Here is a 144,179-nt window from a genome sequence, read left to right as displayed (position 1 = left end):
GTGGCATCGTTACTATCGATACCACAGTACAGCCTGCCATCTACAAATAACGAAACGTTTTCTGTTTTTCTGCTTTTCGTTCATTTCAGAATACGTAATAATCGTTCCGGTTACCCACAACGCAAACAAATCTTCCCAGAGGTCTACTTCTTCCTGCCTTCTCATAAAATATTCGTGTCAATATTTTGTGACTCATTGCATAACGCAGAAAAAGCGTACAAGAACCACCAATGGATATCTCTACCATTACTGCGATTATTATGTTCACTTTAAGCTACTGACATAAAAAATACACCAGTACTGATCATTGTTATATCTCAGACTACGGAACAAATTGAATACAGGTAAAAATACCGCTACTTTCATAATCACAGAAAACTATGTGGGTTGTTTCATTTAAAAACATCACACGGTGATTCCATTAAGTACGTGTTTCACCAATGTAGTAGTCACTGTAAGTACCTGCATGCAGTACTACTGTATGTAAACAGCACAACAGACGCACAACTGTGGTGTATTTCAGGTAAATAATCATGTATAATGTAACTGGCAGAGCTCAGCAGAGTTAGAAGAGGTGACGGATGAAACAAGTGGTGCAAAAGAGGAATTTTTTAAAAAAGAAAAATGCGTGAATAGGAAGACTCGGTATTTAACAACAGTGACGACCCTCATCGAACCGACTGCTGACGCACTAGTGTAACGCTGCTAAGACGAGGTGCTGGAGGAGACGGGTAGTAGAACTGAGGGGCGGGTGGGGGTGGGGTGGGGTAATTCGCATTCCGCAACGCTTCATTGCCCTCAGCAACCCCCGCTGGCTTCACTCACCCCCTGCATCCAACCCCGGCTGAGAATCCTGCTTAGCGCGACGCAGTTTTAATTGGTCTATTGGACTAATAGACGGGCGAGAATGCAGTTGCCGCCGGCTGGCAACGTGTCGCAGGGAACGTCAGCCAGCTGTTAATTACGACGTCAGGCACGGGGCACGCGGCGCCTGCTCTGTCCCGCCGTCGGTGCAGATCCTACGGCAGTCACTGCTCCGTCGCCCTCCGTTTCACAAAGAACCCACACTCACAGTTAGCAGACCTCGAACCGCGCAACGAAGGCTTCTACGGACGGCGTTTGCTCGAGTTAATACTTGCAAGCTACACTCCTGGAAATGGAAAAAAGAACACATTGACACCGGTGTGTCAGACCCACCATACTTGCTCCGGACACTGCGAGAGGGCTGTACAAGCAATGATCACACGCACGGCACAGCGGACACACCAGGAACCGCGGTGTTGGCCGTCGAATGGCGCTAGCTGCGCAGCATTTGTGCACCGCCGCCGTCAGTGTCAGCCAGTTTGCCGTGGCATACGGAGCTCCATCGCAGTCTTTAACACTGGTAGCATACCGCGACAGCGTGGACGTGAACCGTATGTGAAGTTGACGGACTTTGAGCGAGGGCGTATAGTGGGCATGCTGGAGGCCGGGTGGACGTACTGCCGAATTGCTCAACACGTGGGGCGTGAGGTCTCCACAGTACGTCGATGTTGTCGCCAGTGGTCGGCGGAAGGTGCACGTGCCCGTCGACCTGGGACCGGACCGCAGCGACGCACGGATGCACGCCAAGACCGTAGGATCCTACGCAGTGCCGTAGGGGACCGCACCGCCACTTCCCAGCAAATTAGGGACACTGTTGCTCCTGGGGTATCGGCGAGGACCATTCGCAACCGTCTCCATGAAGCTGGGCTACGGTCCCGCACACCGTTAGGCCGTCTTCCGCTCACGCCCCAACATCGTGCAGCCCGCCTCCAGTGGTGTCGCGACAGGCGTGAATGGAGGGACGAATGGAGACGTGTCGTCTTCAGCGATGAGAGTCGCTTCTGCCTTGGTGCCAATGATGGTCGTATGCGTGTTTGGCGCCGTGCAGGTGAGCGCCACAATCAGGACTGCATACGACCGAGGCACACAGGGCCAACACCCGGCATCATGGTGTGGGGAGCGATCTCCTACACTGGCCGTACACCACTGGTGTTCGTCGAGGGGACACTGAATAGTGCACGGTACATCCAAACCGTCATCGAACCCATCGTTCTACCATTCCTAGACCGGCAAGGGAACTTGCTGTTCCAACAGGACAGTGCACGTCCGCATGTATCCCGTGCCACCCAATGTGCTCTAGAAGGTGGCCAGCAAGATCTCCCGATCTGTCCCCCATTGAGCATGTTTGGGACTGGATGAAGCGTCGTCTCACGCGGTCTGCACGTCCAGCACGAACGCTGGTCCAACTGAGGCGCCAGGTGGAAATGGCATGGCAAGCCGTTCCACAGGACTACATCCAGCATCTCTACGATCGTCTCCATGGGAGAATAGCAGCCTGCATTGCTGCGAAAGGTGGATATACACTGTACTAGTGCCGACATTGTGCATGCTCTGTTGCCTGTGTCTATGTGCCTGTGGTTCTGTCAGTGTGATCATGTGATGTATCTGACCCCAGGAATGTGTCAATAAAGTTTCCCCTTCCTGGGACAATGAATTCACGGTGTTCTTATTTCAATTTCCAGGAGTGTAGAAAGCCGTCGTCTGTATGAAAAGAACGCGAAAATGAGGTTAGCAGATATTCGTGCGCCTGTGAAAAGATCTATGCGCGTACCATTCGACGGCTACCACCGTTACACCTCAGCAAAATATCTGGCCGAGATCACAAGAAAATTCTGGTCGTATGTGAAATCGCTGAGCAGGTCTAACGCTTCCTTCCATTCACTCCTTGACCAGTCTGGTGTAGCAGTTGAAGACAGCAAAACGAATGCCGAAGTTTTAAGTTCCGCGTTCAAGAAATCGTTCACGCAGGAGAATCGCACAAACTTACCGTCGTCTGGCCATCACACAGAGTCCCGTATGGACGACAGCGTAATAGGCACCCCTGGCGTAGAGGTTCAAATGGCTCTGAGCACTATGGGACGACACCTGAGGTCATCAGTCCCCTAGACTTACAAATACTTAAGCCTAACTAACCTAAGGACATCACAGACATCCCTGCCCGAGGCAAGATTCGAACCTGCGACCGCAGCAGCAGTGCGGTTCCGGACTGAAGCGCCTAGAACCGCTCGGCTACAGCGGCTGGCTAAGCTGGCGTAGAGAAAGAATTGAAGCAGTTGACAGCAAGTATGTCGCCATGTGCGGACAGAACTCTATTTTGGTTTTGCAAACAGTGCTCTACAGCATTGGCCCGTTGATTAACTTGCATTTATCGCGAATCTCTCGCCCAGAGCAAAATTCAAGGTATTGGCAAAAGCTCTGTGACTCCTGTATATTAGAAGGGTAAAAGAACGGACAGATAAAATCACTGATCAATATCCTTAACATCCGTTTACTGCTGAATTCTATACCATATTGTCAATTCGAATGTAACAAAATTCCAAGAGAGCAAAAAGCTTATGCGCACAAATCAGAGCAGATTTAGAAAGCATCGGTCATATGACACTCAGCTTGTCCTTTTCTCACATGATACACTGCGAAGTATGGATGAAGTGCTACAGGCTGATTCCATATTTCTAGATATCCGAAAAGTACTTGACACGGTACCCCACTGCAAACTGTTATGTGAGTAGCTCCAAGGCTTCCTAAGTGATAGAACCCACTATTTTTTCCACAACGGCGAGTGTTTATCAGAGACAAAGTATCCTCAGGAGTGGCCTAAGTAAGTGTGATAGGACTGCTATTATTTTCTATATACATAAATGATCTGGCGGGCAATGTTGGCAGCGATCTGAGGTTATTTGCTGATGGTGCTGCGGTGTACTGGAAGGTGAGGAAGTTGAGTGACTGTAGGATAGTACAAGATAACTTAGACGAAATGCCTTGTTGGTGTGATGAATGGCAGCGATCTGTAAAAGTGGAAAAGTCTAAGCTAATGTGGACGAGTAGGGAATAAAACTAGTGATATGCGGATACAGCATTAATAGTGACCTGCCTGATACAGTCACTTAGTTTAAATACCTGGGCATAACGTTTCAAGGCGATATGAAAGGGAACGTGCAAGTCGAATTATCGACCCCGGTTTATTGTGAGGATTTTAAGAGAGTGTAAGGAGACCGCATATAGGACGCTGAGAAACCTACTCTTGAGTACTGCACGAGTGTTTGGGATCTGCTTCAAGTCGGATTAAGGGAAGATGTCGAAGAAATTCAGAGGCGGACTGCTAATATTATTACCGGTAGGTTCGAAAAACACGCAACTGTTACGGAAATGCTTCGGGAACTCAAATGGGAATCCCTGGAGGGAAGGTGATATTCTATTGGAGTAATACAACTGAGAACATTTGGAGAACCAGCGTTTGAAGCTAATTGCAGAACGACTGTTCTGCTGCCAGCATACATTTCTCATTAAAGACTAAGAAGATAAGATACGGGAAATTAGGACTCATAAAGAGGTATACAGATAGTCGTTTTCCCTCGGTTTCGAGTGGAACAGGAAAGGAAATGACTAGTAGGACAGGGTGCCCTCCACCACGCACGTTACGGTTGCTTGCTGAGGATGTAAGGTGTGTAGATGCAGATAAAAACATTTTTTAAAAGTATGCCCTCGTGTATGGTCTTCGCCTGCGGGTGACATCTTCAGAGATAAATCGGTGATGATGATGATGATGTTTTGTGTTTTGGTTTGTGGGGCGCTCAACTGCGTGGTTATCAGCGCCCGTACAATTACCCAATCTTTGCTCAGTCCAATTTCGCCACATTCCTGGATGATGATGAAATGATGAGGACAACACAAACACCCAGTCATCTCGAGGCAGGTGAAAATCCCTGACCCCGCCGGGAATCTAACCCGGGACCCCGTGCTCGGGAAGCGAGAACGCTACCGCGAGACCACGAGCGGCGGGCGAGATAAATCGGGAACTGTATCGAAAGTTCGAGGGGTCCCTGAATTAATAAATGCATTTTGATCGGTATGGGGATTACCACCGAAAGGGTCTCCTTATGTTGCAGCATCGCTGCTCGTTGCTGGCACATCACATCTCACAACTCACCGGGAGCCTTGTCACTTTGAAGCTGCAGTCTTTCTGCTGGCACATCAGCGGTCGCAGGTCGCACAGGTATCTCTAGTCTCGCTAGAAATTTTTGGCTTGTAGCTGTTCACATAGCTAGTTTAATGGGTTACTTGAAGCTTGCGGGGCCAAAACAATATTCTACTCATCGTCTGACGACAGTAATAGTGGCTCTGTCACGCCAAAAATGTAGTTATTGACAGAGAGAAAGAAGAAGAGGTTGCGAGATACACTCGTGTCACCAAATGTCCATAAAAGTTTGTAAGTTTAGACACAAGTCTGTAGAAAACGGTTTGTAGGTGACGTACCGTAGAAGTGGTCACATCTTCCGGCTTGAGACTGCGGAAGTTGGCCGAGCTGAGTGGCCGCACGGTTAGAGGTGCCATGTCACGGATTGTCCGGCCACTCCCGCCGGAGGTCCGAGTTCTCCCTCGGGTATGGATGTGTGTGTGTGTTTAGTTTACGTAATGTGTAAGTCTAAGTACTGATCTCCTCAGCAGTTTGGTCCCTTAGGAATTCACACACATGTGAACATTTTTTTGAACCGCTCAATTTAACCCTCCCTTGCTTTACCTTCATCGCCACACAGGGTTTCCGCCTACCAGTTCTCCGTAGATCTGTCTTTCGAAGGTGTTCTTGTAGCACACTGGATTATTTAGAGGACAGAATCAGGCGACCTGTGATTCGTGGAAGTGCAGGTAGCTAATCTACTTGAAATTACTCCCAGGATGCCATTACGGTGCATTTATTAGCGAACACCGTGAAAGGGTTTACAATGAAGTACTTGAAACAGCATACCTCAAAAAGTTACTAAAATAGTGGTTAAGACCACTAGTACAGAGAATAGATTTGTATTTACATCCCATCGCCAACTGACACAGGGGAATAGGCTCCGAGTACTTGCTATCGCCGACGGACGAGACTGGCGTACAGTCAAAAACTATTGCATACTTCGTAAAACTTCGTAGATATCCGTACATCGACGGTAAATTAACAATATTGATTTCTTTTACTGTTGTAACTGGTTTTCTGGATAGTGATATCGTCCTATTAATGCTCCGACGACATGTAAACTCATCCCAGTATTTGATATGATAAAAGTCTACTTTGGTAACTAATCTGTAATAAAGAAAATTCTGAGTTTTGACTCCAAATGCATGTAGTTCCTCTACGCACAGAGCGCCATGTTAGTATCTTTCTCATGGCCCGCACACGTCTCTTCGCTCCAGTGACTACATACGGCCCCTTCTTTATCGATTCGAGCGTGGGTAGCAGCTTCTCACTTGCTCTGCAGTGGCGCTTAAGAGAGCTTACTGCTTTTGTTAGATCCAGCGACGCAATAAAATGTAAACTTTAGAAAATTAAATGCTTTGCATAAGGTCTCCCCCTTTCGCCTTTCGCTGATTTCTTTTCAAAAACTGGGATTTTTAAAACCATATTCAAATTTTGAGAATAGTAGAGTAACGGCATTAATGTTTATAGAACTAGCCTTCACATTTCATCATTTTCATCTTCCCCTGTGCAGTAAATTTATGCCTTTGTTAAGGATGAGAAACGTACATGGAATTTCAATATGAAATGCTCAAAGCACAGATTTTCCACTAACCGGTCTCATTGGAGATTTGCCATAAATAAACAAACGGAAATGTAACAATGTATCAACGGTATATTAATTTCCTGTTCTTCCAGGTTACCACACAGTTTAAATCCCATCTTCCATAATCGTGAAATCTTAATACTCACTACCATTTTAATGTATTAAATGATTAATACGAAGTAATAAAGAAATTCCATTATTTTAAATTCAGTTCTTAAGACAGTTGTCACCAAATTTCCAATATTCTTCACTGCAGCGAGTTCCTCTGAGCTGCAGCCCTGTATTTCGATCAACCTATGTCGTACTGAATTTCAGCTAGCGGTTAACACAATCCCGGTCAGTACGTCTCATAGAGTCAGAAAACGTTATTGCTACTGCCTTGAGGGAGGCATCGTTTTAGCTTAACTCCCTTCAACTTGAATAAGTTTGCCAGCTGTCAACAACATTTGTCACAGTGCATTTTTTTTGTGTAATCTGATCTGTATACTAATTCTGGGAATTCACGTGTTGGCTTTGTAATAAACTACGTGTGAAAAGAGCAATATTTCATTTCTGTAACCTATTCATCCTGATGATTTGCATTGTAATAAATCTTTTGAGCTGATGGTATGTGATAAGGGTAGGAAAACTTACAAATTGTCGACGCCTCCCTAGATCTTACCGGTAAACTATAATGATATGCAGTCGAAAAGGTGGCGTTTGCTTTTTAATATTTCATGTCAGAAAGAGATTGTGAACAACTCAGATTCGTGATACTCTTACGTTCCTAGTGCGATATTTACTAATATACAATGAAGAGCCAAACAAACTGGTACACATACTTAATATCGTGTAGGACCCCCCACGAGCACGCAGAAGTGCGCGAAACGACGTGGCATGGACTCGACTGATGTCTGAAGTAGTGCTGGAGAGAACTGACACGGTGAGTCCTGCAGGGCTGTCCATAACCCTTAAGAGTACGAGAAGGTGGATATCTCTTCTGAACAGCACGTTGCAAGGCCTCCCAGATATGCTCTATAAAGTTCCTGCCTGGGAGTTTGGTGACCAGCGGAAGTGTTTAAACTCATAAGAGTGTTCCTGAAGCCACTCTGTAGCAATTCTGGACGTGTGGGGTGACTCATCGTCCTCCTGGAATTGCTCAAGCTTGTCGGAATGCACAATGGACATAAAAGGATACACTTACTTCACTGTCAGCTTCAGAGCCACTTAAAAATGGTGAACCGTGCCTATTACTTCATTCTGCATTGGATTGTTCCTCGGGAAAAAACAACCGCCTCGTCTCCTGATTCGTCCCGATCTATGATTGTTTCCCATATCAAGAGAGACTGCTAACTTTGCGCTTCGCATTAAAGACTCTCACCCTGCTCCTGGTAATTATTCAGACTTCAAACAAACATCTCAAAATACGAAGCTACCGTGGATACAATCCCTCTAAATACACTCCTGGAAATTGAAATAAGAACACCGTGAATTCATTGTCCCAGGAAGGGGAAACTTTATTGACACATCCCTGGGGTCAGATACATCACATGATCACACTGACAGAACCACAGGCACATAGACACAGGCAACAGAGCATGCACAATGTCGGCACTAGTACAGTGTATATCCACCTTTCGCAGCAATGCAGGCTGCTATTCTCCCATGGAGACGATCGTAGAGATGCTGGATGTAGTCCTGTGGAACGGCTTGCCATGCCATTTCCACCTGGCGCCTCAGTTGGACCAGCGTTCGTGCTGGACGTGCAGACCGCGTGAGACGACGCTTCATCCAGTCCCAAACATGCTCAATGGGGGACAGATCCGGAGATCTTGCTGGCCAGGGTAGTTGACTTACACCTTCTAGAGCACGTTGGGTGGCACGGGATACATGCGGACGTGCATTGTCCTGTTGGAACAGCAAGTTCCCTTGCTGGTCTAGGAATGGTAGAACGATGGGTTCGATGACGGTTTGGATGTACCGTGCACTATTCAGTGTCCCCTCGACGATCACCAGTGGTGTACGGCCAGTGTAGGAGATCGCTCCCCACACTATGATGCCGGGTGTTGGCCCTGTGTGCCTCGGTCGTATGCAGTCCTGATTGTGGCGCTCACCTGCACGGCGCCAAACACGCATACGACCATCATTGGCACCAAGGCAGAAGCGACTCTCATCGCTGAAGACGACACGTCTCCATTCGTCCCTCCATTCACGCCTGTCGCGACACCACTGGAGGCGGGCTGCACGATGTTGGGGCGTGAGCGGAAGACGGCCTAACGGTGTGCAGGATCGTAGCCCAGCTTCATGGAGACGGTTGCGAATGGTCCTCGCCGATACCCCAGGAGCAACAGTGTCCCTAATTTGCTGGGAAGTGGCGGTGCGGTCCCCTACGGCACTGCGTAGGATCCTACGGTCTTGGCGTGCATCCGTGCGTCGCTGCGGTCCGGTCCCAGGTCGACGGGCACGTGCACCTTCCGCCGACCACTGGCGACAACATCGATGTACTGTGGAGACCTCACGCCCCACGTGTTGAGCAATTCGGCGGTACGTCCACCCGGCCTCCCGCATGCCCACTATACGCCCTCGCTCAAAGTCCGTCAACTGCACTTACGGTTCCTGTCCACGCTGTCGCGGCATGCTACCAGTGTTAAAGACTGCGATGGAGCTCCGTATGCCACGGCAAACTGGCTGACACTGACGGCGGCGGTGCACAAATGCTGCGCAGCTAGCGCCATTCGACGGCCAACACCGCGGTTCCTGGTGTGTCCGCTGTGCCGTGCGTGTGATCATTGCTTGTACAGCCCTCTCGCAGTGTCCGGAGCAAGTATGGTGGATCTGACACACCGGTGTCAATGTGTTCTTTTTTCCATTTCCAGGAGTGTATATTCATTTGTATACTGTTTTAACTGATTTGCTGCATAGCAATATACTTCATGCTCGGATGACATGTAAGCTCATTCCAGTATTTGCTTGCCAAAAGTGGAGTTTGGTAACTAACATTTAACTAAGAAAATTCTGAGGTTTGCACCGCGGTGGTTCGCTCTCGTACATATCGATAAGCAAGATTGTTTCTCATGACCCACATACGCTCCCTACTCAAATAACTCGCTACAGCATACGATGCCTGTGTGAGAAACAGCTTCCCCCACACTGCTGCTGTATTCTGTAGTGCCACTTAAGAGAGCAATTACTTCTTATAGGTGCAGCGTTCCAATAATGTGTCAAATTTAGAAAATAAAGTATTGTTCAAAATAAGGCGAACCTCTCAAGATATGGTAGGACCCTGTACGTGTAGATCGTCCACACTGCAGCACAAAAGTTATACAGTGCACTTTTTCGTACAGTTATTAATCTCATAACAAAATTTCCAGTTTATTTTAAATATTATTGATCCAGAATAGGTTCATATATGAATATTCTATCTAAAATCGTTGTCCGAGTTTTTGATGAACAGGAATTCATAGGCCTAGTCATACTGAGGTAATATTTCATCAGTTCTTATCCACGTCTACTTGATATATTACATCTGTTGTTTACAAATTTTCATGCTGATATTAGAACGAAAAAAATAAAAAGGAAAAAAAACGATAAATCTGGAGAAACAGAAAATAATATTCAAAAATTGCTACACCTAATGATATACATCGTGAGACAGTTATGATTATCTGTATGCTTTTGGTCCGAGATATCTTTGTGTTCAAAAATGGTTGAAATAAGCGTCTGTTTAAAATCGTCACTTGTTCTCACAACATTACTAACATCATACAGTAGTTTCATTGGTAGGGTACTGGGGAAATGCAATCACTCTACAAAGCAGATTTCTCACAAAACATTCAAACAACCTGTTCCCAGAACATAGCTCAAGTGTGTGGGATCCACACCAAACAAGACACTGAAAGTATACAACGAATAGTAGCAACATGGTCACGTGTTTGTTTGACGAAGAGAAAGCATTACAAAAATGCAGAAAAACCTGAGCTGGAGGACGCCTGAAGTTAAACAGAAAGATCTATCAAATGAGCACTTTTGACGTTTCACGTATCAGTATTAAGTGACGAATCTAGGAATATACTACAATTCCCGATATACTGATCTTGCAGTGATCGCAAAGATGCATCTAATTACAGCTTGCACATTGGTGTTTAAGCTATCATTTTCCCCGCACTCCATACCTAAGTATATGTTACAGTGTGAACTACCCTCTGCTATGCACTTCACAGTATAGTCCGTTCACTGTGACCTGCGTCCGCCCCAGTAGCTGAGTGGTCAGCGTGACGGATTGCCGTCCTCCGGGCCCGGGTTCGATTCCCGGCTGGGTCGGAGATTTTCTCCGCTCAGGGACTGGGTGTTGTGTTGTGTTCATCATCATTTCATCCCCATCCGGCGTGCAGGTCGCCCAATGTGGCGCCGAATGTAATAAGCCCTGCGCGAAGGCGGCCGGACCTGCCCCGCGAGGGGCCTCCCGGCCAGTGATGCCAAACGCTCATTTCTCATCACTGTGACCTGCGACGAAACAGATACATTTCCACGTGACCGTCCGCCAACTGTTCCAGTGAAAGCAAGGGTGTCGAAAATCCTTGGTGCACGCTGTGTAGTTGGCAGGCCTGACTCCGCTGGCCGCCGCACTGACGTCACAGTGAAGCGTGCGTCACTCGTCAAAAACCCTGTATTATGAGCTAAGGCATATTGAAACACAAACGATTTTGGTAACAATACCAGTTGTATTAATGTTAAAGAAACAGTATAACTAAGTTCATTCTGTCTAGTTTCATTCTGGTTGGTAACAAAGCGCTATTCTCTCACCTTATCACCTCTATAATGCAGTCTGATTTCGATGTTTTAGTATCAACTTTTCCCCCAACATGTAGCAGACACTTGTTCCACTCTTCTGCAGTCATTGTTCTTACTGATGGTTCTATGAGTTCTTTAGCTTCCGAAATTTTGTGTGCTCCTTTTTTTTTCTTTTTGGTGCAGCTTAGCCTTTGACTCTCGCCCAAATTAACACGACAGCGTTTAATTCGCAGTGGTACGGTGGAAATCGAAGAACAATTTTCCCTGCATTCTTAGCCATTTCATCTACTGCTTATTCGTTGTGCGCTGTTCTGGAAGTTTTAGCGATTTCTCAATTTTATTTTTTCAGTATACCCAGTCCCACGTCCGCACATCCTGATTTAAGTTTTCCGTGATTTCCCCAAATCGGTTAAGGCAAATCCGGGATGATTTCTTCAAAAGGGCACGGTAATTTTCCTTCTCCGTCCATCCCTAATCTGAGCTTGTGCTTCGTCTATAACGGTATCGTTAAACACTAATCTCCTCCTCCTCTTTTTCAATATATCGTCTTCAAGAGCGATATTTCTAGATTTTTAGCGATTTTGATACATCTTGGTTATCGTAGTTCGTATTAGGAACTTTTTCTACGGGAATGAATGGTGCGCTCATCTTGAAATCACTTGAAGAAAGTATCGGTACACATCTCCTTGTGATAATCTCCACTCTTCTTGGAATGGAAAGTCCACAACAGCCTTCGTCGTAACCTGCTTTGCTCCTACTGCGTGCGGTAATAAGGCGTTTTCCTTTACTCTCTGGGCCCTTGTTCCCGGTGGAAAATCCTGATCGAGTATTAGAATTTAAAAGAGCTTTACAGGACTTAAGATCAAATAAGGCAGGAGCATAGATAACAATCCATCAGAATTTATAAAATCATTTGGGGAAGTGCCAACAAAACGGCTTTTTACTGGCAGTATACGAGTAGCATCTAAACAATTCCGAAAACTGAAAGAGCTAACAAGTGCTAGAATTCCAGCAGAATCAGCTTAACAGCCCATGCATCCAAGTTGCTGACAAGAATAATATACAGAAGAATGGAAAAGAAAACTGAGGATGTGTTAGGTGACGATCAGTTTGGTTTTAGGAAAGGTAAAGGCACCAGAGAGGCAATACTGACATTGTAGTTGATAATGGGAGCAAGACCAAAGTAAAATCAAAAGATATTCATACGATTTACTAACCTGGAAAAAGCGTTCGACAGTGTAAAATGGTGCAAGATACTAGAAAATCTGGTAATCTATAGGGAGAGACAGGTAATACACAACACGTACAAGAGTCAAGAGGGAATAATAAGAATGGACGACAACAACGAAGTGTCCAGATTAAGAAAGGTGTAAGACAGGGAAGTAGTCATTCGCCCCTACTGTTCAATCTATACAGCGAAGAAGCAATGATGGAAATAAAAGAAAGGTTCTCGAGTGGAATTAAAATTTTGGATGAAAGGATATCAATCATAGGATTCGCTGATGACATTGCTGTACTCAGTGAAGGTGTAAGAGAACTCGTGTTCTGCTGAATGCAATGAACAGTCTAATGAGTAGAGAATATGGATTGAGGGTAAATCGAAGAAAGGTGAAAGTAATGAGAAATAGCAGAAATGAGAATAACGATAAATTTAACATCAGGATTGATGGTCACGAAGTAGATGAAGTTAAGGAATTCAACAACCTAGTCAGCAAAATAATCAAAAACATTCCTAGCCAAGGAAAGACTACTGGTACCAAACACAGGCCTTAATTTGGGGAAGAACTTTCTGAGGACGTACATTTGGACCACAGTATCGTACGGTAGGGAAACGTGGACCGCAGGAAAACCGGCACAGAAGAGAACCGAAGTATTTGAGATGTGGTGCAACAGACGAATGTTGAAAGTTAGAGGAAAGGAATACGTGGAATACACACATAGATACAGAAACCATTGGTATAACAGTTGTAAATCGTCATAGATGTGTTGGGAAAGCACCAGAGCTCCAAGCGCTAATAGAAAGCACTGATTCTCAAATCGTTACGGGCACTGAAAGCTGGCTGAAGCCGCATATAAGCTCAGCCGAAATTTTTGCGAAGAACCTAACGGCGTTCCGAAAAGATAGGCTAGACACGGTTGGCGGTGGCGTGTTTGTTGCTGTTAGAAGTAGTTTAACTTGTCGCGAAATTGAAGTAGATACTTACTGTGAATTAGTATGGGCAGAGGTCATTGTTGGCAGAGGGAATAAAATAATAATGGGATCCTTTTACCGACCTCCCAGTTCAGATGATACAGTTGCTGAAAGGTTCAAAGGAAACTTGAGTGTGATTTCAAACACGTACCTGACTCATACGATAATAGTTGGTGGTGACTTTAATTCACCATCGACATGTTGGCGAAAATACATGTTTAATTGCGGAGGTGCGCATAAAATATCATCCGAAATTGTGTTAAACGCATTCTCTGAAAATTATTTGTAGCTGTTAGTTCATGAGCCCACACGAATAGTAAACGTTTGTGAAAACACACTTGACCTCTTAGCAACAAACAGTCCTGAGTTAATAACCAGCATCTAAACCGATATAGGGATTAGTGAACACAGGGTTGTCGTAGCGAGATTCAATATTGTAATCCCCAAATCCTCAAAAAATAAGCGAAAAACATACCTATTCAAAAAAGCAGATAAAAATTCACTTGACGCCTTCCTGAGAGACAATCTCCACTCATTCCACATTAATAATATAAATGTAGACCAGATGTGGCTCAAATTCATAGAAATAGTATCGGCAGCAATTGAGAGGTTTATACCTAATAAACTAACAAACGACGGAACTAATCCTTGGTACACAAAACGGGTTAGAACACTGTTGCAGAAACAACGAAACAAACATGCCAAATTTACACAGAGGCAAAATCCCCAAGATTGGCGATCCTTTACAGAAGCTCGAAACATAGCGCGGAATTTAATGCGAGACGCCTATAACAGTTTCCACAACAAAACCATGTCTCGAAACCTGGCAGAAAATCCGAAGAGATTCTGGTCGTATGTGAAGTATGTTAGCGGCAAGAAACAATCAATGCCTTCTCTGCGCGATAACAATGGAGATACTATCGAAGACAGTGCTGCCAAAGCAGATTTACTAAACACAGCCTTCCGAAATGCCTTCACAAAAGAAGACGAAGTAAATATTCCAGAATTCCTATCGAGAACAGCTGCCAACATGAGTAACGTAGAAGTAAATATCCTCGGAGTAGTGAAGCAACTCAAACCACTTAATAAAAGCTAGTCTTCTGGTCCAGACTGTATACCAATTAGGTTCCTTTCGGAGTATGCTGATGCATTAGCTCCATACTTAACAATCATATACAACCGTTCGCTCGACGAAAGATCCGTACCCAAAGACTGGAAAGTTGCACAGGTCACACCAACATTCAAGAAAGGTAGTAGGAGTAATCCACTAAATTACTGGCCCATATCGTTAATGTCGATATGTAACAGGATTTTAGAATATATATTGTATTCAAACATTATGAATCACCTAGAAGGAAACGGTCTATTGACACACAGTCAGCATGGATTTAGAAACATCGTTCCTGTGAAACTAGCTCTTTATTCACATGAAATGCTGAGTGTTATTGACAAGAGATTTGAGATCGATTTGTATTCCTGGATTTCCGGAAGGCTTTTGACACTGTACCACACAAGCGGCTCGTAGTAAAATTGCGTGCTTATGGAATATCGTCTCAGTTATGTGAATGGATTTGCGATTTCTTATCAGAGAGGTCACAGTTCATAGCAACTGACGGGAAGTCATCGAGTAAAACAGAAGTGATTTCAGGCGTTCCCCAAGGTAGTGTTATAGTCCCTTTGCTGTTCCTTATCTATATAAACGATTTGGGAGACAATCTGAGCTGCCGTCATCCGTTGTTTACAGATGACGCTGTCGTTTATGGACTAATAACAAACTGCAAAACGATTTAGAAAAAAATATCTGAATGGTGCAAAAAGTGGCATTTGACCCTGAATAACGAAAGGTGTGAGGTCATCCACATAGGTGCGAAAAGGAACTCGTTAACCTTCGGTTACACGATAAATCAGTCTAATCTAAAAGCCGTAAATTCAACTAAATACCTAGGTATAACAATTACGAACAACTTAAATTGGAAAGAACGCATAGCAAATGTTGTGGGGAAGGCTAACCAAAGGCAGGACACTTAGAAAAGGTAACAGACCTACTAAGGTCTTCTCCGCCCTCTTTTAGAATACTGTTACGCAGTGTGGAACCTTACCAGGTAGGACTGACGGAGTACATCGAAAAAGTTCAAAGAAGGGCAGCACGTTTTGTATTATCGCGAAATATGGGAGAGACTGTCACCGAAATGATACAGGATTTGGGCTGGACATCATTAAAAGAAAGGCGTTTTTCGTTACGACGGAATCTTCTCACGAAATTCCAATCACCAACTTTCTCCTCCGAATGCAAAAATATTTTGTTGACACCGACCTACATAGGGCGGATCGATCGCCACGATAAAATAAGGGAAATCAGAGTTCGTACGGAAAGATATAGGTGTTCATTCTTTTCGCGCGCTATACGAGATTGGAATAATAGAGAATTGTGAAGGTGGTTCGATGAACCCTTTGCCAGGCGCTTAAATGTGATTTGCAGAGTATCCATGTAGATGTATATGCAGAAAATACTGACAAGAAGAAGGTGCAGGATGCTAGGAAGTTTGTTAAAACTTTAGGGAATAACTTCCAAGTAGGGAGCTGTAAAGGGTAAAAATTACGGAGGAATTCAGTGCTTTGAATATATCCAACAAATAACTGAGGAAGTAGGTTGCAAGTGCTACTGTGGTATGAAGAGGTTGGCGCAGGACAGGAATTCGTGACCCCTGGCATTAAACCAATTAGAAGATTGATCACTCATAAAAAGAAAAAAAAAAGCTTTACAGAAACCTCGTTTAGAGAATTTAATGGCGTTATCGACCAGACTTTACTGCGGGTATGTCTGGTCTGAGTATTAAAAGAGTCTCCCTTCATCTCCCAAAAATTTAATGGTTCGTAGAAAACGTCGGCTCCATAAACAGATCTCGTCGCTGTCTCTTAGCACGCTATAGCGTCCACGCGAAACTCGATCAACGCGAGCATCTTCGGAACTCCGCTGTGCATACAATGCATTGCACAATGCGAGATGTATTCTGGATCTGTATTCTGACATATTCTGAGATGACACCAAGTTACAATCTCCGTTAAGTCTGATCTTCATGGTGGTCCGCATCAGCTTCAACTTCAGTATTAAAATTCTGTACAAATGGTTACGCACAAATGAGAAGTGTAGGCGTAGTATGCAGGGAACAACGGCCGGTAAAAATTAAAATTTTAGAACAACCACAAGCCGGGGGGCTGTACACAAATATTTGAAGTTGGAACTCAAGCGGACCTCCATTGAGATCAAGATTAACCGAGATTGCTACAATTTTGTTGTCATCCGAGAGTATGCAAGAATACAAATTGGAATACACCTCGCCCCGCAAACCTCATCAAGCTGGCAGCGGAGTTCTGACGATGTTCGCTTTGGTCGTGTGAAACATGTCAATAAAGGAAAAAACATGCGACTTATGGCTGCCCTTCAAATTTAATTTCTAACGGTCGCTGTTCTCTTGCAGGTGATGCCTGCAAACGCTTTATCGTTTAAAATTGTGATACTATAGTCCCCCACAAATACGACAGCGAAAATTTCAAGGAGGACAATTTTGTGTATTAATTACTTTAGTCGCAGAAAAATGTAGAAGCATATACTCGGGCATGCAGATGCGTAAATACTACTTCTTCAAATGATTTCGGTCGCGTATTTTCTGCCCATCTTCAAAGAGTCACAAGTCGTGTGTGTTGTGGGTTGGCAGGAGAGCCAACACCGGTATGAGAGGAAGCCGAAAGGCACGCGTTTTAGCTCACGCAGGCTGGCGTGAGGTCTGGAACAGGTCAAGGAAATTAGACTAGCAAAAAAGGACGTAGCTGTGGAATACTTAACTTTAATCCATAAATGGTGAACATCGCTCTTGACGGTACATGTTTTACAGCATCAATAGTAACTGGTAATGGCGCCTTGCTAGGTCGTAGCAAATGACGTAGCTGAAAGTTATGCTAACTATCGTCTCGGCAAATGAGAGCGTATTTTGTCAGTGAACCATCGCTAGCTAAGTCGGTTGTACCACTGCGGCGAGTGCTAGGAAGTCTCTCTAGACCTGCCGTGTGGCGGCGCTTGGTCTGCAATCACTGATAGTGGCGACACGCGGGTTCGACGTATACTAACGGACCGCGGCCCATTTAAAGGCTACCACTTAGCAAGTGTAGTGTCTGGTGGTGACACCACATTCCGCCCCCGCAAATCGGCGCGCGGTTGTGGCGTAAGGCCCGCCCGCCGTGGGGAGGACCCCATGTTGACGTATACGACGAGGTGGGGAGCCTAACAACAGGCGAGGCTGTGCCACCCGCACCCTGACATTCGGACCGAGGGGAGCTAGGAAACGCCTCATAACCTGCTCCAGGATGCACGCCAACATGCGGTGTATGCGCCCATAGAGAGACAGGAGGGGCCGAAGGGTCGACCTTCATCGGGCCGGGGCACCCGACGGGCGAGGACGACATATGGTCCGGAGCGGGCAAGAGTTCCATGTCGGAGGACAACTGGTCACGGGAAGCGATCGGCGGCGCGTGACCCAGGGAGGCGCCCGGCGGTTGCAGCGACGCGTCCACTGCGGTCGTCGCCGGCGGGAGAACAGGCGGCGGCGGCGGCGGCGGCGGCGGCGGTGCGTCGCCATGGGGCAAAATGGAAGGCAGCGTCGGTAACATCTGGGGCTGAGGCGAGCCAGTAGATGGGTCCCCAGGGCGCTGACCGGACGGCACCGTCGCTGAAAGCAGACGGGGAGCGGCAGATCCCGTGCGACGACAGAGGCGCAGCTGATTGAGATGCCGACGCACCTCACCAGAGGCCCCCCAAACCAGATACATAGCGCGGCCGAGGCAGCGAAGAATGCGCCCTTCGAGCCAACGCCGTGAACCTCGATAGTTGCGGTAGTAGACAACGTCGCCTGGGGCAAAAGCAGGTGCCTGCCGCTGCACAGGAACCTGAGGCGGCGGATGTAGCAAAGACATCAAGGTGCGATGAGGGCGACCGTGGAGCAACTCAGCCGGCGAGCGACCATCTCGGGGCTGAGAGCGATACGAGGACAAAAAGAGCAATAACGCGTCCTCCCGAGAGTGCGACTCTTTCAACTTCAACATCTGTGACTTGAAAGTCCTGACCATTCGTTCAGCGGCACCGTTTGACTGTGGCGAAAACGGCGCGGACGTCAGATGTTGAATACCATTGGCCTTGCAGAATGACTGAAATTCCGCGGACATGAATTGTGGGCCATTGTCGGGAACAATAGTCTGTGGAAGACCTTCAATGCAAAAGATAGCGGATAACGCTTGGATGGTGGCAGATGACGTCGTGGAAGACATCCTGACAACAAAAGGAAAATTACTTGATGAATCTACCACAACCAACCATCGAGCATTCCAGAATGGACCAGCAAAATCGATGTGTAAGCGTTGCCAAGGGGAAGTGGCTTTTTGCCATGCAAAGAATTTCCGCGGTGGTGGTGATTGTTGTTCGGCACACACCGTGCAAGAAGAGCACATATTCGTAATCGCGGCATCGATTCCGAACCAAGTACAGTGCTGAGAGCAAGTTGTTTCGTTCTCACTATACCCCAATGTCCTTGGTGGAGAAGCTGTAAGACAGAGGACTGTAACGAACGTGGTACCACGACCCTGGACTGATCATTATCTGAACGCAACAGCAAAACACCACGTCGTACAAAAAGTCTCTCCTTGTGAGCAAAAAATCGCCGAACCAACGGATCCCCGATCCGTGACTTTGAGAAGGGCCATTGCGTAGCAACAAATCGCAGAACGGGTGCAAGGACAGGGTCGGCAGCTGTGGCTGTAGCTACACGACGAAAATCAATCGGAAACGATTCGACCACGTCATCGGTTTCCGAATCAATGAACATGCAAGCAAGTTCGGAGGAATCGAATGCTCTATCCTCAGTAACAGGCAAACGGGACAACGCATCGGCGTTTCCGTGCTTAGCAGTAGACCGATACAAGATATCGTAGCGGTACTGCGAAAGGAAAACTGACCAGCGAATGAATTTCAGCGCTGTACGTGGAGGTACAGGCTTGGTCGGAAGAAAAAGCGATGTCAAAGGTTTGTGGTCTGTGATGATGGTAAAGTGACGACCATACAAGAAATCATGAAACTTTGTAACACCAAATACGAGAGCCAATGCTTCTTTTTCGATCTGTGAATAATGTCGTTGCGCAGACGACAGCAATTTGGACGCAAAGGCAATAGGGCGATCGTGCGAACCATCTTTGTGCGCTAGCACAGCACCAATCCCGAAATCCGATGCATCTACCATCAACAAAAGGGGCTTCCGGGGATCGAATGGCGTAAGGCAAGTATTGGAAATCAACGCCGATTTCAACTGGCGAAAGGCACGTTCGCATTCCGTAGTCCAGACGAACTGAACACATTTATGGCGTAAGCGATGAAGCAGAGCTGAAATGGAAGAGGCGTGTGGGATATATTTATGATAATAGTTGATTTTTCGCAGCACACTCTGTAGCTGCTTCAAATTCTGCGGCGAAGGCAAGTCTTGTATGGCACGGAGGTGCTCTGGACTGGGATGTATGCCTTGGGCATTGAGTACATGTCCCAGATAGGATAAGTCACGAGCAAGAAACACACATTTGTCCTTCCGCAAGCGAAGACCATTTTGTCGCAAGACCTGAAATAATGTTCTGAGATTGGCTAAATGTTCTTCTTCTGTCTTTCCAGAGATCAAAATATCATCCAGATAGTTTGCTGCAGTAGGGACCGACGCACAAACAGTTTGTAGATAGTGCTGAAACGATGCAGGGGCGGATGCACACCCGAATGGCAGTCGTTTGAATCGATACAAACCAATATGCGTGTTAACCACCAAAAAGCGCTGGGATTCTTCGTCCACTGGTATTTGCAAGTACGCATCTGCTAGGTCCAACTTCGAAAAATATTTACCTGGGCACAGTTTGCCAAAAAGATCTTCCGGGCAGGGTAAAGGAAAAGTTGCAGTCACTAGTTGTGGATTCACTGTTGCCTTGAAGTCCACACAAAGTCTCAATTTTCTGGAAGGTTTTGGCAAAATTACAAAGGGTGATGCCCAGAGAGAAGCCTGCACACGTTCAATTACACCTTGTGATTCCAAATCGTGTAATGTTTTTTTGCGACCTCATCACGCAATGCATGGGGAACATTGCGCACTCTGAAAAATTTCGGTTGCGCGTTTACTTTCAGTTCCAAATGTGCTTTATAGTTCTTAGCGCAACCGAGGCATGGTGCAAAAGTGTCTGAAAATTCTTCACATAGACGAGAAACACTGGCTGAAGGCACAGTGTGGTTCACTGATAGGACCTGATTTACTATAGACAAGTTAAACAACTGAAATAAATCGAAACCAAACAAGTTCACTGCAGAAGAAGAAGGACGTAAAATGACACAAGTTTTGCGTGTCCCTTGTATGTTGCAAGAAGGCTGGACTGTCCTAACACAGGGAGCTCATGACCTGAATAGGTAGTTAACTTAACGGTTGTGGCATGCAACGGAGGTGTGCCCAGCAGTTTGTAAGTGCCTTGATTGATCAGTGAAACTGCAGCCCCGGTATCGAGCTGGAATGGTATCACTTTGCCGTTAATGTCCAAGTCCACAAAAAGTTTATTGTCCTGCTGACGACAAGAGCGACTGTCTCGTGCAACGTGAACTGACACTGGTACAAAATCACTTGCGACTTGACTAGAGTTCCTGCGATGTCGACGCACACTATTTGTGGGACGAACACAGTCACCGTTAGAGAGAGTGGCATGAATTATATGAACTTCCATGGGCGAAGTGTCGCGAGCCTGAGTATCCTTGGTTCGATACCGATTCCGACGCGAAGCAAAGGGCCTGGAATGGTTTGGAGCTTCCGATTTGAGCTTTTTCTGGCAAACACTTTGAACATGTCCTTTTTCATTACAGTAAAAGCAAATAGCTTGGCGTGACGGGCAATTCTCACGTGAATGTCTAGTAGCACACCACGGGCATGATTTTAGCACTGCATTTGCTTGCCGGCGCAGTACACGTGGCTGAGAGCCTGGCAGGTTCGTCACGGCCAGGCGCGAGGACTGTTTACTGTTCTGTGCAGCTCGCCGGGCGGGCTGGTTAACCTGACACATGGGTGGCGAAGTGTCAAGTGATTCCTGAGCAAAGTCAAGTGTGTCCTGCCGATCCAATATGTCCATCACTTGTTGAAGGCAGGGCTTGACTAGTTTCAAAATCTATTCCCGTATACGAACATCAGAAACGTGCTGTGCAATTGCATCACGCACCATAGTATCTGAATAAGGGAGACCACATTCACACTCAAAAGCACAATCCCTAGTAAGGCCTTGCAAGGTTGCAACCCACTCCCGATTAGCCTGACCTGCCATACGTTTTGTACGAAAGAAGGTATACCTTTTTGCAACTACATTGACTGATTTTTTGAAATAGGCATCTAATGCAGATAAAATTTCTTCGTAGGACAGAGTTGCTACGTCGCGTCGGGGAAATAATTTGACTATCACATGGTACGAGGCGACCTCGACAGAAGATAATAAAAAAGGCTGCCGCTCGTTACCTTGAATTCTGTAGGCGGCGAGATGGAATCCAAATTGGCGTGACCACTCCGTCCAGCTTTCCAGTGCAGCATCAAAAGGACGAAAAGTTGGTGCAACTGCGCGTTGTGGCTGCGTTAGCGGTGGAGCGGCGCCTGCCGCATCGTTTTGCATTGCACGTTGACCCTGGACGAGCGGTCCAAGGGCATCCAGTAAGGTCTCCGTCTGCTGATTCTGTAAGCGATAAAATTCGGACAGTACATCTGGAGATTGTGGCGAAGCCATTACACAAGTAAATGAGGGCAGTATTGTTACGAACGCGGTGTTGCCTCGTCGCCAAATGTTGTGGGTTGGCAGGAGAGCCAACACCGGTATGAGAGGAAGCCGAAAGGCACGCGTTTTAGCTCACACAGGCTGGCGTGAGGTCTGGAACGGGACAAGGAAATTAGACTGTCGAAAAAACTGACGTAGCTGGTGGAATACTTAACTTTAATCCATAAATGGTGAACGTCGCTCTTGACGGTACATGTTTTACAGCATCAATAGTAACTGGTAATGGCGCCTTGCTAGGTCTTAGCAAATGATATAGCTGAAGGCTATGCTAACTATCGTCTCGGCTAATGAGAGCGTATTTTGTCAGTGAACCATCGCTAGCAAAGGCGGTTGTACCACTGGGGCGAGTGCTAGGAAGTCTCTCTAGACCTGCCGTGTGGCGGCGCTCGATCTGCAATCACTGATAGTAGCGACACGCGGGTCCGACGTATACTAACGGACCGCGGCCGATTTAAAGGCTACCACCTAGCAAGTGTGGTGTCTGGCGGTGACACCACAGTGTGTGTGTGTGTGTGTGTGTGTGTGTGTGTGTGTGTGTGTGTGCGCGCGCGCGCGCGCGCGTGCGCTTGTGTCTGGTGGCGGTGGAGCCTTATCACCTTTGGCGATTTTGCTGCCTGTGTGTTAGGTAAGGGGGAGGTTATATACTACGTTTATAGTTATTCATTGACAGATGTTGGGCACAAGAACAAGTCCTTTCGCGCAAAGGAATAATGGGTGTATTTTTCTTTTACTGTGAGTCATTTTGTTGTGGTATTGAGTAATGAGACTGGTTTGATGCAGCTCTCCATGCTACTCTATCCTGTGCAAGCTTCATCTCCCAGTATCTACTGCAGCCTACATCCTTCAGAATCTGATTAGTGTACTCATCTCTTGGTCTCCCTCTACGATTTCTACCCTCCACGCTGCCCTCCAGTACTAATTTGGTGATCCCTTAATGCCTCAGAACATGTCCTACCAACCGATCCCTTCTTCTAGTCAAGTTGTGCCACTAACTTCTCCCCAATTCTATTCAATACCTCCCCATTAGTTATGTGATCTACCCATCTAATCTTCAGCATTCTTCTGTAGCACCATATTTCGAAAGCTTCTATTCACTTCTTGGTTCAAATGGCTCTGAGCACTATGGGACTTAACATCTGTGGTCATCTGTCCCCTAGAACTTAGAACTACTTAAACCTAACTAACCTAAGGACATCACACACATCCAGGCCCGAGGCAGGATTCGAACCTGCGACCGTAGCAGCCGGGCTATTCACTTCTTGTCTAAACTATTTATCGTCTACGTTTCACTTCCATACATGGCTACACTCCATACAAATACTTTCAGAAACGACTTCCTAACACTTAAATCAATACTCGATGTTAACAAATTTCTCATATTCAGAAACACTATCCTTGCCGTTGCCAGTCTCCATTTTATATCCTCTACTTCGGCCATCATCAGTTTTTTTGCTCCCCAAATAGCATAACTCCTTTACTACTTTAAGTGTCTCACTTCCTAATCTCATTCCCTCAGCAACACCCGACTTAATTCGACTCCATTCCATTATCCTTGTTTTGCTTTCGTTGATGTTCATCTTAAACCCTCCTTTCAAGACACTGCCCATTCCGTTCAACTGCTCTTCCAAGTTCTTTGCTGTTTCTGACAGAATTACAATGTCATCGGCGTCCCTCAAAGTTTTTATTTCTTCTCCATTGATTTTAATACCTACTTCTAACTTTTCTTTTGTTTCCTTTACTGCTTGCTCAATATATAGGTTGAATAGCATCGGGGAGAGGCTACAACCCTGTCTCACTCCCTTCCCAAGCACTGCTTCCCTTTCATGTCCCTCGACTCTTATAACTGCCATCTGGTTTCTGTACAAATTGTAAATAGCCATTCGCTCCCTGTATTTTACCCCTGCCACCTTCAGAATTTGAAAGAGAGTATTCCAATCAACATTGTCGAAACTTTCTCTAAGTCTACAAATGCTAGAATCGTAGGTTTGCCTTTCTTTTATCTTTCTTCTAAGATAAGTCGTAGGATCAGTATTGCCTCACGTGTTCCAACATTTCTACGGAATCCAAACTGATCTTCCCCGAGGTCGGCTTCCACCAGTTTTTCCATTCGTCTGTAAAGAATTCGCGTTAGTATTTTGCAGCTGTGGCTTATTAAACTGATAGTTCGGTAATTTTCACATCTGCCAACACCTGCTTTCTTTGGGATTGGAATTATTATATTCTTCTTGATGTCTGAGGGAATTTCGCCTGTCTCATACATCTTGCTCACCAGATGGTAGAGTTTTGTCAGGACTGGCTCTCCCAAGGCTGTCAGTAGTTTTAATGGAATGTTGTCTACTCCCGGGGCCTTGTTTTGACTTAGGTCTTTCAGTGCTCTGTCAAACTCTTCACGCAGTATCATATCTCCCATTTCATCTTCATCTACATCCTCTTCCATTTCCATTATATTGTCCTCAAGAACATCGCCCCTGTATAGACCCTCTATATACTCCTTCCACCTTTCTGCTTTCCCTTCTTTGCTTAGAACTGGGTTTCCATCTGAGCTCTTTATGTTCATGCAAGTGGTTCTCTTCTCTCCGAAGGCCTCTTTAATTTTCCTGTACGGAGTATCTATCTTACCCCTAGTGAGATAATCCTCTACATCCTTACATTTGTCCTCTAGCCATCCCTGCTTAGCCATTTTGCACTTCTTGTCGATCTCATTTTTGAGACGTTGGTACTCCATTTTGCCTGTTTCATTTACTGCATTTTTATATTTTCTCCTTTCATCAATTAAAATCAGTATCTCTTCTGTTACCCAAGGATTTCTACTAGCCCTCGTCTTTTTACCTATTTGATCCTCTGCTGCCATCACTATGTCATTCTTGTAAGCTACCCATTCTTTTTCTACTGTATTTCTTTCCCCCATTCCTGTTAATTGTTCTCTTATGCTCTCCCTGAAACTCTGTACAACCTCTGGTTCTTTCAGTTTATCCAGGTCCCATCTCCTTAAATTCCCACCTTTTTGCAGTTTCTTCGGTTTTATTCTACTGTGACACATACGTGAGGTTATTTAGTGATTTGCAGGAGCCACACCATAGTATGCGAGGATGTGTTGTGGCAGTTTTATATTTCTACCGTTGTCGGGGAAGAATTGTGCCTACTATCGCTAACTGATAAGTGCTATTACGTCGATCTTGTCGGCTTTTAGGCCTTTTCCTGCACTTTTGGGCGCAGTTTTTTTTATTGAGCTTCTTGAAACTGGTGTCGCGTGTTATGTCTAAGGAGGTCGCTCCATAGTGCAGTGTGGCTCCACACATTCATATCCTTAGCCTTGAAGAATGAAATGAGGGGTCTCAAAAGTTTTAGCCCTCTTTTCTTCTTTTGTATGAAGACATGAGTGTAGTTCCGTGTGTTTTTTGTGTTTTACCACAGGGGACCAACGAATAGATTGTCGACCAACGAATAGATTGGTTTTCGATGTAGAGCAACGTGCGGAAGACCAGTCGTGGTCTTGTGAAAATAATGGTCACTATTTTGTCTGGGTCGATAGGAATATTGTTTGGTTGCGCCATCGCTCCATTAGATCCAGCTGTCGCTGCATCCTCGCAATCCCTTGATCTAATTTTCTTTTTCTTGTTAAACACGCTGTTTCGCCAGCATTAAGGCTAACTGACGCATGCTGAACTGTGGGTATGTCGTTAATATAGACGTTGAAAAGTGCCGGCGAGGATATGGATCCCTGATGGATACCTATATGGACTGGTTTCTTGGCACAGTTCTTGTCGTAGATGTGTTCATATAATTTCCTATCTTGAAGGAAGTTATCAAGTAGTTTTACACAGCAGTTGTTTATGGTGGTGTGTTGGTGCAGCTTGACTATTAAGCTCTCACGCCATACTTTATCACATGCTTTCTCGTGCTCCAAGAACACTCCAGTTGTCGAATATCGTTTATCAGAGTAGTCTTGTATGGTGTCGGTAATTCGGAGGAGTTGAAGTTCAGCGGAGAGTTTACTTGGGAAATCTAACTGTCCCAGTCGGATCACGTTGTCCCATACCGTAGTGTCCTGTAATCTCTTGACTAATAACCGTTCGAGGAGCTTCCCCAGCATTGGTAGAAGACTGACTGGGTGGTAATTGTTCGATAGTAAGATATTCTTCCCGGGTTTCGGCAGCGGTACCACCCCTGCTGTCTTCCACGCCTCTGGGAAGTATCTATGGTGAACATAACTATTGACAGTTCTTGTGATTAGGAGCAGCGGCCTCCTGGAAAATGTTTTGACTCTTCATTGGTGATGAAGTCGTGTCCAGGCGAGTTGTTGGGCGTTTTACGAAATTGTTTAATTACCTGGAATGGCAAAATGTGGCTGGAATTGCGCAGGGGCGTTCTGGAAGATCATAAGTGCTGTGTGGAGCTGCTCCTCGTAGCGTAGGATTTCATCATCTTGCCCCCTTGGAGGTTGCGTTGTCATATGGAGCTCATTTGCGTCGACATACAGTTCCACTTTTGTCAGTGGGTCTTATATCAGACTACCTGCGCCACGTAGTGATCATTTTTGTAGTTTTTGGTGACGCAGGTTCTTCACCACTTGCCACTCGTCACGCAAGCGTAGCAAGACGTCGAACATCTTGGTTTCCCAGACTTCCTATCATCATTCTCTGACACATCTGGGGAGTTTCCTGTTGGTATAGCTGTCATCTACACTCAGGATTTCTTAAGCGAATCCACCGCCACCGAAAATAATTACGTTATGTTTTAATAGCTTGAGTATTTTGGGAAGAGGCTTCAACGTTGTTAAAAAAATGTGTTGCCGGCCGGCGTTTCGCGATTTGGATTTAGGGCATTAACGTCTGTACCGCTAAGTCGATGGAGGCCCTCGACGAACAGTCTCGTGCTGCAGAAACGTTGTTGCCCACAAAACCCTGAAACTGTGCCAGTGGGACTAACTTGAGCTATGTGGCGGCAGTGGGATGTGTGCTCTCTCCAGTATTCCTATTACCAGCAGATAATCTGACGATATGTCACTGATTACCCGGAGTTGGAGGATGACGTTGACTTTCTTGAGAACCGATGTACCAGAGACTTCTGCTTGCTGGTATACAAAAGGTGACAGTCTCTAACAAGAGGACCCTCCATACTGTAAATCGCGGATTTTGTTGAGCTTCAAATATGTTGTAGAGGCACTTACCCTGAGTGCCTGGTTATCCGGGTTTTTAGCGACGGACCTTAGTGTTTGAGAAAATCGATTTTGAACTACATAGCTCGCTTTGTATACATGTAACATTACATACGTTTCGACCAGGTCATCGCAGCGCAGCGGTAAAGCTTCACAGCTACCGCGTTGGAGGTATCGTGTTCGAATCCTGTTCGTGTATTTTTTTTTCCAAATTGACCGAATTTTTAAATTTTATTTCAAAGAATATCAACAAACAGTGTATGGTGTGCGATATTATAAAGATATATACCGTTATTAATTCTTTCAATTATTCATTCCGTTTGTGGTTCGCAGTTGGAGTTCCAAATGTTTGTACAACGGTCGCTTCTTGTATTACCTGAAATCGATCTCCGCCCATTATCGTCCCCTCTCTCATGAGTACCGTGAGCTGTAACGGAAACCCCAGCTCCTACGCCAATGAGGATGTGAGTTTCATTCTTTTGGTTCAAATGGCTCTGAGCACTATGGGACTTAACATGTGAGGTTATCAGTCCCCTAGAACTTAGAACTACTTAAACCTAACTAACCAAAGGACATCACACACATCCATGCCCGAGGCAGATTTCGAACCTGCGACCGTAGCTGTCGCCCAGTTCCAGACTGAAGCGCCTAGAACCGCTCGGCTGCATCGGTCGGCTTTCCATTCCTTTGCGTCTGCATCTAACTACACCGCCAGTTGCTCTCAAATGGCCTCTAGTGCCGTGTGTTAGAAAAATTCTGTGAAATGGCCAACCAAGTGTTTCTGCAGTAGTGCAGCCAGAAGAAGATCCGCAAGTAGAGGAGCTGAACGAAGAATCAGAAGGTGAAATCACAAATGGCATTAAATACGCCGAAAATCTTCTCCGCGATTTGAATCTCGTAACGAATACACTGCCTAGCGTGATCTCTGCCAATTCCGTTGCAATTGGCGATGAGATATGTATCCCAATACAGGATCTCTTGGTCGAAAGACAGATCATTGTTGATGATGAATTGATAGATTTCAACGAAGAAGATGAATTGGGAGAATATACTGCGAACCACAAACGGAAGGAATATTTGAAAAAATTAATAACTGAATATATCTTTATAATTTCGCACACCATAAACTGTTTGTTTATATTGTTTGAAATATAATTGGAAAATTCCGTCGATTTTGAAAAAAAAAATACACGAACAGGATTCGAATAGGATACCTCCAACGCGGTAGCTGTGAAACTTTACCGCTGCGCTGCAATGACTTGGTCGAAACGTTTTTAATGTTACGTGTATACAAAGCGAGCTATGAAGTTCAAAATCGATTTTCTCAAAAACCAAGGTCCGTCGCTAAAAAACCGGATAACCAGGTACTCAGGGTAAGTGCCTCTACAACATATTTGAGGCACATCAAAATCCGCGATTTACAGTATGGAGGGTCCCCTTGTAAGAGTCCGTCGGACTATCACAGTTACGTTTAGGTACTTGACACTGTGGATTCGTTTTTATCGCGTTCCAGGTAGTGTGCTTGCAGTCGGAGATTGCCTCCAAGAATTTCCCTCGGTCGAAGAGTTCACTGGGTCTTGAGGTAATAAGTGCATGTTTGGACTGAAGTATGCAGCAACATACGTGGTGTCTCATGTGGCAGTCTTGAAGATCACCACCGTAGCTATCAATTGCTGTAGCTTGGAAGTTGTTCTTCGTGATGTCGAATTTCTTTTTTGACTAGGATGGCAGCCCCAACTCCTGTTTGACCGACCCGATCTGTACGGTACACGGTATGCGTGCGTGTTCCGAATGCGGAACTGTGTCCACCCCGTTAAATGCGTCTCCGAAATGAGCGCGACATCAGTCCTGTGGCGTGCCACGAAGTTCCTTGAGGCATCCGTGGTCCATACTAGGGCGAAACGAATAGTTTTATAATACTCTCTACCAGTGAGAGAATGGTGCTCAGTTTTTGACGCAGTGAGGCCTGTAGTGAGGTTATATGCCTGATGACTGTTGTGAAGGGGTCATTGGAGGACGACGTTGGTTCTTTGGAATGTGGGGCGAATGCCGCGTCAGCGTAATTCCGTGAACGTCATAGGAGTCGCAAACTTGGCCGAACTGTTGTTGCCACTTGTGTATCCAGTAGCGGCGTCACCGATTTAGTCACTGTCGAGGCTTGTCGCTATCCAGTGTCGTGTTGTTCTTCCTGAGTCGTATTTTGGTGACGTGGTGGCTGATGTGCGGGTTTCATTTTGTACTTCCTCAGAAGCACTTGGAATGTGTCGCACACGCGGTAGGTCGCGGGATGATCCGTTATGCAATTGCGAATTTAGGTTTCTCCGTGTTTGGTACCTGGGAGATTTATGATAGTCGCCCCATCGGACACATATTGGTGGGAGGCAGCTTTAATTTGCAGCATGTACCCGACGTTGGCGTAGTTTGCAACAGACTGGCCCTTCTTGGAGTTGTAACTTCCTAAAGCACTTCCGTGCAGAAGAGAGAGTTCAGTTGGTAGAGCCTATGGTTATTCTTTGACTTCTGTAGCCGTACGCAGTACGCCGACTGCGAGACGAGTTTCTTTGTTCTCCACTCTGTTGCGGTACTAATGTACACTCTTGGAAATTGAAATAAGAACACCGTGAATTCATTGTCCCAGGAAGGGGAAACTTTATTGACACATTCCTGGGGTCAGATACATCACATGATCACACTGACAGAACCACAGGCACATAGACACAGGCAACAGAGCATGCACAATGTCGGCACTAGTACAGTGTATATCCACCTTTCGCAGCAATGCAGGCTGCTATTCTCCCATGGAGACGATCGTAGAGATGCTGGATGTAGTCCTGTGGAACGGCTTGCCATGCCATTTCCACCTGGCGCCTCAGTTGGACCAGCGTTCATGCTGGACGTGCAGACCGCGTGAGACGACGCTTCATCCAGTCCCAAACATGCTCAATGGGGGACAGATCCGGAGATCTTGCTGGCCAGGGTAGTTGACTTACACCTTCTAGAGCACGTTGGGTGGCACGGGATACATGTAGACGTGCATTGTCCTGTTGGAACAGCAAGTTCCCTTGCCGGTCTAGGAATGGTAGAACGATGGGTTCGATGACGGTTTGGATGTACCGTGCACTATTCAGTGTCCCCTCGACGATCACCAGTGGTGTACGGCCAGTGTAGGAGATCGCTCCCCACACCATGATGCCGGGTGTTGGCCCTGTGTGCCTCGGTCGTATGCAGTCCTGATTGTGGCGCTCACCTGCACGGCGCCAAACACGCATACGACCATCATTGGCACCAAGGCAGAAGCGACTCTCATCGCTGAAGACGACACGTCTGCATTCGTCCCTCCATTCACTCCTGTCGCGACACCAATGGAGGCGGGCTGCACGATGTTCGGGCGTGAGCGGATGACGGCCTAACGGTGTGCGGGACCGTAGCCCAGCTTCATGGAGACGGTTGCGAATGGTCCTCGCCGATACCCCAGGAGCAACAGTGTCCCTAATTTGCTGGGAAGTGGCGGTGCGGTCCCCTACGGCACTGCGTAGAATCCTACGGTCTTGGCGTGCATCCGTGCGTCGCTGCGGTCCGGTTCCAGGTCGACGGGCACGTGCACCTTCCGCCGACCACTGGCGACAACATCGATGTACTGTGGAGACCTCACGCCCCACGTGTTGAGCAATTCGGCGGTACGTCCACCCGGCCTCCCGCATGCCCACTATACGCCCTCGCTCAAAGTCCGTCAACTGCACATACGGTTCACGTCCACGCTGTCGCGGCATGCTACCAGTGTTAAAGACTGCGATGGAGCTCCGTATGCCACGGCAAACTGGCTGACACTGACGGCGGCGGTGCACAAATGCTGCGCAGCTAGCGCCATTCGACGGCCAACACCGCGGTTCCTGGTGTGTCCGCTGTGCCGTGCGTGTGATCATTGCTTGTACAGCCCTCTCGCAGTGTCCGGAGCAAGTATGGTGGGTCTGACACACCGGTGTCAATGTATTCTTTTTTCCATTTCGAGGAGTGTATATGGATGACGTAGCTTTTTCTGGAAGAGCTTGGAGAGCTTCTTTCTCAGGAATCTGTTCTGGCAGTCATTTGAAGACAACTTTGAACTCTTTGTCTTCCGGAGATCGATGAGTGAAAAAATGGACTTCGTGATCGGTGGTAAAGGACATGGCTTGTTGTTGGTCTGCGAAAGTGTCGCACTGGTATTTTATTCTGTCCCGCAGTCGAGGAGCGAGCTGAGCGTCTTGGTGAGTTGAAGGTAATACTGTGTGTGGTAAATGGTGACCGGTGGTACCATAGGTGGTTTCAGGTGGTTAGTTTCTTGTATTTCAGTCGCTGCTGCTTCTTCTGGTACTTGAGTATCCCTGGGCGGCGCCTATGGTGGCACAATAGCTTGGTAGCTGTTCGTCATCTCTATCTCGTCAACTCTCCGTTTGTGTGGGTTGCGTAGTTCTTCTGCTCTATTCTTATGGTGCCTCTTCCACGGGACAGTGGTATAGTCGTCCTCTTCTTCCCGGAAGCTTGTAATATCGTCCTCAGAGAACTGTTGGTACACATTGCTTCTTGTTTCGTGAGTGACCGGTGATCTTCGTCAGGGAACGGTTCCTCCTGCAGCTGGTATTGTAAGGAGCTAGTGGTAGGCACAGAACATCGTTTCGAGGCGGAACTGTGCAGTTCCCTTCGGTGGATGGCATCAGTGCCACTCCTATCCTTCTTTGTCAGGTCCATTCTGCTGTCGTTGTAGAGTAGCGTTGTGTCGTCCTCCTCCACGTGGAGGTTTAGTTCGACGACACGGCGGCTAGTGGCCCCTTCTGTCTACCCTCCCGCATCGGTTTCGTGTAGCTCCGTTGGTGTTGTTGTGTTATTGGTGAGAAGTGACGTTGCGGGTACTGCCGTCAGCCCTAGGAAGCTGTGCCGTGTGCCACTCAAAAACCAGTCGTTGCTGGGTTTGTCACTCTCCAGGGTCCTCCTGCCATTGCCCCGGTCGTCGTAAGTGTGCCGGCGACGAGGCCGGCGGCTAGGGGCAGGCTCCGTCGACTGACTCCTTCGTCACCGGGGCAGCTGCCTCGGCCGCGGGCCCGCCACTGCTCTTTCTCTGCAGCACTGAGCATTCAGCTGTTACGACGAGGTGCCTGCCAATCGCAGCCTTACGTGCTGTAATGCAGCTGTACTACGCACGCGGATTACAGATGCTGGTCGACGGCAAACGGGTGCACCTTCACACTCGTCACCTGTGGTGAAAGCGTTGAGACATTCGATTCGCTTATGCACATTCGGCAGCAATTTGATAACACCAAGAGCCGGATTCCGTGCCTTACCTAAATTAAAACCACTGCTATATTTATTAAGCTATCGATTAATCTAATTTCTATGGCTTTCTTGAAAATCCCAAAAAGAAGACGCGGATATTAAAACCTTTACGTCACTGCAGTTCATCGAATGACCCCTATCTATACAATATGCTGCCACAGCTGACTTTCCTGGTCGTAGTAAGCGTGTATATCTTCGGTGTTCGGTGAATCTCTCATGAACGGTGCGTGTTGTCTGACATATATATATGACTTATCACAATTTCCGAAAGAACGCTGATACACAAGCAATAAATCATCTTCCTCTGAACGAAGTAATGCTGTAATCTTCGTAAGAGACCGGAAGATCACCTTAACACGATGTTTCTCGACGAGAATACAGCTTATCTTCGGGGAAAGAGCATTCACATAAGGCAAAAATACTCCTGATCTTAAAGTATTATTTTCGTCTTCCATATCACGTACTCACATTCTAGAATCCAAATTGAATGTTGTCTTCTCAAAAAGTTAGTAAAATCTGAAAGCATGGCGAGATTGGCACGCGGCGCAAATAACTTGCCTTCATCGTTAAACTTACCAGCACGCCTTAAGTAATTAAACAACATCCAATTGTCTATTGAATTAACTGGTTTCCTGCATAGGGATACTATGGTATTAAAGTCGTGATGATCCGTGGGCTCCTCCTGGTATTTGGTATGTCAAAAGTTGAGGTTAATAAATATTCAAAGAACACTGAGTTTCAATTTCTTACTACCCACACAATATTCTCATTCCATTTTCCACACCCCCATTACCATATTTAATACGTTGTTGTTGTTGTGACCTTCAGACCGAAGACTGGTTTGACGCAGCTCTCCACGCTATTCTATGCCGTGCAAGCCTCTTCAACTCTAAATAATTACAGCTACTTGCGTTCTTCTGAATCTGCTTACTGTATTCGTCTCTTGGTCTCCCTCTACGATCCTCCCCCCTCCCTCCCCTCCCACACACGCACACACACACACACACACACACACACACACACACACACTTCCCCTCTTCCCTCCAATCTTACGTTTGTGATCCCTTGATGTCTCAGTATGTGTCCTTTCAACCCATCCCTTCTTCTAGGCAGGCTGTGCCACAAATTACTTTTCTCCCCAATTCTATTCAGTACCTCCTCATTAGTTACACAATCTACCAATCTAATCTTCAGCATTTTTCTGTAGTGCCACATTTCAAAAGCTTCTATTCTCTTCTTGTCTAAGCTGTTTATCGTCCATGTTTCACTTCGATACATGGCTACTCTACATACAAATAGTTTCAGAAAAGACTTTAACAATTAAATCTATATTCGATGTTAACAAATTTTTCTTCTTCCGAACCGCTTTTCTCTCCATTGCCAGTCTACATATTATTCCTCTCTACTTCGGCCATCGTCCGCTATTTTGCTGCCCGAATAGCAAAAGTCATCTACTATTTTAAGTATCTCATTTCCTAATCTAATTTCTTCTAATATACTTCGACCATCATTAGTTATTATATTTCTCCCCAAATAGCAAATCTCATCTACTACTTTAAATGTCTCATTTATTAATTTAATTCCCTCAGCATCACCTGATCTACTTAGACTACATTCCATTATCCTCGTTTTGCTTTTGTTGATATTCATCTTATATCAACCTTCTAAGGCACTGTCCATTCCGTTCAACTGTTCTTCCAAATCCTTTGCTATTGCTGACAGAATTACGATGTCTTCAGCAATCTTCAAAGCTTTTATTGTTTCTCCCTGAACTCTAATTCCTTCTCCAAATTTTTCTTTAGTTTCCTTCAATGACTGATAAATGTACAGATTGAATAACATCGACGATAAGTTACAACCATGTTTCACTCCCTGCTCAATCATTACTTCCTTTTCATGTCCCTTGATTCTTTTAACTGCCGTCAGGTACCTGCACGGGTTGTAAATATTCTTCTGCGCCTTGTATTGTAGCCTTGTTATCTTCGGAATTTCAAGGAGAGTATGCCAATCAACATTGTCAAAAACTTTCTCTGAATCTTGAAACCCTATAAACGTATGTTTGCCTCTCCTTAATCTATGTTCTAAGATACGTCGTAGTGTCAGAATTCACCAATGATAAAATATTCCGGGCTACTATGCCGTGGTCTAAGAGATTACACTTCAAAACCCTACGTTACGTCCCCATCTGCAGAGGACATTTCAAGGGGTATTGTAGCCTTATTGAATGTCCATAAACACCCTGGCTCACTACTGACAGTCAGTTACTACCAAACACCGTACATCAGTAAACATTTAAAATTTTGAAACGATTCCTCTCAAAACTATAATAAAATCATCAACTTGAGAGAGTAGCGCGTGGCTGATATCTCTCTCTTAGATTGTGAAACTTTGTAGCTTTTTGTATACCTTCGGCAATTTAATGTCGAGCTCAAGTAAACGTAAAATCTAGAAAATAAAATACATTCCAAAACAGGAGGAACCTCATAATTTCTGAAAAGATCTTCCCTGGTACACTCTTTAACATTATGGTGAAATTTCAGTTCTATAGCCTGGATCCCGCACGTATGTTTTTATATGGGAAACAAGGTTTCTTATTTATAGAGCATATTAGGTACTGTCATTACTTTGTAAAACTTCAACTGTGTCTCTCTCACGGCTTTTTTGTAGTCTTTTCTAATTATTGCACAGATTGGATCTTATTTTAAGACTTTGTTATTCGTTTTACTGTCGAAAGTTCGTCTTACGTCTCAGCCGAGATACTGAAAATGAATTATCTGTTCCGTTATTACATTATTTACTAGAATTTTAGATCTGAGACATGATTTGGCTTTGAACGTCATAACTTTGGTTTTATTAGTGGAGATTTGCATCATACATTTAGAAGTCAACAAATACAGAAGGCAGGTGACGCTCTGATTATTATCTTCATTTTCTTGAATTATTATTTGATCATCTGCATATACTAGTGTATTAAAACATTTCTCCGTGTTGGTCTTCATGCCATAGGTGATGTTCTGTTTCCAGGCTCTGACTGGGTCACCTATGTTGATGTTGAAAATAATTGTAGGTATGTCACAGATTCATCTAATTACCTGTGTTGTTGTTTAACTATTTAAACAAGTTATTTCAACTTCGATTATAATTTTAGTCTCTTTCTAAAGAGTTTTAACAAAGTTAATGAGATGCTTTGGGAAACCTCATTCTTCCATAACCTGCCACAATAGCTGTCTATGGACTTTTTCAAAAGGTGCGTCTCTAAGTTGAAGCCTTTGCTTTTTTCTTCAAGTTTTATTATGCTAAAAATACACTTAGTGTAGAATTGTCCTTTTTTGAAAACCATTCGCTCTTCTAATAAAATTGGATCAGAGATAGCAGATAGTCTATTATTTGTGATAGTGCTATAGATTTTTAAGGCGGCGTTAACGATGCTAATTCTGTTGTAGTTGTCTGAGTCGCTCCTATTGCCTTCCTTGGATACTTTAAAAAAAAAATTGGCTGTATTCCACTCCTGAAGTATCTTACCGCAGTCCAAAATTGGTTAATGTATGGTCTGAAACTTATCGAATGGAAAGGCACACGCTATCACACTTTTCCAGCAAAATATTTATAAATCAAGTGCACGTCTTTGAAGAAATAGAGTTATTTCGCAATGAGTGCTACGAATTATGAGAAGAGAAATGCTTTATCAAGAAGCTTAGGTGTTACACTATCATGTGTGCAAAAATCAGAAAAAAAGAAAGCACGTGAAATAAAAAGGACAGGTTTTCTTTTTTCACGGGGGTAACACGGGCTTTACGGAATAAATAACTTCAAAAAACGATGTGGCGCAGTCTCATACTTCGTCAAATGTTTTATAGTGTGAAAATCGGAAAAGTGGAGCTCCCCCTTTTCCCCGTACCCGACCGGCGCGCTACGTGAGCACTGTTGCACAGCAGTTTGTACCAGCCAGGCGCGGGTCGGACCAGGACATTCCATCCCGGCACGCCCGGGGGTGCACTTTGAACGCAGCCTCACTATCATGGTGCCTTTTGCGAGGTTATCAAAATTCTGGATCTGAATGATAATTACAAATAAGATAGAAGGTTAATAACATTTCCTATCAGAATAGAGAGAAGAAAGAAATAATTTCGTGTGCTTATCAACCGTCGGGCTATATCACTGAACTGGAGATTTGCATCCGAATAGCGAGGTATTTTTAAGTGGTCCGGGGTACATCAGTCAATGTCAGACGAGTTGACTCCTCACTAAAATAACAATATTACGGGTAACATATATGCTGTTGCCCTACGTATTTAGAAATGTTATCTGCATGTACAATTATGTGCAACACATAAGGAGGAAGTAACTTTCGCATGATATGTGACTGCTAAGTAACATAGCTCGAAGAAACTTGGACAATACGTGAGAAGAATTGCTAAAATTTATAGGGGCCATCAAAACGTTTCCATATGACAAAGTTGCTACAGCGCACGTGCAACGCAGTGTGACTCCGATGTGAGTACTTATGTATGGATATGTAGGCAATGGATTAGTGTGGCATTCGTGTCTTTCCGACACACATGTGGTAAATGCGGAAACATTAACTATGGTGATGATACTACACTGCTGGCCATTAAAATTGCTACACCAAGAAGAAATCCAGATGATAAACTGGTATTAATGGGACAAATATATTATACTAGAACTGACATGTTATTACAATTTCACGCAATTTGGGTCCATAGATCCTGAGAAATCAGTACCCAGAACTAATACCTCTGGCCGTAACAACGGTCTTGATAAGCGTGGGCATTGAGTCAAACAGAGCTTGGATGGCGTGTACAGATACAGCTGCTCATGCAGCTTCAACACGATACCACAGTTCATCAAGAATAGTGACTGGCGCATTGTGACGAGCCAGTTGCTCAGCCACCATTGACCAGACGTTTTCAGTTGGTAAGAGATCTGGAGAATGTGCTGGCCAGGGCAGCAGTCCAACATTTTCTGTATCCAGAAAGGCTCGGACAGGACCTGCAACATGCGGTCGTGCATTATCCTGCTGAAACGTAGGGTTTGGCAGGGATCGAATCAAGGGTAGAGCCACGGGTCGTAACACATCTGAAATGTAACGTCCACTGTTCAAAGTGCCGTCAATGCGAACAAGAGGTGACCGAGATGTGTAACCAATGGCACCTCATACCATCATGCCAGGCGATACGACAGTATGGCAATGACTAATACGGGATTCCAATGTGCGTCACCGCGATGTCGCCAAACACGGATGCGACCATCATGATGCTGCAAACAGAACCTGGATTCATCCGAAAAAATGACGTTTTGCCATTCGGACACCCTGGTTCGTCGTTGAGTACACCATCGCAGGCGCTCCTGTCTGTGATGCAGCGTCAAGGGTAACCGCAGCCATGGTCTCCGAGCTGATAGCCCATGCTGCTGCAAACTTCGTAGAACTGTTCGTGCAGATCGTTGTTGTTTTGCAAAGGTCCCCATCTGTTGACTCAGGGATCGAGACGTGACTGCACGATCCGTTACAGCCATGCGGATAAGATGGCTGTCATCTCGACTGCTAGTGATACGAGGCCGTTGGGATCCAGCACGGGGTTCCGTACTACCCTCCTGAACCCACCGATTCCATATTCTGCTAACAGTCACTGGATCTCGACCAACGCGAGCAGCAATGTCGCGATCCGATAAACCGCAATCGCGATAGGCTACAATCCGACTTGTATCGAAGTCGGAAACATGATGGTAGGCATTTTCCCTCCTTACCAGAGGCATCACAACAACGTTTCACCACGCAACGCCGGCCAAGTGCTGTTTGTGTATGAGAAATCGGTTGGAAACTTTCCTCATATCAGCACATTGTAGGTGTCGCCACCGGCGCCAACCTTGTGCAAATGCTCTGAAAAGCTAATCATTTGCATATCACAGCATCTTTTTCCTATCGGTTAAATTTCGCGTTTGTAGCACGTCGTCTTCGTGGTGTAGCAATTTTACTGGCCAGTACTGTAACTAATGCGCCAGAACAGGACCAGCTAGCTGGCTGTCCAAGGACAAAGACCAGTAGGCATCCACTGTTGTGTGTTAGGGCGAAACATCTGGGAAGACCGCGACAAGGCGTGTTGCGGCTTCGTGATAACGCACGCCCCACATCACAAATGTCACAACGCGGAATTCACAACTCAATTGGGAGACACTCGAGCACCCTGACTTAAGCTCCATGCGTTTACTATGTCTTCGGTTCCCTAAAAACTACCTTCAAGAGTTGATTATTGCTGTCAGACGAGGATTTGCAGCAGACAGTTACGGACCTCTTCATGGAGCAGAAGACGGTGTTTTATCAAATGCGTAGCTTCAACCTGGCTCATCGCTGGAATGATTATCTTAATTCCCACTGCGATTCGGCCTGACTGCCATGTCGACTCTGGGCGGTACGTGTTTCCAATTGGAACTTTTTGGTCACCCCTTACAGTGCGGAAAGAAATATATAAAGAGATGAACAGAAATGACATTTTTATTCGAAGACAATGATTAAACTGAAGACACCGCAATGCGTGATGGGCACCTCGACTCTGCCAGAGTCGTGACATGATTCCTTATAGTGTGTCTGATCACCACTGACGGCAGTGCGTGCCCTACAACGTGCTCCCATGCAGGCCACAAGGCTGGGAAGGATTCCTTGTTGTAGAGCGCTCGATTATTCCACCAGTACGGTTGACAACTGCAAGTGGGCGTGATGCTGGACGTCTCCCCGACGCAACGCATTCGTGCTCCATAGGACTGAAGCCGGGGGAAGAGGCAGGCCAGTTCATTCGTTTAACATCATGTCGTTCCATGCGCTCCCCCAACTGCGCAATTCGATGCGGTTGCACATTGACATCCATAAAAATGAGATTAGGGCAGAATGCATCCCTGAAAAGACGCATGTGATGCAGAAGTACAGTGTCAGTATAAAATAACGTTGAACGGTGAGCGTATAGTGTTCAAAGACTTGGAGATAAGTGTGCCCATGCGACAATATGCCTCCTCACACCGTAACACATGGACCACCAAAAAGATGTTCATCAATGTTCCAGTGTGCATTAGGTGTTCCCACATCTCCCCATGTAAGGGTACTTGAAAGATCCAGGAACATGTGAGTCGAGAAATAATGCTACCATTTACACTCCTGGAAATGGAAAAAAGAACACATTGACACCGGTGTGTCAGACCCACCATACTTGCTCCGGACACTGCGAGAGGGCTGTACAAGCAATGATCACACGCACGGCACAGCGGACACACCAGGAACCGCGGTGTTGGCCGTCGAATGGCGCTAGCTGCGCAGCATTTGTGCACCGTCGCCGTCAGTGTCAGCCAGTTTGCCGTGGCATACGGAGCTCCATCGCAGTCTTTAACACTGGTAGCATGCCGCGACAGCGTGGACGTGAACCGTATGTGCAGTTGACGGACTTTGAGCGAGGGCGTATAGTGGGCATGCGGGAGGCCGGGTGGACGTACCGCCGAATTGCTCAACACGTGGGGCGTGAGGTCTCCACAGTACATCGATGTTGTCGCCAGTGGTCGGCGGAAGGTGCACGTGCCCGTCGACCTGGGACCGGACCGCAGCGACGTACGGATGCACGCCAAGACCGTAGGATCCTACGCAGTGCCGTAGGGGACCGCACCGCCACTTCCCAGCAAATTAGGGACACTGTTGCTCCTGGGGTATCGGTGAGGACCATTCGCAACCGTCTCCATGAAGCTGGGCTACGGTCCCGCACACCGTTAGGCCGTCTTCCGCTCACGCCCCAACATCGTGCAGCCCGCCTCCAGTGGTGTCGCGACAGGCGTGAATGGAGGGACGAATGGAGACTTGTCGTCTTCAGCGATGAGAGTTGCTTCTGCCTTGGTGCCAATGATGGTCGTATGCGTGTTTGGCGCCGTGCAGGTGAGCGCCACAATCAGGACTGCATACGACCGAGGCACACAGGGCCAACACCCGGCATCATGGTGTGGGGAGCGATCTCCTACACTGGCCGTACACCACTGGTGATCGTCGAGGGGACACTGAATAGTGCACCGTACATCCAAACCGTCATCGAACCCATCGTTCTACCATTCCTAGACCGGCAAGGGAACTTGCTGTTCCAACAGGACAATGCACGTCTACATGTATCCCGTGCCACCCAACGTGCTCTAGAAGGTGTAAGTCAACTACCCTGGCCAGTAAGATCTCCGGATCTGTCCCCCATTGAGCATGTTTGGGACTGGATGAAGCGTCGTCTCACGCGGTCTGCACGTCCAGCACGAACGCTGGTCCAACTGAGGCGCCAGGTGGAAATGGCATGGCAAGCCGTTCCACAGGACTACATCCAGCATCTCTACGATCGTCTCCATGGGAGAATAGCAGCCTGCATTGCTGCGAAAGGTGGATATACACTGTACTAGTGCCGACATTGTGCATGCTCTGTTGCCTGTGTCTATGTGCCTGTGGTTCTGTCAGTGTGATCATGTGATGTATCTGACCCCAGGAATGTGTCAATAAAGTTTCCCCTTCCTGGGACAATGAATTCACGGTGTTCTTATTTCAATTTCCAGGAGTGTATTAATTTCCTTGATGTGTGGTGGAACGATCGAAGTATTGTTGAATTGCACGTTCATCTGCAAGGTACACGACTAGTGCCGAGTGTGTTTTGTACTGTTACAGAAGAATAAGTATCTTCATTAATAATACAGACAATTATGTTTTGGTGTAAAGATTGATTTTTCTTACCTCAAACTTTCCACGCTGTGGAATGTTGGCCATCAATGCCATTTACATCGACGAACCTAGGAGCTACCACGTTTATCGAAGTGTTGACGACGCTAACAAACCATATTTGGTGTTTTCAGAAGATAGACCTCGTGCTGCAGTTTAAATGATACGCTGCATTAAATATCTTAGCAAAGCACATCATTTTATCTGCGATCTGTTGCACTAACGTGTGGTGGATTAACATGGAACAGATATTAGTACTATTTACTAACTGATCATCAACATGAGTCCGTAAACTTTTTAGACAGCCTTGCCTCCATAGTTCCGATCTATAAATGTCGCAGCCTTCCTCGAAGTTCGTTTTTTAACACCCGTGGAACTTAACCAATAGTACTTCCAAGGTCACAAGAAATAAGAAAAGCACTATTAGCTAGTCAGTGTCATCAATTATATTTTTCTAGTATTCAACATTAGCATTATCCTCTGCCCTTAAAATGATACTTGGTAAGGTGATGAATATTTCGTTTTTGAACCATCAGGGACCTAGCCTCACTTATACCTAACAGGAACTGTCATCGGTTACTGAATTGCCCGCTTAGCATCTTATTTTAGCCACACGTAATTTGCACTGGTATAGAAGAATAACAAAGACAAGTTAGACTTGGAAATAGGATTATGGCAATTAATTTGCGAGCCAATAGTCAGGTATTAGGCACGATGTATGTAAGTGGTGTCAATGGATTTTAGTAAATAATAAAGATAGCCTAGATGTGAAAATACTGTATATTACATCAGTATTGTCAATATCTTTACGTATTTTCGATAAGTAATTCAGCTCATATGGATAATATGGAATATCCCGTTTTTTGTGGTTCAGGTCGTTCTGGTACTTCTGAAAATGACACCAATTTACGTAATTCAGGTCTTTCAGATACTTTTGTACATGCGCAAGATGGCGGCTCTGGAGCTACATGCTGTATGGCTGTTTCGCCTTAGTTCAAATGGCTCTGAGCACTACGGGGCTCAACATCTGAGGTCATAAGTCCACTAGACTTAGAACTACTTAATCCCAACTAACCTAAGGACATCACACACATCCATGACAGAGGCAGGATTCGAACCTGCGACCGTAGCAGCAGCGCGGTCTCGGACGGAAGCGCCTAGAACCGCTCGGTTACAAAGACCGGCTTTGCCTTACTCGCAACTGAAATACTGGACAGTAATTGGGGGATCTAAACGTGTATGTTTTTCTGTGTGTGTGTGTGTGTGTGTGTGTGTGAGAGAGAGAGAGAGAGAGAGAGAGAGAGAGAGAGAGAGAGAGAAGGAGGGAGGGAGAGAAGGAGATATTTATTTGCGAGGCAGATTTTTGCTGACGAAACTGTGTCACGTTGATGTTGACAAAGCATCCGGCAGATTTCCTGCGCCTGCAGGTAGGTAACCGATTTGTGTAATGTTATGTGCAAGGTACTGGGTACGGGAAAGTACATACGTAAGTACCGTAAACTAGGGCACATATTACCTTGATATACTTCTGTAACTATTTTAATGGATTGAATATATTATATTAATTTAAAACTTTTGTTCAGTTCGGTAGTTGAGGAGCCGCAACTTACCCACCAACAGTCTGTAGGGTGAATATAAATAGCCGTTAAATAAACAAAAATTCATCACATTGCTGTGTCGTGCTGTGCGTACGTGTTTTTCTCCTATTGCAGTATTTTATTCATAGTTAAGCGGTGTTACACTTGAGGTAGCGTTCGTGTGATGATAGAGCACTCCATAAATAGCAGCATTTGTTGTAGTTTGTAACTTTGGTTTCCCAGTAACTATCGTATTTCTTCCACTTTATGTTTTAATGTATGCTGTCTTTTTTATTTATTCGTTATTACAGAGACCATCTATTTTAAAAATGCAGTTACGTAGTCGACTCATCAAATAAAATCACACAAAAATAAACTTCCATCGTGAAAGCCAAACCCGAAAAGGAATGTTGTAACCAAAATTAACAGGTGCTCTGTCTTCCTCTCTTGTGATTTGACATATGTTGTCTTTTCGTTATTGCAGAGAGCATCTATGCCAACACTATAGTTACATGTTAGATACGTCATAAAAAATCACATAAAAGTAAACAACCATCAAGTAAGCATTGTCCCAAAATGATTATTATAATCAGAAATGAATAGTGAGCATGTGATCTGAGTTTCTCTCTTTTTGGGGATACAGCTGCCCATCTGCCATGTATTTACTCGCGTCTTCATCCCTTTCCTCCGTACATTCTTTCAGCTCTTCCTCTTAAGGATGAATGTGACAGCTTGGAATGCTTCAGAAAGTGATTTCTAGATTCTTTATATCACGTGTATGGGGCACACAAGTTTAGCAGCATTGCTCTATAGGAAGAGAGTATTTTAATAACGTTACATGTACAAACTATGATTAATATTACCGCACGAAAGGCAATTGTGACAAAAGTTCACTAGTCACGCACAGCCGATGTCTGCATGAAATTTTTTTTTTCCTTATGTAAAACGTCCCGATGACGCTCACGGTACGATAAATGAATGAGCTGTCAAAATTTATTTAAATGCAGTGGTAAATTACATCAGGTAATACTTTAAGAAACAATCTTAACAATTACTTCAATAGGTTCATGCTAGTTACAGAAAACCAAATCTAGCTTGAGTAGCGTTTGGGTTAAGATTCTGTGGGTTATAGGTACAGGGGAAACATTCAAACACAATTTTTATTTTCAATATAAAAATGATATATGATTCCTGCGATGTAGGGTTTTACCTTTGAAAATAAGTTGTATGGTGTTGATTTTAACACAGTACTTAATGCTCCAGTAATACGAGTTTCTTCCAAAGAATGTAATTATTTCCGCCTTATTACCTGAGACAATACTTTTGTTGCAATAAGCGTATCTTGCTGCATTTGCTCTTTGTATAGTTATGAAATGAAAAATATTTTTCGTCTGAAAATGAATATGAGAGTGATAATTATACACAGGGTTTTATCACAAATAAGTGCAGGGAAAGTGTTCTTGCAGCTGTGTTCTATACAATGTTTTTGGCTCTCCATATTATGTTAAAAGAACAGGCTTCAGAACACTGGCACACTCTCACCATGACAGGCCTCCTACGCAGAGAAATTAAAGGAACAGTTCCTGAGATCTTGGCAAAACAGAACACGTTTGTTTCCCTGTAGTTCGCACAACGCTGTTCTTAAGCTCTATAACACACAGCACACGGAAATATCGCTAAGATTCATTACCGACTGTCGCCTGAGAACACAAATTTTTCACGCACAGCTTGTAACGTGTCTATATAATGGATCTCCTGTCAATCATGATCCATAACGTTCACAGTACTAGGAAAGGCATAATGTTGTCACATGCTTTTCGTGATTCCAGTGTTCTCCGAGGACACTGCAGATAGTTAGTTAGTTACATGTTGCACAGGATTGCATATCGCCCGCAACAGGAACGTTGTCATGTATTGAAAGTCATGGTGATTATTAATCGAAGTCTGATCAAACGTCAACTAGATTCTGACAGATCAGATTCATCTCTTGCGGCGACACCAGTGCAGTACGCCTTCGATGAGCCAGGACAGCATCGCTATAGCCAGCAGGAGCGACAGCAGGTGCATACACAACGGGTAGTCCTCCGTCTCGTCACGGACGTAGCCTGAAAGAAAGAGAGATGTCATAAAAAGTAATAATAGATAAAATAAAATGTTTATGAACCTGAAACGCAATCAGCTTAATTTTTCAAAGAACTCCTCAACATAATAGAAGGAGTGACCCATGAGAAAACTCTTCAACTTCGAGTTGAAAGCTCGTGGTTTACTACTAAGATTTTTGAATTCTTTGCTAGATTATTAAAAATGGATGAAGCAGTGTACTGCTTACCTCTCTGCACAAGTGTCAAGGAAGTGTGATCCAAATGCAAATTGGATATCTGCCAAGTATTAACCGAGCGAAAGCTGCTAATTCTTGGGAATAAGCTGATATTGATAACAAGAAACAACAGTAAAGAATATACATATTGAGAGGGCAATGTCAAAATATCTAGACTAATCAAGAGGTTGTCAACATGAGGTTCGCGAACTTCGACGACATATTGCCCGAACTGCCCGTTTCTGAACCAAAAATATCCTTGTAGAATGGGAAGAGTTACTCCAAAATATAATACCATACGACAGAAGCCAATGAAAATAAGCAAAGTAGACTAATTTTCGTGTGAACGAGCACTTATTTCAGATACCGTTCGCATATTAAAAATTGCAGCATTAAGTCTTTGAACGACATCCTGAACGTGGGCTTTCCCCGACAGTTTACTATCTACTCGTATATGAACACATAGAAATCTGAACTGTTAAGTTTCACTAATATGCCCATTCAGCCGGCCGGAGTGGCCCAGCGGTTAAAGGCGCTACAGTCTGGAACCGCATGACCGCTACGGTCGCAGGTTCGAATCCTGCCTCGGGCATGGATGTGTGTGATGTCCTTAGGTTAGTTAGGTTTAAGTAGTTCTAAGTTCTAGGGGACTTATAACCACAGCAGTTGAGTCCCATAGTGCTCAGAGCCATGCCCATTCTGTGAAAATTAAAACGTAGGGTTTTGTTGAATTGTGTGTTAGAAACGATAAAAACTTAGTCTTACTGTGATTTAGAATTAGTTTATTTTCTACAAGCCATCAACTATGTCGCGAAATGCACTGTCTGAAACAGAGCCAATGATGCACACAACATCCTTTACTACCAAGCTAGTTTCGTCAGCAAACAGAAATATTTTAGAATTACCCGTAATACTAGAGAGCATATCGTATACATAAATAAGGAACAAGAGTGGTCCCAACACTGATCCCTTGGGCAACCCTACCCCCCCCCCCACCCCCACCCCCTCCCACATTAGAACATACCCCACTCAGACCGCACTACGTTGCCATTCTCAGCACTGTGAATAATGACCTTCTGCTGTTTGTTGTTAAAGTAAGAGGTAAACCAATTGAGAGGTACTCCCCGTATTCCCTAATGGTCCAACCTCTGGAGCAGTATTTTGTCATCAACACAATCAAACGCCTTAGTTAAATCAAAAAATGTGCCTAACGTCTGAAACCTTTTGTTTAACCCATCCAGTACCTCACAGAGAAAAGAAAATACAGCATTTTCAGTTGATGTTCAATGATGATTGTAGATATTAAAGCAGGGGTGTCCAATACGCGGCCCGCGGTCTGGATGCGGCCTAAAGCAAGTATCAATGCGGCCTAACACGTGAGCATCTATCACAGAATCGGTAAAACAAATTCCATAAAATTGCGTTTACGTAAATTTCTGATAAACTGAATATTTTCAGACTGAGACTCCAGCAACACGATGCGGTTCTTTCATTGGTCCATTCCACCTTTTTTTTCCTTTTTAGGATTCCGTGACCCAACTCTAACAAAGTAAACTTGTAGCATAGCTTTGTTGTCCGTCTGTCTCTCCATCGGTCGGTCTTTTAATAACTATTTTCTCAGGGACAAATAGACGTACCAAGCCAAAATTTATATCACGTATTACACTCTACGGTCCCTTGGCGATGTAAACATATTAAGCCTCTAAGTCAATTCAGTCAAAAGATACGGCCATTTATGTCACATATTTTTATACTCGAAAATTCGCTCATCATAACATATAGCGTACTTCCCGTTGGCCTAAAATCATCAAATTTATCAAGAATCAAGGCTTCGAAGCAAAAGTAAAGGGGAAAAAACCGAAATTGTTAATTTGTAATTACATCACACGAGAAAATATTTCTGTTGTCATTTGTTATCCGACTTCAGATTTGAAATTAAAGCGTTCTAAAATGTCTTGGAATCGCAGGAACCGATATCTTGCCAGCGTCAATGTTGGTAACAAGCAAAGGTCGTCAATATCCTCGATTGTCGGAATGGATGAACTGTCTATATAGGTCAGAGCACCAGTCCTACTGGGACCTGGTCAGTTTTTAATAGAAAATTACTGGCGTCGAATAACGATAATGAGAAACAGTCTTTTGGGCAACGAACTGGCGGACAAGTTGGCAAAGGACGCAGTCGTTACGGAGAGCCATGAGTACAAGTCCCGAATTTTGTTGCCAATTTGAAGGTATCGATAAGGAACCAGTGGGACAACCAATGGAGACCCTCTGCCATCTGTTTGGTGTGGTAATATAACGATCTGTATCCCGCGTCCTAGCTACAGGGTGATATTCCAAACAAAACATCTCACGCCGGATTTATGGAACGGTAATACGTCTGAAATTTAGCCACGGACGCTACGAAAAACATCTTCACCGACTCGGAAGAAACTGATTCTCCCTACTGTGAATTTGGAGAGGAAGAAAATCTTAGCCACGTGACGTATTGGTACAAATAACGAAGGGATACGTTGGATGTCCTACCTCTACTGATGTGGAACATGGGACGTGTGGACCATTTAGCGTGAGACACTCCTGGCAATAACAGGCACCAAAACTTTCCGGTGGAAGTTGAACATTGTGCCTAGATCTTCAATAGAAGAGGGGTAAGACCTTAAAGGAACTTTGTTAACTAATTCCTCACATGTGTGTTATTGTGTGTTTTTTAATAATTTGTATGTTTTGTCTTGTTTGTATAAGATGTCACAACCAAGCCAGTGTTGCTCAGTTACTCCCGGAAAACTCGCCAAGCAAAACTGTGAAAGGAATGATGCACATGACTTGAATCGGCAATACCATGAATTCGTGAGTAAACAAGAACAATTTTGATGCACCGCACATGGCTGTATGACTGTAAAAATCGAAGTCAACTGAAAATAAAAAACATAATATGAGGTGACATTTTCACCTGGTTTCTAATAAACTAGTCATCAGTTTGAATACTGAGGAAGTTCAGCTGAACTTTTCGATCTGGGTCAGAATATGAACATTTATAATATATTGTCTTTCCTACGAAAGCATTATATGGATTTCCTTCGATTTCACCTCGTTCCAGAAGCAATTGTAGTTACAGGAAGGAAGTCATGTGATGCACAATGATGCCGGAAAGAAATGTCACATAACTCATAAAATAGCGAATCAGCCATCGTTTCAATAGCGGAGATTTTGTGAAAAAATGCTTTGTGACTGCCGCAAGACTTTTACATACAGTGCAAATTGCTCATTTCGAAACAAATCAGTTTTCAAGTGGTACGGATTGCAGACGTGCTGAAGAAATGTCGAAGAAGTGCGGTCTGAAATCATATGGATTTATTTATTCGAAGGGTATATAATCAGTGTCCTTCTCATCGCAATATGTACGGCACCACCGCACTTCCGCATTAAGTTCGCCAACACCTCAACAACATCTTCCGCAGACGTTGTATAGGACGGGGGGCCCTGTAGCATGGCCTGCTAGACCACCGGATTTAAAACCGTTGGGTTTTTATTTCTGGGGGCATCTGAAGAGCGTTGTGTATGCTGAACTGGTTCCTGATGAGTAAGCCCTCCAACAGCGCGTTCACGACATCTGTGACGCTATTCGGAGAACCGAAGGAACCTACGAAACAGTGCATTCTTGCGATATGCGATCGCGTGCATTGAATCCCTTGGGGACTACTTTCAACATCTGGTGTGACGCGGATGCGATGCAGCTCTGTCCTGTTTTAGTAGACCGTCCATTTCCGGGCACCTGTTCATAGGACCTTCTTTCCTCCATTTCCAGCCACAAATCCGTTCCTGTACAACGTCTCCATACACTTCGTTCAATTCCATCGAAAACTGTAGCAACAGGTAATATAATAACGCGTGCGACTTCAGAAAATTCACTACGCCCACCACCAATCCCATCGTATGTCCCATGCCTCATGCCTCTTTTATGTACAAAAGAAATAATCCCGTACAAATCGTCTGTCGATTGTTGTAATTTTTAGCTTTTACGTCGTCAGTTTAAAATGTAAATTCTTTCCGCCTGGTCTTTTAATGTCGTTTCATAGCAAATTTGCGACACCCTTCTATGATGCGACAGCATAATAGATATTGAGCGTTCTCATCCTTTTCGTTCGTGATTACCTTTTGTTTTTAGAGGATTGCAGTGATGAACTGCCAGACTACTTCTGTTTGTGGAAACAGTCACTGGACCTGCGGACTTCCTTTAGACCACGAATAGTGAAGGATAGCGCTTACAACACGAATCTACCGAACTGAAGAAAGTTGTGCCATCCAAAATAAGCCGCACCAGATGCTGAAAGAAAGCGTCTCATCGCACTGCTAAATGAAATGTCGCGCTATACCGAGGAGGACCGAGCAAATCTGAGATCTACCGTATAGTGCCGAGAGAGGACGTCGGCAGCACACTGTGCCGTGGCCGACCCTGCACTATATTGTACGCTGCAGGATCATTGAGTTAAATGAATCTTTCGACCAAAATTGAAACAAAAATGGGGTTGTCTCCTAAACAAGAGTTGCTGAATACTTCACTTAAAGACAAATAGTTGAATGTGCGTCACTCTGCAGTCGGAAGACACCCTTATTATAAGAATGAGTGCTGGGAAGTGTTAGGTACCGGGTGTATGACGCCAGACCCGACCCTTACCTATGATGGGCCCCACGGCGAGCAGCATGAATCCGGTGCAGACCATGTTGAGCCCCACGGCGGCCGGCAGCTTCTCCTCGGGACAAACGTCGGCGACGCACAGGTTGTTGTTGACGACGGCGGCGCCGCGTGAGAAGCCGCACAGCGCGTTCCACACGCACAGCGGCACCATCCCGGTGCTCATCGCTATTGCTGAGAACAAGACGTCATGACTTTTTACATGGTGCACTGAGCAACTGCTATGCTACTTACAATCAAGTGCTCCTTTTAAAAGTCAGGTGTTAAGGTGTATGTTTAGCGACGTCCAAAAGTATTGCAACCCTTTTTTTCCGGCCAATTTCGGTTGAACAAATGCGGAATTTGTTGTGAACATCGTGAAATATTCCCGATCCAGTCATTATAAAACAAGCGAACACCGTCCGAATGGACTTAGAAGCCCCAACGGTACCGACCGGGCGCCGTATCGTCCAGAGCTCTAAGGCATCACCGGTTGCGGATACGGAGAACCGTGTGGTCAGCACACCAGTCTCCCGGCCGTTGTCAATTTTCTTGTCTTGACAGCAGTCGCTACTTCTCAATTAAATAACTTCCCAATTGACCTCACAAGGACTGAGTGTGCCCCTATAGCTTCATGAATTACCGAGACGGGGCGGCGCTATACGTGGACTGCAAAATGGCGTCAGTAACGGAGGGACGTTTCAAGCAGAGAGCTGCCATTGAGCTTTTTTACGCACAAAACCAGAGCGTTGCAGATATACGCGCTTGAAGGACGTCTGCGGAGACCTGGCAGTGCACAAAAGCACGCTAAGTCAATGGGCATGGCGCCTGTCGTCGTCGCAGCAAGGTCGCGAAAACCTGTCCCCTCTCCAGCGTGCCGGACGGTCGCACGCAGCTGTGACTCCTGCAATGCTCAAACGCGCCACAAAAATTCAAACGAATTTCTCCTTGTCAATGACACCCCAAGACCTCAAACAAGTATGCGCTCCCGAGAGGAGCTCACTAAACTTAATTGGACCATTTCTCTCATTACCCTACACCAGGGGCGGGCAAACGTTGCACGCGGCTCATAAGCGCACAGCGCCGCACGTGTGCTGCTCGCATGCAGGCGTCGACCGGGGCTGTGGCGACAGCCGACAGGTTGCGGCAGTGTAGTGCCAGGCTAAGCTGCGGACGTTGATGCGAAGCGAGCACTATGTAGTGAACGTTGTATTTCAAGAAACGGAGAAGTGGAGATTTGCTATCTTTTAAAAAGTAATGGGAGAATCATTTTTTCTTTGTGCAAAAACGTGAAAATTCGAAATGTTTAATATGTGACAGTATTCTCGCTGGTCAACGGAAGTTTAGTATTGAAGGCAATTATAATAAATTTCACAAGGACGAGTACAATTTATTGTCGGATTCTGAGCGGATGGGGAATTGACTGAGCTTAAGAAGAGCGATCTGACGATACCAGATGAATCTGTCGTAGTTGGCCGGCCGGAGTGGCCGAGCGGTTCTAGGCACTACAGTCTGGAACCGCGCGACCGCTGTGGTCGCAGGTTCGAATCCTGCCTCGGGCATGGATGTGTGTGATGTCCTTAGGTTAGTTAGGTTTAAGTAGTTCTAAGTTCTAGGGGACTGATAACCACAGCAGTTAAGTCCCATAGTGCTCAGAGCCATTTGAATTTGTCGTAGTTGCTGTTGTCACGAGAGATCTGCGACTTTCTCTCGTCATGTCTCTCATCTAACTGATTTAACATTTTATGGAGCACAGTTTTCAAGTTTTCAGGACGACAACAATAATAGCCCAGCTGTATGTGCAAGTTAAAAGACTGCGCTTAATATAGCGAGAGCTGGAAAACCATTTGCTGAATTAATAAGTCACGGTTAAGAGCAAACGTCAGTGATAAAAATTTACGAAACTGTTTGTGTTTGTCTGTATGTAGAAATTTTGTTCCAGATATTAAACGTATTGTAAACTCCACCTGTGATAATTAAATAAAACGTATCGTAGGTAATAGGTACTCTTTCAAACCATGATTTCTTTTAAGCAATCTTACTAACCTTATTCATTCACTCAATAAAGCAAGCTAGGAAACAAAACGCTTTACAGAGGAAGGAGCGGACAGAAGGTATGGTGGGGATGGGAGATAAGCGGGTAGCCAGCTTGCCCTTGTGTGCACGCGAAATACTCTCCTGGAAATTGAAATAAGAACACCGTGAATTCATTGTCCCAGGAAGGGGAAACTTTATTAACACATTCCTGGGGTCAGATACATCACATGATCACACTGACAGAACCACAGGCACATAGACACAGGCAACAGAGCATCCACAATGTCGGCACTAGTACAGTGTATATCCACCTTTCGCAGCAATGCAGGCTGCTATTCTCCAATGGAGACGATCGTAGAGATGCTGGATGTAGTCCTGTGGAACGGCTTGCCATGCCATTTCCACCTGGCGCCTCAGTTGGACCAGCGTTCGTGCTGGACGTGCAGACCGCGCGAGACGACGCTTCATCCAGTCCCAAACATGCTCAATGGGGGACAGATCCGGGGATCTTGCTGGCCAGGGTAGTTGACTTATACCTTCTAGAGCACGTTGGGTGGCACGGGATACATGCGGACGTGCATTGTCCTGTTGGAACAGCAAGTTCCCTTGCCGGTCTAGGAATGGTAGGATGGGTTCGATGACGGTTTGGATGTACCGTGCACTATTCAGTGTCCCCTCGACGATCACCAGTGGTGTACGGCCAGTGTAGGAGATCGCTCCCCACACCATGATGCTGGGTGTTGGCCCTGTGTGCCTCGGTCGTATGCAGTCCTGATTGTGGCGCTCACCTGCACGGCGCCAAACACGCATACGACCATCATTGGCACCAAGGCAGAAGCGACTCTCATCACTGAAGACGACACGTCTCCATTCGTCCCTCCATTCACGCCTGTCGCGACACCACTGGAGGCGGGCTGCACGATGTTGGGGCGTGGGCGGAAGACGGCCTAACGGTGTGCGGGACCGTAGCCCAGCTTCATGGAGACGGTTGCGAATGGTCCTCGCCGATACCCCAGGAGCAACAGTGTCCCAAATTTGCTGGGAAGTGGCGGTGCGGTCCCCTACGGCACTGCGTAGGATCCTACGGTCTTGGCGTGCATCCGTGCGTCGCTGCGGTCCGGTCCCAGGTCGATGGGCACGTGCACCTTCCGCCGACCACTGGCGACAACATCGATGTACTGTGGAGACCTCACGCCCCATGTGTTGAACAATTCGGCGGTACGTCCACCCGGCCTCCCGCATGCACACTATACGCCCTCGCTCAAAGTCCGTCATTTGCACATACGGTTCACGTCCACGCTGTCGCGGCATGCTACCAGTGTTAAAGACTGCGATGGAGCTCCGTATGCCACGGCAAACTGGCTGACACTGACGGCGGCGGTGCACAAATGCTGCGCAGCTAGCGCCATTCGACGGCCAACACCGCGGTTCCTGGTGTGTCCGCTGTGCCGTGCGTGTGATCATTGCTTGTACAGCCCTCTCGCAGTGTCCGGAGCAAGTATGGTGGGTCTGACACACCGGTGTCAATGTGTTCTTTTTTCCATTTCCAGGAGTGTACCTGTTAAATGCACGCGTGCAAGTGCACCGCACATGTGCAGGATTCCTGCCCGCCCCTGCCCTACACCAAGGATCTCGGACATTTCGAGTTTCATACACTTGGCCCAAGGAAGGCTGCATTCCGTGGGAAGCAGCATGTGTATTATGGGGAGCGGGTTGATGCAGCAAGATATTAGCTGTGACGTGACCGGTTGAGTGATAGCATGCGGGCATACGGGCCCTCGCAGTAAGGTGGCGCAAGGCCGTTGCATTGCACGGAAATTACGTTTAAAATCAGTTTTATAGCCAAAAGAGCGGGGAATTGAAGTACTGAATAAAGCCCACCCGCTTTCGGAAAAAAATATGTTGCATTGCTTATTGAGCGTCCGTCGTACCTTAATAACGACAAAGCTATACGTTGTCAATGTCATTTTGTTCAGTAGAGTGCATGAGCTCTAAGAGTAAACGAGTACTACAGAGCGAGGCGACGCAGTGGTTAACGTAATGGACTAACATTCGGGAAGACGACGGTTCAAACCCGCATTCGGCCATTCTGATTTAGGTTTTCCGTGGTTTGCCTAAATCCTTCCAGGCAAATGTGGGAATGGTTCCTTTGAAAGGTCACCGCCGATTTCCTTCCCCATCCTTCAAACCACCCGAACTTCTGCTACATCTCTTATGACCTCGATGTCGACGGTTCGTTAAACCTGCTATTCCTTCCTTCTTTAAACGATAACTTACTGGTGAAAACATCTTAAACACGTCACAGTTTTGCTTACAATTCCAATATTTGTAAGTTTAAACAGACATTAGCGTTCAGCATCGGATAGGGGCCCGGTACATGATTTCACGGGAGAAGACGCAAGAGAAACCTACTTGTACTCCATGGCACATAAGAAAAGAATTTTTCTCTGAGAAAGACTGTATAACAGGCGTTGAAACGTAGGATTAGCTCGCACTGCTAAGGAACGAAGTTTGCCACACAAAATATCAGTCACCCCCATAAAAGAGCGTTAACGGTCCCTCTGGAGCGCTGTAATTTCTGCACTAAGTCAACCTGCAGCACTCGCGTAGGTTGTATTGCTGCAGGGCAGTAAAATTGGTCAGCGTGGAGAAGCGACAGACGGCCGATATGGCTGAGCAGGTCCTAGGCGCTTCAGTCTGGAACCGCGCCACTGCTACAGTCGCAGGTTCGAATCGTGCCTCGGGCATGGACGTGTGTGATGACCTTACGTTAGTTAGGTTTAAGTAGTTCTAAGTTCTAGGGGACTGATGATCTCATATTTTTAGTCCCATAGTGCTCAGAGCCATTTGAACCATTTTTATTTATTTTTTTATTTTTATTTTTATTTTTATTATATATATATATCTTTTTTTTTTGTGGAGACCCGACAGAATTCCAGAAAGGAGCATCGTATGCCATGTGCACATTACCGCACGGTCAGTAAAGTTACCTGCTTTGTTGTGTTCCAGTTCCGTTCAAAGTGTCTACAAGGAATTCCTTACCACTTGATAGCGTATAACAAAATTAACTACAGTGGTCGTAAGGATATGCTAACTGATACTGGCCACAGGCGAGTGTCACGTCTTGTGAGTCACAATCGGTTCCAGCGCCGGCAGGAATTCCTGCTGTCATTGGACGCAGCTCCATATCAAATAGTTCTAGAGCGAACATCGCGATAGGAACTACTGGCAATAGCCATTTTGCGTCTGCAATGTCGCAAAACTCCACTACGCACGGTTGCACGTATGGCTGCACGCCTTCGATGGACCAAGTAACACAGAAACTAGGCAGTGCCTCACTTGATACTTGGACTGCTGCCCGACGAGTCTCCATTTTGCCTCTTTTGAAATAATGGAACGCATCGAGTCCATCGAGTCTCCAGTGCGTTTATGTTTGGAGGCGCCATTACTAGTGGACGTGCCCTCTACAGTCACAACGAAACTTGTCAGATATTGGATTCGGAATTTTCCATGGTGCCTTAGTTTACACTTAAACTTTTATTAAAAGGATATATTACATTATGTCTACATATACCAACATACAGCTTCTGAATTGGTTATAGTACACTGGTGCTCTATCATCAATGTTTCGGTAATTACAAGCAAGTTTTCGTTTGAGATTTGTTTTCTGGATCCGAAAATAGAGTACCTCGTTGTATATCTTTTCAGCCACATATATATTTTGAATTTGGGTTTCTTTTCTGCACTTTACTGGTCTTATATAGACACGATTTTATACACATACACTCAAGCAGCGAGTGGAAATTGGTCGAACCCTGTTCTCCTGCTTACTAGGTAGATGCGTTAGCCACTAAGCCACCTTGGCACAGCAGCACGGAGTACCCTGGCATGCCTTCCTCCTCGATCTAAATTCTCGCTGCCGTCCTAGCCTTGTTTAAATTGCGCTTAGACACGAACAGAATTGCCGAGGCTGTCCATGTTCTGGAATAGCAGCTCAGCATCGAACGTAAATGGGGAATCCAGTCTGAATCCAGGGGCAGGTACTTATACAAATGAAACGCCACAAAGACTTTACTGCTCTCATACAGATATGATTTTATGTACGTAGACTGACGCGACGAGTGGAAGTTTGCATCGAGGGGGAGGCGTGCCAGGATAATCCATGCAGCTGTGTGAACTACCGTGCCAGGTTGGCTTAGTGGCTAAAGCACCTGCCTAGTAAGCAGCAGACCCAGGTTTGATGCCCAGCATTGGTGCAGATTTTCACTCACCGCTTCAGTCTATATACAAAAAACATTGCGTTACGGATTTCTGCAGGTACGCTACACACCATTATCATTGCCAAAGGGCTACTACGATAGGCAATAGATATTTATACTGCAGAATCTTGGACTAACATTCAATAACGAATCCGGAATCGGTAGTTGATAATCCAAAACGAAGCCTACAAAAATTATGATAATTATCATTTCACTGTCCATCCTCTACTTTTTTCTTCTTGATATACATAAATTCAGTCCCCAACCACGATTTCTGTCCTTGTGTTCAGGCAAATTTCAGAGACTACTCTAGCGACTGTGACATGATTTTGACTAATGGAAGACTGAATCACAAGGAAGATTTGTGTATATAATTTCATGCAATTTGGCCGAAGTATGATGGCACTGTGGAAACGGTTCCAGTGCCATCTAGTGGCCAATAGCAGAACTCCTTCGAGTCAGGAGACAGGAATAATTCCGCCCGACAGCAGCGCCAGGCTGGTTTGAGCTACGACAGTGATATGCCATATAGCAAAATCACTTAAACATTTATTTTCTGTCATGATATTGTTTTTGTGCGGATGCTCTTTTGTCTAAATCATCGTGAAAGCATCGCTGAAGACGTACTGCGTCACGAATGAAATGAACTCTCATCTGATGATACAGTTTACAACCATAATATGTTTGCTGAAGCTTTAAATAAATTGAATAAAGAGGATGAATCTCCATCACACAGATCTATAACACACTTGGTCTCTCCTTACTGATCAATTCAAATATAAATACATCAGCCAATACAGAGTTTCCCGAGAAGGAATCTACGATCGTTACCAACTTTTACAGACTCTTCAAAGTGAGTAGTGCGAATACAGAGAAAAATCCTTTACTTACTTTTTTCAACTCCACCGGGAGATATGCGCAAGACATTTTCAGTTAGTCTAGCCTACTACTCGCAAAAGTGGGGTTTGGTGAGAAAATTGCCCTCGTTGTGACATCGTCTGGTACCGCAGGCGAATAGCTCATCCTACAGGCAGTCTGCCCTAAAATTGTATGGTGACGAAACTTCCAGCGTTTGGAATGTTTCAGAGCGAAGCAATGCTGGTAAATTGATGCAGGATTGCCCTTTGATAGTTAAGGATGACGTTTAGATCTCCCATTAAACATCCTTGAAGCGTTCGGGAGGACACTGCGAGTTCTTCGCAGCAAGAATAGTCCTATGGGCGGTTGCACCGTTTCGTTCTCTGGAGACGTCCGTCAAACCCTGCCTGAAACAGCAAGTCAATGCATCGTCAAGACGATTATAATACCACAGAAAATAAAATAAGGACGTAAAACTATCGCGAGAGCTCTATCTCCCATACGAAGTAAAACACATTTTGCTAGTAACTTGCTGAAAATAGGAGATTACAAATTTCAAGCAACGAATGGTAAGATAAATCTTAATAAGGACTTTTTTCTATATCTATATCAAATTTCTCTAAATTAAGTGAAAACAGTATACCGATCTATTTATGACATGTCAAGAGACTTGATTGGTTCCAGGAAAGAGCTATGTTTTCACCTACAAGTCACTAAAGTAAACGATTTTGTCCAGGATTTAGGTCCCAACTTTGCTGGAATTGGACTACGTGCGCAGATGTTTTTCACATGACCAGTTGGACGAGTATGTGGCTCTGTCACGAGTGACATCAAAATATAATACGTTCATTTATACAGCTAATCCTGAAGAGGTTATAAACATAGTATACAATAACATATTTTAAATACACACAAAATACTTGCTGTACCCTCACCTACCCGAAGAGGTAGAACACTTTGTGTGTGTTCAACGCCTCCAGTACTCTCCAGTCTCAGCACCACATTGTACTTCCTCCCACCCACTCCTCAATCCTTAAAACCCCTTCACCGTCTGCTGCGTTAAAACCAGCACATACCACCATTTTTCATCTTTTAAGTCCCTTTTTAACCTCCTCCCCCTCCCAGAACATGTGTGAACTCCTGATAGATAGCTATCTATCTTACTACTCCTGGTATACCCACCGTCAACGATCCAGTCCAACATCTTTCCGCGTAACAGACATGTAGCATACGTTATCTTTTATGAGTTACTTCCTCGCATACATATTTCATACATTTTCACACAACATCCTCCCTATGTCTATCCTCATTCTAGTTCCTTGGTTACCAGGAGCCACTATAATCACCACCATTGCATCGGATCTAGATGAATAACAAATTAATTGACGAGAGAAAGAAACCTTCTTGGTACTCGCCAAATTACGGACTGATTTGGACCGTTCCATGTAGCAGCAGCCACTTATATAACTCTAACAGCGTATTCTCTGGGAAATGCTTACTTCCCACATTGCATCTGATACGATTTCACACTAAATCATTAGCATGAAACGCCACTAATCGTTAACTGCTGCCTGCAGTTCAGGGTTCGCCAGTTTTTGTTTTTCTTATGTTAAGATTTCAGGTGGATGTTCTGTGCCCAAGGTCCGTCTTCCTCATGGGCGGTCGTATCCAGCACAGTAAGAGGCAGATCGCTGAGTTTGTTGTAATATCTTTGAAAAGTTTTTGCTCATAGTTTGTGGTAGGAAAACTCGAATCACCCGCCACAAGTGATCCATATTTACGGATTCCAGATATGTACATTTCACTCTTTGCTCCCGTGGTCGCTTTGTTTGTGCCCAACGTACCCCTAGGCTTGGAGTTGCACTCATGAACTAATGATATTAAAACAGTATGATATCATGTGTACGTTACAGATAAAGTAAAGATTTTTTCCAAAGCTATGACCCCAAATTACATTTTCATAATATCAACTGTCATTACATTTGAGTTGCGTGGAAGGCGGACAAGTCACAAGCTGGGTAGTGTTTTCGAGAGTGATCGCACTAACTTCTAATCTGAGAGCAGCGCATCACTTTTGTCTGATAAGGTTACGTCGTACGTTTCTGTTACAAGGTGTTTCCCTGGGTGTTATGCAGAATTGTGTAATGTGGCTTATCTGCTGAAGTAAATTATCGGTAAACGTCTCACCTGTTTACTGTAGCCTTTCTAACAGATACTGCAGCTATTACTACGTGCTTAACCTGTTGATAGAGAGTGGAATTTGGACTACTTCAAGCGTCCTTTATAGTTGCAGTCTTACTCCCTGCTGCCAGCAATAGAAAGTTCTCCTTTTAGCTCTTACTTCTCTATACATGAGTTTATTTTGCCGTATATTTCTTAACATTTAAGCAGTACAGCCTATTTTCTTCAGTTAAAACTATCTATGATTTTTGAAAAGATATTTTTCTGATACGTCGTCAGAAAATGTAAGCACCAACATAGCTGTCTTCAGGTCAGGCCGCGCCTTCTTTCTGTCGGCAGCGTCGAGTGCACTCAAATTTCCAAGGCTACTTAGGACAGTTTAGCGTAACCATTGTTCGCACGGCGTGTCGTCATATCAAAAACTAAACTCTACTCGAAAAGCCACGGAAAGCCGAACGGTACCGACCGGCTGCCGTCTCATCCTCAGCCCAAATCCGTCATGAGATGCGGGCGTGGAGGAGTGGGGGTTTAGCATACCGCTCTCCCGGCAGTTACCAGTTTCCGTGGCCTGGAGCCGCCACTTTTGAATCAAGCAGTTCCTCGGTTGCCCTCACAAGAACTGAGTGCACCACGTTTGCCAATAGCTGACGGCAGACCTGGATAGTAAGCTATCCAAAGGCTAACCACGCACGACAATGCTTATCTTCAATGATTTGACGGGAACCTGTGTATCCACCGCGGCAAAGCTGTTGGCCGTTTTTTGATACTATTTACTACAATTCCAGAAACAGGATTGACAACTATGCTTCTGTAAGTCATAAAGTTAACCCAACACCCAACATCTCCCTTGTCATAAGTATAATTTCACCCGAAAAATATTTGAGACACTCTTATAAGGAGACATTGGTTGCTTTCGATCGCTATAGTTTATGTAGAAATGGTACCAGAAGGACATGCGATCAACCGTCACTGATTTAAGTCATGTCTATGTAGTGGTGTGTTTATACTATTTGCTTTTATGGAAATAACGCATTAAGATGGAGCGACAAAGAAACAGATTGGCAGAAAGGAGCATTCGTGTCTGCTCGTACCCATGACCAGAGCTATAGTTAAGTTGCCCAATTTGTTGGGTTATCAGTGGCGACTCTCCGACGTGTCTACAAGGAATGATGTGCCGCTCGCACAAATCTAACACATCATAACAATAGTTGTCTTAGAAAGGTCCAAACCGACAGTAATCGGAGACGAGCCTCGCGCCTTTCAGCGACAATGGGTTTCACAGATGTAGTCAATCGTAATGTGAACCGGGTAAGCCGGCCGCGGTGGTCTAGCGGTTCTGGCGCTGCAGTCCGGAACCGCGGGACTGCTACGGTCGCAGGTTCGAATCCTGCCTCGGGCATGGGTGTGTGTGATGTCCTTAGGTTAGTTAGGTTTAAGTAGTTCTAAGTTCTAGGGGACTTATGACCTAAGATGTTGAGTCCCATAGTGCTCAGAGCCATTTCAACCATTTGAACCGGGTAACGTTAGTGGCAAAATTTCTGGATGTTAAGATGAAAACAACAGCAATAAGCCTCTCGGAAAAAGCTTCCTCTAATACCATGGAAGCTATTCCCTCATGTATTACTCCACATTCTATCATCCTGTCCCTTCTTCTAGTAAATGTCTTCCACACGTTCTTTCCTTGTCCATTTTGCCAAGAACGTCCTCGTTAGTTATCATTCCACTTAGTTTTTAGCCTTCTTCTCAGTTCTTTAGCTATTTATTATCTTCATGACGTCTATGTCTGATAGTAGACTTGTGTTGGCAAGGAATGCTCTCTTTACCCTGTACAGTCAGCATTCTAAGTTCCCTCCGCTTCGCCTGTCACGCATTATTTTGCTTGCGAGGTACCGAAGTTCCTTCATTACATCTTCGCACGCCGAAGATTGTGGACGGTCTTTGTTTGCTTAATCTATCCGCAAATGATTTAGGTTTACGAAATGTCCTCCAGCAGCGAATTTACAGTGGCTTACAGCATTATGTATGTAGATGTTCCTGTAGACTAACGTTGATCAGACAGTGACAATATACAAGATGTTTCAGCTGCTTCTACCGCTGGGTTTTATACAACCTGCGACCCCTTCAAAAACCACATGCGAGATTTTCATATGCTTTCACTCACTACGTGCAAACTATAACTGCTACAGAAAAAAATTAACGGGACATTTTTGTGGGAAATCAATTTTGTCCTAGGATACGTTTTCACTGAAGGCCACTTTTCGAGTTATTCAAGAAAAAAGTGTTTGAATATAACTTTGGTTCGTTTTTCTTGAATAACTTGAAAACTAGCGCCTTTAGCGAAAAGGTATCCCAATATAAAATTTAACAGCACTATTGGCCATTAAAATTGCTACACCACGAAGATGACGTGCTGCAGGCGCGAAATTTAACCGACAGGAAGAAGACGCTATGATAAGCAAATGATTAGCTTTTCAGAGCATTCACACAAGGTTGGCGCCGGTGGCGACACCTACAAGGTGCTGACATGAGGAAAGTTTCTAACCGATTTCTCATACACAAACAGCAGTTGACCGACGTTGCCTGGTGAAAAGTTGTTGTGATGCTTCGTGTAAGGAGGAGAAATGCGTACCATCATGTTTCCGACTTTGATAAAGGTGGGATTGTAGCCTATCGCGATTGCGGTTTATCGTATCGCGACATTTCTGCTCGCGTTGGTCGAGATCCAATGACTGGTGGCAGAATATGGCATCGATGGGTTCAGGAGGGTAATACGGAACGCCGTGCTGGATCCCAACGGCCTCGTATCACTAGCAGTCGAGATGACAGGCATCTTGTCCGCATGCCTGTAACGGATCGTGGAGCCGCGTCTCGATCCCTGAGTCAACAGATGGGGACGTTTGCACGACAACGATCTGCACGAACAGTTCGACGACGTTTGCAGCAGCATGGACTATCATCTCGGAGACCATGGCTGCGGTTACCATTGACGCTGCATCACAGACAGGAGCGCCTGCGATGGTGTACTCAACGACGAACCTGGGTGCACGAATGGCAAAACGTCATTTTTCTGATGAATCCAGGTTCTGTTTCAGCATCATGATGGTCGCATCCGTGTGTGGCGACATCGCGGTGAACGCACATTGGAAGCGTGTATTCGTCATCGCCATACTGGCGTATCACCTGGCGTATCACCTGGCGTGATGGTATGGGGTGCCATTGGTTACACGTCTCGGTCACCTGTTGTTCGCATTGACGGCACTTTGAACAGTGGACGTTACATTTCAGATGTGTTACGACCCGTGGCTCTACCCTTCATTCGATCCCTAAGGAACCCTACATTTCAGAAAGATAATGCACGACCGCATGTTGCAGGTCCTGTACGGGCCTTTCTGGATACTGAAAATGTTCGATTGCTGCCCTGGGCAGCATATTCTCCAGATCTCTCACCAATTGAAAACGTCTGGTCAATGGTGGCCGAGCCACTGGCTCTCTTCACAATACGCCAGTCTCTACTCTTGATGAATTGTGGTATCGTGTTGAAGCTGCATGGCCAGCTGTACCTGTACACGCCATCCAAGCTCTGTTTGACTCAATGCCCAGGCATATCAAGGCCGTTAGTACGGCCAGAGGTGGTTGTTCTGGGTACTGATTTCTCAGGATCTATGCACCCCAGGATCTATGCTGCATAACTTAATCATATCTAACACTTGGTTCAAGAATCATAAAAGAAGGTAGTATACATGAAAGAATCCTGGAGACACTACAAGGTATCAGATAGATTATATAATGGTAAGACACAGATTTAGGAACCAGGTTTTAAATTGTAGGACATTTCCAGGGGTAGATGTGGACTCTGACCACAATCTATTGGTTATGACCTGTAGATTAAAACTGAAGAAACTGAAAAATGGTGGGAATTTATGGAGATGGGACCTGGATAAACTGAAAGAACCAGAGGTTTTACAGAGTTTCAGGGAGAGCATAAGGGAACAATTGATAGGAGTGGGGGAAAGAAATACAGTAGAAGAAGAATGGGTAGCTTTGAGGGATGAAGTAGTGAAGGCAGCAGAGGATCAAGTAGGTAAAAAGACGAGGGCTAATAGAAATCCTTGGGTAACAGAAGAAATATTGAATTTAATTGATGAAAGGAGAAAATATAAAAATGCAGTAAATGAAGCAGGCAGAAAGGAATACAAACGTCTCAAAAATGAGATCGACAGGAAGTGCAAAATGACTAAGCAGAGATGGCTAGAGGACAAATGTAAGGATGTAGAGGCTTATCTCACTAGGGGTAAGATAGATACTGCCTACAGGAAAATTAGAGACCTTCGGAGAGAAGAGAACTACTTGTATGAACATCAAGAGCTCATATGGAAACCCAGTTCTAAGCAAAGAAGGGAAGGCAGAAAGGTGGAAGGAGAGTATATAGAGGGTTTATACAAGAGCGATGAAGTTGAGGACAATATTATGGAAATGGAAGAGGATGTAGATGAAGACGAAATGGGAGATAAGATACTGCGTGAAGAGTTTGACAGAGCGCTGAAAGACCTGAGTCGAAACAAGGCCCCGGGAGTAGACAACATTCCACTAGAACTAGTGACGGCCTTGGGAGAGCCAGTCATGACAAAACTCTACCATCTGGTGAGCATGATGTATGAGACAGGCAAAATACCCTCAGACTTCAAGAAGAATATAATAATTCCATTCCCAAAGAAAGCAGGTGTTGACAGATGTGAAAATTACCGAACTATCAGTTTAATAAATCACAGCTGCAAAATACTAACACGAATTCTTTACAGATGAATGGAAAAACTGGTAGAAGCGGACCTCGGGGAAGATCAGTTTGGATTCCGTAGAAATGTTGGAACACGTGAGGCAATACTAACCTTACGACTTATCTTAGAAGAAAGATTAAGAAAAGGCAAACCTACGTTTCTAGCATTTGTAGATTTAGAGAAAGCTTTTCACAATGTTAACTGGAATACTCTCTTTCAAATTCTGAAGGTGGCAGGTGTAAAATACAGGAAGCGAAAGGCTATTTACAATTTGTACAGAAACCAGATGGCAGTTATGAGAGTCGAGGGGCATGAAAGGGAAGCAGTGGTTGGGAAGGGTGTGAGACAGTGTTGTAGCCTCTCCTCGATGTTATTCAATCTGTATATTGAGCAAGCAGTAAAGGAAACTGTGGTGTCACCGCCAGACACCACACTTGCTAGGTGGTAGCTTAAATCGGCCGCGGTCCATTAGTACATGTCGGACCCGCGTGTCGCCGCCATCAGTACTTGCAGACCTAGCGCCACCACATGGCAGGTCTAGAAAGACGGACTAGCATTCGCCCCAGTTGTACGGACGACATTGCTAGCGACTAGACGTACGAAGCCTTCCTCTCATTTGCCGAGAGACAGTTAGAATAGCCTTCAGCTAAGTCCATAGCTACGACCTAGCAAGGCGCAGTTAACCATATCTGGAGAGAGTCTTACTTGTATTCACCATAGAGATGTACCACACAAGAGAATAAAGTTAAGTATATGAGACGCTCCGTTCTTTTCTTATTAGCATTCATTGAGCATCCTGTTTCAGACTTCACGATATTCTGGGTGAGATTATAGCGTGCCTATTCGGCCCGTCTAAATAACACTGTGTCGGCACTTCTGTCGACACATAACAGAAACAAAAGAAAAATTTGGAGTGGGTGTTAAAATTCATGGAGAAGAAATAAAAACTTGGAGGTTCGCCGATGATATTGTAATTCTGTCAGAGACAGCAAAGGGATTGGAAGAGCAGTTGAACGGAATGGGCAGTGTCTTGAAAGGAGGGTATAAGATAAACATCAACAAAAGCAAAACGAGGATAAAGGAATGTAGTCAAATTAAATCGGGTGATGCTGAGGGAATTAGATTAGGAAATGAGACACTTAAAGTAGTAAAGGAGTTTTGCTATTTGGGGAGCAAAATAACTGATGATGGTCGAAGTAGAGAGGATATAAAATGTAGACTGGCAATGGCAAGGAAAGCGTTTCTGAAGAAGAGAAATTTGTTAATATCGCATATAGATTTAAGTGTCAGGAAGTCGTTTCTGAAAGTATTTGTATGGAGTGTAGCTATGTATGGAAGTGAAACATGGACGATAAATAGTTTGGACAAGAAGAGAATAGAAGCTTTCGAAATGTGGTGCTACAGAAGAATGCTGAAGATTAGATGGGTAGATCACACAACTAACGAGGAGGTATTGAATAGAATTGGGGAGAACAGGAGTTTGTGGCACAACTTGACAAAAAGAAGAGACCGGTTGGTAGGATATGTTTTGAGGCATCAAGGGATCACAAATTTAGCATTGGAGGGCAGCGTGGAGGGTAAAACTCGTAGAGGGAGACCAAGAGATGAATACACTAAGCAGATTCAGAAGGATGTAGGTTGCAGTAGTTTCTGGGAGATGAAGACGCTTGCACAGGATAGAGTAGCATAGAGAGCTGCATCAAACCAGTCTCACGACTGAAGACCACAACAACAACAACAACAACAACATGCACCCAAATTGCGTGAAAATGCAATCATATGTCAGTTCTAGTATAATATATTTGTTCAAAGAAGACCCGTTTTTCATCTACATTTCTTCTTGGTGTAGCAATGTTAATGGCCAGCAGTATAGATTAAATTTCCTACAAAAATGCCCTGCACATTTTTTGTGTAGGATTAACAGTTAGTGCGTAGCGAAGAAGAGACTATGATAATTTGCATGTGATATTCGAAGGCACTGCAGGCTGCATAAAATCCATTCGTACGGGGAGCTGAATCACCCTGTGTATAAACCACCTGACCAAAAATGTGGAGCACTGAGAGGACATGGTCAGATTTAAACGTAATTTCGTGCACACACTCCACCAAAAGGCGCTTAATTGAATGTAGGTGCTTGTGACAGGTATAAAGGACACCAGATTGTGTTATTGTTGTTTGTGTTCAGTGTTATTACCAGGCCTGGTTGGGTATACAAGGAGCACGAACGGCATCAGATATTGAGTGATATGGAGGACATGGAAATGCCACATACTCATGTGAGTTACAGTTATTAGCACCTGACAGAGTTTGAAAGCGGCCTCATTGGTGACCACTATTTGATCAGCTGGCCGAATCGTGCAATACACAGATGTGTGGGGCATTCAGATGTAGCCCGTGCATATTCCGGATTTGTGGTTCATTCAGAGGTGGCTAAATGTTGAACTGTGAGGAAACAGGATGGCAGGCAAATTCGTCATCAAGGTTCCAGTGGATCACGTTCGGCCACCACTAGCTGCACCAAGCACGTCATAACTCTTTCAAATCTATGCCTTCTACCCGATAACAAGTAACAGAGCACTTAACGGTATTCTGTGTCATGCAGCACCTTTGGCCAGACACTAGCAGCAGCTGGACTATGGAAATACCATCCTGCTATTAACATCAGAACAGAAACGTCTGCGTCTGTAGTGCTTCCGTGCTTCTGATGAACGGTGTCGCACTACGTTTAGCGAAGAATCGCGTTTCATTACCACACCAGATGGTTCGCGGAGAAGTTCAATACTTCCAATGGTTTGGGGAGGTACAGCAATGTTACACGCGAAGTCCTTTTGTGGGGAGCCATCAGGTGTGACTTCGGACCATGGCGCGTAGTCATCTGAGATAATCTAACAGTTCAACAGTACGTCATGGACACCTTGCACCCTCATGAAACACATCGTGGTGCGAGTTTCCAACAGTTCAATACTGCTCTACACATGGCACGTGTCTCTATGAGCTGTGTACGTGTTATTTAGTCATTTCTGTTGCTAGCGAGATCCCCAGGTCTGCCCCGACAGAACATGGTTGGGACCAGACTGGGGGTCAAATTCGTCCCAGTGTCAGTGTCCAGAATATCCAGGACCAGTTCTAATAGTTGTGGGCGAGCTTGCCTCAGGAGAGAATGCAACAGCTTTATACACTCTTCTCGACCGAATAGGTGCTTGCATCTAGGCCAGAGAGCATCCACCGTGACAATAATAAATTGGCTCAAACTGCAAAGTTCTTCGTGAATTTGACTAGGTTTTGCAGTCACTGACATAACATCACTGACCTTCTCCACCTGAATTTCATTTCGCTTCCTACTACCCTTCTGGATACTTCACCTTTTTTTCAGGCAGGGTTGGTAAAATAAAACAGGCCCAGAAAATATTTATAAGACTGACACTCATATGACCACCGTTTATGATAAGAATGCCCGTTACAAAAAAATACTGGTAACCATGGTTTCGAAGCCCCACTCCACATGCTCTGTCTCGAGGACTTTACTATGTCATTCCGTCTGGATAAGTGAGAAGACCAGGCGTACATTCATTGTCGTCTATTACACGAAGCACAATTCGTGGAAAACATTTAGGAAGTCAAAATATTCACGGGTGTACTGCCGGTCTACAGTGCCCGTTGGACACTGTGGACCGGCAGTACACCCGTGGATATTTTGATTATCAAATACGCCAGGAGAAACTCAAGAATCACATTTAGGATGTATTTACGCAAGAGTTTAAGACGTGAAGTGCTTTGGCAAACCCTCCAGCACAGTCTAATGGAGAACGTAGAGGCAAAATTCCGCTAAGTGGACTATGTGGGGAATAAAAACTGTAAGTGTCCGGTCGGAATGGCCGTGCGGATCTAGGCGCTTCAGTCTGGAACCGAGCGACCGCTACGGTCGCAGGTTCTAATCCTGCCTCGGGCATGGATGTGTGTGATGTCCTTAGGTTAGTTAGGTTTAATTAGTTCTAAGTTCTAGGTGACTGATGACCTCAGAAGCTAAGTCGCATAGTGCTCAGAGCCATTTGAACCAAAAAACCGTAAGTATCTGAAAAGAGTTGGACAACAGTAAACAATGCACGAATGGAGGAAATCCCGGAATAAAGAGCAACGTAATTCCGATGTAATTTATCTTTGCAAGTGGGAGTCAACAGGTGGTCGCGTCGAAACATTATCAAGTGCATCTGCATCCTTACAAATATGTATTAGTTTGCGTCAGTTGAAGCATCCAAACGAATTTTCGCTTGTTGAGTTCTACCAATGGTTTTTGAGTACAGTGGATGTAGGACTTCTGGAATCTCAGATGATTCGTGGTCCAGCCTGTCAGGATATGTGAACTTACAGAAAATGTGCCATTTGCATCAGCAAAGTCCCATCAGTACTTCTAAGAGTCTGTTGCTCACATGATATCAAAATTCTTTCCGCAAAATGTAAATACCATCCAGTAAGTCTAAAATCTGTTTAATCCATACGTTTGTCAACCCACAGTAGATAGACGACTGTGTGGATATTTTAAGGAAGTTGATGCAACAACACATGCCGCGCTAACAACCTTGTCACAAGTGAATGAGTTGTTTAGTGAAGCGTGGAAAATCAGCAAAGGCAGTGCAGTCGCTTGACCATCTAGACCGGCTGATCTATCGCTTTGTGGTGTTTACCTTAGGAGCAAGTTGGTCAGGTTTACCCAAATCTTACTCGCACTCTGGAGGATCTAGAGCAGAACACCGAAAACGGTACTGCTGCTATCCCTTACGCAGAGCTGCTACACATATCTCAAAGCTTGAGAAATCGAGTGCAGTGCAGCTTCGAAGTTAACGGTGGCCACTTCCAGAATATTCTGTGATGCTCATTAGCAAATGTAAATCCCTCGCAAATTTTGTAAGGCCAGCTTCATTTTTACTTGCATATATATATATATATATATATATATATATATATATATATATATGTGTGTGTGTGTGTGTGTGTGTGTGTGTGACCAAAAGTAACTGGACACCTCTACATTGACCTACTGATGCTATGGGAGGCAGATCTGTTGGTATAAACCGAGAGTGCATGTTGAGTGTTGTTGCTAGAAAAGCAGCAGAATGGTTCGGCCAGGAGAGGTCGGTGACTTTGAATGTGGACTGGTCATTGGATGTCACATGAGTAGCAAAGCCATCAATAACATTTCAGCCATTCTACAGCTGCCCATGTCGACTGATGTGGTCGTCAATTGGAAAGGAAACGAACAACCACAGTGGAAGGAATCTATCGTGAGTTTCAAAGCGCCACCTCAAGCCTAGATAGTACGATAACTATGTGTCAGATATTAAATGCATGGGGTGGAGAGGTCAAACAGCTACTCACAATACACGTGGTTCTGTAGACGATGGTAAGCAATGATTGAGATGGTGCAAAGAGCTTCACCATTGGCCAATGGATAACAGGAAACAATTGATTTGGAGTGACGAACCACGTTATACCCTGTGGCATTCCGATGGAAGAGTTTGGATTTGAGAAAGAGTGCAGAACGTTACCTTCCATCACGTATAATGTCAACAGAGAAGTAGAGAGAAGATGGTGTTACAGTATGATTATGCTTTTCGTGATTGTGGCGTAGTCCCTTCATTGGGACTAAGGAAACGCTAAATGGGAAAGGAAATTAACACATTTTACAGCACGGCGTATGGCGCACTTATGAGAGAGCTCGAAGGCGATCATTGTTTGTATTGACATAAAAATTCACCCCCCTCCCCATCATAAAGCAGCACTTGTGACGCCGTGGTTTGTGAGCAATAAAATTCTGCAGTGGACCGCATAGAGTCCCAAAGTGAACTCAATGGCAAACCTCTGGAATGAGGTACAATGTCGACTTCACTCAAGACCCTAGTGTCAAACGTCACTACGTACTCCGGCTTCGGCTCTTGAGGAAGAATGAGCTGCCATTCCTCCACAGACATTCAGACACCACACTGAATGTGTCGCCAGTAGAGTGGGTCGTAAGGTGAATGGTGGACTCACCCCATACTAAAGACCCCAGTCCGCGTCTGGTTGCTTTTGATCAAACAGAATACACTCATTCTGTCTGTGGATTTATTATTTTGCGTATCATAATCTCCTCACTCTGACATCGCTGAATAAGGGGGATAATGGGAATGGAAGTTGCCCTTTTTTTTCACATAGAGGAAAGGAAATTGAAATTATTACGTTCATAATATCTGCAGTCATTGTAGGCACTACATACAGTAATACAGTGGGCTCATGGATTCTTGTGCTCTGAAGCAAGTACTTGGCTTTGTTATTCTAGTCCTAACGCACGCAGACGATCTTAAGTAAGAATATAAATACATAGACAGGAGTTACGTGGAGACTATGAGAAGCACTGAAAATCAGACTACAAAATATTCTAGTTGTTTATTTCTTGTACTGCCAAACGTTAAACATGTGAACCACGTGGGCAGAACGAGAAACAAAGTCAAGCGAATCGCATTTAGCACAGATCTGTGTAAGAGTACTGAAACTGCGCCAGTGGAAAACGCGTCGTACGGAATAGATCTCAACCCGAATTCTGGAGTCGAGATCACTTGTTCTACCGACCAGAATAATTAAGTATCAAGAACAAAAATGTATCACCAGAAGGGATTGAGCAATTTCCTTGTCTAACTCTCTGTGGCGTGAGGTACCTCCCACGCAACTCTCTGTGGTCTCAGCATTTCTGAGTACATAGCTAACAATCTGTTGTTAACAGATTTTAGAAGAGTTGACTAAATAAAGATTAGATTGCAGTATGAGCATCTGAAAGCAACAACATGAACAAAATTTATCAACTGTGCCTGATCCCAATGAACTCTTGAAATCTACCGTGCAGAGTTCACACACAACACTGCCCAAATCATTGATGGCTATCATAAGAGCCAAAGATCACAAACATGAAGGACCCTCTTGTATTAGAACTTACTTCTCAGTGTATCAGCAATCTAGCTGCCAGAAGCTTAAAAATGGTTCAGGTGGCTCTGAGCACTATGGGACTTAACATCTGAGGTCATCAGTCGCCTAGATTTAGAACTACTTAAACCTAACTAACCTAAGGACATCACACACATCCATGCCACAAGCTTAGAGAGGCGGAAATTCATCAAGCTTCATTTCGCACATCATGGCTGATGAATGAAAGGAAGGACACGGACTCCTCCGCCATTGTAACCCTATTTCCTCTGTCAACGCTCTTCGCACTTCATTAAGGGGACGACCTGAGTTAGGGTTAGCTGATTGGTGCCACGCTCACCTGATCGCGTGAGGGCCATGAAGCAGGCTCCGAGGAAGAAGGTGTACCTCGCCCTGGCCTTGATGCGGTCCGTGATGGGAGGCACGGTGAGGCGCGACACGAAGTCGCCGGCGGCCATCATGGTGAGGCAGAGCGCCGTGTCGGTCATCGACAGACCCACGTGGCGCTGCAGGTAGAACGGCAGCAGCAGCGAGTAGTTCACCGTCGACGTCATCATGCTCGCCGTGCCCAGTAAGACGTTCAGGTACACCCGGTTCCGCAGCAGGTCCAGGTCCATGAAGGCCACCACGCGCCGCCAGATTGGCTGCGGCTCTACAGCAACACAATGGTTCAAATGGCTCTGAGCACTATGGGACTTAATATCTGTGGTCATCAGTCCCCTAGAACTTAGAACTACTTAAACCTAACTAACCTAAGGACATCACACGCATCCATGCCCGAGGCAGGATTCGAACCTGCGACCGCAGCGGTCACGCGGTTATAGACTGAAGCGCCTAGAACCGCATGGCCACACAGGCCGGTTACAGCAACACAAAAGATACTGTCAGATTCAGCGAGTCTTCGATGCTTTACTGTACCATACATGTCTTGCTGTGGGGCATAGTCCATCAAGTCCACCAGCCCCCTTCCGTAATGACTGTGATTCTGCAACAACGCAAAAGGTAGTTTCAGACTCTGCTAGTCGTTACAGCGCCTTTGGACAACCCACAGTAGGTCCCGGAATACCAAAACGATTATAATTCTGCAACAATCAACAGTCTGACATTCTGTATATTTCCCATACCGTACTACACTGTCAGATTCTGCAAGCCTTCAGCTCTTTACAGCTCCTGTAGACGTTAGTGAAGCCTGATATTGTCAGCGAGGACAGGCACACTTAATGTACTTATCGAACAAAACCCGTTTTTTAATTTAGTGCCTACACTAAAACATTCCTACTACAGTTAAAGTACGATAATTAGCTTTGGTAGCTATCTGCAAGCATCTTCAGACCTTACATTGCAAAGCAGCGGTGAATATGCATTGAAAACCAACACGAACTGTAGTTACACAATGACATACACTCGTAAATACGAAGACAATGAGAGTACATAGTTTAAAAACATCACCGTGAGCAAGCCAGGTTGCAGACTAATCTCACAGAATGACAGTAAAAATGAAGGAAAATGGCCGAAAACTGAAAATTCAAACAACCGTCGTCGACAAACAGGTCAAAACTACCCGGTCACAGACAGTAAAATAACTGAGAAGTGTGTGGAATGGGAGAGAGGTAAAACGGGGCGCTGAACACCTAACACAGATGATTTACTTTGACTATCGGAAAGTGTCAAGCCCCTGAAAGGACCCTCTTCACTAACATCTCGTATTGTAACCCAAAAATGTGACATTTCCATATAAGAAAACTAGACAGCTGTTACAGTTTCCTAACCACCATTATGGAAAGGAGAAAGATGTGAGCAATGAGCGAGTAATATTCTTCACACAAAATGTAGATATCTGAGATCCGAATGTTCTGAAACAGATTACGAGAACGTCATTCATGTTCCAGGGTTACACCTTTTATCTTCCCCGTAACCAGTTTCCAATTAAGTTTAGCCATTTTAGCTGGGAAATAATAAATTATAGCTCCCAAAGAGGTTGGTTGACCACTGGTGCCTACGAAAACATGGCATTATGAAAACCCTGTAAATTCATCAACCGACGTCTGCCTTCATTGATGCAGGTACCAGATACAAGGCAACCATGATAGCTTTGACCAATAGAATCTCGGCAGGAGAATGGAGTCATACCATCACATCGTCCACATATACGCGTACTTACACCGTCTCGCCCAGAGTGTCCCTCCTTGTAAAACAGCAGCGATCCTCCGAAGAAGGAGCTCAAGTGATAGAAGAAACAATGACATTGATGTGGGTGTCAGCTGGCCATTGACACCCACCGAAACTTGGATATGCTTAAAAGTGTAGACAAGATCCTTCACATGTCAATAATAAACACAACGGCTTCCAGTATTTGCAACAGAATTCCGTGGCTGAAACAGTCAAACGCCTTATCAAATTTCCGCAAAAGTCAGAGATCAATGAATAGAAGTAACGGTGGCAACCGATACGACATCCCGGCGATCAGCTACTGGAGTCATAATAGAATGACCAGGTATACAAGTTTGATGGCCAGCAACAATTCTCCAGCAACACAGACAGCAGGCTATTCACAGCCCTCGCCACAGTCTTAAAATCTTAATTTAATTGGGTAATCCGGTGAAATTTATCAGTTGCAACTGTAAAAGTGTCGGGCACCAACCAACCACTTCTTAACAATTCGTTCAAAAACAATGTAAAAGTAGTAGCACATAAAACTCTTTTTGGCAGATCATCCAACCCCGGCTATTTTCGAGATGGCGATCTGATAATCAGATCGTAAACATCTTCGCACTGAAAAACATTTAAAAACGCAGCATTACGTTCAGTTGTAAATCTACGATCCAGAGATTGAACAAGCAAATCTGATGGCGTATCTACAGGGTACCTTATACAGCCCAACTTAAAACTGATGGTGAGGATCCAATATGTCTTTCTGTGCTGTCACAAAATTGCCGTCCTCCATCTTGAGAGACGTAATATAAGTAAGTCTACGTCGAATCTGATGATTTAGAGAATTCAGTTCATTCACTACTGTAACAATTGCACCTTTACGCGTCTGACATCTGAAATCCGTAGGGGAGTCCAAAGAGCACTATCATAAAGGTCACGTAAGAGACAGTAGTAAAATTCTTGCTTCCTCTGAAACTAACGCATCATCACAAAATTGTATCAAAGCTTTACAGAGCCTCGGTTTTGCCAGTTGGCTTCACCATTTCACAATGGGGGCGCCTCACTCTGTTGAACGGAAACCAGGGTACCACGCTTTCCGGATCAACTCATCTAGTGAGGGGTCCAATAAGTGCACTACAAACAGCATCCAAGGCGATCGAAACGAATTCAGTGGTCGAGTGCGGTTTAAAATAACAGTCACGGCGTAGTGGTCAGTGAAGCTGTCGGGGATACATCAAAAATAAAAATCCTATCTCACAACCAGTCAGATAAATAAAATCTGTCAAGTCTACTGCTAGAAGTAGCAATAAAACAGAAAAATTTCACAATAGTCGGATATTTATACACGTAAAAATCACGGAACGACCTAGATCTTGTAAATCTCGACAGAAATTGGAACTGGGCAACTGATCCAAAGGGCTTAAAATCATCACTTATCTGAATACTCTGAGGACTTTTCCGTAATAAATAAACCGCTTCTTTCTTACAAAATCGGTAACGGTCCAAAGTGGTTCTGTAACCGGACGATGCATAAAGGAGAATTAAGGCCAGGTGAAGAGAAATACAGGGTGACACAGAAAAACCGGAACATTTCCATAATCCAATAAAATTAGAAGTGATGAAGGAAAGAAATTGCATTCATAGTAATTGAAAGCTTACAACTTTTCCATTTGCGAAACACTGATGGCATTTATCATTTTTTTTAAATTACGTCCTTCAGATAGTGTCCTCCTGTACGAATACATTTGTGATATCTGCTGTTGAGATTCCTCATTGACCGCTGCAACATCTCAGCTGGGATACTGTGAACTGCGTCCCGAATTCCCTGTTTTAACTCATCCAGGGTTCTTGGTCGAGTCGTATAGACTTTGCTCATGAGGTAGCAACACAAGAAAAAATCACAAACGGATTAATCTAGCGATCTAGGTGGCCCGGCAATGTTACCCAATCGTGAGATCACACGGTTGCCAAACAATTCTCGCACATATGCCATTGATTGCCGTGCAGTGTGTGATGTATCTCCGTCGGTGTTGAAACCAGCCTTCTTGCACGTTTGCAAAGTTGTTCACTGCAGGTGTAATGAAAGTTCGTAACATCTCCACGTAACGATCGGCACTGACGGTTATTGTGTTTCCCCTTTCATTTGCGAAAAAATACAGTCCGATAATCCCATGTTATGAAACACCACACCATACTGTCACTTTACTAGCCTGTAAAGGGCGCTAATGAACGTCATTAGGATTTGTGTTTGCCCAGTAACGATAGTTCTGTTTATTCACGTAACCTGTGAGATGAAAGTGTGCCTCATCTGACATCCACAACTTGTTTGGAAATCCATCTTCACTGTTTATTTTTGTACTCATTTGTTTACAGAATCATAATCGTAACCGGTAATCGTTGTTCTTCAGTTGTTACACCATCTATAGTTTGTACGGATGAAATTTAAAACCAAGATGAAGAAGTCTGCGAACACTCTCCCGGGACGTTCCAGCCACTGCTTCTTGGTTACGAATTGAACACCGTGGGTTCTATAAGACAGACTCGCGTACAACATCAATGTTCGCTGGAGAACGCACATTTCTTGGTCGTTCTGTTGGTTTCTTCTTGAGGGCAGATCCAGTCTCTTCAAAGTTATTAATACAACATTTTATCGCGTGTTTCTACGGAACGGCATCATAACGTCCTAAATTACAAAAAACGTCAAAATTCCCTCTGCGCCCCTACCAAACTGTCATTGTTTTTATAAAACATTTTTATGGCTAACGCACGCTGTTGTCCATTCCACTGATGCATGATTACTGAAATGGCGGACTGTTTACTCGCTAACTGTCACGAAACCGCAGTGCTGCCACCCGCCCATGGCTACCACTACTCATTTGAAACATTCCCGTTATTCTGTGCCACCCTGTCCATCCTATTCCTCTGCCCTTATCAAGAACTTATAGCCCTCCAATGGGAATGCCCTCCATGAGAAACAAGGCAGACTCTGCGGTACATCCGGGGCCACATTAAACACAATGCAAAAACCAGGGAGCGGAATACGAGTGAAATGAACTTGTAAGAATACGACATCCGCACTGCACAGGAGACACAGACAAATTGATGAAGCGAAGCGAGCCGCAGTTCCGATTCCACCCGATCAATATTCAAAGCAAGACATGTAGAAGCTTGCACACTTTAACAACAAGAATCAAAATTCGATCTACTGACCAATTTAATGACATCATCAGTCTCTGTCAAGATCCATGTCCACTGAAAAATTCGAAAGTGGGGCAGCTTGCACGCCCCGCTTTTGGAATCTTCAAGCAATTTGTTTTATTTTTTATTTACTATTCTTTTACGAGTCACCACCGCGCCCTCAGGTTGGATGTGTTGTGTACAGTGACTACGAGACAATGTAGTATATACAGTAGGGGCGTAGGCGGTTCTTGAACGTTATCCGAAGCAGATGACAAACAACGAGCCTCAGAGACCAACTCTGCAGGATGGGATTCTTGCAGTTCAGATTGACGCACAAGATAGATGTCAGGCAACACATCGTCTGGGTCGATAGACCACCAACCGCCTCGACGGGAGTAACAACAGTAGGCAGTTGTGATCACGCCTGACTGAGTGACATCAATGGAATAGGTGGATTTAGGGGCGTCTCAGGTATTGATTTATTGACACCCCACCCCTGCTTGGTTTCGGAGGATTAACCTCAACTGCAGGAGGAACACCAGGAAGAACAACAGAGACATCGGCAGCTATTTTCGCACCACAGACCCAATGTGGATTGCAGGACTCAACACTACGAAATACATCAACCGACAAACTTACATCAGGGAGGGGTGGGTAAGGGAAAAGACACACCTGACTCTTCACCATCCTGCAATCCACGTATTATGTTGTACCGTTGACACTGCTGGCTTGGCAATTAAATAACAATTTCAGGAATGTACTGCCAGGTCATGACGGAAAATCATGAACAGAAATCTGCGTATCTCTCTGTTGCTAAATTTCATGCGGAAAAGAAGTGGCACAAATCTCGTTAGTAGGAGAAATGACAGAAGGTCAATTTTCGTCGCTGTTGAAATGAAGATTTCAATACAAATACCCGTGGCGGGCAATTAGGTCCAAAGTGACCATTTTCATAGCAAAGAAAGCACATGTTCAGTTCTTGCATGAATGGGCAAAAACAGACTTGTATTGGGAAGGAATGTTCAGTTTGATTTCCATCTCCACTGAATGGATACCGTAAAAAAATCCCGATCGGTGTTGAGTGGACCAGCGTTTGCGTCGTATAAGTCCCACATCACCATAAGAGAGCAGTACCTCTTTAAGTAAACTGTTACTAACCTTCATCGGGAGACTGAATACTCTGTCATTTATGTAATCCAGATCCGTGTTAGCAAGAAGTACTGTACCATAATTTGGAACCACCGTTACGCTAAAAGAGAATTAACAACCATGACGCAAAAGCTACTTGTCTACTTGTACGAGATCCAAAAACTTAACGAAAAAGACCAGCTATCAGAGTCAAAATAGACAGTGTGAATCTGATCAAATGTTACATTAGTGGTATCGACGAGCCAATTATGAATCTCTGAAGATCCGGGCTACACGGAACGCCTGGATTTTTCAGAGCTAAGATTATGTAAGTAGGCTGTTTATGTTTTCTTTATGTTAGTAGGCTGTTTATGTTTTCTTATTGGCAACGTTACGTAGCGCTCTGTATGAAAATCACAGGCTGTTTATGTTTTCTTATTGGCAACGTTACGTAGCGCTCTGTATGAAAATCACAGGCTGTTTATGTTTTCTTATTGGCAACGTTACGTAGCGCTCTGTATGAAAATCACTGGCTCTGCGGAACACAATATTGCAAATACTGTAGACTCAGGTCTCACCGTTTTCTCAAATGAGTCAAGACACATTTTCTGCTTGTCAAAATGTGAATGTTGCTGGTGCAAATGCACTGCCGAAAAGCGTAGAGGAACAGATTCCAGACACTAATGCATTGTTATTACAATTAATGCAACAAATGGGACAAAATCTTCAAAAGTTAGACACAATGGAACAAAATCTTCAAAAGTTAGACACAATGGAACAAAATCTTCAAAAGTTAGACACAATGGAACAGAATATTCAAAAGCTAGACACAATGGAACAAAATCAGAGACAAACACAGCAACAGTTAGACACAATGGAACAACGCCAGAGACAAACACAGCAACAGTTACACACAATGGAACAAAATCAGAGACAAACACAGCAAAAGCTTCAAAAGTTAGACTCATTGGAACAAACTCTCAAACAAACACGCGAAGATTTAACTGCTGAGTTACATAACATTGAATCGAAATGTCAGAAAGTCTGCAATGACGTAAAAACACAAATTTGTGAGCATTTCCAACCTATTTTTGCGCGTCATGAAAATGCCTTACAGAATCATGAAGCAGCCATAAAAGAACTGCAAACTATTGTTCATGAAAATCACGACGCCTTGCAAGCTAAAATTGACTCAGTTGCATCTACCGATTCGGTTACGTAACTTGCAAAAACTCAAGAAAACTTAAAGGACACAGTAGATACGATTTCAACACAAATGGACACTCTGAAACTTGGTTCAGAAAAACACACTGAGGAAATAAGTACACTATCGGAGAAAGTAGCCGAACTTTCGGATCAGTTCACTAACTTATCTGCAAAGGTAGATGATGATCTGAATGACACAAGACCTGTAGCCATCACTGACACAGAAGAGTATGAACAAATTAAGAAATTCAAACAAAATCAGAATCAAATTAATACGCAATACAAAAGAGAAATCCGGGAAGTACAAGATCAGTTGGCACAAGTAATACAAAAATTTCATATTTTAGAGGACACTCGCGCTCCAACAAGGGAAGAGGAACTTAGAAATACGGAAAAGCCACAAAATAATAACACAGGGCATTTCGGAAATTATGAAAGAAATTGGCAAGGTACACCGAATTTTGAGATGGAACCGCCGACACGACGTAACAATGACCGATATGCTACTCGCCGACACGATGATTTTGACTATGAGCTGTTCATTACTACACGTAAATTCAAAACGTTTAAGAATTCTGCCAACGTCATTCATCCACAAGCGTGGCTCCATCAATTCTCTCATTGTTTTCCTCCCAACTGGTCATTGGAGCACAGGTTAGAATTTATGTGTGGCTATTTAGAGAATGAACCAGCTGTAAGAATGCGATCGGTCATTCACGATTGTCACAGTGAAGGAGAATTTTATCATGTGTTCCTCTCAGCATATTGGTCTCAAGCTACACAAGACCGAGTAAAACATAGCATCATAATGATGAAACGTTTCGAACAATCTGAATTTTCCAGTCTTGTGAAGTATTTTCAAGACATGTTGCACAAGAATCAGTACCTGTCAAACCCATACAACCCCTCAGAACTCATCCGCATTTGCTTAATCAAACTGCCTGAACATTTACGAGATATTATTTTAGCAGGACGTTGCAAAAACGACATTGAAGCTTTTCAGGGACTGTTAGAAGAAATGGAAATTGACACTGACAATCGCGGAACGCGAAAACAGGAGCACAACAATTACAGATTACATCCATCACAATTCCGCAATGACAGAAATAATATACGACAAGGCTATTCTTTCAATGTAAATCGTGACCGAAACAGACACCACCCGTATGACAACCATTGTCAGAGTAGTAATAATTGCAGGGAAAGATCACCTCTCTGCGGTAATGACTATCACAGATACAATCAGAGAAACAGACAATATGGGAACCAAAATAATTATTATCAAGGGAGACAGAATAACTTTAGATGCAACGGTCCAGCGCGCAGTTACGATTCAGGGAGAAATTCGCCACCACGTGACCGACAAGAAAGAAACTATGGAATCTACTGACATTACGACAGACGATATGATCGTAACGACAGACCTGAAGTGCATCAGAACTGGTGAGATTCAAACAGAGCAGGGTATTCTCGTCACGGTGAATTTGTAGAAATTAGGTCTACAAATCCCAATAACGACGCGCGCCAACAAAGGAACAGACAATGACTCGCACCACAGGCTGCCGCGTGCGCTGGCTGGCTCAGAGAAATATAACATAGACACTAACCTTGAGAAAAATTCCAGTATTCTTTACCGACGTAGACTACATGATGATTGCGTTAAAGTTGAAACTCTGCGTACTAGGAAGAGTAAAGGTTTACACCACATTTCACATGTAAAACCATTTATTGACAGATAATCTGCTTTTTAACTTAGTCTTTGCAATTTTCACTTCACGCTACTTGTACAATTTGTCACACTGAGAAACTGTTAAGATGGAACAATGTTTTGAAGTTCAATACCCACTCAAGAACCAAGAGAACTTATTTAAATAGAAATTAGGAATGCATTGTTATTGCGAACAGACGACACAGTGTTATTCTGTGTGTACATTCTTGCTTGTTAGTTGCACGATTACGTAACGACTATAAGGCTCACATACTTAGAACATTTACCAGTACTGCTAATGAGATTTTAACGCAACATTTTGGTGTACTTCAAAATACATTCTGAATTAAAGTACTTTCTGAGAGATACCAGATGACACAGTGGTTAGTTTATGTGACAGCTACAAGATTATATCACGACGTTACTAATGAGTGACAATTTACAATGTTGCTTTTTCGGTGTATCTGTTTTATATCTGAACAGTTTTTCTGAATTCTTCTGGAAAGTAAAACATGTTTAATAGTAACTTTTGTGGTATAGCTACAATGAGACAGCCTTTTCCATAGCACAACAATACGTTACAGCACAGTACTTTCATCATCACAACAATAAGTGTAATAACTAAGATATCTATACGCACAGCATTTCACTTTTCTTTATCATGAAGTAAGTACATTGGCTTCTGCAGAACTTAGCTTTCGGAGGACGATAACTACGACACTCCCACAGAGATTATCTTACAGCAAGACACACATTTAGCGCTACAGGACACGTATTTGAGTGATTAATTTTGTACTTAAAACATTTATTTTTAAAGATTTTTGAATTACAAAGAAAGTTTTCCGTGATACATTTCATTCCATTGCTGTAATCTGTAACACCTGGGGGTATAATTACATTAATCCTCTGGGGGGTACACGCCTACTTTGTGTACCATGTGTTTGGCAAGCACAAGGAGCCCTAGCTAATATGGTATTTGCTTATACAACTTTACACATCGGTACCATATTTCTTTAACACATAATTACACAGCTATCTGATCATTTAACTGAGAGAGACAAACTTTTTTACTACGGCGGTGACAGATGTTTACGTAATTACACCATTGGATAACTTCACATTTATGAAATTGTATTTTGTCTGTACTTTGTGAATTGTTCATATTTTTTCAGAACCATTGTGATACTATGAGAGCTTTGAATGATGTATTTGGTAAGGGAGAATGATTTTAAAGTACGTTTGAGGTAAATGAGACTACTGAAATGAGCAGAGAATTTTTTTAGGTTTTGAAATTATTGAAGAAAGCTACAACGATTTTGAGAATTGACTGAGATGTTATGATGTTATTATTACGATGACGGTGTGTATTATGCTGTTGAGGTATGTTTATGATCAATAAGCCGATGTTATATGAGGAATTTGATTATGCTATATATTTATTAAGATGAAATATTGAAGAAGTGTCGACGAATAAGGTAAGGAATAATGAGTAGTGGTTAGGGACTCTGGTTTGTGAAAAAGGTGGTTGGAAACCAAGAATCATACTTTAAGAGTTATGAAATGTGTGTAAATGTGTGAATGTATCACAATGCCAGCGAAAATTTTTTTGGACACTGTTATATTCATAAGATTTTGTTTCTACACATTTGCAACGCAAATTCTTGACCTGTGAAATATTTTTATATGAGACTGTCACTGTAACGGAAACTGCTGTCGTAAATATTTCCGTAAGAAAGTTAAGTGACCACCTGCACGTAATGTGTCGTGGGCACCCAGCTGTGCCAGCCGTCTTGAGAAAAAGCCATTAGGATGTGCATTTCAGAGGCACAGGTAGAAAAATAAAGGGGAGGCCATTACCCTCGCTATTGACATTTCCTTGTTGAAAGCATACTGTGGAGCTCTTAATTTATGATATTTACTAAAATTCCTAATGAAACGATGAGAAACATTTCACGGCTATTGTCTTGCTAGTTGAGAAAAATGCCATATGGCTTGCTTTATGTATTTATTTACTCGTTTTGTTTAATATCATATTTCTAGCTGCAGCAGCATTGGTTAAAATAAAATTTAATAGATGTACTAATATAAATATTTTATGCCTACAGATCCAGTAAATAATTTTATGATCTATTCAGAAAAATGAAGGAGCAAAAAAAGACGTTTCCCTTCACAGGAATTGCATACGGAATTGTCTTTTCTACTACTTGGTAATATTTTTCGTAGAATAAGTTGTGGTGCACCACTTTAATTACATAGACATTAAGATGTGAATATACATTTCCCTTGTCTGCATTATTGTCTTTAGTGTAATATTTTTTCTGCTTGAGCTATGTCATGTTTAGGTATAAGTTACTGCTGTTTGCCAGGCATAGTGTTACTGAATTTGACTTTGTGTTACTCTGTTAAGCTAGTTTTACTACTGATTTATTTTTCTTGTTTGCTGCACAGTGCCTTATATTAGTTGTAGTACTGCAATTGCTTTGCCTATTTAAAATTTTTGTCCTTGATGTTTGTGTTAATTGTTTTATGCTGCTGCATTGCCTCGTCCCTTAGTTTATGCATTTGAGCTCAGTAGATTTAAGTTAGCTTAAGAGGGGGTAGACTATATAAAAAACTAACTATGATGAATTGGAAGAAATGCATTGAGAAGCTGTAAGAAAATGGTGTGGCCAAAAAAAAAAAAAGAATTTTGAAAGAGGATATGAACAAAAAAGTAGGGTTTAGGGACAACAGGCTTAGGTAGGATTTTCTTGGAAATAAATGTTGAGGTAAGATAATGGTAAATAAATATTGAGGTAAGAAATGTGTGAACAGAATCCAGAAAGAATGCTTGGATAGAATTTTTTGGCTGGAGCAAATATCGAAATAAGACGAAAGATCTATGGAATGAAGTTTTGGGTTGGACTGCAGTACCAAATATTACGCTGAAAACAAACCCTGCCCTTTCCTTTTGTGTTATCCCACTATGTGTTTGTGTATCCCTGTGTATTTGTTTTCTTCCTGTCTCTGTGTATTTTCATAGAAATTTTTCTTCTTCTAATACTAAGCTACATTCACTATGATGAGGAATACTGTTATCCTCAAATATAATTGGCATTAATAATATGTTATTTACCTTGTAAATATGCTTGGGCATTATTTATTCTGTTTTGTTTAAATGCTCATGTGTGAAGTTGATGTTTCGAAAGTTATTCTGATCTTTTATGTATCTACTTATCTCATAATTCCTGTAACACTGATGTATATGTTTATTTCTATTATTTTGTAAAGCCTGTATTACTACAAATGTTATCTGTATTATTATGTTTTTAATTATGTATTTTGTACCTTAGTTATTGTATTCTTATGTTATAATATTGTAATTGATAACAGTTCATCAAATTAAGTAACTTCTAAGTTACATTTCACTGCACACGTTTCGGTTGGTCGTAGTATATGGACAGTATGTGAGAAGTAGGGACTGTTAGTGTTTGCACGTGTGTTAATAATTTAGCAAGGGACTGGATAACAGCATTGCTGGTTCTAAGGACAATTCCAAAAACTTTGTGAATGCACAAGTGGTGGTTTACGGACTTGCTATATTCTCCGCAAGACTCTTCGATGTTGATTGTGCACCCGCACAGTCGCCACAGATGGCTGCTGGCCATCTCTACAAGGACTACAGTGGGTCTGCATCTCTGATGACCCACCAATACCATTATTTCTACAAGGACTACAGTGGGTCTGCACCTCTGGTGGCCCACCAATACCACAATCTCTACCAGGACTACAGTGGGCCTGTCCACAATTTCTACAAGGACTGGAGTGGGACTGCACCTCTGGTGGCCCACCAATACCATACTCTACCAGGACTACAGTGGGCCTGCTCTGTGATGACCTACCTACCAATCTTCTTCAAAACGTCGAATGACTCTGCTGTGGGTTTGCTCTGTTGTGGCCCATTACCTGTCAGCATGTCAAGAGTCAGCACTGTCTTTCAGTTGGAAGGACAACACTACTTCTTCAAGACTGCATGGAAATCCACTACTTCCGTGTGCATTGTCTTTTACTGCTCAGACTTTGAAAAAAAAAAAAAAACACTGAAATTTTACTGTGATGAACAATCAGGACTGTCTTTATGGGACTGTGAGAAAATTTTAGCTTTTGACCAACATTGTATCAATAAGTGTGTGCATTTGATATCTTTGTTATTGTAATTCTGAAAAATTTTATCAAATCATTATTGGCCACTGCCCAAAACAATTTGTAAAATTTTTTGTGGGGCGCATGGGGGCTATGTAAGTAGGCTGTTTATGTTTTCTTTATGTTAGTAGGCTGTTTATGTTTTCTTATTGGCAACGTTACGTAGCGCTCTGTATGAAAATCACAGGCTGTTTATGTTTTCTTATTGGCAACGTTACGTAGCGCTGAAAATCACTGGCTGTGCTGTGTGCAGTCTGTGGCTAGTTTGCATTGTTGTCTGCCATTATAGTGTTGGGCAGCTGGACATGAACAGCGCGTAGCGTTGCGCAGTTGGAGGTGAGCCGCCAGCAGTGGTGGATGTGGGGAGAGAGATGGCGGAGTTTTGAAATTTGTTATACTGGATATTATGAACTGCTATATATATTATGACTATTAAGGTAAATACATTGTTTGTTCTCTAATAAAATCTTTCATTTGCTAACTATCCCTATCAGTAGTTAGTGACTTCCGTAGATTGAATCTTTTATTTAGCTGGCAGTAGTGGCGCTCGCTGTATTGCAGTAGTTCGAGTAACGAAGATTTTTGTGAGGTAAGTGATTTGTGAAAGGTACAGGTTAACGTTAGTCAAGGCCATTCCTTTGTAGGGATTTCTGAAAGTCAGATTGCGTTGCGCTAAAAAATATTGTGTGTCAGTTTAAGCACAGTCATGTAAAATTTTTCTAAGGGGACGTTTCAATTACTCTGAACACACCTGGAAACCATATTCGACATTATGGAGCGAACTAGTCGACATCTAGTGCACACACACTACAATTGACAATGTGGACCAAACGATGATGTGATAAACACAAAGACACAAACAACACTGAGGAACAGCTGTCCAGATGCTCGCAACGCTGCGGTGAGGCGAAAAAAAAAAAACCTACGCTATGCGCGCAAAGCGGAACTACAACTCGGTTACTGAGACCAAGAGATAATGAAACTTTTAGGAGAAACTATTAATTAAATAAATGGTCATTATCAAGAACTATACAAAAATAGATGATCACTATCAATAACTGAACAAAATAGAGATTACCACCATCAAGATCTGAGAATGGATCTGATAAACGATCTTATACAAATAACAATCATGTTTTCATACTCAGAGCGATAAAGAACATTATTAAGGGAAATATGTTGAGGTGGCAGAAGTTCAGTCTCTATTAGCCTCACAGCATCGTGAAATCACACTATAGAACCGAGCACAGTATTCATGATTCCGTTGTTGACATGCAAAGGTCATGTGATGGAAGCAATTCTGATGTCAAATTGATTCCTGATATGCAATGACGTTCTTCTGATCTTAAAATTAATGTTAATGAACTGGATCAATTTGACAAGGCCAAACATAACTGCAGTGCTGACGTTGATCGAAGTTTAAAATAAGAGAATATTGAAACTTCCTGGCAGATTAAAACTGTGTGCCGGACCGAGACACGAACTCGGGACCTTTGCCTTCCGCTGGCAAGTGCTCTACCAACTGAGCTACCCAAGCACGACTCACGCCCCGTCCTCACAGCTTTACTTCTGCCAGTATCTCATTCAAGAGAATATTGATTCGCTACCGCAAAAAAGCTATAATTATATCTCCCACTTGAACGTAATGAACAGCAATTCTGCTACCAACAGATAAATTAAAATTTAATGTTTATAGAGATTCCTAATGAGACAAAAAATATTGATAATTGTGCACAACACTTTTATGTTGGCGACTGCATATGGGGAAAGTGCAGTGCAGAAAAGTTTACATCTGCAGAGTTAGACACAACACATCCAGCTGAATAAGAATCGCGATTGGAAATAGACAACAGTTTTGCAAAAAATGTTAAGGTGGAACAGTAGATCGCACGAGACGAAGAAGATTGTTTGCTAATTTCGGAAATAAGAGCAGAAAAAGTGACAGGAAAGGGAAGAGGAGGAATCTTCATACTTACCGTCAAATGATAACAATTCGTGATGACTTTCAAAACTCTGATGATAATTTGTGATTGATCGATTTAGAACTCTTCTAGTGCGTCTTTGTACTATTTCGAACTACGCTTGGTCCACTGAAACACGTCATTAACAGCTCGCGTGTATCTGGCTATATTGTGACTGCGAGGTTGCAGTCATGCCCACATGCCCACATGCCCACATGCCCACATCTGAGAATTCCGAAGTATGATTTGTAAATGTAGGTAAGAATCATCGTGTGAATGAGCCATTGGGTAATAATGAATACGTAAGTATAATAAACAACGTATTTCTGACAATGGAAAATACAACTACGAGGAAAAAGCGTTTAATAATAGACAACAACCGAAGTTAATGACAATGTTTATAAGTCGTTCCGGACTGTTAGCGTAATAGTTGCATATTAAATGTGGTATAGTAATATAAAGCTAAGCAAAACAAAGAACACTCTACCGAAAATAGTTGCAGCAAAAGATTTGTTGTTATTTGGTGTATAAGTCTTGACGTCACTCCAAACCAACTCAACTGGGTTGAAATTGCAGTGATTAGGTGGTAGCGTAATTACCATATAACACTGTTCTTTTGCAGCTTCATCTGCAAAGTACACAGAAGTTTTATGAAGAATGTAAGAGCAGCTTTGTCTTAAGAAAGACTGCAGTAGTGTCTTTCGTTAGCAACCACTGCACCATAGTTTCTTTGCGTGTGGTTAATCTGGTTTGAAAAGAGTAATAACTTACGCAGTAACTCATAAAGTCTGTGATCCACCATTAACTGTTTTTCAAATGAGCCCGTCACAGTACAGTTTTTAAAATTAACAGTAAAAGAAAGAATATAACTGAATGTTTGGAAATGAAGATTTAACGCAGGTACTTTCCTAAGACATTTAAAGTATGTGTCGAAGTCTCTACTGCGGTCCATGAAAATCTTTCAATCTTTCAATCTTTCGAGCAACTTTGTTCAATGGGAGCGAAAGCTGGGTGGATTCAGATTACCTTATGAATAAGGTTGAGGTTACAGATATGAAAGTACCTAGGATGATTGCAGGTACTAGTAGATGGGAACAATGGCAGGAGGATGTCCACAATGAGGAAATCAAAGAAAAACTGGGAATGAACTCTATAGATGTAGGGCGAACAGGCTTAGATGGTGGGGTCACGTTACACGCATGGGAGAAGCAAGGTTACCCAAGAGACTCATGGGTTTAGCAATAAAGGGTAGGAGCAGTCGGGGTAGACCAAGGAAAAGGTACCTGGATTCGGTTAAGAATGATTTTGAAGTAATAGGCTTAACATCAGAAGAGGCACCAATGTTAGGACTGAATAGGGGATCATGGAGGAACTTTATAAGGGGGACTATGCTCCAGACTGAACGCTGAAAGGCATAATCAGCCTTAAATGATGATGATGATGATGATGATGAGATTAAAACGCTTCTTGGGAAAAATCTAATAAACTTTTCTTTGGAATGTAGTAATAGCTTCTCTTGTAAAAATACTAGAACTTTTATTTGCAATGCCATCAGGTCATATGAGAACAAAAAAAGAATATTTCTCGTATACCTACAAGTGCTCAGACGAGGTGCTAAGGGTAAATTTTTGGATTCTGGAAAGGTTTCGGTCAGCTAGCTATGTGTTGCTGTGGCTACTCACTCTGATCGGTGGCGTCCCCATGCTCTTCCTCGTCCTCTTCTTTGGTGGGTCTCAGGCGCTTGCGGCGGTCCTCAGGCACGACGTCGGCCATGTCGCCCACCTCAGAGCTGGCCAGCGACGCCATGGAGGCGTTCCTCCTGGGCCGGCGCGGCCGCACCTCGTCGCCAGGCTCGGACTCGCCCTTGAGCAGCGTCAGCTCGTTGGCCACAGGGCGGCGCTCGGCGTGCCACTCCACGGGGTGGAAGAAGAGTGAGCCGAGCGGCCCGTGCATGGCCACCCCGCCCAGCACCAGCAGCGCGCCGCTGAAGCCGTACGTCTCCAGCAGCAGCCTCACCACGTGAGGCATCGCCATCTGGCCACAGTTGGAGCCCGAAGTCGACAGGCCTACGGCGCGGCCGCGAGACTCCACGAAGTAGGTCTTGACTGCCAGGAAGCCCGATGGCGTCGATAGGCCCATTCCCAGACCTAGAACCACCAGTTCATCACACTGTTTACATCCAAATCCCTCAAATAATAGAGTTATTACTGTTATCATTATTACTTCTTATTATTGTTGGTATAATATCGTCATATAGCAGAAGATGTAATTAGATGAATGACAAACACTTTCACTTAATGAAGGTTTATTCAGCACTTGCACATACCAGAGCGCAGATCGAACTGCCTCTGGCCAGAACACATACAGTATATATATACAGCTACAGAACATTCCAGTACAATGATTCTTGACAGTTGAGGATAGTTCTAGAATGTACTCTGCTGTGGCCTTCTCCACCAGACATCATGGCGCCTAGAGTGTCAGCAACCAAACTGACAGCCTGCAGCCGCCGGCTGCCCACCTCGCAGGCACACTGAAGCATTACACAACCGACAGGCAATATTGATGAACGGCCACAGCAACAACAACAACAACAACAACAACAACACAGCAAAGACACCAGCGGCCACCTGGGGCCACTACCGGCCCACGTAAACATAAGGAAGAGGTCGCTGCCGAACACGGAACTATTTTTCACACTTCAAACCACGTGATAGAAAATAGTTCTGAGGTACTCATCCGCCGAAGCGCTATAAAGGCCGGTGCTCGGCCGCACATCGGCAGTTCATCGGGCGCCAGCAGACGTGGATAGCTGCCGCCCCGGTAGCCCGCCTTGGATCTTCTCGCTGATCTCTGGATTAGGCTTGGTATATCGGAGAGGTCTCTGGCGGAGTCTAGTAAGAAATTATTTCAGTTGTTTTCTATCTTATTCTTTTATGTCGTTGTGATTCGAAGACGGATCGCTGTTTTGTGTTGGTGTTATACTTGGAGAATTGTTTTGGTTAATAGAACAGTCCAATAAATTGTTTTCGTACTTTGATCGTTAGTCTCTTCTGCATACTCGAACCGAATATAGAAATTAAAACTGTACAGTCCAGATGCGTTCCGAACTCACGACTCTTCATGCAACAGTTTAGTATCATACCCACTACATCACGGTGTTACTCGGCTTCTCCTGCGACACTGCTCTCTCCTTAAGAGTACAGCGTCCAGTGATACGTCGTCCTAGTCCGGGAATGAGTCATCAGTCCTGAATACTCCGACTCCCGATGACTGATTCTCGTCCTGGCAGTGATCATCTTAGAACTTACTTTGGCGCTACGCTCTTCGTCACCTTTCCGCTTGTTGCCTGTCGCTGGAGTTTCGAATTTACCCTGGGTTGCATGACCCTTATAAGGCTTCATTCGAAGGACGTGGACCGTATCTCTGATGTTTGGTCGTCTTGTGTCGGGCTCGAAATCTTCAACCTCATAAGTATCATCAGACAACTGTCTTACAACCTTATAAGGTCTAGAGAAGCGCCTGAGGAGCTTCTCAGAAAATGTTCAAATTTGTGTGAAATCTTATGGGACTTAACTGCTAAGGTCATCAGTCCCTAAGCTTACACACTATTTGACCTAAATTATCCTAAGGACAAACACAAACACACATGCCCGAGGGAGGACTCGAACCTCCGCCGGGACCAGCCTCACAGTCCATGACTGCAGCGCCCGCGCGGCGGAGCTCTTCAGAGAGACTAACCTTCCGAACAGGACTGAAGAACCAGACGAGGTCACCAGGCTGGTAGACAACAGGGCGGTGGCTCGCGTCATACCTTGGGCGACCATTTTCTTGAGCCTGCAGCGTGCAGAGTCCAGCTAAGTGCCGAGCTTCCTCAGCTCTGGTTAACACCTGGCTGATGTAGACGTCGCCCACGTCATCAGGATGCAACGGAATCAGTGTCCATCGTCGTAGTCGCCTCACGCCCATGCGCCACGAAAAATGGCGTAAATCCTGTGGTGTCTTGTTTGGCGGTGTTGTAGGCAAACATTACGAAAGCTAGCACCCCATCCCAGTTGCTCTGCTCAACATTGACGAACATTGATACTATGTCGGCCAAGGTCTTATTAAGGCGTTCAGTAACCCGTTAGTTTGCGGATGGTAGGCAGTCGTCATGTGATGGCTTGAACTCGGGTTTCTCGCCACGTAAACGGCGGCTCTGTCGCGGCCTGATGGGAGCCACTGTGTCGTCTGTACGTGAGCTATCACAAGTTCCAGTACCTAGTGTCTCCACCTGTATAATGTCTCGTAGAAGAAGGTGTAATTAGATGAATGACGAACACTAACTTCACTTAACGAAGGTTTATTCAGCAATTGCACATGCCAGAACACATACAGTATATATAAAGGTACAAAACTTTCCATTTCTTCACATTTGTGGATACTTCTAGAATGTACTCGACCCGAATATAGGAATTAAAATAATACGGTCTAAGTGAGTTTTGAACTCACGCCCCTTCATGCAACAGTATAGCATCACACGCACTTTTTTTTTTCTCGTGACTTTAGACGTGGGCCGAAATGTGGTAAAAAAGAAATGGCTGTACCGATATTGGCATCCGTAGAAACATTAACAATTTCAAAAAAGCCTGGGATCCGAAATTCCGTTATCGCAACTTCTTGTAGCAACGCGATATCTGTCTCAGACTGGCACAAGAATTCTTTTACTGCTGCCAATTTCAAGGGTGACTGTGTTTTATTAATGTTAATAGTAGTAATGCTATAAGCTTGCATCACAGACATACCAGAAGAAGCTATTTGGGATGAGGATCGGTATGATTATAGCAGCAACGTGCTTCTCTGCAAGTCACGAACTTTGCAAGCTGTGTGCCATTACATGTACTAACGTCCTAGAAAAATTTTCACTGCTTTTCAACAAAGAGCTTCAGCAGAAAAATATCCTGACATCCTGACAATGCATTGCTATAAGTCACTGTGGCCCTTCTCTTTCTCCTCTTCAGTGTTGGCCCTGATGACTTCATATTTCATATTCTTTTTCTTGATGTCTTTCTTGCCCGCATCTCGTGGTCGTGCGGTAGCGTTCTCGCTTCCCACGCCCGGGTTCCCGGGTTCGATTCCCGGCGGGGTCAGGGATTTTCTCTGCCTCGTGATGGCTGGGTGTTGTGTGCTGTCCTTAGGTTAGTTAGGTTTAAGTAGTTCTAAGTTCTAGGGGACTGATGACCATAGATGTTAAGTCCCGTAGTGCTCAGAGCCATTTGATGTCTTTCTTCTCTGGTGTGGCTTTCGCTTGATGACGCGTGACAGCAAGACCCGGTTTCGGTCGCAGCTGCCGGCGGTGGCCGTCTGGCGCAACGGCGGTGGCTTGCGAGTCGTCAATATTTGGTTCCGGCGTGATGTCTGTTGTGTTGTCTTGCTGGCGAGGCGGTGATGCTTGTTTAATTCCTCCTTCGGCGCGGTGTTGCACTTTGGAGTCAGCAGGTTGTTTACTTTGGTACTTCCTCGTACTGTTCGCACTGTATGGGCTGTGCAAAAATGGTTCAAATGGCTCTGAGCACTATGGACTCAACTGCTGTGGTCATAAGTCCCTTAGAACTTAGAACTACTTAAACCTAACTAACCTAAGGACATCACACACATCAATGCCCGAGGCAGGACTCGAACCAGCGACAGTAGCGGTCGCGCGGTTCCTGACTGTAGCGCCTAAAACCGCTCGGCCACTCCGACCGGCATGGGCTGTGCAATTGATGCGGTTATTGCAGCTGTGACCTCAGGCTCAGGGTCACATTTCCGTGAAAGGTCACTACCAGCTGCGTCACTATCTGTTCGTGGCGGTATAAGTCCTTGCGCGGAAGTGGGAGCCACATCGACCTGCATTTCATCTCCTTTTTCCACTTCCAACAGATCTACAGGACTGGGCTTCGGCTTCCTGGCAACGGGTGTTTCACAGGAAGAGTCCTCATTAAGATTTTTTTTCAGTGTCCTCTAGAGGACGCTTTTTAGTGGGAATCTCGCTGTCACGGAACGGAATTTCAGCAGTTAATGCAGGTTTTAAAGACGGAAAGTCATTAACATTAAGTGCAACATTTTCAGAGGTAGTAACAGGATCCACGACAGCCGCCGGCTCTGTTGTATTACTGGCTGGCAACCAATCGTTGAGTGTTAATTTCCGGCGTTGCGTAAAGTTATTTGCTAGCACAAAAAACACGGAGAGGGCAGTCCTGACGGAGGTGACCAGACTCGTTACATACATGACATGTAGGGGTTTGACCTGAGTACGTAACATGCGCCTTCTGCCCGTCAACAAACATGTGGGAGGGAATGTTTGCCTTCACTTCCATCTCCACGGAGCGAATGCCGTTAAAGCACTGCAGCTTGAAATGCGAAGCCCACCTTTCGTTGACTATTTGCCTGACAACCCCATACTTTGAAAGGACATCTTTAATTTTCGAGTTGTCTACTTCTATGGGAATATTCAAAACCCTAACATTCCTAATTACAGACTCGGAATTCCGGAGTTTGACAGTACTTTTAGTACCATCACGGTGTATAAATTCCGTTTCATAACCAAATTTTGTTAGAAAGCGGTCTACACTCACGGAATCGTTAAACTTTAAAAAATGCAGTATTTATCAGAGTCCAGCTGCATGGTATGAACAGATTCAGAATGAAGGCCAATTACCTCGGTAATCCACTCGTGTATTTAGAGTGCAGAGGGCTGTACTCGACTGGTGTACTTGTCGAAGGTGAAAATCACGGTGTTTGCCATGGTGTTCTGCAGCGAAGAAATATCGGACAACGCCGAAATCCCAACGGCACTACATAGAAAGACGACACGAACGAAGACCAAATGCTCAATTGATAACGCTTAATTCACGTGTAAAACGCCAATAAACGATCACGAAACACGAAAACACTGGCGTAAACACTGAACGTTCACGGAGCAAACTTGAGGAGCGTGCGACCGCTGCGACAGCTGAAGCCAGACTATAATACATAACACTATAGAATCAAATTTACTACACATTTGTTTCATCTACACAAATTAATTTTACGAAATGTGCCAAGACAATAAGTCCATTACATTATTCATACTAAAAAAGGTAACAAACAACAATAAATGCAACCTAATAAATAAATGAAATGTTTTACATATGTGTGTTTTCTGAAAGATTTGTGTTCAGCAGAAAACTATTTCAAAACTCAAAATGTGCACTTCTAATACGTCTGCGCTAGTGCCTCCACATATACATCCGAAAGAAGGCTTTGAAACGGATTATTACTTAGTTGCTGTCAGTGTGTACAAGGGGAGTCGTAATAGGATACCTGTTAAGTATGTATAGTAAAGCTTGAATTTTCCACAACATTCTCTCTAATTCCTTTCAATGCTATGCAGTAAGTATCTGCAGCCATTTTTAATTGCTACATTCATTTTGAATTGCTCTGTAATTTGCTAACAAGTTATATTCTGAATGTCCTTTTGGATGCAATTTCTAGTACATTAGTTTTTCCAGTTATATCACAAAAATTATATCAAATGAAATATTTCAATCAAAATATATCTCCATGATCTTGAGTTTAATAGTATAGACTACTACTGCATTTACTGTAATCATTATAGACAATAGAATATTTCTAATTTACAATACAATGTTAAAAATTCAGAAACAGTGATTGATTACTTCATGTGGATTCACGAATGTAACTACTAAAAGGTCGTTGTGACAGCGCCGTCTCCTTACCGACCTATTGGCGTTCTTCCTTCACTGTCCAGAACCTTAGAATATATATACATAACTAGAAACTACCTGCTAGAAGAATACCAATCAGGTTTCTCTAAACATCGTAGCACAACATCTGCCTTAATAAAGATAACAGATGACACCGAGCTTTCCATGCTTCGAGAAGAGGCGACTATTGCGTGCTTCTTAGACTTCAGCAAAGCCTTTTACACTGTCGACATCGATATTTTCTTGTCAGACGCAGCAGCCTAAATTTCTTGCCAAGTGCAGTGCAGTAGTTTCGCTGATACCTGACGTCACGCCAGCAGTGCGTTGTGTCAGACAAAAACACCTGTTTCCATCAGAACAAAATCCTTTGTGTCCCACTTCATTGATCAGCCACTTTCTCGGATTTCTTTTCAGTAGCAGGAACTCAGCTCTGGAATAGCTTCCTTTACAGTATTCGAGAACTGTAAAACATCTCCAGTTGCAAAAGACAATTAATGACATATCTACTGAAGCAAGAACAATGACTATCGTTATCCTTGTACGCACTTGTTACCCCTTCCTTCTTTCCAACCTGATATTCTTTATCTCCCAGCGTTCTCCGCTCGTGCTGTCGCCTTAAATTTCCCTTCTCTAGAAGCTGCTGTATCAGAAAAGATCTGTTTTGTACACCTATAAACTCTTTCCGAATCTGCCACTATAATAATCATAGTGATACTAATTATAATAATGGCCAGTTTTAAATTTGTTAGCTCTTGACAGTGCTATTTACTATCACTGTGTCTAGTGACACTAAAATCATTTTATTATTATTTGCTACATTAAAATTATAGTCATTTCTCAGGCTACTATGTTATAAAAGTAGTCTGTATATGTGAAATCCTTGTCCAATGTAAGAAGGCGCTAATCTGATCAGGTTAAATAAATAGATAAATAAATATTAAATAATAGTAAATCACTAAACTACCAAGAAAAAACAATAATCGAGCACTGAATGTAGTTTTCCTTCCTGATATAATAATAGTAAACATAGGAGCTGTGTCATTAATGTCATAACTATTGTTGTTTCACAATCACACTACTGTTGTTTTGTTTTTGATTATAGCTTCTTATTATATTTATATTAATTATTATTAATGAAGCAATATATTGATCTTTAAAATAACAGGTTCATAGACCAATTAAGAATTGTGCTGCATTGGATGGGGCCATTGGTACTTACTGACTGCCATTTTGTAACTTAGCTAATATGTGAAAATATATATTTCAGGGCTATTTCATGAGTCGAATATCCAAATTTGAATGGGTACATAAGTCACATGTAATTTGAATTCAGTTAGTTAGTTACCCATTGTTAAACGTTCCACTGATAACTTATGTAATATTTGTCGAAATGATGTAGATATTAGTTCATTAATCAACACCTTTAAAATATCTGCTGAAGTTCATACAGTACAATATTCTGTACAGAAGTGAAACATGTTACATAAAATCGTAACTATGTACAAATATTTAACATTAAATAAATAAAAAATAAATAATAAATCACGTACTTCAATAAGAGAAAAACCTCTGTGTAGTCTGACATTGCATAACTTCAACTTCATGATTACATAGAAATTCCAATTTTAAGTACTTTGTAACAGACTTTGAACATATTAACTATTCTATACTTTGCAATCTACTATGTGATCTTTCTTCTTAAAAGCTGCGATCATAGTCTGTAACGTGTAGCTATAGATCGCCTGTGGTCATGTGACACGAGGTGTGTCAGTTACATCAAAGTATGGAATGTAGGTACTGTAAAGTCCCTGGATGGAGTGACACTCCGCTTGTAATAGTCCCACAAAGATTTCATTGAAAGTGCTACATAACTACTCTCAACAACCGCTTCTGCAGTTGGACAACAATATGCATTCGTTCAGTACCTTACTTCTGAAGCGGACTACAAAGGATTTAACCGATGACAGTTAATGACAAATCAAAAATGTATTATTTATAGTTGGGATTGTTTCTTCCGCAAAAGCCAATCAAAGTTACGCTTCCATTCGTACCTACAATGAAATCAATGCATGCCACAACACACGAGTTTCTTCTCACTGAAATTTCGAGTAAAATGTAAACGTGGCACGAATAATTAAACTAAATATAAACTATCGTGGTATCAGTCTTCTAAACAGTGGCTACAAACTGGACACAAAGACGGTTAATATCTAGATGGAAAGTATCACAAATGGCTCTGAGCACTATGCGACTTAACTTCTGAGGTCATCAGTCGCCTAGAAGTTAGAACTAATTAAACCTAACTAACCTAAGGACTTGACACACATCCATGCCCGAAGCAGGATTCGAACCTGCGACCGTAGCGGTCGCTCGGCTCCAGACTGCAGCGTCTAGAACCGCACGGCCACTCAGCCCGGCGAAAATATCACAGAAACTGTTATTTTTGAGGAATGGAATGAATTTTTGATCAGGAAATTCGTGCATGGACTATGTGTTTGTAATTAAGAGCATAATAGAAAAATACAGAGAATTTAATCGAGAGACCCGTATGGCCTTATCGACCCTCAGGAATATTTCGACCGTATATGCTGTGGTGGGCTACGGAAGATATTGTCTGAATGCAGCGATCCTAGTCACCTAATACAGATAGTGAAAAGTGTCTACGGAAATACACAGATTGCAATAAACATAAGCAGCAATCCATTAGAAAGAACCTTTATTAACCAAGATGTAAGTTAAGTATGTGCAATATTGCCTAGTGTAATTAATATTGAAACTGACTTCATTATTCATAGCAATGTAAAGTAAACAATTGTGATAGAAACTGATAAGTAGGTGAATGTGCTTTTGCTTGCAGATTATACCGTTACTATTCAGAAGAATGAAAATCGCGTCTGAAGATCAGTATACCAACCGAAACAAATTTGCTAGGAATACAATTTCAAAATTTCTAATAATAAAAAGAAAATAATGGCATTTTGAGAACTGCATTCAGTGAGACAAAACACTGTTTTAAATAATTCAGTTTTAGAATAAATCTCTTAAGTCAGCTGCGATATAAGTTTTGATACTGACGGAAAAACACTGCAATTTCAAGATGTTGTGGTACTGTTAACAGAAGATTAGACCTTAAGTGCTAAAAAGAGCAACACAAAATTCAATAAAGTGATGACAACTTCTGTGATCATACGGAAGCGAAAACGTGGTTTCCTGAAGAAGAAAGGTTCCTCAGGAGGAGGATGGCCCACACAATAAGACACGCGATTAGAAATGAAAGTCTTAGGGCAGAATTAACTATTTTCAGCATGAATGAAAAAATTGAAAAACGTTGTGAAAATAGGGGAATGTCAAGCGAAAGACAGATCGTAGAATTCCCCAGAAGATTCTGAATTACGAGCCGAACTGGAAATGATATATTGGAAGACATGACAAAAGATGGAAATGATTTGGCTTTGTTCTTAGCATAAGTTAGTTTAAGCAGTGTGTAAGTCTAGGAACCGATGACCTAAGCAGTTTGATTCCTTCAGAATTCACACACATTTGAATATTTGAAGATTGTTTTTACTGCTCGATACTACTTAAGTAACTGTTGCTGCATGACTATCGATGCTCAATATGCAGCCAAACTTAAGAATAAACTTAGAGAATGGCACTAAATAGTAGACAATATGACGTGTGAAAATATAGGATCCTCACATGCGCTTACTTTTATTGTACTGTGTCTTTTATAAGGAAGCTTGCCTGGATGTATACAGGACCAATTATGTGAGCGGTAAGGCATCCCAATAGTGCTTGAAATCAGTCTGTCTTCCTGTTTTGAACTCGCAGTACCGACTAATAATGTGCAAAACACTACCAGCTGTCCAACCACAAAGGTACAGTTTAAGAGTAGATACAATTTTAAGAAAGGTAATGGAGACAAGTTCGGCGAGCTGTTAGCTAAGGACGTTCAGACGATCAGTCCAGACCCATCAGAACACGATCACTTCGTAGAAACTGTTAGAACTTGCTCTAAAGCGTCAGTTCCAAGAAGATGCAGATTTAATTACACGAAAGGACTTGTCCCTGAGACAGCCACACTCCTGGACCAGTATTAATGCTCTATTCGAAATAGAGCCCTTTACAGAAGAAACCATTCTACGAGAACATCATCATCTCGAGAAAAACAAAAGAATGGGGCAAGCTAATGGAGGAAATTGTTATGGGTCGAAGCTGTCACAAGGTGTAGAGACTTTTTCACAGCCTAGCCAGTGACTCCACGAAAACCAACATACATGCAAATCTCATGATTTTAAACATGGCTGTGGCAGCAACTGTTAAAATTCTTCACAAGATCTACAACAACTGTTTCATGTTTTCAACAGTTTCCATGAGAAAATGAAATTCACAAAAGAGATTCAAAATAACGAGAGAGAACTCCATTTTCTTGATTTGAAACTCAAGTTATCGGGTAACACTATTAGCTTTGACATTTTTCGTAAAGAAAGTTTTTCTGATAATATTATTCCAGCAGATTCCTGTCATCCTCAAACTCACAAGATCGCCTTTTTTCATTCCGCAGTTCATCGCGCTGTGAACACACCTTTAGCACAGAATTGTTTTGAAAATGAAATATCTTTATTAAAATCAATAGCTACTAACAATGGATACGACCCTAAATTAATTGACCAAATTGCTAAGAAAAAAACAGCTGTAAAATTTTCTACTTTAGGAGATAACAGGGAAAAAAAGTATGAGAGTAATAACTTTATTTCTATTCCATTTTTAGGGAACGTTTCATATAAGATAAGAAGACTTTTACAGAAACAGTACGGTTATAGAGTTGCCTTTTCCGTAAATAACAGCCTGAAACGTAGAGTAATTCATAATATTGGAACACGAGAAGAACTCAGCACTAAGTCCGGGGTATACAAAATTACGTGTAACGACTGCCCAAACTATTACATAGGGCAGACAGGTAGACCCATTAAAGTTAGGTATAAAGAACACTTGTTAGGTAAAAACGGGGAAAACGTATATAATTCCACCTTTGCTGAACATCTATGGCTCTTACGGCACACGCCAAGTGAACTGGACGACGTAGAGCTGCTTCATGAAGCTAATAAAGGTTACAAACTAGACTTGCTCGAAGAATTAGAGATTTTCAAGCATCTGTCTCTAAAAGACGGTTTTGTTCTTAATGAACAGGTGCAGCTTCGAAACAAAAATTTTTTAGACAGTTTCAAACCCCTCATTGCCTTAATGTAACATAGTCTGGCTGACTAGTAGTTATTTTCTTGCTTGTTAATGCCGGTGAAATGCACTTTTCCTGTCTTGTTGGGATTCTACGTATTGTGATGTTTGTTTGTTATGAATTTCAATGTGTATGTATGGTTTAAATGACTACTATGTTTTATTCATAATGACAGATGTTTTCGTTTTATTATAACATTTTTTTGGTTGTTTCGCTAGTATGTATTTCGCTGCCTACGTTACGTGAGACTCTCGCGCATTACACAGATGTTCCAAGCGCAAGTTTTATCCGTTTGACACTAGGATACAGATAAATTGGTTCTATATTTCTATTTTACATAAATGTCTTTAATTGGCCTGATATGTTTTACTTATTAAGACAGAGTTTGAATTAACACAACCTTTAATAATTTTTTGATACGCTTATGTATGTATTTATTAATTTTAATATGCGCGAGTCTGGCACATGCAAGTGCCATCTCTCGGCGAAACCATCTGCCCTAGTGCTGTCACACTCATGTCTCAATAGTTCATAAGTGAAGTAATGCTGCTAATACTGTTCGCTTTGACCCTGTGCTCATTACACATGTTGTACAAATGGAGATGATGTTTTAATTACTGACGGCGCCTTTGGCATAATTGTTTTTATTATTCTCCATTACATGATGTAATTTTAGTAAGTACTAATGATTTTGTGCCTACATTACTGTAGTAATTTCTCTGTTACTTAAGCTTCTGTTTCTCACTTTCGTTGATATGGCTTTTCTAATGAATGTGTCTCTCTGTTCAGGTAGTTTTACTTCTGATGAAGGTATATTTATATGTACCGAAACCTTGGTCAAGAATTTTAATAAATTTTGTCCTGCAACTGTTTTTGGCTGTCATCCTTTATTGTGAAAAATACATGCAAATGAAAAATCAGATCAAATTGGACCACAGCTGACCAAAAAGGGAAGGCTCCAATACAAAGGCGATACGAACATACAAAATAACATAATAGAATGAAACCATACAAAATGATATTAGAAATATTTAGTATGACAGAACTCGAATCCATATGTGCAAAACATTCAAGGCAGTTGGTGCTCACGGCATATGCTTGGAACATATAAAATTTCAGTGTCGCAACCAAAAAAATCGTTACTCAGTCTGCAAAATACCAAAGATCTGGAGGAGCTACTGGATCATAGTCATTCTAAAACCTGGCAAAGGCCCAAATACCTTAAGAGCTACAAACCACTTTCATTACTATGCCATTTTCGTAACACTCTCGAAAGGGTGATACCAACAGACCGGCAGAAGTACTTGAGCCTCTTCTGATCTTACAAAAAGCCGACCTCAGTACAGGCAAATGCAGTGGCGGCCAGTGATCATGTGCTAATGTGGTACATCACACCGTATTACGCTAAAGTTATGCCATTTCTCTTCGAACGCGAGCCAGATATAGCATTAAAATCATGCGATTTTTCTCTAATTGGTGCTGGCATGTAAAAGAGACTGACAAAAATATGTTTTGTAGTGCTGTTAACGCGATAAGAAGAAAGCATAGAAACACTCAGAGAGGAGACGCAGCTGTGTGCGACTGCGCATGCTCTGGTGTGACGTCATCCCTGCCAATGCTAAAAGTGCTAAAATCCTCACATCAGCACGCCAATAGAGCCAAGAACGGGAATAACACATGGTCTAGTAATATCCCTACCACACCGCCTGAACCTTAACCAAGTGACAGATCAAAAGTCAGAACTAGAAGGCCAGTCGAAAAGCATTGTTCCACCCACGTACTAATGCTGTATTTAGCAGGTGGAAGATGTATCACAAACTTATCACCCTTGGTACGATTTATTATAAATAAATATCAGTTAATGACACAGTGGCGTTAAAGGCCTTCTGGTGATTCTAACATGTTTGTTGTGCTTGTTCACTGTGTCAAAAATGTTCAAATGTGTGTGAAATCTTTTGGGACTTAACTGCTGAGGTCATCAGTCCCTAAGCTTACACACTACTTAATCTAAATTATCCGAGTCCATGACTGCAGCGCCCTAGACCGCCCGGTTAATCCCAGGCGGCTGTTCAATGTGGTCATGTGGTTAGAGAATGAGTTTAAATTCACATTGTGTTGTATGTTAACATGTTTTTCCTTATTTATGTTTGTAACAGATTCTGGGATCAGCAACGATATCTGTATTCTTGTGTGTTCATAGGTTTTCCTGGCGAATACTCTGCCTGACTGTCGCTTGAGCGTGCATCTGGACTGACTGATCGCTGTAGAACGAATTTTCGACAGCATAACGTGCCATTATCATTAAGTTATTCCTGCTGGCTGACGCCCTGGACCAGTGAGTGAGAGATGTATAACGGTCGTCTGCCCGCATCTATGACCCAGTGTATGGACTGCGCAATGTGCCGTTTATGATGGTAGTGGTAGTCCGTCCTCAGACTGTGTCCCGCCTTCAAGAAGGTCGATGTTCCCTTTCCACTACGTATGGAAAACTTTCAGTGCCGGAGCCTAAGCTTCAGTAAGTTGAAATCTATTGTACTTGTTGATGAGTTTTTCATGTTGCTGGATTTCGATAGCCTCCTCATAGCCCCGATTGTGGGAAATCTTGTGCAGAATTTTTGTATCTTCGTATTTCATTTTGTGGTTGGTCTCAAGGCAGTGTTCAGCAGCTGCTGATTTTGTGGTCTCTTCGGTTTTTCGTGCAATTTTTTTCAGGTTGTGTGAATAGTTTCTCCGACAAATGCATGATATGTAATGCAGTCCAGATTTCCGGAGTCCAGGATCGTCTTTTACTGTCCCTAAAAGGGATTTGGTCTTTTCCGTTGTGTGGTACAAATATTTGATGTTTTCTCGTAGTAACCGATTTTTCCATATACATTGCTCGCATATGGAATTTAAACTACCTTTCTCAGTCTGACTTCATCGGGTATTGGCTGTGGTATGACCCTTTCCTTGAAGGCTGGTCGGATTTGACAGTCGCTATAGCTATTTCTCTAGAACACTTCACTGAAGCGGTCCAGTTCCACACACAAAGTCAGTGGAGGTGGGAGATGACTGGTATATATATCACTTTCAATGGTCCAGGACATCAATCAGCAGGAGTAACGTGATGATGGCACTTTACGCTGTCGAAAATTCTTTCCACAACAATCAATCCGGCATCATGCCCGAGATACTTTGAAACATTGTATTCTTCCTTGCCAAAAAATTTTCAGTTTTTATCTGCACATGCCGTGAATTCCGAGGGTGGGGTTAGGCAGAACAATCGACAAGAACATGGTAAACGACGCTGAGGGTTTCATATCCAAAGTTATACATAAATTCAGCAGTATAAAGCAGCGATGTATGGACTTAATTGTTCGTCACTGAGTAACAACTACTTTTTATTTTAATACATTTTTTGTGATCTGATGTCTTGTTATTTTTGTAATATTGTAGCGTACTGGAAAGATTTTGAACGAGCCGCCATCGGGCGTTTGCTACACAACAGAGATACTGAAGGTGACATAACTCATGGAGCATGGATTCGAGGAAAGAATAATCAGCGGGGCTGTGTTATATGGAAATATCTGCAGCGCAGCCTACAACACAGTCAGTCACCGCCTGCTATTACGGAAAGTGTAGTCACTAAGTAAATATTATGGCACGTCACAAATGCTTAGAAATCTCATCCACAACAGATGATTCTTTATCGATTTTAACGGCAAAGAAACCGATGGAGAACTCAGGAGAGTGCCTTCCCGGATCTTAATGTCTTTCGCCATTGCTGTTCAATATCAACACCACTGAGCGGCAACTGCCAGAAGACTCTCAAAGTTTTATATACATCTACATCATTCTCCGCAAGCCACCTAATGGTTTGTGGCGGAGGGTAATTTCAATACCACTATCTGATCCCTCCAACTCTGTTCACTCGCGAATAGTGCGTGTGAAGAATGATTGTCGGTATGCCTCTGTATTGGATCCAATTTCTCGAATTTTCTCCTCGTGATCAATGCGCGACACGAATGTAGGGGGGAGGTGGGGGGGTGGGATTAATATGTTGCCCGACTCCTGAAAAGCGCTGTCCTAAAATTTCAATACTCAATACCTCCGTGAAGCACAACGCCAGTGGAGTTTGTTTAGCATCTCCGTAACGCTGTCTCACAAGCTAAACGATCCTGTGACGAAACGTGCCGCCCTTCGTTGGCTCCTCTCTCAGTCCTACCTGATAGGGATCTCAGACAGATGAACAATACTCAAGAATCGAACGAACAAGCGCCCTGTAAGCCACTTCTTTCGTGGATGAGTTACATTTCCTTAACATTCTTCCGATGGATCTGGTGTCTGCTTTTCCCACAATCTGTTTTACAAGGTCATTCCACTTAAGGTCGCTCTGGATAGTTACGCCTAGATACTTTACGGCAGACGCTGTCTCCGCCTGTTTTTCATCAATAAGTGTAGCTGTAGAGTAGTGGACTTCTTTTCCTATGCATGCGCAATACGTTACATTATTTACGTTAAGGGTCAACTGCCAGAGTCTGCACCATTCATCAATCCTCTACAGGTAGTTCAGCAAATTCTTACTATCTTGTGGGGTTGCTACTTTGGTACAAACAACAGCATCATCTGCGAACAGCCTTAAAGAGCATCCGACGCTTTCAACTAGACCATATATACAGGGCTATTACAAATGATTGAAGCGATTTCATAAATTCACTGTAGCTCCATTCATTGACATATGGTCACGACACACTAAAGATACGTAGAAAAACTCATAAAGTTTTGTTCGGCTGAAGCCGCACTTCAGGTTTCTGCCGCCAGAGCGCTCGAGAGCGCAGTGAGACAAAATGGCGACAGGAGCCGAGAAAGCGTATGTCGTGCTTGAAATGCACTCACATCAGTCAGTCATAACAGTGCAACGACACTTCAGGACGAAGTTCAACAAAGATCCACCAACTGCTAACTCCATTCGGCGATGGTATGCGCAGTTTAAAGCTTCTGGATGCCTCTGTAAGGGGAAATCAACGGGTCGGCCTGCAGTGAGCGAAGAAACGGTTGAACGCGTGAGGGCAAGTTTCACGCGTAGCCCGCGGAAGTCGACGAATAAAGCAAGCAGGGAGCTAAACGTACCACAGCCGACGGTTTGGAAAATCTTACGGAAAAGGCTAAAGCAGAAGCCTTACCGTTTACAATTGCTACAAGCCCTGACACCCGATGACAAAGTCATACGCTTTGAATTTTCGGAGCGGTTGCAACAGCTCATGGAAGAGAATGCGTTCAGTGCGAGACTTGTTTTCAGTGATGTTATGTGAAAGATTCAGTGTTTAAACTCCCTCTACCAAGAAACGTGCCAGAACTGCGAGCTCACATCAACGATGCTTTCGAACTCATTGATGGGGACATGCTGCGCCGAGTGTGGGAGGAACTTGATTATCGGCTTGATGCCTGCCGAATCACTAATTCTTGAGCATAAAACATGTTCCATAATTTTACAACAGATTGATGTCAACGATATAGGTCTATAATTGTGTGGAACTGTCTTACGGCCTTTCTTAAAAACGGGAATGACCTGCGTTTTTTTCGAGTCGTTAGGTACCTTTCGTTGGTCAAGCGATCTACGATAAATTACTGCTAGACGGCTGTTGCGTTACGCTCATGCAATTCACTTTGAGACCATGGAGAAGAAATTATCAGAAACTCTTGAGCAACTGCCTGCCTACTACAAGGAAACCCAACTCAAACATATGTTTTTCACGGTATTCAAAGACACAACAAGTATCACGGGAGATATTACGGGCCAGAGCATCGCGCAACCACAAAATACTTCGGTGGCACCTCAGATTGAGCACACACTTAAGTAAACGCTACATGAACACAAATGATTAAGTAGCTGCTAGAAACAACATAGTGCCCCGAGTAGCCGGCATTACATGAGTTGCATAACTCGGGACAGAAAGGACTACACCATCATGGTCATGTTAGTCAGCTGCGAAATATGCAGATCGCGTATACTATAACTCAGTGCCAAACAAGTGAACGTAACACTCAACGTACCATACCGCATCATCACAGACTGTTTTAGATCAACGCAGACTGACAAGCTATACGGCGTAGCCGGTATCGCTTATCCCAGCATCAGACGCGTTGATGCGGTCAAGAAATAAAAAACTGAAGCACTTATATCTACGGCCCAGCCCCTCTTTGTATACCAATCGGCCGGCTGCCAACTTGAATCTATCAGTAGTTTCCTGCTTTCAATAGAAAATCTCATTAATTCACTGCAGAAAAACAGAGTAGAAATGTGGTAATAAAAAAAATGTCGGAGACCGATACAAACCTCCTGAAGAACTTCTCCCAAGTCAAGAGGAGTGGAACATGTGGATATCTCTGAACAGATTACATTTCGTTATTGCAAGAACCAGAAGCAACATGAATATATGCGGATTGTAAGACGAACTGCTGCTGTGCAATCGTCGACAAGAGCAGACTAATACCCACCTCATGAAGTGTGAACTCTGCCCAAGCACCTCCACTGTTCAGGAGATCATGAAGGCTACACTAGATACGTTAGACGTGACCGGCTATTGGTCCAATGTCTCTTAGCCCCATTATATCAAATGTTTGTAACCAGATGCGTTTAGATGCGGTCGGCTTTCGGTCAAATGTTTCAGAGCGCCGTTATATTACATCTTATACCTTTCCCTATACGCAGTTTCCAGTTCTACATATTTTATCTTTACCATTTCGTACGTTATATGTTGTTATATACAGTGCTCGTTGCTTCCGAAGCGCTTAAGTATAAAAATGACATACTTAATAGTGCAACTTTCTGTGAATCCACTTAGTTGAAGTTATGCACTCTCTGGTGCATGTAATACGTTTTCCTCAAAGATCTCAACTCAGGAATATTGTTGGGCGCAGTTATAAGACATATTTTCGCAACGATAATTTTGCTACAAATTTAAGCTTTTTGCTAATTTAGGTGTTATTACAATATAATGTTAAGTAACTTTGCACTGGAAAGGAAAATAAAACAGACTTAAATAAACCTCACCGTGACATAATACCTAAAGTGTAGAGTGTATGCAGATGTAACAACTATTTTCGGGCACTCTCTAATTGCGAAGTAACACAGTGAAACATTATATTGTAAATAGTACATTATTTATACACGTGTGAATAAAAAAGACAAACCTTGAACAAAAAGAAACGAAAGACGGGACGTCACAACGATATGCAGACACAGAGAGGAACTTGACAATGGACGAACTCGATTAAAGCATTGGAAAAATGAGAACGTAAGTGCAGTTGCAGCAACAGGTCTTGAATTAACATCTGGATCTAGGTTTTCTGAAATTGCAGAATGGTTTCAATTCTGAATACTGTTAAGTCGATTGTGTCATTGATACGTGAGTGTATTGAACACGATGAATTTCGCTTACCTACAAAGATACTGTAGGTGATGATGATGTGGATGATGGAATTGGCGAAGCTGGTGAGCACCAGGCCGGTCACCACAAAGCACCCTCCGGTGACAGCCACCTGTCGCATCGAGAACTTCTTCAGCAGCGGTCCGGTGAACAGACCTGGAAAGGCACGTATTTTCCAGTCAAATCAAACAATTATAGTTACAGAGGAATTGTGTTCCGACATGAAATTGTATGGTACGTAGCTCTTAAACATTAGAAATCTGAAATTTACAGAAAATATAGATTATGGTAGATCAGACACTAAGGTGTACTAGCTTTCGGTAGTATATGCTTGTCTTTATTTCCATCGCTGAGGTAATGTCATACTAGAACACTCCATCGAAAACATGCGGCGAGGATAACTTGTCTACATCCATTCCGCACCCTGTTACTTTAGCACATGGAGGGACGAAAAATTGTTATTTGTATGGGTGTGGAGGTGCGATACTCTCTCTTATACGATTCTCAGGATAATCACGCGACTTATAATGACGAAGGCAATAGAATTGTGCCAAAATCTACTTTTAATATCGAACTCTGAACTAACTCAATTTTATTGTACAATGGGCCCACCACAGTCTTGAAGATATCTCTTATAGATATTGTGTAAAAATTCCAGATTATACTAGTTTAAAGTTTTTATTGTGATGGATCCATTTCGGTTAGTTTGCATCATCATACCATCCGGAAAGTTGCATAATATTTTTTGTTTTTTATAATTTTGGTTATTTCAGGAATAAAAATTTGGCTATTTATCCATATATATCAGCAGTGGTCACTGTCACTCTGTATCGTATTACAGTGTCGTATAGATTTAGGATTCTTATACTATAAGCCGTCTTGCAGTTTACTGCTGCTGTTAATTTCCTTTCTTGTAATATTTGTAATGATGATTCACAGGTAATAAAAATAAACAACAAAAAATCTCAAAGCCCTGAGGTAGGTTCATACAAATCAGTGAGGCTTGTTACTAAGAATGGAATACAGTCCTTAAAGAATCAGTTAAAGATGTGGTATTGGATATGGTGTACACAGAAAGAGTTGCTAATGTCAAATTCACTTTACTGTCTCAATTTGTATCAATATTTGAAAGTAACTTTCCAAACCACTTATCCATAAAATTCCATTAGAGAAACCAGTAAGTCATAGGTAGATAAGGTAACTAAAACGTCATGTAAGAGGAAGAGAAAAATTTATATATAGGCCAGAATAAGTCAAGGTCAAACATTACTTCCCTACTACAAAACATACTGTGGTATTTTACGGAAAGTTATTAACATGTCAAGAATTCTTTATGCCGTAACAGATATTAATAACCCAGATAATGAAATAAAAATTATCTTTGATATTGCCAAATCGAAGACAGGACAACCAGTCAATACACAAGATATATCCTAACAATTAAACTAAACAACAATGTGGTGACTGATAATTCACAAGCTGCGAGTAGTTTTAACAACAGCTTTCTAAACATAGCACCATAATGGTTCAGTAGAAGAAGCAGCAGGATATATTTAAAATATCATTCCACAAAACTTGAAGCAACTAGAAGTACCACCAGCATCCTTCACTGGAATTAGTAGAATTATAAAAACTGTAAAAAATGATAACATGGTGTTGATGAGACTTATAACAGAATTATAAAAAGTTATTCAAACAAGTACCGTCTTTGTGGACATATGTAATAATCACGGGACCGGCGAATTTTCCGAGACAGATTCATATATGCAAATGTTAAACCTCCTTATAAAAAAGTTCGAGTTCCTTACTCAGATCTTTTTCCAGAATGTTCGGAACAGTAATGTACTCAAGAGCAGTCTCACGTGTTAGTAGAAACAATTTACCTAGCATATGCCAATTTGGATTTCAGAAAGGTTACTCGACTGAGTTTGCTATTTATACATTTACTCAGAAAATATTACGTGCGTTAAATAATAAAATATCACCAGTTAGCATTTACTTTGATCTTTCCAAGGCAAGTAGATTATGTTACACTCTTAGAAAAAATCAAGTGTTGTGGAATGGATTGTTCTTACAGATAATTTCTTTGAATCTTACTTAGCAAACCGAATGCATAAGGTTGTGATAATAATTCATACAATGCTGGAAAGGTAGAAAATTTTAGTGGCTGGGGAGAAATCGCAAAGGGAGTCCCACGAGCTTCAATTTTGGGTCCACCCCTATTCCTTATACAGGGTTATTTCTCTCAGTAATCGTCACTCGAATTTTCCTCAGCGATTAGGCAGGTAGCTGTAATTTTTATTTTTTTTGCATTGTGTAGGTGGAGTCAGTCTAAACAAATTCTGCTCATCACGTCTTTCGTTCGAAGCCCAGTGTCAAATGCAAAGTGTCTGTTTGTTTTCCGTTACAAACAAAATTATTTTTAAAGTGGAACTGTACTTGCGCATTCGGCAGAGGGGACCCAGGTTAGTGCAGAGCGATAAATATTTTTTATTTTTATTTTTTTAATTTCTATTTTTTATTTTTTTATTTCTATTTTTTCGGAGTGTATTAACAGGGGCGAAACTCGAAGAATAACCGGTACTCAAGCAGCAAAAGCCGGCCCGCACTGCATGCTGCAGCTATGTATGCAGAGCTGCTGAGTCGCTGCAGGTTTGTTGTATGTTCTTCGTATTTTACTGTTCCTGTTAATCACATTGATGAAACAAATATCGGATTAGATTAATTTTGGAGCGCTCTATCAACGGGCACGTAAAATTCCGACAGAAGTTTGTTTTTTAACGGGAAACAAATCGACGCTTTTTCTTGACAATGTGCATCACGTGGAAGACGTGATGAGCAGTAACTGTTTGAGCTGACTGCAGCTACACAACGCAAAAACAAAATTGAAAAGAGCCGCCGAAACGCCAGAGAAAATGCCCGTGCCAACTCTTTGGAGAGACACCCGGTGTATGTGAAAGACTTTCCACTTAACATTCAACTAGCTGAAGCGGTACTTTTTGTAGACTATACTACTATTACAATAAATCCCATTATAGAGAAAGCAACAGAAGAGATCGTTATCGTTAATCATGTTTTTCAAACAATTATGAAATGATTATTTGAAAATGAACTCTCCCTAAATTTTGAAAAAACACTCTTATGGAATTCTGTACAACAGGTAAAGTCATAAGAACATTTGATGCACCTCATTAACACGAATTATTAAATAGGGTAAAATACGCCAATTTTTTTAGTGTATATATATATATATATATATATATATATGAAAACGTGAACTGCAGGAAGCATATTTACACAGTTAAGTTCAGCTACTTTTGCTCTTCATATAATGTGTAGCCTTGGAAACAAACGAATCATCCTCCTCTTTTGCACATTTCCACTCAGTGATGGCTTTTGAGATAATTGTCTGGATTAACACACCACTTAGAAAGATAGCACAGATTTCACAAAAGCCAGCAGTAAAATTAGCATTTGGCGTTCACCTGCAATTATCATGTCGCTACCCCTCCAAAGAGTTAGGCATTTTAACTGCACCATCACAATACGTACGTTTGCTACTCAAATTCTTCATAAATGCACTCCGTCTGGAGGCCACAAGTGGTCCATCGGGACCATCCGACCGCCGTGTCATCCTCAGGTGAGGATGTGGATAGGAGGGGCGTGTGGTCAGCACACCACTCTCCCGGTCGTTATGATGGTTTTCTTTGACTGGAGACGCTACTATTCGGTCGAGTAGCTCCTCAATTGGCATCACGAGGCTGAATGCACCCCGAAAAATGGCAACAGCGCATGGCGGCTGGATGGTCACCCATCCAAGTGCTGGACACGCCCGACAGCGCTTAACTTCGTTGATCTCACGGGAACCGGTGAATCCACTGCGGTAAGGCTGTTGCCCCAAATTCGTCGTAAATAATCTGTCATAATTTGAGAAGAACAGTAATATCCATATCTACAACACTACTGGAGAATATGGACTTTATTATCCGTTATTAGATCTGTCAACGTTTCAGGTAGGAATTCAGTATGTAGCAACACAAGTTTACGATTATTTGCTCAATATAATGAAACAGGTAGAAATGGAACGATTTGACATACTTAAACCCAAATTTTGGATTGTCTAAGCTGCTGCAGTGGTTTACACGGAATTTCACTTGGAGAAATTCCAAGTTTTTACTTACTCAAGTAGTCAGTAGTAGATCAACTATGGTCACATAGCTTTGACTGAGACACCATTAACCCAACATCAAATTCAATTACATCAAGCTCTCAGTTTTGATCTAAGGTATAGATGAAGTTTCCCTTTGTTTTAAGACGGAACTGTCATATTCTGTTAAGAAACTTCGATTCACCCCTTTCTCAGTTCAGTGTGATATAGCTGAGATCCGAGAATAACTGAACCTACACCTGCGTACAGCATACACAGCAACAAAAGAAAGCAACTCATAGACAACAAAAGAGTAACGCGAACATCTGTCGCACTCACCAGAGAAGTTCATGACTGCCATCATGACGTTCATTATGACGGCTGCACTTGTAGTCTTGTGCCCCATCGAGATCAGCTTGTCTCCAAACAACACGCTGAACACTGAGATGAGGGCTTGGCTAGTCATCTGCAGAGAAACAATAAAACATAAATAGTGGTATCACAAAATTGTCCATTTCCCGACCACGATATTACTGCTCTTGACCTCCCGTGGCCGTTACCAGAAACAGGCGGGGACGCTACCGCAAACAAGTACGGTGGTGTCAAAACAAAACGCGTCGCACTGTTATTCTCGTCAAAAACTACGATAAAAACTAGTGATGCTCCGATCGAACCGCCTTAACTCCCAAATGCAATAATACTGTGGTCGACTAATGCAGTGATTGTTGCGCGTTACAGTAACGCCAGCCTTTATTTACCATGTATCGATACAGTATTTTGGCTATTATAGCTTTTCTTACAACTCTTTCAAAAGGAAAAACAGAAAAGAATAGAGGCAGTAGATGGTTGCATGCATTTTTGGAGCTCGGTGATAGCTGCCGCCTTTCAAGAGACTATGTATAGTGACGGATCTGTATTTAAATTTAACAGCTATAGATTGGGAGACGTAAGCAACGAGCAAACGGTGATTTTCTCTCAAGCGTCGAACATATGATAAATCGCTGTTCTATTGGTACAGGGTGTCACAAATGCGAAGCTCGTTTCCCATTAATCACGTGTTGTCAGTTAACTTGCATATGGAAAAGCGGGATGAATTTATTTCAGGAACAATTTCACAATAATTTGCGGAGGGCGATTATTTTGTGAATGCAAGATTCGCCGCACTCTGTTTAATGTAGAAATAACGCAACATTTATCGGAAATACTGAATGTCTTGGTTATTAAAGAATAATTGTTTTCGTAACAGGCAGCTGGGAGTGGCATTAACTACCACGCTCTGATCGTTGTATCGTTTAGTTTCATAATTAATTGTTATTGATCCTGTGTAATTAAGAGAGGAGCCCGCTGGAAAATCATTCGATATAACAGAGACGCTGATTCTTTTTTAAAAAAATTCCTAAACTTTCGTGGCAGTTACATTGATCAAGTGTCAATGCCAATGACATCGAGTCATCTAGATTGTACTGAGATTCACATACCGCAGAATAAACTAAATGGTCCTATGTCACAAAGAAACGCTTAGAAAATAAATTTGTATCTTTAGGTAAGATTTTTTGACAACATTCTTAAACATTGGATAGAGTTACGTGGAAATTCCACCTCTTGCAAGACACCTTGGATTTAAATTCTCTTACGTTATGTGTTATTTTCAGTGGGTTTGTATTTTATTTACATATCTGCAAAATTTTGTAAAATAATAAAACTATTTTTACGACATCGTGTAAGTAAGTTAAGTATTTCATCGTACGAATAAACTCTGTGACACACGTAGAGAAGACAAGTGCCATATTTAGTGTATGTTTCTACTTTTTGCTACGGCAGTCAGGGCTGGAAACCCACAAAAAGGGGTTTTCAGTGGGTGGTGTAGTGCTGAAATTGTATTGTCGGCGTGCCGAAGAGGAAAAGATATGTCGGAAGTCATCTGCAAAGTGGTGTTGTGGGAATATCTCAGCCAAGACGTGAGAATGATTTCAATGCCGCTGCCTCAGTTGATGACAACCGTGTAAAGAATTCTGGAAAACTGCCATTTTTTTCTTGAAATAGGATTATTTTGAAACATTTATAAACACTGGAGAAATTTATGCGGAAATTCCGCCTCTGGCAAGGCACCTTTCATTTAAATCCGTTTGCATTATTTGTTGCCCTCAGTGCGTTTGTAGTTTATTCAAATGTCTGCAAAATTTTGTTAAATAATAAACCCCTTTAAAGAGATCTCATATAAATATATCTAAATACTATCTGTTGTTCAAATTTGATCACGCAAGGAAACACTGTGACAGACGCTGGGAAGGCAAGTGCCACATATTATGCCTCTTTCTATAAGGGGTAATCAAAAAAGTTTCCTTTTGAGGGTTTTTCTGCAGCGTGTGTGCAATATAGCGCAACTGCTATGTGGGTATATAAGCACTGACATATAGGCAAAAGATTAGTGTCCGTGTAGTTGTATCGATGAGGCTAAAGTCAGTCGTCGTACTCGTTCGGAGCATAGAAAAAGCCTTCTGCCTGTGCGCTTCAACAGTGATCTGTGGGTCGGCAACCGGAGGGGTTCCCTGTAAGGAGGTTTGACGGAATCACGTGCGGTGGACGCGGCCGCGCCCTGGTAGATGGTATTCGGCAGTTGTTTTGATGTACCGGAGAGCAGCGAAAGCTGGCCAGTGACGTGACTGTGCTCGACTGGAAGTGTGTCACGAGTGTTTGAGCTGTTGCTGTGTTCTAATTCGATGCACCACATTAACTGCATGTTGAATATTTGCTCGTGCTTTAAGAAGTGAGGCGGGTGCTGTCTTTCAGACTCCAGTGTGCATTAATGTTTCTTTCTGTTATTTCTTGTAGAAGCAGGAGATCTTATGTGTAAGCAACGAAACGTCCTGAGTATGGTGCTTGCTTAACGTTATAATTTGGTTGCTTGTGCTTCCTGACGGCCGGTTTCTATGCTGACAGCAAAACACTCTGTTAAACTTTCTGCAGCGGAATGGGAAACACGATTTTGATTCCAGAGTGCTGTGAAAGTGGCTGTCGTTTCAAGGTACTGTGAAGTGATCACGTATTCTTGTTTCATCATTTCCAAGAGTAAAGTCGTGCGTTGTTCTCTTGGATGACAAGTACGTAGAGCTCAATCTTAAGTGGTTTAGTTTTTAAGAGGAACCGACAGTTATCGTGTTGCTCAATGTGGTTGTTAATTTCGTGTTGAAATTATCTTTACTGGTGTTACTTACGTAATAGCACTTAAGGAAAACTGGCCTATTAACTTGCAATTCAAATTGGCTGGTGCCGTAGTTTGAATAACCACATTGTGCCATATATTTGGGCTGCTTTGAGGAAAATTTCCAGGAGTTTAAGTAATTTAGAGTCCTTATCTAAAAATGTGTGTTGTCATGTGTCTTGGTTCAGCCTTGGTCATGTGTCTTGGTTCAGAATTGGTCATGTGTCTTGTAATTTTTAAAGGGTTGTATCCCAGGTCATTTTAGAAAACTTACTGAACTTGAGATTTTAATTTTCAGTCGTTAATTCCAATGGACTAGTGTCCGCGTTCATGCAATTTTGGTGTAAGAAATTTTATTTGGCGTAAGAAAATTGTCTTTTAACTTCTTATGGTTTACTGAAGGGGCTAGTGCCCATGTTTGTAGTCCACAGATTTTACTCAGTTACATAATTTGAAAGGGGCTACTACTAGGAGCTGTGCAACATTATAGTGCATACTTATTATCTAGTCGGGTGCACTAATGACTGTTGGTTTTGCATTAGGTTGAAGATAATACAGCGGGTGGACACTTCGCAAACCTGAAGCTGAACCCATTGTCTTTAGGGAAAGATGTCACTGTGCGTTGTTATTACCTATTCTTTTAAAACATGCGTGGCTAGTGCCTCAGTGTAGTTAAAGAAATTTTGCCGGTTTCATTAAGAATCTTCTAATTGGCTTAGTGCCGTCAATCAGTAACGTTAACTCTCTTTTTATTTGAGTGAAACATTTCAGGATTTGGAACCGCTATATAAGTAATCCTGATGAATGCTCTAAGCGCCATTGTATGTTCCTTAATTTATGTTAATAAATGTATCTTCCATTGGATTTCCACTGAAGGATCACTGTATCCAAGTTATCCCGCTCTAAAAGTTTTTAAAAGTAATTCCATCTACCTTTACCGATTCCGACTCCCCCCCCCCCCCTTCCTATTAGTGCGTGCGGTAAATGCAGAAACGTGAACTATGAGAACATTGTTACCAAATACGTCCAAAGAGGATCAATGTGCTATTACTTTTTCTTAGCTGCTGAAAGACGAACACCGGTAGACATCCATTGGAGAAGGGAGAAAGCGTACGGGTCCGAAAAACACCGCTGTGGAGTGTTTCTCCAAGTTCCGTGGTGGTCGCGAATCGACACAAGAACCGGTCGATCCAAGAGGCCAGCCTTATCCAAATGGGAGACACTCTAGCATCCGCCCAATAGTCCTCATCTCTCCTCATGCGATTATTACACCTCCCGTCCTTTAAAAGAGTTCTTGAAGGATCGACGATTCCTGTCGGAAGAGGATGATCAGCAGGCAGTTATGAATTTGTTCACACAGTAGGACATGGTGTTTTACCAAACGGGTATCTTCAACCAGGTGCGTCAGTGGGGCGATTGTCTCAGTGCCCTCAGTGATTTTTCCTAAGGAGCATTCCGATTCTGGACTTAACGGCCTACGTCCCTTACACTTATTGTTACAACAGTCGTGGCCATCAATATGATATGAAGGATTTTCAGTGGACGGTGTAATGCTGAGCTTTTATAGTCGCATGGTGTGTCAAACAGGAAGCCTCATCTGCAAAACGATTTCTCGTTGTATCTAACCTGTACTTGACAATGATTTCAATGCTCCTCTCTCAGTTCATAAAAACCATATAAAGCTTTCGAAAAGTTGCCTTTAGAGGTTAGACGAAACATCCTTAAAGAATAAACGCATTTGCCCTAGAATCAATAGACATATATTGTCAGTGAAACGATGGCTACATAGGTCTACAGAGATTAAAAATAATACAATGTTGTCTCACTTGTCTACAGCTATTTTCGTTAACCCGTATGAAATTGTAATTTCTTATTTATTTTTTTCATGTCTTCATTTTCGCAGGAATCTATATTTAGTTGCATGTCTTCCATGACAGTACTAATAAGTAATGCCGAGCGGGAAGGCGTGGCGGTCCCCGGCACGAATCCGCCCGGCGGATTAGTGCCGAGGTGTGGTGCGCCAGCCAGCCTGTGGATGGTTTTTAGGCGGTTTTCCATCTTCCTCTGTGAATGCGGGCTGGTTTCCCTTATTCCGCCTCAGTTACACTACGAGTATGTCGGTGAGTGCTGCGCAGACACTGTCTCCACGTACGCGTACACCGCCATTACTCTACCACGCGCACATTTGGAGTTCCACTCGTCTGGTATGAGACGTCCTATGAGGGTCCGTTGCGGGCCGAACCACACAGTAACCTTGGGTTCGGTGAGGGGCTGCGGCGTGTTGGGTGGACTACTGCAGCCCCCGTTGTAGGGTTGTGAACGAGTGAGGCCTACGGTGGGCCGCAGCGTCTCCGTCGTTACTGGGTGCCCAGTTCCATACACACACAATACATTAATAAGTGAAAGGTATTCAGCATTATTTCGGTTGATTTGCAGTGTGTATAACATAAAAATTGAAAATAAACAAAGGAACATCTAACATTCTGCGTGGTTTCTGTTTGTTCTATGTCGTGTCTCTGTACCACTTTCGCGCAACGACGCTCTGAGCGTGTGTTTTAGGGAATTGACTTGTTTGAACCTGGGAGCTGTTGCTGGTAAGAGACGCCAGACCACACATGACGTGTAGAGTTCAGAAGAGTTCAGTGAGACTAGCGATGATATAATCAAATACTTAATGATTTCAGCGTCAGCTCCACTACACTCCCTGTGAAAGAATCTTAATACCAACGAAATTTAGTGGAAGGGATTCAAGGCTTTCCTATTTATAGTTAGCTGGTAAAATAACGTCGAAAAAGCAGTTAACTTTACCACTGGAATTTTTATTCTACTCACAAAACATTGTTTATAAAATTGCACTATTGATAAAAGGAAATATTTTAACACAGGATGATAAAAACCAACTGCGTTCAACAAAAATGTGAACGAATATTCCGTCTATGGGTTTCCAAGTTCTACAATTGATCGAAGGATGACCTATGCCATATCACATCTATAATCTAGGTTTAAGTTTCATAAAAGAGAAAACTATCAGAATGGTCTGCAGTGCCCCAAATTATCTTTAATTACTTAACTTGTCGTAAATTACAGTGGCTGATGTGGCTTCTCAATAATTTTATAACAGAACAATCATCGTATTTTAACTTCTAGTAACAAATGTGAATACCACGAAGTTTAATTGATGATCGACACTAGTATTACGCAAAAAGGGAATGTAACAGATGAGACTTCTGCAGTTCTGTGTGAAGCCTTATGCGCTATTATGCGGCATCGCGTGCGTTCATTACCTTGTCGGTGGTTAGGCAGCGTCAGGGTCGGCGGGCGGCGCAGCTCCACACACCTCACCGTCTCGGTAACCACTCTCTAACTTCTCTTCACTACAATTTACTGAAGTAGGTTTAAGAAAAAGGTATCTGGCTGGGTTTTCAACTGACCAATCAGGGTCTCAACGTTAACCTTAAGCTCCGCCTACAAGAATTCTGTCTATCCAATGGGAAACGTTATACTTTTCGTGATGGGGCAATGTTTTTAATGTTTGCTACGTAACAGAGACGCGTATAGTCTCACGCTAAAACTTGCAGCTGGTGTGGCCCTTTTAGTGTTATCGTAAGATCTATACTGTTCTTCTGGAGGGTTCTATCTTTTAACATTGGCTGGGAGCTGCTCTTGGCGGTTGACCGGCGATGTTGGTGTCTGTCCCTTATCGTAGGGCCTCCTAGCCTACACGACTCTGCTCTCGACTTCTGTTCTCGTTTCTCCCCTCGGAACTGCGTCTGTTACACGGTGGGAAGGTATGACATGCATTTAGGCGTTCTTGTGTTAGTCTGTGGTATTCCATTTGCTCACTCTTTGATCATATTACTTTGGTTAATTTAATGTCAGGATATATTCGGAGCTACGTGACATACTGCCTGATCTGCTATCATGTCAGGGTTTTCATGGAAGGTGTTGGATTTGCCTGACACCTTACAAACAAAATGTATCCGCATAGAAACTCGACACTACGACTATCGGATTACCGTTCTGAACTCTCTCCTCCTGTGCCAACCGCTACCTGGAAACCATGGTGACATAAATGGCTCATGCCTCGTAAGACCCGATCCAGAAATTCTACTTGTTTCTTAACGCTTGCGACCATCTGCATCTCCCACTTCTGTCACTATTTTCCGCCAAAGCCACAATTTTGTAAATCTGTAATGACGAGTAGGCGCGGGTCTGTTGCCAACGTGGAATGCTGCAGCGTTTTCCCCTTCAAACGAAGAAAACGAATTACTAGACTTTATCAATGAGCTTTGACTCCTTTTTCTTTTCATTTAGCAACGTGCTACGGCACTGTGGCGCGAGAATTCAGATGTGTGCCAGGACTGCACACTTGTACCAACATAATATTAATTACTTCTCTTTGTTCGAGACGACAAATAAACTTTTGTGACTACCTCTCGTCTATAGTGAGCTAAGATAATTAATAAATAGATGCTCATTTTAGAACTGGTATGGGCAAAGTTTTTAATTCACTGTTTGGCTATCGTAAAGTTATGTCTGCTTTCCACTTCATTAGCCACTAAATGTTCTCCACCTATCCCAGAACGAACCATAATTGTCCTGATTTCAGAAGTGGATAATAATTAGCTAAACTGTTCAGGTGTAAGGCAGTACTTACGTAATTTAGGGCGACCCCCAAGACAATCATCCAGCCCCACCCTCCATCGGGTGGAACGATTTCGTACTCAGCCGCTTTCATTGCAGTCATCTTCGCATCTGAAAGAAAATACATCAACAATCGTTACTGTTGAATGATTAATAGTTTCCAGATAACTTCCTTAGTGCGATCAATAAGGATGTCTGCAGCTACTCATAAAATTATTACATGGTATTTTCAGTTCCACATGCTATGTTACATAATACTTAAAACTAAATATTGAATATTAAACTACTGTTAGTAAGTGTTACACAAATTTAAATCTCTGATCTAAAATATACAGTGCACTGAACACTTGTAAATGAGGTTCAGGCAATTGTCACGTTGGAGAGACAGCATTCATTTAACACCAAACAATGGAAACACGTGGCTGCTCTTAAATACCTCCTGGATTTCAGGGACGACTACATGAAATTAGACACATGTCAGTGGCTAGAACATCTCTATAATTTTTAACGCACATTACAGATACTCAATATGGCCACCGTTCGTGAGGCAGCAGACGCGAACTAATTAAATCTGACAATATGGAGCGAATGATTCGTCTATACATTCAAACGCGCTTTCCCCTAATAACGTACTCTGGAATTACCCCACGACACGACGCGCATTACGAATCTCTCCAGTGACAGGTGCCATATTTCTGTATGTCTTGTAGGTTCCGTGCAATCGTCATCTGAGAACTTGGAGGTACTAATGAATAGCACTGCACTTGCAGGCACAATGTGCTCATTTAATTGCCAGACCTTGTACTGGCACGAAATGGGTTAGAAATAGGGTTAAAAATAATTTGACTACGGCCAAATCGTAAAGAGCGCTCGCATGGGTCAAACAGAAGATCAGTCCAGATTTATTTCCCATAGAAAAAGAAACCGAGAAACACCTTCCGAACAGCCCTTGAAGGCCCAACGGTACTAACCGGCTGCCGTATCATCCTCAGCCCTTGGGCTTCGCCGGATGCGGATACAGAGGTACATTGTACTCCCTGCCGTTGTCACTTTTCGTGGCCGCTGCCAGTACTCCTCTACCAAGTATCTCCTCAATTGGGCTCACAAGAGCTGGGTGCACGCTGCTTCCAACAGTACTCGGCAGACCCATCTAAGTAGTAGCCAGCCCGCCCGGTTAGCCGTGCGATCTAACGCACGGCTTTCAGGAGTGGGAAGGAGCGCCTGGCCCCCGGCACGAATCCGCCCGGCGAACTTTTGTCGAGATCCAGTGAGCCGGCCAGTCTGTGGATGGTTTTTAGGTGGTTTTCCATCTGCCTCGGCGAATGCGGGCTGGTTCCCCTTATTCAGCCTCAGCTGCGCAAACAAGTTCTCCACGTGTGCGTACACCACCATTACTCTACCACGCAAACATAGGGGTTACACTCGTCTTGTTTGAGACGTTCCCTGGGTTGGGGGGACGTCCACTAGGGGCCAAACCGCACAATAACCCTGGGTTAGGTGTGGGGCGGCGGAGTGGCGAACTGTGGTAGTGGTCGTGGGGTTGTGGACCACTGCGGCTGCGGTGGGGACGGAGCCCCTCCGTCGTTTCTAGGTCCCCTGTTAACATACATACAACGTACAACAAGTACTAGACAAGCCCGATTGTGCTTAACTTGTGATATGACAGGAACCGGTATTACCACTGCGGCAAGCCCGTTGGCATTTCTTATAGGAAAATGAGGAAAGAAAAAGCGGGACACTTAAGAGTTGGACTCGCCTTTGAGGGTTCCACAGGCACTTGATTATGTATATAGACAGTTCATGTATAGATTTGGATGAGTCAGTTTGCAAGCATCAAAATGTGTGACGAACATAGCCATATCTTTTGACTGCAATGACTTACAGGCTTAAGGTTTTTACGTCGTGAAGAACCGTATATCTTCGTATTTGACACAAATTTCAACTTTACACCCCCTCCGTTCATGAGGAAAAGGGGTCTTAACAGACAACCAAACAGAAAGATGGACAGTAAATAAATAGCAAAAAATATTTTTTATGTGATATAATTACAGAAACTATTTTAGGATTTTTTATTTTCTTGTACTGTGATACTTTGCTTCTTGTCAAATCTCATGATTCTCAGTCACGGGAAGCACCAATAGTGAGTTTGCGGGTATCAAAATATGTGACATAAATGCCGTATCTTTTCATTTCATTGACTCACAAGGTCAAATTTGTTATTCCCCAAGGGACCGTACACTCGTATTTGAGATATTCCAGCCTGATACGTCTACCCGTTTCTGAGAATAATGGCTCTTAACAGACCGACAGACAGACGGACTGCAAAGGTTCCGTTTTCACATAGTGAGGTACCGATCCCTAAAGACGAAAATAAGTGCACCGATCAGTCACAATCGTTGCAATTATTTGTTCACTTTTCAATATTATCTCTACCGATTTTAATTTGTAATTCATCTTAGTAAACAATGCGTTAAAATTGGAGGAGTCCACAACTTCAATGCGACCACCATGTGGAGTTTCCTAAAGTGGCAGTAATGGACTTGCTATAAGATAAACTCGGTAAAACTTCCTATTTAAGTTTCGCATTGACATAGCTGTTAAGGTTTCGGTACATAGTCTTTTATTGTCATGCAAGCGCATGGATGAACTCGTCAAAGACGTGATTTCTTCACGATACTGATACATTGCACAGTCAAAACGTCCATAGGATTCCAAAAGACACTCGATATACCTTCCCATATTGGTGCCACAGTTTTGAATATTTTACTGAATAGTGATCTGCGTGATGCGATTCCATCAGCAGTTTTTCAGTCATGATAAGTTAGTCCCCATCTCCCACAAATCACGGCATCAGCTACGAAGAGTACAGAATTTGTAATTGGCGGATGCTGGACCAGCCCATCCTACCCCTATATCGATTGTAGCGAATACCAGGTTGCTTCCTTTGAATAGAATGAGGCTGATTTACTCGTATACTTTTGTTCAGCATGAAATGGTGTTCCAGCTCTATGCCCTCGAATTCATGGGACGATAAGACACGAACTTCCTTCCTTTTCTGCACTATCATGTCAAACTTTGTGCAAAGATCTTTCTTCATTTCAAGTGCTGAACCAGTTTCATGAATATTAATGTCCTTGCATTGGTCGACATTTTGACGTCCCCATTGGGCATGAAGATTCACATCAATATAGTACCTGTGATAAGCCAGTGGAAGCCGCCACACAGATAGCTTACAGCGCCCAAAATAAGATACACAAAACTATTTTTCGTACTTTCATCACTGTACATATGACTTACACGTTTCAGCTTTAGAGGTCATGATTACATCAAAGTCCAATGTTTAACATGCTCGTTAAACCCATTTTCCCAAACAGTATACTGCTGGAACAAGGTGATGGACCATGCTGATGTTCCCAAAAAGTGTAGCAGAAGGTTAGAAATTCGACGACAAAGACAAATTAGATATAGAATAGTCTATAATATGGTTTACAAGATAAAGTATAGGATGTGGTACATTCTGGCAGCCTCTCGATCATCATCTAAGCTATGCTGACAATTCTTTTGAGGAGAAACGTCTACCTCCATAAACACTTAGAGGAATCATGTGGCGACAGAGGGCGCCGTCAGCTAGTTCGTATCGTAGCTGCGGACATATAGACTTCAGTGCAGCTGACCACTCTCTTGTTCATTTTTCCAGAAGATCATTGTACGAATTGGAAACATATTTTGCAAGTGTCAGCAGAAGTCATCATTTAAAATCATTCTCTTTTCTTCTGTAGTGCTTTAATGAAAGTTATGTATCATGGAACACAATACCGGTGACATCGTGGTCATTAAAAACGGAGAACTTGTTCAGATGGAACATGCAGACTTATTGAATCACCAATCGAGGCATTCACCTCAGCTGATTTATGTAAGCATGAAAGACGTAAATTACAATTAGTAGAAGATTTTTTGATCACGCTTGCAAACTAAGAATCTAGAGTCCTCGTAACTGCTCCACCTGAAAGTTACATCCAGCCTTATATTCACTATTGTCTCCATAATTCAATAACACAAGATGGGATGACTATACTCGGAACCAGAACCACTAGTGTCTTGCAGAAATCAGAACCATCGGACGGTACAAGTGTTTTCGGCCTGGTTAAGACTGCACGAGTATGTTAACTCAAGAACTTTCGACACTGTACACCATAAAATCGTTATTATTTTGCTGGACAGTAGCTGCATAATGTTGAGCTTGGTACATGGCACGCAACTTTCGGTTTCCGAATCACGATAAGATTTTATCACCGAATCTACTTCATCATTTTAGGGATCAACTGACAGAAGGCGACAGACAATGCGAATATACTCATTCTTTAACAATTGTAACTTGTTTACTTACAGTCTTGTTAAGTGATTCCTCTGTTGCCTCCTGGTAGAACAACACGATAAACATGAGAAGCACGTATCTTTCGTATTTTATGCAGGATTTATTACAATCTGGTACATATTTTCCGGGCCAGCTCAGTTTGGCGAACCATTAGTTCCAAATATGAGGTGTCTGGTAGGCCATATCCCTCATCCAGTGCTCTCAAATGTCCAGTGTACCCGTGGAAAGTCAGAATTAGTTCTTTGGATAAAATTTTTAATAGTTTATTGCAATAATGACACAAATGAGTGAAACAAAATTTGTTTACCTCCGATTAGTTGCTTTGACCAGCATTGTGTTACTTTCACGGCAACATTCAGGCTGTACTTTTTCATTAGAGTTTCACCCATACATCAACGAATTACATTTCGTTTCTTGACCACATTTTTGTTGACTAGCTGGTATAACTTTTTCCAATCTCTCTCCCAGTTTATAAGGATGATTAAATTATTGAAGGTGTGATGTATGAAAATAATTTTAATTGCACCTTTCTTGATATTTTTCTTTTCTCAGTTTTGGAAATGATGAACCATGAATGCTTCACTTTCTTCACAGATTTATTTTTAAAATATAGTAGTCGGTTAGAGTTTTACAAATTATGTCTCTGGATTAGGATAATCAGATGAGGAAAACATAGTGGTCGAAAAGGAAATGAAACAAGTAGTATCTACACGCATTCCCGGAGAGGGGAGGGGGGAGGCGATGCTGTTTTGAGAAACAAATCGTCAGTTACTTCTGGCCTTGAAGTGAAATAGTAAATTAATTGTTAATAAGTAATTACAACAGGAGACAAACGATAAATTCTGGAAAATTGCAATTAAACGTGCGATCAAATAAAGAGCATAATAACCACGTGTAATAAAACATTAGCGGAGGCATATTTCCGAAGATGCTCCTCAAAGATAAAATGGACACAGGAAATCATCAGGCAGAAATATTTTCAAGAAAGTGACGAAGAAAGAACATTCAGGAATAAAAAGATGAGTTCGTATATCAAGTGACACGCCGCAGTATTCTAGAAAGGGAGTTTCAAGGAAAAACACGACCGAGAAAGACCTTGATTGACATCTTAAACAAAATAAAACAAAGGGCAATTACTGTGCAGAAATAAAAGAGTTTCCTTGTAACTTACCCACGTAGAGACCCGGCAGCTAATGGAAAGAATGATGATGAAGAACAAGTTCATGGAAAATCTGTCATTAGTGTTGGAAGAAGAATCTAGAAAAAATTAATATGGATTTGGTAATTACTTAAAACGTTCCGAATGTCACATTACGGTGAACGTGAGGATATTTCAGCTGACATAGTCCTGTATGTTCTTGTGCTCATAAACTGTGTGTTAAGTCACTACTGTTCAGGAAACACTTTCTGTCATCTTGTTAATGTTCGAGCATTCCGCTACAATTTATGAGAAGACCGTTTTGACTGCAACCCAAATTCCTTGGTTGATAAGTTATGCTATTATTTATTTCACAGCTGTCATTGTCTTTGATCTACTGCCTACGTACTGGAGCATGTAATATTATACCTGTTATTACAATTTTTAACTAGTTGTAAACGTAACCTGCACTGAAAGGTGAAGAGGCGATCCAACTACCTTATACCGATGTCTTTAAAGACTAGAACTCTAAGCTTCAAACATCTGACTACAAATAGGTTAACGTGCTAAATATTAGCTTTTAAGCGCTTAAACGAGAAAGAGTTTAGCAAAGGTTTGAAATTATGCATAACGTTCGTCGAATGTCGCTAAGTACTCTCATTTTGAAACACCAGCTGAATGTAAACGGGGTAATTGGCACGCTATTTAAATCAAAAGCAAGTCTGTCCCGCATCTGAATGACGTCATATTTCCTGAGCAATGTGTCGTACAGTGACATAATTTTTCAAGTACATTGAGTGGTATATGTGGATACGGTCTGCAAACTGCGAATAGAGTTAGTAGTAAAGAAATAATAAATTAATACGTACTTCATGCCTGATGCTGAAGTTAATCTGCTTGAACAGCGAAAATGTAGTGAGTGGTAAACCATTTTTCTTTCATCATGTCAGGGAGGAGAAGTTTCCCAAACGTTTGAAATTAGCGAGTCATCTTAGTTGGAAGTAGCTAAGTGCAGTAATTCTCAAATGCTGGATGAATGAAGTCCGTGTATTTACGTGCTCTATTCGCTGTCTCAAGACATACACACAATTTCTAATTGTATTACTTGTATTATTGTGTTAAAATTTAAACATAAGATTATACCTCGTAATGAATAGATTGTGACCGCATTTCAGATTTTGAAATTCGGCCATTAACTGAGCGAAATATCAACAACTGAATATTTGTTGTTTCTACGCTGAACCTGGTACCGTGTCGCGTGTTACCGGTTGAGGGATAGCGTTTTAGTAATACAGACAACAGTTTGCCCCAAGCTGCGTCCCCTTGCGGACGGGTTGTATGAGACGCGTTTTTAAACTAAGTACCGTTTAGAAATATGACCGTTGGAGTTCTACTGACGTAACACAGCAGATGCTCGGAATGTACCGTCAACAATTAGCTATCAAGAAACAGCCCTGCAGTAGCTTTTGCTTGCATGAATATTTTTCTATACGTGATTCAAATGGCTCAGCCGTCTAAAAATTCCGCCTACTGGGAAATACGCACTGTTAATCGTTTCTTAAATGCAGCCGAAGCGATAGTTGCTGAAATTCTTCAGAAGATTAGTGAATTGTGTTGAGAAAAATCTATGAGCATCTCGATGGTTAGAAAACGGTGTAGAGCATTTAAAGATGACCGCATAAATATGTGCTATGAGAAACAAATTCGGTGACCGGCTGTCATTACTGATGACCATTCCTTGGAATGGAGGAATTAAATACCACCCCCCCCCCCCCCACTCCAAAACTGAAGTTCCAGCACACGTTTTCAGCCTGAAAAATTAGGTGCACTATGTTATGGGATAGGGATGGTGTTTTTCTTCTCGATTTTGTGCCTTGGGACGGCACAGCCAATGCAGGCAATTTTTGTGACGTCGAATCCTCTCTACACGACAATGCCCGTCCCCGTTTTTCTCGTCGCTCCCGAGACCATTGTGTTTGAGAACAATTTGATCACTCTCCGTATAACCGTATAACTCTGACCTAAAACCTAATCACTATCATTTATTCTTCCATCTTGTCGGTCAGCTCTACCAGTAAGACGAAAACGATGTCAAAATGTCAGTACAGATCTGGTTAAAAGAAATAAGGCTGCTTATACCTATGCTGGATTGCGGAAGCTGGTCATACGATAGAGTAAGTGCCTTAATATAGCTGAATATTCTACTGAAATAAAGCTTAAATACCATGTCTGCAGGTAAACGTTAAGTTGTTGTAATATTGTTGTAAGGCTGTTTTTTATTTAATTTTAAAATTGTTCTCATTTTAAGATTGGGGTTCGTAATAAACTCACTTTTTAACGGCTATACAGCTGAATCTGTGCTGTAGTGGCGAATCCAAAATGAAATACATCCGTTCGACTAACAACAACCGGTGTGGCATATCGACGTCATTAGGAAATAAGTAACGGTAGGTAGTTTGTCCGAACAGTGTGAGAATACTGAGCGACGGAGTCCGCGTTTCGTCACATTTCGTGGCGGAGCGTCCCTGGCGCTAAGTTATCACGTGCATGCCTCGCTGTCTGGTGACGAGAAGCGGCGTGTACGGCTATAATTGAGGACGTGAAGAGCAGATTATAGCCAGCAGTCTCTGACAAACAACGCAGATCGCTCCCGATAATGCAGACTCATCACTCACTGACAAGAGTAATTCTCCGTAATACACGGCGGAAGAACTGCTGTTCTCATTTATTATTTCCCGATAGGTACACCAGTACTCATAAAGACTGAAAGCAAGTAAACGTGAATTATTGTTAAGGTGGGGAGGCCGTATATTCTATATTCTCTGATAATAACAATGTTGCTCGACTTTTCTTATCCTTTTGTTTTTCTGTATGGCACATTTGGTGGCAATGCCTGGTTAATACCTTCTGTTATACGTAGCTTCTATCTTGGGGAATGTCACTTCTCCCAGTGTCATACTATTTGTATGTGTACACTGGTAACTAGTCTGCCGGAAAAATATTATAAATATAGAAATGTATGAAATATGTTGCTCTTATTCAGAAAGAGTGAGTAAAGAGGAGAACATTTGCGTTCTACAGATAAGCGTACTGCGATGGTGGAGGATAAACCCGAACTTCCCCTCCCCCCCCCCCCAATCACTGTGCACCTCACTATTCCCCCCGTACCCCTGCCTATGGAATACGCATTCACAAACTAGTAACCTCGAATTTCTCTCATGGTAATTACGCGAGATGCTTATGAGGCGAATAGGTATCTTTAAACGCCTTTTTCCAGCATTTTAAGAATAAACTTCACGGTGAGGTACAGCGTCTTATTTGCAGCGTCTCACACTATAAAATGCTGATTTTTCAGTGAACAAATTCGTGTCAAATGGAGAAATCATTCTTTGAAATACAAGTTTCTCTGTTTCTCTCTCTTCTTCCCTTCGACTGTGAAAGGATCGCTCATGAGGGCTCTGTAAAAAATAAATATCTTCGTTCGAAGGGTGAACCACATTTCAATATTTTCTTGCAATGAACCAGACGCTCGCGCCTGTCTTCTACACAGTAACATTTAAAGCAGTTCTTCTTGAAATAGGTATGGGTGCATACTGATTGAGCATTTGACACTCATGCTCAACTTAAATAACGTGTTTTAAAATGATTGCATTCTGGATTCCTAATAACTTATTTTGCTTGTTTCACATATTGCTAGTCGTTGTCGTTTTCCGTCGTCACATCATTGCTACGTCACATCTGAGGATCTGAAGATGGCAAACGTCGACAGTAAAAATTTGTGGAACAAATTATTTGCGATACAGACGGAACTAATTAGTACTAGTGTCACAAAGATCCTTGTCGGTTACATAGACTTTACATCCTTCTGTAGAAAAGTCTAGAAGTGAAACTAATCTTTCAGTTTCGTTATCTGAAACGGTGATAGGAAGTTTATTCACAACAACACTTACGGCCTGGCCAGACAGAATGCGGCCTGGCCGTCCGGCCTGTGCCCTTGAACCGCAGCCGGCAGGCCGCACTGTTGAATCGCTCGTTGCTGTATGGCGGCGGTCACACTGAGGGCGGCTTTGACGCACCGGCAGCCGGCCTGCCGCACCGGCCGCCGCCGGGTTGTCACAGATTACAGATTCGCCGCAAGCCGGAGCGGCTGCTTGCCTCTGTTGGAGCATTCAACTGCTCTTCTGTCACACTAGAAGCAGCGGCGTGGGGCGGTTTTTGTCTTGCAGCTCGTAGTGCATGCACAGAGAAAGACTTGTAGAGGAGGTGAGAGAATACAACTTTTTGTATGATACACGCGATCCTGATTTGGAGGTAGAATACATTTGTCCTCGATATACTCTTGATAGAAAGCTAAATAGTGTTGTCACTGTGACGTCCGTAACTTCCAATATCAACTACTGTAAACTCGGTAGTATGGATCAACGATCGCCAGGAGAACTAGCGAAAAGAACTGTTACTAACAGAAGAACTGGGATCCACTATCCTTCGGGCATTTTAACCTGATAGCCTTTCCGTCTATGCTTCCAAGGCAGTTCGGAAACCCCCAGTTCTATAAATCCTCCTTCAGATTTCTTCCACATCTCTGTTGTAGGAGTAGTAAAATACTTGGGCTGTAGAACAGTCCATATTGCCTGGCACACTTGTTTCACAATATCTGAGACTGTTGAACGTCCTAACTGAAAAGAAAAAGCTATGCTCTGGTGACTGTCGCCAGTAGTCAAGTATCTGGAAAAGATTAAAATCAATTATGCCGATAGAACGAATAGATAAGTTAACGACCAAAGATATGTTTGTTTAAATTCAATGACAATGTTATGAATACAGTGAAACAAAACAATCTATTAAGTAGAAAGTTCTCTCTAGCGGGACATATGGAACTAGATGTTACTATCGTTTGCTGTATTCGTAAACACTGCAGATAAATTTATCACTCCACTCGTAACTACGTTGTGGGATAGCACTTTCTTCCGCCGAACCTTTCATATGATACAGCAAAACTGAAATGGAATAATTTATATAACTTCTATTTCAAGCACAAAGAGGCAACAAACGGTAAAACTTACCTCAAACAAACGGCTTGTCTGTGCCTTGTATCAATTGGCTTTCTTCAGTTCGTTGTGCACTTCTCGGTGCTACCTTTTTATCAGGCGATGCATTTCCTTGAAACATTCTCGCGACATACGAAAATATTTGAAGAACCTATCTTCGTCAGACTCTAGGTCAATACACAGACGATGGTATTCTCCTAAGCTTTTTCTCTTGCTATCAATATCGTGCACCCAACATCTCCTCTTCTTGGTGCCATTTCGTATCGCTAGTGCAAGCTACTCATTTCTGCAAATAAAAAAAAAAAAAAAAAGAACTTGCACAAAGATAACGCTTGAAGATTCCAAATCTTCTAACGCAATCGCGCTACGAATGCAAGCTTAATAATGGGCTTCGGCCCCTTCCACAGTGTAACAGCTGACGCATCAAGAGTCGCTGCGGCCGGCCGTTGCCTGTGTGGCGTCCCTGGCCGCTGACGGGTCCTGCCACCAGCTGCGCCGTCCGTCGCAGTGGCAGGCCGGATTCTGTCTGGCCAGGCCTTTAGTGAGGGAATTAATCGCAAGAGAGGCACAAATACGAATAGCATATATCCAGTTCGTATTTCATCTATACACATAGCGTGTACGCGATGTTTGGAAACAGCGTGGATACTGGTGACGTAAATATTATCTAAAATTAACAGACACGCCACTAAATATATATGACGATTAACGTACGCCAACTGATATGATAAAATATGTATTGCTTGATTTCGTATATATTATTTTTCAGCGAGCACTTTGGTCGCTAACGTCTTAGTTTGTCTTTCTTCTACTGCCCTCGTTTACATTTTCTGTAAAAAAGTAATATAATACCAACACATTTTACTTAATTTGTTTCTCGTTCGGTCGTTAGCTACAAGCCGGTGATGAAAGGGAATGTTGAATGGTTTATGAATATTCTAAAGAACTTTCTCGTCTTCAGTTATCTTTTCAAAGACTTGACGATGAACAAGACGACACAGAAGTTGAGATATATCTTTCTTAAATACTATGGTGGTAAATGATTTCTCACACACTGTCCTACAACATTTTAGTAGCCTCTGAAAAAAATATCTTAATCTGGCCCCAAGCCAAAGTCACTGAAGTTTTTCGGTGTTGTGAGAGTCAACAACAAAAAATTTATAAAATGGTTCAAATATCTCTGTGCATTATGGGACTCAACATCTGAGGTCATCAGTCCCCTAGTCTTAGTACTACTTAAACCTAAGGACATCACACACATCCATGCCCGAGGCGGGATTCGAACATGCGACCGTAGCAGCAGCGCGGTTCCGGACTGAAGCGCCTAGAACAGCTCGGTCACAACGGCCGGCCGATACTTGACACTACGGTAGTCTGTTCCAACCCTACCTGTGTAAAAAATATCCGGCAGCAGTATACGAGCAACAAAGGGCTGAACATGTAGTCTCTAATCACTGTGGAAAAACCAGTCACTATTTACAAGAATGCACATTCAGCAGCTCATTGGTACTATATAAGAGAACTGCGCTGCTTCCATTATGTTTTCAGTGCCTCTTCCGTAGTCGTTACCATCCATAACGAATTATTGCTACACAGTAACTACTAATTCTTACGACGCTTATATACATTTGACTACGGTTAAGAAGATCCTACCTTAGTGTTTCAGCAGGTCCCATAAACACCTATCATAAAGCATTACAACCTTTGGAGTCGAAGTGATGGCTAATGAAGTTCTTTCTTACCTGCAGAATTTTCGTCGAGGCCACTGTGTCCAAACGATAACGTTGAGTGGCGTCCCACTGTTCTCAAACACTTCAGGAATGCCACTCAGAGCCTTGTTCGAAGTGGGACTGGTCGCTATCGCCTCGTATCTGACATTAGCTCGTCATCTTGTTAATTACCCCCTCCCCGCGCCACGGACTTTTACCGTGATGTCTGATGACGCACCGAACGAGAGGCCTTGTTGGACTGTGTGTTGCCACATGGATACGGAAAAGACATTTATCGCAGTACTGCATTCCACGTGATTGTCACGTGATCTACGTAATGCGGTGGTATTAGTCATCCACCAGCCACATCATCAGCTAAGGCAGTTGATTTAGTACTTCCCGGTTTGCCACGCCGGCGTTTGCAATTCCTTGTGTGTCGTAAGGAGGCTGTTTATGTTTTCTTATTGGCAACGTTACGTAGCGGGGGGCTATGTAAGTAGGCTGTTTATGTTTTCTTATTGGCAACGTTACGTAGCGGGGGGCTATGTAAGTAGGCTGTTTATGTTTTCTTATTGGCAACGTTACGTAGCGCTCTGTATGAAAAATCACTGGCTGTGCTGTGCGCAGTCTGTGGGTAGTTTGCATTGTTGTCAGCCATTGTAGTGTTGGGCAGCTGGATGTGAACAGCGCGTAGCGTTGCGCAGTTGGAGGTGAGCCGACAGCAGTGGTGGATGTGGGGAGAGAAATGGCGGAGGTTTGATATTTGTAAAAATGGATGTCATGAACTGCTGTATACATTATGATTATTAAGGTAAATACATTGTTTGTTCTCTATTAAAATCTTTCATTTGCTAACTATGCCTACTAGTAGTTAGTGCCTTCTGTAGTTTGAATCTGTTATTTAGCTGGCAGTAGTGGCGCTCGCTGTATTGCAGTAGTTCGAGTAACGAAGATTTTTGGTGAGGTAAGTGATTTGTGAAAGGTATAGGTTAATGTTAGTCAGGGCCATTCCTTTGTAGGGATTTCTCAAAGTCAGATTGCGTTGCGCTAAAAAATATTGTGTGTCAGTTTAAGCACAGTCATGTATAAATTTTTCAAAGGGGACGTTTCATATGTCGACCCTTAGCCGAGGATACCTCATTGGAATCTTCTGATTTTTTTCTTGTAGTTTGTGTAATTAGTGTAGATTTTGTTTATTGCTAGCGCGTAATTGTAGAGAGAATCTCCTTTGTAGTTGTAGTTTTTCATTCTTGTACAGTAAAACAGTTGTGGCATGCATGTAGATTTGCACCAAGTATTTCGCAGCTGCGCTTGCAATTAACTAGATATTATTTTCAGTGCTATATTAATGTGTTCCCCTATTTTTCCTCTTCAAATTGTGTTTTTCTGTGTTGTCGTGTGAAATATTGTGATAATAATGGCGTGTGAAAAACGTAATACTAGGCTCCAAAGTAAACTGAGAAATGACAGTGAAGACGAAAGTAGTGTGTTAGCGCCACCATGTAATGAATTAACTAATGTTCAACATAGTAATTTGGCAATTCTGCATAGGGAAATGGAGCGGGCGGCAAACAATGGCGTAGGCAGTGAAACAATTAGTGAACAGGGAAGCATTATCGATCGATCGCTCGGCAACAGCTCGCCTCAGGAATCCGAAATGATAGGACACAATTTTTCAAATACTGTAGATTCAGGTTTTGTGTCCTCACCGTTTTCTCAAATAAGTCAAGACACATTTTCTGCTTGTCAAAATGTGAATGTTGCTGGTGCAAATGCACTGCCGAAAAGCATAGAGGAACAGATTCCAGACACTAATGCATTGTTATTACAATTAATGCAACAAATGGGACAAAATCTTCAAAAGTTAGACACACTGGAACAGAATCTTCAAAAGTTAGACACAATGGAACAACATCAGAGACAAACACAGCGAAAGCTTCAAAAGTTAGACACAATGGAACAAAATCTTCGGAAGTTAGACACCACACTTGAACAGACACGTGAAGATTTAACTACTGAGTTATATAACATTGAATCGAAATGTCAAAAAGTCTGTAATGATGTAAAAACACAAATTCGTGAGCATTTTCAACCTATTTTTTCGCGGCATGAAAATGCATTACAGAATCACGAAGCAGCCATAAAAGAACTGCAAACCATTGTTCATGAAAATCATGAGACCTTGTGGGCTAAAATTGACTCAGTTGCATCTACCGATTCGGTTACGCAACTTGCAAAAACTCAGGAAAACTTAAAGGACTCAGTAGATTCGATTTCAACACAAATGGACACTCTGAAACTTGGTTCAGAAAAACACACTGAGGAAATGTGTTCACTATCGGAGAAAGTAGCTGAACTTTCGGATCGGGTCACTAACTTATCTACAAAGGTAGATGATGATCTGAATGACACAAGACCCATAGCCTTCACTGACACAGAAGAGTATGAACAAATTAGAAAATTCAAATAAAATCAAAATCAAATCAATACACAGTACAAAAGAGAAATCCGGGAAGTACAAGATCAGTTGACACAGGTAATACAAGAATTACATATTTCAGAGGACACTCGCACTCCAGTACGGGAAGAGGGACATAGAAATACGGAACAACCACAAAATAAGAACACAGGACACTTCGGAAATTATGAAAGAAATTGGCAAGGCGCATTGGATTTTGAGATGGAACCGCCGAAACGACGTAACAATGACCGACATGTGACTCGCCGACATGATGATTTTGACTATAAGCTGTTCATTACTACACGTAAATTCAAAACATTTAAGAATTCTGGCAACGACATTCATCCACAAGCATGGCTCCATCAATTCTCTCATTGTTTTCCTCCCAACTGGTCATTGGAGCACAGGTTAGAATTTATGTGTGGCTACTTGGAGAATGAACCAGCTGTAAGAATGCGATCGGTCATTCATGATTGTCACAGTGAAGGAGAATTTTATCATGCCTTCCTCTCAGCATATTGGTCTCAAGCTACACAAGACCAAGTAAAACATAGCATCATAATGATGAAACGTTTCGAACAATCTGAATTTTCCAGTCTTACGAAATATTTTGAAGACATGTTGCATAAGAATCAGTATCTTTCAAACCCATACAGCCCTTCAGAACTCATCCGCATTTGCTTAATGAAATTTCCTGAACATTTAAGAAATATTATTTTGGCACGGCGTTGCAAAGACGACATTGAAGCTTTTCAGGGACTGTTACAAGAACTGCAAATTGACACTGACAATCGCGGAACGCGAGAACAGGAGCACAACAATTACAGATCACATCCGTCACAATTCCGTGATGACAGAAACAATAACTGGCCATGACAAGCCTATTCTCACAACGTAAATCGTGACCAAAACAGACACCACCCATATGACAACCACTGGCAGAGTAATACTCGTTACAGAGAAAGATCTCATTTCCGTAGTAATGAATATGACAGGGATTACCATAGAAATAGACAATATGGGAACAAAAACAATTATTATCAAGGGAGACAGAATAACATCAGACGCAACAGTTCAGCGTGCAGTTGCGATTCTGGGAGAAATTCTCCACCACATGACCGACAAACAAGAAACTATGTAAACTACCGACAAAACGACAGACCTGAATTTCATCAGAACTGGCGGGATTTAAATAAGGCTGAGCCCTCTCGTCACGGTGAATTTGTAGAAGTTAGGTCTCCAAATCCCAATAACGACGTGCGCTAACAAAGAAACAAACAAAGACTCGCACCGCAGGCAGCCACGTGCGCCCGCTGGCTCAGGGAAAAATAACATAGACGCTAACCTTGAGAAAAATTGCAGTATCCTTTACCGACATATACCACATGATAATTGCGTTAAAGTTGAAACTCTGCGTACTAGGAAGAGCAAAGGGTTACACCACATTTCACATGTAAAACCGTTTATTGAGAGATAATCTGCTTTTTTACTTTGTCTTTGCCATATAACTTTTCACTTTACATTGCTAGTATGCTTTGTCAAACTTAGAATCTGTTAACATGCAACAGTGTTTGAAGTTAAATATCCAGTCATGAACCAAGAGAACTTATTTAAACAGAAATTACCACTGCATTGTTATAGTGAACAGACGTTACGGTCTTATTGTGTGTGTACATTCTTGCTTGTTAGTTGCACGATTACGTAACGACTATAAGGCTTACATACTTAGAACATACACTCCTGGAAATTGAAATAAGAACACCGTGAATTCATTGTCCCAGGAAGGGGAAACTTTATTGACACATTCCTGGGGTCAGATACATCACATGATCACACTGACAGAACCACAGGCACATAGACACAGGCAACAGAGCATGCACAATGTCGGCACTAGTACAGTGTATATCCACCTTTCGCAGCAATGCAGGCTGCTATTCTCCCATGGAGACGATCGTAGAGATGCTGGATGTAGTCCTGTGGAACGGCTTGCCATGCCATTTCCACCTGGCGCCTCAGTTGGACCAGCGTTCGTGCTGGACGTGCAGACCGCGTGAGACGACGCTTTATCCAGTCCCAAACATGCTCAATGGGGGACAGATCCGGAGATCTTGCTGGCCAGGGTAGTTGACTTACACCTTCTAGAGCACGTTGGGTGGCACGGGATACATGCGGACGTGCATTGTCCTGTTGGAACAGCAAGTTCCCTTGCCGGTCTAGGAATGGTAGAACGATGGGTTCGATGACGGTTTGGATGTACCGTGCACTATTCAGTGTCCCCTCGACGATCACCAGTGGTGTACAGCCAGTGTAGGAGATCGCTCCCCACACCATGATGCCGGGTGTTGGCCCTGTGTGCCTCGGTCGTATGCAGTCCTGATTGTGGCGCTCACCTGCACGGCGCCCAACACGCATACGACCATCATTGGCACCAAGGCAGAAGCGACTCTCATCGCTGAAGACGACACGTCTCCATTCATCCCTCCATTCACGCCTGTCGCGACACCACTGGAGGCGGGCTGCACGATGTTGGGGCGTGAGCGGAAGACGGCCTAACGGTGTGCGGGACTGTAGCCCAGCTTCATGGAGACGGTTGCGAATGGTCCTCGCCGATACCCCAGGAGCAACAGTGTCCCTAATTTGCTGGGAAGTGGCGGTGCGGTCCCCTACGGCACTGCGTAGGATCCTACGGTCTTGGCGTGCATCCGTGCGTCGCTGCGGTCCGGTCCCAGGTCGCCGGGCACGTGCACCTTCCGCTGACCACTGGCGACAACATCGATGTACTGTGGAGACCTCACGCCCCACGTGTTGAGCAATTCGGCGGTACGTCCACCCGGCCTCCCGCATGCCCACTATACGCCCTCGCTCAAAGTCCGTCAACTGCACATACGGTTCACGTCCACGCTGTCGCGGCATGCTACCAGTGTTAAAGACTGCGATGGAGCTCCGTATGCCACGGCAAACTGACTGACACTGACGGCGGCGGTGCACAAATGCTGCGCAGCTAGCGCCATTCGACGGCCAACACCGCGGTTCCTGGTGTGTCCGCTGTCCCGTGCGTGTGATCATTGCTTGTACAGCCCCCTCGCAGTGTCCGGAGCAAGTATGGTGGATCTGACACACCGGTGTCAATGTGTTCTTTTTCCATTTCCAGGAGTGTATATTAACGACGCAGGAGACAATCTGAGTAGCCGTCTTAGATTGTCTGCAGATGATACTGTCATTTACCGTGATGTAAAGTCATCAGATGGTCAGAACAGATTGCAAAATGATTTAGATAAGATATCTGAATGGTGCTAAAAGTGGCAATTGACGCTGAATAAGGAAAAGTGTGAAGTTATTCACAGGAGTACTAAAAGAAATCCGCTAAATTTCGATTACGTGATAACTCACACAAATCTGAAGGCTGTAAATTCAACTAAATACTTGGGGATTACAATTACAAATAACCTAATTTGGAACGAACACATAGATTATGTTGTGAGTAGAGCAAACCAAAGACTGCGATTCATAGGCAGAACACTTAGAAGGTGCAACAGGGCTTCTAAAGAGACTGCTTACACCACGCTTGTCCGCCCTATTCTGGAATATTGCTGTGCGGTGTGGGATCCGCATCAGGTGGGACTGACGGATGGCATCGAAAAAGTACAAAGGAGGATAGCTCGTTTTGTATTGTCGCGAAATAGGGGAGATAGTGCCACAGACGTCATACGTGAATTGGATTGGCAATCATTAAAGCAGAGGCGTTTTTCGTTGCGACGGGATCTTATCATGAAACTTCAATCACCCTTTCTCTCCTCTGATTGCGAAAACATTCTGTTGGCGCCCACCTACATAGGGAGAAATGATCATGACGATAAAATAAGAGAAACCAGGGCCCGGAGTGAAAAATTTAAGAGCTCGTTTTTCCCGCGAGCCGTTCGAGAGTGGAACGGTGGTTCATTGAACCCTATGCCGGCACTTTATTGTGAATAGCAGAGTAATCACGTAGGTATAGATGTACATGTAGCCGTGTTTATGTACATTACAGTCAATGTTGTAAGAAATTCTTATCCAAATATACAGGGCAAGCAACACATTTACAGCCAAGTTATTAAAAACTTTAGGAGAATAAAACTGTTTTAAGACGCTGTTGTGCATATTGCTATAATTTGTATTTGCAAGACTGGTTTGATACAAATTTCCACGGTACTCTGCACCTCTGCCAAGGCCGATTCAAAGGATTTGGCAGCGCGGTGCGAAGATACCAGTCTCCCCCCTCCCCAACCCCTACCACCCCACCTGCACCCCTGTCTGCAATCCTCTCCTTACATTCTGAGACGTAGTCAACCTTTCCCACAATGTCATTCACACACGGCGTATCACACTTACCCATGCGTTTTTTGACATGAATAAGTCTTTAAAACAAGATATGAGGCACCAGCCAGTGGAACAGAAGTGAAACCTTCATAGTGAAATACATTGAGATGGCAAAAGTCACGGAGTACCTCCTAATATCGTATCGGACCTCCTTTTACCCGGCGTTGTGCGTTAACTCGACAAGGCATGCACTCAACAAGTCGTTGGAAGACCCCTGCAGAAATATTGAGCCATGCTGCCTTTACAGGCATCGATAACTGCGAAAACGTGGCCGGTGCTGCATTTTGTGCACGATCTGACCTCTCCATTAAGTCCTATAAATCCAGAATGAGATTTTCACTCTGCAGCTAAGTGTGCGCTGATATGAAACTTCTTGGCAGATTAAAACTGTATGCCGGACCGAGACTCGAGCTCTGGACCTTTGCCTTTCGCAGGCAAGTGCTCTACCAACTGACCTACCCAAGCACGACTCATTCCCCGTCCTCACAGCTTTACTTCTGCCAGTACCTCGTCTCCTACCTTCCAAACTTTACAGAAGCTCTCCTGCGAACCTTGCAGAACTAGCAGTCCTGAAAGACAGGATATTGCGGAGACATGGCTTAGCCACAGCCTTATGGGATGTATCCAGAATGAGATTTTCACTCTGCAGCGGAGTGTGCGCTGATATGAAACTGTCTGGCAGATTAAAACTGTGGGCCGACCGAGACACGAATTCGGGACCTTTGCCTTTCGCGGGAATGCTCTACCATCTGAGCTATCCAGGTACTGGCAGAAGTAAAGCTGTGAGGACGGGGCGTGAGTCGTGCTTCGGTACCTCAGATGGTAGAGCACTTGCCCGCGAAAGGCAAAGGTCCCGAGTTCGAGACACGATCCAGCACACACTTTTAGTCTGACAAGAAGTTTCGTGTCCCCTAAATGTTCGACGGGATTCATGTCGGGCGATCCGGGTGGCCAAATAATTCGCTCGAATTGTCCAGAATGTTCTTCAGACCAATCGCGAGCAACTGTGGCCTCGTGACATGATGCATTGTCGCCCATAAAAATTCCATATTTGTTTGGGAACATGAAGTCCAGGAACGGCGGCGAATGGCCTCCAAGTAGCCGAACATAACCATTTCTATTCGGTTCAGTTGGACCAGAGGACCCGGTCCATTCCTTGTAAACACACCCCACACAATTATGGAACCACCACTATCTTGCACACTGCAATGTTGACAACCTGTGCGCATGCTTCCTGGAGTCTGCGCCGCACTCGAACCCTACTATCAGCTCTAACCAACTGAAACCGGGATTCATCTGACCAGGCCATGGTGTTCAAATTGTCTAGGGCCCAACCGATATTGGCACGAACGCAGGAGAGTTGCTGCAGGCGGTGTTGTGCTGTTAGCAAAGGTAATCGTGCTGCCATAATTCAATAACGCCACATGTCATCTCACTCTCTTAACGGATATGTTCGTCGTACGTCCCACATTCATTTCTGTCGTTATTTCACGCAACGTTGCTTGCCTGTTAGCACTGGCAGATCTACGCAAACGCCGCTTTTCTCGTTACATAAAGGCTGTTGGTCACTGCGTTGTCCGGGATGAGAAGTAATACCTGAAATATGGTACTCTCAGAACACTCCCGACCCTATGGATTTCGGAATACTGAATTCTCTAACGATTTCAGAGTAGAAGGGTCTATGCATCTAGTCTAACTACCACTCCCCGTTAAAAGTCCGTTAATTCCCGTGTAATTTGTACCCGTGGTCTAGGGGCAGCCGGCACGGTAGCTCAGCGTGTTCGGTCAGAGAACGGATTGTTCTCTGTAATAAAAAAAACTGAGTGAAAGGATCAACCACCGAACTTGAACAGGATGTCTTGCGACGTCCGCAACGACCAAACACAACGATCAATAACGAACAAAATAAAAAAAAATAAAAAAAAAGGGGTAGCGTCTTTGATTCATAATCAAAACGTCTTCGGTCCCGGGTTCGATCCCCGCCACTGCGTAAATTTTGATAAATAATCAGCATTGGCGGCCGAAGACTTCCGGAATAAGAAGTCAGCCTCATTCTGCCAACAGCCTTGTCAAAGAGGGCGGAGGAGCGGATAGAGGTTCAGGGTACTCTCTTGTTCTAGGGGTGGGAAATTGCCCCTAAACGCGCAAGAATCAGGAATGATCAACGACATGAGGATGCAGAAGGCAATGGAAACCACTGCATTAAAGACACGTAACGTGTATCCACAGGACATGTGGCCTGTAATTGAAGAAGTGTCATGATGATCTCTCCATTGGCAAAAGATTCCGGAATAGTCACCCATTCGGATCTCCGGGAGGGGACTGCCAAGGGGGAGGTTACCATGAGAAAAAGATTGAATAATCAACGAAAGGATAACGTTCTACGAGTCGTGGCGTGGAATGTCAGAAGCTTGAACGTGGTAGGGAAACTAGAAAATCTGAAAAGAGAAATGCAAAGGCTCAATCTAGATATAGTAGGCGTCACTGAAGTGAAGTGGAAGGAAGACAAGGATTTCTGGTCAGATGAGTATCGAGTAATATCAACAGCAGCAGAATATGGTATAACAGGTGTAGGATTCGTTATGAATAGGAAGGTAGGGCAGAGGGTGTGTTACTGTGAACAGTTCAGTGACCGAGTTGTTCTAATCAGAATCGACAGCAGACCAACACCGACAACGATAGTTCAGGTATACATGCCGACGTCGCAAGCTGAAGATGAACAGATAGAGAAAGTGTATGAGGATATTGAAAGGGTAATGCAGTATGTAAAGGGGGACGAAAATCTAACAGTCATGGGCGACTGGAATGCAGTTGTAGGGGAGGGAGTAGAAGAAAAGTTACAGGAGAATATGGGCTTAGGACAAGGAATGAAAGAGGAGAAAGACTAATTGAGTTCTGTAACAAGTTTCAGCTAGTAATAGCGAATACCGTGTTCAAGAATCACAAGAGATGATGTTTGATGATGTTTGGTTTGTGGGGCGCTCAACTGCGTGGTTATCAGCGCCCGTACAATTACCCAATCTTTGCTCAGTCCAATTTCGCCACTTTCCTGGATGATGATGAAATGATGAGGACAACACAAACACCCAGTCATCTCGAGGCAGGTGAAAATCCCTGACCCCGCCGGGAATCGAACCCGGGACCCCGTGCCCGGGAAGCGAGAACGGAATCACAAGAGGAGGAGGTATACTTGGAAAAGGCGGGGAGATACGGGAAGATTTCAATTAGATTACATCATGGTCAGACAGAGATTCCGAAATCAGATACTGGATTGTAAGGCGTACCCAGGAGCAGATATAGACTCAGATCACAATATAGTAGTGATGAAGAGTAGGCTGAAGTTCAAGACATTAGTCAGGAAGAATCAATACGCAAAGAAGTGGGATACGGAAGTACTAAGGAATGACGAGATACGTTTGAAGTTATCTAACGCTATAGATACAGCAATAAGGAATAGCGCAGTAGGCAGTACAGTTGAAGAGGAATGGACATCTCTAAAAAGGGCCATCACAGAAGTTGGGAAGGAAAACATAGGTACAAAGAAGGTAGCTGCGAAGAAACCATGGGTAACAGATGAAATACTTCAGTTGATTGATGAAAGGAGGAAGTACAAACATGTTCCGGGAAAATCAGGAATACACAAAAATACAAGTCGCTGAGGAATGAAATAAATAGGAAGTGCAGGGAAGCTAAGACGAAATGGCTGCAGGAAAAATGTGAAGACATCGAAAAAGATATGAGTGTCGGAAGGACAGACTCAGCATACAGGAAAGTCAAAACAACCTTTGGTGACATTAAAGGCAACGGTGGTAACATTAAGAGTGCAACGGGAATTCCGCTGTTAAATGCAGAGGAGAGAGCAGATAGGTGGAAAGAATACATTGAAAGCCTCTATGAGGGTGAAGATTTGTCTGATGTGATAGAAGAAGAAACAGGAGTCGATTTAGAAGAGATAGGGGATCCAGTAATAGAATCGGAATTTAAAAGAGCTTTGGAGGACTTGCGGTCAAATAAGGCAGAAGGGATAGATAACATCATAATTTCTAAAATCATTGGGGGAAGTGGCAACAAAACGACTATTCACGTTGGTGTGTAGAATATATGAGTCTGGCGATATACCATCTGACTTTCGGAAAAGCATCATCCACACAATTCCGAAGACGGCAAGAGCTGACAAGTGCGAGAATTATCGCACAATCAGCTTAACAGCTCATGCATCGAAGCTGCAAACAAGAATAATATACAGAAGAATGGAAAAGAAAATTGAGAATGCGCTAGGTGACGATCAGTTTGGCTTTAGATAAAGTAAAAGGACGAGAGAGGCAATTCTGACGTTACGGCTAATAATGGAAGCAAGGCTAAAGAAAAATCAAGACACTTCCATAGGATTTGTCGACCTGGAAAAAGCGTTCGACAATATAAAATGGTGCAAGCTGTTCGAGATTCTGAAAAAAGTAGGGGTAAGCTATAGGGAGAGACGGGTCATATACAATATGTACAACAACCAAGAGGGAATAATAACAGTGGACGCTCAAGAACGAAGTGCTCGTATTAAGAAGGGTGTAAGACAAGGCTGTAGCCTTTCGCCCCTACTCTTCAATCTGTACATCGAGGAAGCAATGATGGAAATAAAAGAAAGGTTCAGGAGTGGAATTAAAATACAAGGTGAAAGGTTATCAATGATACGATTCGCTGATGACATTGCTATCCTGAGTGAAAGTGAAGAAGAATTAAATGATCTGCTGAACGGAATGAACAGTCTAATGAGTACACAGTATGTTATGAGAGTAAGTCGGAGAAAGACTAAGGTAATGAGAAGTAGTAGAAATGAGAACAGCAAGAAACTTAACATCAGGATTGATGGTCACGAAGTCAATGAAGTTAAGGAATTCTGCTACCTAGGCAGTAAAATAACCAATGACGGACGGAGCAAGGAGGACATCAGAAGCAGACTCGCTATGGCAAAAAAGGCAAATCTGGCCAAGAGAAGTCTACTAATATCAAATACCGGCCTTAATTTGAGGAAGAAATTTCTGAGGATGTACGTCTGGAGTACAGCATTGTATGGTAGTGAAACATGGACTGTGGGAAAACCGGAACAGAAGAGAATCGAAGCATTTGAGATGTGGTGCTATAGACGAATGTTCAAAATTAGGTGGACTGATAAGGTAAGGAATGAGGAGGTTCTACGCAGAATCGGACAGAAAACGAATATGTGGAAAACACTGATAAGGAGAAGGGACAGGATGATAGGACATCTGCTAAGACATGAGGGAATGACTTCCATGGTACTAGAGGGAGCTGTAGAGGGAAAAAACTGTAGAGGAAGACAGAGACTGGAATACGTCAAGCAAATAATTGAGGACGTAGGTTGCAAGTTCTACTCTGAGATGAAGAGGTTAGCACAGGAAAGGAATACGTGGCGGGCCGCATCCAACCAGTCAATAGACTGATGACAAAAAAAAAAAAATTCCCGTCGTACGGCCACAATCATGTGGGAAACTTCTTCACATGAATAAGCTGAATACAAATGACAGCTCCGTCAATGCAGTGCGCTACTGGCCATTAAAATTGTTACATCAAGGAGAAATGCTGATGATAAACGTGTATTCATTGGACAAATACATTATGCTAGAACTGACATGTGATTATATTTTCACGCAATTTGGGTGCATAGACCCTGAGAAATCAGTACCCAGAACAACCACCTCAGGCCATAATAATGCCCTTGATACGCCTGGGCATTGAGTCCAACAGAGCTTGGATGACGTGTACAGGTACGGCTGCCCATGCAGCTTCAACACGACACCACAGTTCATCAAGAATAGTGACTGGCGTATTGTGACGAGCCAGCTGCTCGGCACCATTGACCAGCCGTTTTCAGTTGGTGAGAGATCTGGAGAATGTGCTGGCCAGGACAGCAGTCG

General features: G+C 43.2%; 1 protein-coding gene across 1 annotated transcript; it reads right to left on the bottom strand.

Annotated features, from left to right (window-relative positions):
* Nucleotides 1-44,305: 44,305 nt before the first annotated feature.
* On the bottom strand, nucleotides 44,306-131,623 carry LOC126088232 (monocarboxylate transporter 2-like). Its single transcript, XM_049906360.1, has 8 exons — nucleotides 131,469-131,623; nucleotides 119,179-119,276; nucleotides 111,659-111,785; nucleotides 107,185-107,328; nucleotides 88,486-88,950; nucleotides 71,628-71,939; nucleotides 50,230-50,421; nucleotides 44,306-45,342 (listed from the first exon to the last, which is right to left on the bottom strand). The coding sequence occupies exons 2-8, from the start codon at nucleotides 119,266-119,268 to the stop codon at nucleotides 45,218-45,220; spliced, it is 1,455 nt and encodes a 484-aa protein (XP_049762317.1). The 5' UTR covers nucleotides 119,269-119,276; nucleotides 131,469-131,623; the 3' UTR covers nucleotides 44,306-45,217.
* Nucleotides 131,624-144,179: the final 12,556 nt, after the last annotated feature.

Source organism: Schistocerca cancellata, chromosome 6 (assembly GCF_023864275.1).
Source record: "Schistocerca cancellata isolate TAMUIC-IGC-003103 chromosome 6, iqSchCanc2.1, whole genome shotgun sequence".
NCBI lineage: Eukaryota > Metazoa > Arthropoda > Insecta > Orthoptera > Acrididae > Schistocerca > Schistocerca cancellata.
The sequence above is the reverse complement of the archived record's forward strand: the minus strand, read 5'-3'. Positions and strand labels throughout refer to the sequence as shown.

Bases quoted from the DNA above. Each gene is read 5' to 3' on its own strand.
- LOC126088232 (XM_049906360.1), bottom strand. From the start codon at position 119,268: ATGACTGCAATGAAAGCGGCTGAGTACGAAATCGTTCCACCCGATGGA. The intron at 50,422-71,627 runs GTGAGCGTGGCA...TCTTGTTCTCAG, and splicing joins CATGGCCCTCACGCGATCAG to CAATAGCGATGAGCACCGGG. The intron at 45,343-50,229 runs GTAAGGGTCGGG...TCTTTCTTTCAG, and splicing joins CGCCGTGGGGCCCATCATAG to GCTACGTCCGTGACGAGACG.